Below are 144,179 nucleotides of genomic sequence, written 5' to 3'. Positions count from 1 at the left end.
TGACAAGTTGACAAGCCAGAGTGACCAAGGAGCTACTGTATTTAATTATGTCTATATCATCCTGCCACGTGCTGATACTTTAATGTGGCCCTTCTGAAAAAACTCGCTAGATTATGGTAATATAAAATACATCGGGGTGGATGTGAGGTGAGCTGGACAGCTGCCAGCTCTGATGACAAAGACGCTGCCGCGATTTTGAGGCTGTGGTCTTATTTAAATTTGGCAGAAAGGCTGCCGGGCACCAAACAGGTGACCAAGTGCAGGTCGCTGGATTGAGGCCTCAAGGTCGGGCGATGCAGCCACCAGCAAGGTCCTTCTCTGGGGCCCACAAAAATAATTCAACACTTATTTTTGGCGGGCCACTTTGGATCCATAGCCCATGAAACTGGTCGGAAGGTGCATGGCACAGGCTTTGAGCTGTTATGACCTAAAATAGCAATCGGGGTCCTATTTTCATCGTAGACCCCGATATAAAAAGAAACCCATTGCCTGAAAGAGGCGGCGCTTTGGATATCAGGCATTAGGATCCTTTCAAAATGGAGCCGCTGTTAAGGGGCCACACTCCCCCCTATCTCTGTACCTTCCTCCAGCCTTATAACCCTCTGAGAATGCTGCCTTCCTACAATTCTGGCATTTTATGCATCTCTCACTCCCTTCATCCCACCTGTGGTGGCCGTACTTTCCACCGTCTAGGGTCGAAGCGCTGTAATTCCCTCCCCAAACATCTTCATAAACTCTTTATTTCTCTCTCTTTGTTTAAGACACTCCTTAAAGCCTACCTTGGACCAGGCTTTGAGTCACCTCTCCTAGGGCTGAATTTTTGCCACCATTCTGCGCTGTTTTTTTTGGCGTACGCTGTTTTTGTTGGAGCAGACTAAATTCTGTAAGATTCACCAACATTTCAGCGCCGTTCTAAAGTAGATATGTCCGATTTTTTTACTTCCCGATTATTTGACGTCACTGGGGGCGGAACCTGCCGGGTGTGCCACTTCTGACCATTTAAGGAGTTTGGCCAAGTACAATTTTTTTTTCTAAAATAGTGCACTGCACCCTTCTGAAAAACCTTCCCATACTTAAGGAAATTGTCGCAGAGAAGAGAAAATCGGCAGAGAGAAGACGCCATTCTTTTAGCCAAGCTGAAGACACAGTACTTGGGGTGGGGGTGGGGCGGGGGAGCTTTCGGCCCGGGATGGCAATGGCACTGACTGGAGCGGAGGGCCTTTTGACCCGAGATAGGAGTGGACACTGGGGGCGGGGGAGGGGGTTAATCGGTCCGGGATAGGAGTGGACACTGGGGGCGGGGGATTCTGAGAAGATCTCTGCTTCGTGTTATCGCTCGTGGATATGAAGGCTTGGGCTATCGTGATGGCCTTGCTCAGATCTAAGGATTCGGCAGTTTGCGAAGAATGACCTCGTGGCCAATTCCAAGCATGAAAAAGTCCTATGGCATTTCCCCCAAAGATCCGGCAAATTCACACTGCCCCGCAAGGCGTCTTAGTTCGGCGACAAAACTCGCCACGTTCTGGCCCTCGGAGTGATGGTGTGTGTAAAAGCGATACCTGGCCATCAGGATGCTCCCCTTTGGCTTGAGGTGTTCCCTACCAGCGTACACAGCTCTGTGTAAGACTTGTCCATTGGTTTGATCGGTGGCAGCAAATTTTTGAGGAGACCATATATCGAAGACCCACATACGGTGAGGAGAATCGCCCTGCGCTTGATCGCCGTCTCAGCCTTGTCCAATTTGTTGGCCACAAAGTACTGGTTGAGGCACTCAATGAAGGCTTCCCATCATCATCCTCAACAAATCTCTCAAGGGTACCAATGGCAGCCATTACCACATGAAAGTTCATGATCTGTTACTCGTCGCCAATTTGTTATGTTCAGAATAAATCCACAGGACTGTATTGCAAGCTCAAACTGTTGTGACCTTAGTCTCTTTATTCAGACTCCAGACTGAGGATGCAGCATGGTGAATCTCCTTTTATACCTGCTTGCCCTAGGGTGCACAGGTGACCCTTAGGTCTCTCACAGGTGTACCTCCTAGTGGCAAGTCTTACATTTTGGTAAGGTTTACATACACACACAACAGCGCTCATACCTGCATCTGAGTGAGGCAGACTGCATTTTTAGGCTGTGCCTTCGGAAGGAGGTGATCACAGAGATCTGCCAACTGATCAGGGCAGACGTGCAGCTGAGAAGTGGGAGGAGGACTGCACTACCCATAGAGGTCAAGGTGACTGCAGCACTTGCCTTCTGTACGTCCGGCTCATTCCAGTCTTCAACTGGGGATGTATGCTGCACCTCGCAGCATGCGACACATAGCTGCATTTGACAGGTCACGACTGGACTGTATGCCTGCAGGTACAACTACATCACCATGACCGCCCAGGCAATTTGTGACAGGGCTGTGGGCTTCTCAAGGGTTGCTGTCTTCCCCAAAGTGCAGGGTGCGATAGACTGTATCCACATCGCCTTGCGAGCACCTTTGAATGATTCAGAGGTTTACAGGAACAGGAAAGGGAGCCACTCGCTAAATGTCCAGCTGGTCTGCGACGACATGCTTTGCATCATGGCAGTTGAAGCCAGATACCCAGGGAGCACCCATGATGCATTCATCTTACGCGACAGTGCTATATCTACCTTTTTTACAAGGGTAACGAACTCGGCACCTGGCTCATGACCTCCCACGCAATATCCGGACAGAAGCCGAGCGTCAGTACAACATGTCCCACATAACCACACGCAGCATCATTGAGAGGACAATTGGAATACTAAAGCAACTTTTCCGATGCCTGGACCATTCTGGAGGCTACCTGCAATATGCCCCTGAGATGGTCGGTCAGTTCACTGTCGTGTGCTGCATGCTGCACAACTTAGCGATCATGAGGCAACAGGCACTGGAAGTTGAAGAGAAACCTCAGGCGACAGGGGATGAGGAGGACGATGATCAGGCTGATGAGGAGGAGCAGCAGCAGCAACAGCAGCAGCAGCAGCAGCAGGAGGAAGCCATGCCATCACCTCAACCCACAGGATGATGGCAGAGGAGGGAGGCCCTCGTGCACCTATAGCCATTGCAAGAGCTTGCGTCAGCGGTTAATCCTTGAACGCTTTGCTGCATGAAGGTTGAGCGGCATGTTCGACTGTTTGTTGCGTTAATTTAAAGAATAATGTTCATGATTCCGGTTTAATTGAAAAAAGAATTACGTTTATTTAACAGTTGTACACTTGTACTTAACTGTAATAAAAATATTTTTGTTACAAACTTTAAACATTTCCATTAAGATCAGTTAAATAACAATAACATAAGAACAACAGTAACAACAACACCAATAACAACAACAGCAGCAATCAAACTTTAGCTGCAGCTATCTCTCCTCCCCCATATTCTAAGACCGTATGAATCTGCGCTTGCCCTTGCTGCCTCTACCCTTGACCAGTGAAGCAGGCTATCTCCCGCTGGAACCAAGTTGATTTTTTCGAGCATCTACTGGACAGCGATGTTCTTGTTGGTGGGTGTGGGCCCTAAGAGACGGCATTGTGGAAGGCCTGGCTCGGGCCTCCTCAGCCTCTTCCTCGGGCTGTGGATGCACCGGCACACCACCTGAGGTTGGTCTGGGGATTGGAGTGGGTGTGTCACCAGTTGAATCCTTCATTCGCCGTTGGCCAATGAGAGTCTGGGCGTGTTCCCTTATTGCAGCAGCTACCTCCGACAGTCCCTCCCTAAGCTGCCCCAACAGTGTATCAGCTACCTCCGACATTCCCTCCCTAACGTGTTGCGACAGTATTCCCATTTCTCCCGAGAATGTCGTTACTTCTGACGACAATCCCGCTATCTCATGACCCACCCCACCCATGGTGTCCAGGAGTGATTGGGTAAGCTCAATGCTCTCCCTACTCATTGCCATGAGCTGAACCACATCAGTTGGATCCATTATTTCAGGAGAGCACTCTCGAGTTCTCCTTCCCCTCCTCACCCTGGGTGTGGCTCACTGCAAGCCACTGGAACACGCAACCTCGGACTGTGGGACACCATGAAATGTCCCCTCGCTCATAGCAGTCCGGAAAGGGGTTGGCACATCCACATGCAGCACCACCTCCTCCAGATTCAGTGTCACAGTTTCAACATTGGAGCCTTCCGGCTCCCCCTGATCCTCCTGCTCATCCTCTTCCTGATCATCCTGTGGAAGTTCTGCATGAAAGACTTCATCCTGGTCAGGCTCCTTTGCGAATGATTGTTCTTCTGTGGCAGAGGGTTGTGATTCCTCAGGGAAGGGCGCAACTTCTGCAAAATATAACCGAGCAGACGATCGGTTAGTAGCAGAAAAGGGGGCAGGGTGGCATGTGTAGGCTCACACAGCGCAGGCTCATTTGATGGATCATGATGAACGAGGACGTGCCCTCTCTCTGTAAGCTGGGCTCAGCTTGTGCATCGGTTGTTGACCTTCTACAGCCAGCACCAATCACACCAGCGATCCTCCCTTCCAGGGGTGTCAGTGGGTACACATTTGCCGATCCTCCTCCAGTTTTTGTTTGCTCTCTGTTTATGTGTGCCACCTTCCTCTGCAAAGATGAAAATAGAACTTTTTAAGAGAAGGGGTCTGCTGTGGTGGCACACACAGATGGTCACATTTACAATTGTAATTCCAGTGCATAAATGAAAATATTACTTACAGAAACTATTTGGCCAAGGTCCTGCCACATCCTTTTGCACTGCCTGCCGGTCCTCAGGGTGTTCACCATTGCAGAGAAATCATCTCCAACTTTGTCCCAACGTTTATTAATTTCTCTGGGCTTTACTTTAACTGGACCTTTGTGCTGAAGTTCGTGCTATCTTCTCTCAATGATAGACACCAGGGCCTCAGTTTCATCTGCTTGAAAATTCCTGGTCTTTGCCCCATGATCCATATTGCAGCAGCCCCGATTTTTATACTCACAAGCAGCTCTGAAAGTGTGTGGGCACACCACACCCCTCACTTCAAAACGGGAATTTTTTTTGGTGGGTGCCTTTCGGCCCGGGATAGCAGTGGCACTGGCTGGAGCGGGGGGGGGGGGGGGGCGGGGGTGGGGGGATAGCAGAGGCTTCATTTTCAGTTTCCAGCCCAGCCTCAGCCCTTTAGAGCATCCCTTGTTACCTTGGCAACATCAGTTTTTGGCGCAAGCCTTGAGCTCCACCCACAGAGCTTAACACCAATGTGCGCCATGCCAAATTCAAAATTGATTCAGGTGAAGCTCGGAACTTTTTCTTCTGGCGCAGTCAGGCCACAAAAAAATTGGACAGAACTCTTCAACTGCGCCTAAAATCGCCCATATGGAAAATTGAGCCCCTAATATCTCCTTCATTGGCTCAATGGCAATTTTTGCCTGATTATGCTCCTGTGAAGGGCCTTGGGATGTTTTCTTATGTTAAAAGTGCAATATAAATGCAAGTTGTTGTTGTAATGATACTTTATTGTAACCAGTGCCTCCAGATCTTATGAGCTCCCCCCTCCAATTGTTTTTAGAATGAAATCTCCCATGTTGCCAGACCCAGGATCTTGCCCCCATCTAAATTGCTTACAAATCCATGGACTGCCATTCCAATGATCTTAGGCCATGCCCCCCTCCCACAGTACTACAAGATTCCAGGGTTCCCTTTCCAGTGCTACAAGACTCTGCGACCCCACTGTTCCAAGATGTGTATTCCAGGACCTTCCCTATCCCAGTTCTGACACAGCCCAGTCTCTCTGTGTAATGTTTCAGGCCCCATCAGCCATCACCAGAGCTACCACACCCTGGGCCCTCTGCCCCCAGTGTTGACAATCTTTCGTACATACCCGCCAGTGCTCCCTATGAACACCACTTAGGCAGTATCCCAGGATCCCTCCTATTGCTGCTTGACCACAACACCCCAAATGCTCAAAGAATCTGGACCTCACACACTTAATTCTCCCACACCCAGTGATACCTCTCCCTGTGCTGTTAAACTGCAAGATCTCCCAGTGCTGCAATATTGCTGCCCCCACCTCACTGTTACCAGACCCCCCGCCCCCGTGTTCTGACATGTCCTCTGATTCTCTGCGGACATTGCTTTCAGTCCACGTGAGTCCCACTATTGACAAGACCTAGAAATACCACACCCTAACAATCACCTGTTGAACCAAATCCCACATTGCAGCCTCTCAGTGCTACCAAATCTGTAGATTTCCCCTTACAATACTTCCATACCCAGAACTACTGAAGTGCAACACCTCCCCATGACAATTCCAAAACCCCAGAACCACATCACCACTGCTGCTCAACTCCACTTAACTGCCCACAATCTGGTGCATGTTGTTTATCATCTTCCTGTGCTTTCTGGGTTTTAAAAAAGGCAAGAGATAAAAATTAAAATGGATAAAGGAACATGTAGTAATAATAATGAATTTACTGTTTTCACTGAGAAATGGATGGTTGCAAAATGTGATCCTCAAAAATTCTAATACAACATAATATAAATGTCATTTGACTTATTCAGTTATAAGAACATAGGATTGTTCTAATTCAGTGGCTCTGATCATTTATTGTGTGCAATACACCATAACAAGCCTATATTCTTATATGAGAACAGTGTATCCTCTGCCTCACCATGAGTAACGCTACAGGAGATTCACTAAATCTCTCCGTCACAGCTCAGGCATCAAACAGGATCTGTATCACATTTTATGTATTAAAAAAAGAAAGGTAGGTCAGTTACCTTGTGAATGCATGCCTAGACAGTATATTGGGTGTCATTGCACAGATCGAATGCTTAAAATAAGCTGGTGGCATAAAACTTGAATGTGGTCAGTATTTTCCCAGCCACGGACAGAAATGTCTGGGTAAATCACCTTGGCTGCAGATCTCCATACCCAGCTTTATAGCCACTTTGGTGAAGCACATTCTTCACACGCAGAGATCTTCACTAAGATCTTGATAAGATCTGCATTGTCCATCAGTTCTTCTGGGGAGTGGGGGTCATTGGGTAATACCTTGGAGGGTGCATCCTCTTCAATGATGTGCTGGAAATGATGTGTAAATTTGGGTTCACAACACCTATTACTGTCTATGTAATACATTGCTGGTTCTTTGTTAAGCTTCACATAGTATACTCCTGACCTCTTGTTACTATATATGTTTTTATTCATTCATTGGATGTGGGCATCGCTGGCAAGGCCAGCATTTATTGCCCATCTAATTGCCCTTGAGAAGGTGGTGGTGAGCCGCCTTCTTGAAATGCTGCAGTCCATGCAGTGAAGGTACTCCCACAGTGCTGTCAGGTAGGGAGTTCCAGGATTTTGACTCAGTGATGATGAAGGAATGATGATATATTTCCAAGTCAGGATGGTGTGTGACTTGGAGGGGAACTTGCAGGCTGTGGTGTCCCCATGCGCCTTGTCGGTGCCCTTCTAGGTGGTATAGGTCCCGGGTTTGGGAGATGCTGTCGAAGAATCTCTGGCGAGTGGCTGCAGTGCATCTTGCAGATAGTAGCCACAGTGTGTCAGTTGTGGAGGGAATGAGGGTTTAAGGTGGTGGATGGGGTGCCAAACAAGCCGGCTGCTTTGTCCTTGATGGTGTCAAGTTTCTTGAGTGTTGTTGGAGATGCACTCATCCAGGCAAGTGGAGAACAATGTGCCATCTAAACAGTGCGTGTGCGCAGCCGGGCAGCAAATTTAAAGGTACCGTGCTTTGAAATAAACAGGCCGCACACAACAAAGAAAATTTAGAGGGACCATTGGCAGAAAGTGTTGTGTATGTAAATAAATAGACTAACTGCAACAGGAGTAATGCAGCTAACTGTGTCCTTTATAGCAACTCCCCAAAATAGTGTCCCAAAACCAGCATGAACCAGCATGTTTACAGCAGTGTGTGAATAGCTCCCGCAGGGTCCTAATGCCTGTCTAGTATCCTGAAACAAACAAATAGAGTATGAACACAACATATTTCCCCCCTTCTGAAAACACAGTCTATGAACAGACAAAGTCCTTGAGATAGCCAGGCCGTGTTCTGATACGCTGAGACCAGCATGGAGCTTGCGGTGTTTGATCGAGGTTTTCGGTTGGGAAACAGAACGATGCCTCTGTTCCATCCTGCCGGTCTGTTGACCTGTGAGTTGGGTTCGATCTATGAGCATTCCATCGAGTTCCATCATTGAGCTCGTAGGTGTGAGGGCTGAACTTTTGCTCAATCTGTTTTGGAGGCGAAAGTGAAGATGCGAGCTTATGACTCCGGTTTGGGCGCTTAACTGTGATCCAATCTCCATTCTTCAGTTGGGGCTTTTGAGCGCATCGTCTTGTGTCAGTGTACGACTTTGCTTTTCATTGGCATTCCAAAATCTGGGATGCGAGTGTGGTTATCTTCGTGCTAAGTTTGGCTGGGGGTTTGAGAATGTCCGGTAGCCTGTGAAGATTCCACCCAATCATGAGCTCAGCGGGTGTCTTCCCCATTAGCGAATGCTTTGTCGAACAGTATGTGTGGAGAATGGTTTGAACCGCTTCATCAAATGTTTGGCCTGCTGCGAGTTTGGCTTTCAAACCCTCTTTGATGATGCGGTTAAATCGCTCAACACCTCCGTTGCTTTGAGGATTGTACCGAGCAGTAAGGCGATTCTCGATAGCATGACAAATGAGGAAATCCGCAAACTGGTCGGATATAAACTGTGGTCCATTGTCAGTGATTCTGATCTCTGGGAGGCTCCACTTCGTGAACATACGCTGCAGAATAGTGACTATCATTGATGAGGTCACTGAACTTGTTGTAGCGATTTCTGGCCATTTGAAATGCAGGTCATGTAGTACAACAAAGAAACACTGGTGCTGTGGAACTGGATCGAAGATATCCAACTGAAGTTGTTGCCATGGTCTTTGTGGCCATGAAATGGACTTCATTGGCGCTAGTCGGATGTTTCTGGCCTTTTCGCTCAGACTGCATGATTCGCAGTGTGAGACAAACTCCTCGATGCGAGTGTCAATCCCAGGCCATCATACTGAATCGCAACATCTCTGCTTCATGCGGACAATGCCAGGATGTCCATCGTGTGCCAATGAGAGAACGCGCTGTTGAAGTGACTTGAGAATTACTGCTCTATCACCACAAGCTAGACAGCCATTGTTCCAAATGGTAAATTCATCGCAAAGTCTGTGGAAGGTTTTCAGCTCTTCCGGAATTTGCTTAGGCCACTCCGTCTGTAAGAACTGGCACACATGCTGGAGCGTAGCATCACGCTGTGATTCGGTTTTGAGTTCATTGCAGGAGACTAGGTTTCTGGTGGATTGAGTGATGATCGACGTGACATATGTGTCGTCATCTGTGAAAAAGTCAGTACCAGCATCCGAAGTAGGTGTCGAGTGACTGCCAGCGATGTACTGTACATCAAAGTTATACTGATGAAGGTGATCTGACCATCGCCTGATTCGTAGTGGTCTGTGCCCAGATCCAATTGTAGCGAGTAGTGTAGCTAGTGCTTGGTGATCCGTACAGAGGGTAAATTTCCTGCCATAGAGGTAGATGTGCCAGCATTCACATGCGTAGATGCAAGCGAGTGCTTCGCGTTCCTCTGTCGAGTATTTACGTTCTGCAGATGAGAGCATGCGAGAGGCGAAGGCTACTGGGTGTTCCAGGCCGTCAATCCATTGTGAGAGCACAGCACCCATGGCGGTGCTTGATGCATCCGTGCTGATGTACGTAGTGGCATCCGGATCAAAGTGCGTGAGGACAGATGGGGATGTGATTTTCTCCTTAAGCGTGGTGAATGTCTGAACCTGGGAATCTGTCCATTCCCAAGGGACATCCTTGCGCAGCAACTTGCGAAGTGGTTCGGCAATGTTCGCGTAGTGCGGGACGAACTTCAGATAGAGGTTGCAAGTGCCGAGGAATGATGACAGTTCTTTGACATTGGTAGCCTCCTGCATTCACTGGATCACGTCAATGTTGTCCTTGTGCTGTGACTCTGTAGCCCAGAAAGTTTATTTCTCCAGCAGCGAATGTACACTTAACGGCATTAAGTGTAATATTATGTGTAGCAAGTCTAGCCATAACTGCGTGAAGTTGCTGGTCATGTTCTTCCATTGTCCATCCATGGACGACGATATCATCAAGCAGATTGAGCGCTCCCTCTATGCCTGCTAGCATAGTAGTGACAATCTTCTGAAATGCACTTGGTGCAGAAGATAGTCCATGGGGATTGCATTGATACTGATACAGACTATCATGTGTTCGTGAATGCCGTGAGCGGTTTGCTGTCCTCCGCTAGGGGTATTTGCAGATAACTGCAGCACATGTCGAGTTTCGTAAAAACTACTGAGCTATGGAATTCTGAAGACAATTCGTCGATGGTAGGAAGAGGGTATTTGTCGAGGATGATGGCCTTTTTTCCTCTTTCAGCTCAATGCATTTTTACTAAGTTCGAGAGCCAGGATGAGGAGTTGATGCTCTCAATGATTCCCTGAGATTCGAGTCATGTTAACTGTGCGAATACTTGGTCACGAACCGTGAATGGGAGATGGTGAAGTCGCTGCATAACAGGATTGATGGAAGGGTCAATGTGGGGACGATGGCAGAATTTTGTTGTCACTCCAAATCCTGTGAAGATTGATCGATACTGCTTGTCAAAGTCTACAGTGTATGCAGGTGTGCCAGCTGTGTCATAAACTTTGAACCTAAGCTTGTCAAAAACGTCAACACTCATGAGGCTTCAGCCCTTCGCAGCATGAAAGGAAAAGTTCTCCAATGTTATGTCCTTGTAGTATATTGGAGCAGATATGACCCCAAGTACCTCAATTTTTCATTCTGAGTACACATGTAGAATGGAAGTTGCGGGCTGCAGTTAACATGAAGTGGGTTTTGTTCACAGCCTCGCTCAATATGGAGTTTTTGGTTCCAAGGTCAATGACAAGGCAGATGGGCATGCCATGCCATCAATGTTTACCTCGTAGTCCTTGAATTTGCCCGAACCGATGTGCGAAATGTCACTAACGGTGTAAACCATACTGGGTTCATCACTATCGGGGTTGTCTACATGTCGAATATACTGCGATGAGCGACAGACACGAGCAAAATGGTTCATTTTACCACATGCTGAGCATTTCTTCCCACGTGCAGGGCAGTTAGGTCTCTTTGCTGAGTATGATTTGCCCCCACAGTTAAAGCAGTGGAAGTAAGGACCGCGATCCGTGGTGTGTGGCTTATTACTAGCCCTGGATCTCTGCTGTGATTTCCGCTTTGGACGAATGCCTTGCTCATGGGCTACAGCTGAAGTCTGCTGCATAGGGGGAGTAGGGGATCTGATCACTTTTGAATCAGAATGCGCTGATTTGATTTGGATGGTTAAATTAGTTGCCTTGTATAATGTTAATTTATCAACCTCTATTAGCAAGCGTTCCTGAATGCGGGAGATCGTTGTTTTCTCAATAATTTAATCCCTGTTCATTTCCTTTGTGAGTGCTCCAAAGTTACACGTAGCGGCCAGTTCAGTTAATGAAATGATATACTGTTTGATTGGTTCACCAGTTCCTTGCCCCCTTTGACGAAATTTGTATCTCTCCATCATGATACTTTTTTTTGGCCCAAAATATTTCTCTCGGGCGCTTACCACTTTGTCGTAGGACTCTGCGTCTTCAATTTGGCCAAAGATGTGTTCGCCTTGAGTGCTGAGGCAGTGGATAAATATTGCACGGCGGCGAGCTGGTGTTACGTTGTCGCCATCTAACCCACATGCCGTGATGTACGTAGAACATCATCACGGCCATGGAATTGGAGGGTCCCCGGGTGTGGAGAGGAAAGGCGGGGGTGTAGGGAGGTTAATTTGATTCATCCTCGTCGCCAAATTATGTTGTGAACGTAAATAAACAGACTAACTGCAACAGGAGTAATGTAACTGTGTCCTTTATAACAACTCCCAAAAATGGTGTCCCAAAACCAGCATGAACCAGCATTGTGTGAATAGCTCCAGCAGGGTCTAGGGTCCTGTAACAAACAAATAGAGTGTGCACACAACAGAGAGTACTCCATCACACTCCTGACTTGGGCCTTGTAGATGGTGGAAAGGCTTTGGGGTGTCAGGAGTCACTCACCCCAGAATACCTAGCCTCTGACCTGCTCTTGTAGTGACAATATTTATGTGGCTGGTCCAGTTAGGCTTCTGGTCAATGGTGATCCTCAGGATGTTGATGTTGGGGGATTTGGCAATGGTAATGACGTTGAATGTCATGGGGAGGTGGTTGGAATCTCTCTTGTTGGAGATAGTCATTACCTGGCACTTGTGTGACGTGAATGTTACTTGCAACATATCAGCCCAAGCCTGAATGCAGTCCAGGTCTTGCTGCATGCAGGCATGGACTGCTTCATTATCTGAGACGTTGCGAATGGCACTCAACACTGTGAAATCATCAGCGAACATCCCCACTTCTGACCTTATGATGAAGGGAAGGCCATTGATGAAGCAGCTGAATATAGTTGTGTCTAGGACACTACCCTGAGGAACTCATGCAATGATGTCTTGGGGCTGAGATGATTAGCTTGCATCAATCACCTTTCTTAGTGCTAGGTATGACTCCAGCCAGTGAGTCACATTGACTTCAATTTTACTATGCCACACTCGGTCAAATGCTGCCTTGATGTCAAAGGCTGTCACTCTCACCTTTGGAATTCAGCTCCTTTGTCCATGTTTGGACCAAGGCTGCAATGAGGTCTGGAGCTGAGTTGTCCTGGAAGAATCCAAACTGCGCATCGATGAGCGGGTTATTGGTGAGTAAGTGCCGCTTGATAGCACTGTCGACAACACCTTCCATCACTTTGCTAATGATTGAGAGTAGACTGATGGGGCGGTAAATGGCCGGATTGGATTTGTCCTGCTTTTTGTGGACAGGACATACCTGGGCAGTTTTCTACTTTGTCAAGTAGAAGTAATAAGCTTGTGGCTCTCTGCTACCCTTTGCTAAATGCAATACTGACTACCGAGGCACATTAGCATATTAAATACTCCCCCATATTATGGAGACACGAAATTTGATAGTAATTAACATGTTAACTGAAATTACAGATATGGAACCAAAATAGCACAGCAGATCCATCAGCAGGTTCAGGAAAAAAAGTCAGTTAACATTTTGAGTGAACATTCTTCATGACAGTGTCTCAATGTTAAATTTGCAATGCATAACTACTATTACATTTGTTGATTTGTCACATGGCTATGTAGAACTACTATAATACCATTGCCCTGAAGAAATAAAGCAATTTCATAGCACCTTTCACAGCCTGTTGACGTCCCAAAGTGCTTCACAGTGATGAAGTACTTTTGAAGTGTAGTCACTGTTGTAATGTAGGGAAACCTGCAGCAAGGTCTCGCAAACAGCAAAAGGATAATTGACTAGTGATGGTAAGTGATGTTGGTTGAAGGAATGTTGGACACCGGTAGAATTCCCTCGCTCCTCTCCAAATATTCCCATGAGATGTTTTATCTCCACGTGAGCAGTAGGTGCAGCTTCAACTTAATGTCTCATCAGAAAGACAGACCTCTGACAGTACTATGCTGAAGTGTCAGCCCAGATTATGTACTCAAGTCTCTGGAATGGAACTTGAAGTACAAACATCAAACTCTTGATCTTCTTCTGAATTTATAAATGTGACAAACTCGTCCTCTCATTCTACACAGCCATCAAACTTCGTAAATTCTCCAAAATTTGCAAGAGGAAGAGACAATTTGTGACTTCAATAGGTCGACGGCTACTGAAGGAGATTATTGAGCTCCTGTCCAGCCAAATTCCCTGAGCACACAGATGAGGCAAATCAAAGTACAAAGAAATCAATTCAGGAATTAAAGAAAAATCCTTTCTCTGCACTTGAAAAATAACATCTAATTGTTTTGTTTATAGTCAGTGAAACCATTCTCTGAATAAATATTTCCTGTCATCCTTTGTCATGTATTTTTGCCAATGTGCTATAGATCTGGTTCAAATGTAAATCAGATTGTGCTTGTCAGTGCTGGTCATGAAGGCACATATTAAAAGCTGAAGATTTACTCTGGTTCAATATTTTTAAAGTCGACCTTTCTCCAATTGTTCAGTGGGTAAAAAAAACTTTGAATTTATATAACGGCATCTCATATCTCTGAGGACGTCCTATAGCATTTCATATCCAAATAATCATTTTTGCAAGTCAGTTACTGTTGTTATGTAGGTAAAAGTGGCAGCTAATTTGTTCACAGCAAGCTCCCAAAAACAGCAATAAGATGAGTGACCAGTTAATTATTTTTGGTGGCCTTGCTTGACAGAGAAACTATGACCAAGACAACTCCCTGCTCCTCTTCAAATAATACCATGTGATCTTTAATATTGAACTGAACCAAATGACAGAGTCTTGTTTTAAAATCTTTTCTGCCCATGTGCAACAAGGTAGCACTCCTTCAGTATTCTTCAAGTGCTCTTCAAGTGCTTGAATGGGGTTTGAAGCCCAAGCTTCTAACTCAAAGGCGAGTATGTTACCAACTCAGCCAAGCTGACAGTGGAGCTGTTTATATCCACCTCTCTCAGTGACCCAAAGAAATATCAGTAAGCGCATGTCCTGGTGTGAAAATGAACCATAGAAATCAGAACGGTTCCAAAGCCAATCCCTGGTCTGTCCTGAATTAGCTGATTGCAGACGCGGTAGAAACAGGGTGCCGCAACTGGTTTCAATGTTGAAGAGAAAGGAAGATAAATTGGTCGGATTTCTATTTCCAATTGATATCTAATTACATGTAGGAGTTTTGAAACATTCTTAAAGCAGCAGCAAAAATGTACTGGACATTAAAGGGTCCATCAGAGCTCAGCCCTATCCTATTCTAACCTGAAGCAAATGTTACTGGGGCTAGAGATCAGAAATAGGGAACTGACTAGCTGAGTTGGAATCAACTAACTCAACACATACCAATGCTAATTGTTGTTCCAGACGGCCCAAGGCTACACCAGGCAGTGCCTTTATGGACTGGGACATCACAGGTGGTATTATTTATGATAATGGCTAGCAGACTCTGGATAAATATTATACAGAATAGCAAATTCTATATATAGTATAGAATGCCAGACCCTTTACATTTGTAATGGAACAGCAGACACTGTATAGAAATTAAAGTGCCATGGAACTCACAAACTCATGAAAATCCTTAACTCTGCACCAACCAATTAATCTGATTTCACGTTAATCTGATTTTACATTAATCAAAACTGCTTGCAACATACGTTAGCTCAGGACGGAGTTGTATCCACAGTGTGACATCCTTGCTCTGGCTGCCATCCCACAAGGCATGGATATGAGATGTAACAAATCACGTGATTAGTCTGGCCAGGTCATACCAGGTCTCATTATTGCCAGTGGGACTGTCAGTAGTCACTAATCTTCATCAATTGCTGAAAATGAGCTAAAATCATTTGAGTTTCAGATTGTGTTCATATAGGATTCTCCACACTGACTTTGAGAAGCTATCCTGCACAATTTGCAGGGCAACTATTGATTGTTTCAAGAAAAGGCTGATTGATGGCAGCACTCTGAGAGAGGAACAAGCAGTTCAGCTGACAGAGATGAACCAGAACTCTCACAGGATAAAGGATATTGACTAGTCTGGAGTTCTACAAAAGCAATAGCACTGACGTGTTTGTGCTCAGTCATATATACTAGGAATGTATAGGAATCAGGGTTGACCCCTGATCTGTGTCACCATTAATAGCTGCTCCTGCAGTCACTTACACCTCTGCTTTTTGTAACTCTCTCCCAAAAGTTTTTATAAATGTATTAAGAGTAACAGAGTGGCTAAGGGAAATGTGAGCCAATTAAAGACATTACCTTCATGGAAGTACCTTCACCACACGGAGTGCAGCGGTTCAAGAAGGCGGCTCACCACCATCCTCTCAAGGGCAATTAGGGATGGGCAATAAATGCTGGACTTGCCAGCGACACCCGCATCCCATGAACGAATAAAAAAAGGGTGATACTGCAATAGATAACAAGCTAATAGCATATTTATTAAATGGGTATTTTCTATCTGTTTTCACAGAGAGGAAGAGGATAACATACTAGTGATAGAAGAGGAACTAACTTTATTCAATATTAGAAACAGAAATAGTAATGGAGAAAATAATGTGACTTAGGCTAGGTAAATCTCCAGCATTTGCTGGTTTCCACTCCAGGGTATTAAAAGAAATAGGTAAAGAAATTGTAGAAGCGTTAGTTATAATCTTTCAGGAATTGTGCCACTAGAGTGGAAGATTGCTAATGTCACTCCATTATTTAAGAAGGGAGAAAGAAACCAGGTAACCACAGTTAGCCTTACACTTTAACACCAATTGTGGAGAAGCTACTAGACTCTATCGTTAAGGAGAGTGACTGAGTACTTGAACAATTATGAGTTGATCAGAAAGAGCTTTGTTAAAGGAAAGTCACATCTGACTAATCTAGTTGAATGTTTTAAGGTCACGAATAAGATAAACAATGGAATGTTTATGGATATTATCTATATGGACTCTCCGAGGTATTCGCTAAAGTTTCACACAAATGTATATTAGCAAAAATGGAGATAGCCTTTTTAATATGTCCTTGCTATACAGTACAAATGCACACGAGGCCCATACTAGAGAGAAGGTCACTCTGTGACCAGTAGCGTTTATTTGCCAGCACTGAAGTGGAGAAGATGGGTGGAGCTTCCCCTTTTATACTTGAAAGTCCAGGTTAGGAGTGTCTCCCACAAGTTCACCACCGAGTGGTCAGTGTTCTCATAGTGTACAACTTAGGTCAGTTTATACATGGATTACAATGACAGTAGAATACATGATATCACCTCAACCCCAAAGTCATATTAGGATCACAGGTTAAGTCTCTCTGGTGGTTTACGCTCCCTTGTAGAGCGCCTGAGTTGGGGCTCCGGTTGTTGGGTGCTGGCCTGAGTGCCTGCTGTTTGCGGTGCCTCAGGCCTGTCTGGACGGCCCACAGTGACTGGGCTCGCCTCCACTTGGTCCCTGTGTTCGGTCACCTGTGGTGGAGTGAACTCTACATCGTGTTCTTCCTCTGCTTCTTCTATGGGGTTGCTGAACCTCCTTTTTGTTTGATCCACGTGTTTGTGGCAGATTTGTCCATTGGTAAGTTTAACTACCAGAATCCTATTCCCATCTTTGGCAATCACAGTGTCTGTGAGCCATTTGGGCCCTGCGGCGTAGTTGAGGACAAAGACAGGGTCATTGACATCAATACATCGCGCCCTCGCATTCCCGTCATGGTAGTCACATTGTGACCGGCGCCTGCTCTCAACAATTTCTTTCATGGTGGGGTGTATAAGGGATAACTTGGTTTTGAGCGTCCTTTTCATTAGCAGCTCTGCGGGTGGAACCTCTGTGAGTGAGTGTGGTCGGGATCTATAGGCCAACAGGAGGCATGATAAGCGGGTTTGTAGGGAACCCCCTTGGATTCTGAGCATCCCCTGTTTGATTATCTGCACTGCTCGTTCCGCCTGGCCGTTTGAGGCCGGCTTCAACGGTGCCGTTCTGACATGGTTGATACCATTTCCTGCCATAAAGTCCTGGAATTCAATTCTTGTAAAGCAAGGGCCATTGTCGCTGACCAAGACGTCCGGTAGACCATGGGCGGCGAACATTGCCCGTAGACTTTCTACCGTGGCAGAGGATATGCTTGAATTGAGAATGTCACACTCGATCTATTTGGAGTAGGCGTCTACTGCAACCAAAAACATTTTCCCCATGAAAGGACCTGCATAGTCTACATGGATGCGTGACCATGGCTTGGCGGGCCAGGACCAGGGGCTAAGGGGGGCTTCCCTGGGCGCATTGCCCAGCAGGGCACATGTGTTGCACCTGCGAACACTAAGTTCCAGGTCTACATCTATCCCTGGCCACCAAACGTGTGACCTGGCAATTGCCTGCATCATGACAATGCCCGGGTGCTCATTGTGGAGTTCTCGGATGAACGCCCCTCTGCCCATCTTGGGCATGACTACTCGGTTACCTCATAATAGGCAATTGGCCTGAATCGAGAGTTCATCCTTGCGCCTGTGAAATGGTTTAAATTCCTCAGGGCATGCCCCGTACATGACTGCCCAGTCCCCATTCAGGACACATTTCTTGACTAATGACAGTAGCGGGTCTCTATTTGTCCAGACTTTGATCTGACAGGCTGTTATGGGTGAGCCTTCGCTTTCGAAAGCTTCAACAGCCATTACCATCTCAGCAGCATGCTTGGTTGTCCCCCTCAGTGGTGGCTATTGGGAGCCTGCTGAGTGCATCGACGCAGTTTTCAGTGCCCGGTCTGAGCCGAATTGTATAGTCATAGGCGGCTAACGTGAGTGCCCACCTCTGTATGCGGGCCGACGCATTTGCATTTATGACCTTGTTGTCGGCCAAAAGGGACGTTAGGAGTTTGTGCTCTGTCTCCAGCTCAAATTTCCTGCCAAACAGGTACTGGTGCATTTTTTTTACTGCACATACACATGCAAGCGCTTCCTTTTCTACCATCCCATAGCTCCTTTCTCCTCCTTTGTGGAGGTGTTCTTTAGTATCGTAATCCGTGATGAGGATGTCGTCTTGAAAAACCACCGTCCTTGGAATCGACTTGAGGAGACTTTCCATGTTTCGCTGAAAGATCGCGGCGGCTGAGCGAATCCTGAACGGACATCTGTTGTACTCAAACAACCCCTTGTGTGTCGTGATGGTGGTCAGCTTCTTCGACTCACTCGCCAGCTCCTGGCTCATGTAAGCTGAGGTCAGGTCCAATTTTGAAAAAAGTTTGCCACCGGATAGCGTCGCAAAGAGGTCCTCCGCTCTCGGTAGCGGGTATTGGTCTTGGAGTGACACCCGATTGATGGTGGCCTTGTAATCACCACATATTCTGACCGATCCATCCGCCTTGAGCACCGGCACAATCGAGCTCGCCCAGTCACTGAATTCGACCGGCGAGATGATGCCTTCCCTCAGCAGGCGGTCCAATTCGCCTTCTATCTTTTCCGGCATCACGTACGCCACTGCTCTGGCCTTGTGGTGTACTGGCCTGGCATCCGGGTTTATGTGAATCACTACCTTGGTTCCCATGAAAGTGCTGATACCGGGTTGAAATAGTGAGTCAAATTTGTCCAGGACCTGTGAGCATGATATTCGCTCCACAGAGGAAATTGCATTGGCATCGCCCCATTTCCAGTTCATGACAGCAAGCCAACTCCTCCCCAGCAGTGCAGGACCGTCCCCCGGGACAATCCAGAGTGGCAACCTGTTCTCCGAATCTTTGTGGGTGACGACTACCGTGGCGCTGCCTAGCACCGGAATGATCACCTTTGTATATGTCCATAGCTATGCGTCAATCGGCAATAATTTTGGCCTCCTGGCCTTGGACGCCCACAACTTGTTGAACTGTTTGATACTCATCAGGGACTGGCTGGCCCCTGTGTCTAGCTCCATTGATACTGGAATGCCATTGAGGAGCACTTTCATCATTATTGGTGGCGTTCTGGTGTATGAACTGTATATTAGCTCCACATGAACTCGCTGATCTTCAGCTTCCAGCGATTTCCCCCAGTGTCCATCTGGCCTCGTAGGGCTTACATCAGGCCCGTCCTCCTCGGACATCAACCTGGCTGCAGGCTTCCTGCACATATGTGCAAGTGACCGTTGATGTTGCAATTTCTGCAGGTATATTGCTGATACCTGCAATCTCTGGCTGTGTGTTTACCTCCACACCTCCAACATGAGCCGTTGTTGGAAACAAAAGATCCATTACCAGTCGATCGTTACTGACTGTCTCTGTAACTGTCCTTAAACGCCCCATTACTGGCCGCATTGTCCCTTGCGATGGCATGAATCGCCGTTCAGCTAGCCATTGTCTCTGTTGAATTCCCCCTTTGGATTCGACTACATGCTCGGGCATGTTCGATTGTCCCTGTCTGCCTGGAGAACTGTGTGCCATGTTAACAATGTTGACTCCCTGTCCATCTGCTACATTTAAACCAAGATTTTTGTCAAACATCATTCTGGTCTCTTCCTCCCCTGAGATAAATGTCTGGGACATCAAAGCCGCCATTTCCAGGGTCAAGTCTTTGGTCTCAATCAGTTTCCTGAAAACCCCAGCATGCCCGATGCCCTCAATAAAAAAGTCTCGCAGCATCTCCGCTCTGCATGTATCTGGGAACTTACATAGGCTCGCCAGTCGCCGGAAATCTGCCACGAAGTCTGGAACGCTTTGCCCTTCTCGTCGCTGGTGCACGTAAAACCGGTCTCTCGCCATGTGCATGCTGCTCGTTGGTTTAAAGTGTTCCCTGATCAACTTACTGAGCTCTTCAAAAGTCTTGTCCGCCAACTTTTCTGGCGCTAGAAGGTCCTTCGTCAGGGAGTACGTCCTGGATGCACAAACGGTCAGGAGATGAGCCCTGCGTTTGTCGGCCGAATCCTGTCCCAGCCATTCCTTAGTGACGAAACTTTGCTGTAGTCTCTCAATAAAATCGTCCCAATCATCACCAACACAGTCTGTGCTGCTAGTGGCCATGCACGCGTGGTTTAAATCCCAGTTTCTCGTCGCCAATAATATGTCCTTGCTATACAGTACAAATGCACACGAGGCCCATACTAGAGAGAAGGTCACTCTGTGATCAGTAGCCTTTATTTGTCAGCACTGAAGTGAAGAAGATGGGTGGAGCTTCCCCTTTTATACTTGAAAGTCCAGGTTAGGAGTGTCTCCCACAAGTTCACCACCTAGTGGTCAGTGTTCTCACAGTGTACAACTTAGGTCAGTTTATACATGGATTACAATGACAGTAGAATACATCACTTTTGACTTGGGTTAGAAATTACTTGGGAGGTAGGAGACAGGGAGTGGGAATAAAGGGTAGGTACTCAGATTGGTGGGATTCGATAAGTGGTGTTTCTCGGGGATCTATTCTGTGGTGTCAACTTTTTACCATATTTATTCATGACCTCGATGAAGGAATAGAAAGTTGTATATCCAAATTTGCAAATTACACTAAATTCAGAGGGAAACCAAGTAGTAAAGATGGGAGCAGAATGTTGTAAAAGAACATCGACAGATTAAGTACACGGGCAAAATTGTGAACATAAAAACATAAGAAATAGGTGCAAGAGTAGGCCACTTGACCCCTCAAGCCTGCTCCGCCATTTAGTAAGATCATGGCTCATCTGATCATGGACTCAGCTCCACTTCCCTGCCCGCTCCACATAACTCTTTATTCCCTTATCCAAAGAGGCTGGAATACAAAGGGAAGGAAGTTATGCTTCAGTTGAAAGAGCCTTGATCAGACTAGATCTGGAGTACCAAGCTCAGTTCTGGGCACTGCACCTCAGGAAGGATATATAGGCCTTGGAGCGGGTGCAGCTCAAATTCACCAGGATGATACCGGGGCTTTGAGTAATAAATTATGAGGACAGGTTGTGTAGACTTGGTTTGCATTCACTAGGGAATAGAAGATTGAGGGGTGATCTGATAAAAGGTGCTTACAATGTTAAAAGGATTTAATAGAGTAGATACTGTTGTGTTCCTAACACAGATGAGAATGCACACAGGGAGGTTAAAGTAATAGTGACCTCAGTCTTTATTAAGACACTCCAGAGTGAGTAACAGGCCTTAGGGGCCGGCTTATATACAGTGCTCCCAAGGGATGCTGGGATCCCTTGGGACTTCAGGGGATGCGCTCCCTGGTGGCAGAACATGGGAGTGCATGCTTTACAGATACACAACAGATACAGAGAAATTATTTCCTCTGGTGGGGTAATCAAGAACAAGGGGACATAATCATAAAATTAGAGCTAGGCCATTTAGGAGTGAAATCAGGGAACATTTTTTCACACAAACGGTAGTAGAAATCTAGAATTATCCGCCCCAAAAGGCTGTGGATGTTGGGTCAATTGGAGCTTTCAAGACTGAGATCAATAGACTTTTGTTGGGTAAAGGTATCCAGCAATATGGAGCCAAGAGGGGTAAATTGATTTGAGGTACAGATCAGCCATGATCTAATTGAATGGCAGAACAGGCTCGAGCTGCTAAATGGTCCACTCCTTTTCCTATGTTGCTAAAAGCATCTGCTTCCCACTCTCTCCCCTCTTTTAAGCAACTCTTAAAAATATAATTCTTCAAATGTGCTTTCAATCCACCCCTGCCCTCTTCTTTCCCATCTCATGTTGGCCATGTTCCTCACTCTCTTGTAAAGCTCTCGGATGTTCTTCTACATGGGATCTGCTCTAAAAATATAAGCTGGTTTTGTTAATGTTGTAAAATTAGGTGACCTCAGTTCAGGTGGCAGTAAGAGAACTACAATTGGCTTTAGTGCCTTTGGGTTAGGAAGTAGGAAAAATCTGCCATGGTTGCAAAAACCATGCCAAAAATTGCTGGTCACGGGAATGTGGGAAGGGAGGACGTTGAGATAATCACTATCACTAGGGGGGTAGTGCTGGACAGGCTAATGGGACTCAAGGTAGACAAGTCCACTGGTCCGGATGAAATGCATCCCAGGGTATTAAAAGAGATGGCGGAAGTTATAGCAGATGCATTCGTTATAATCTACCAAAATTCTCTGGACTCTGGGGAGGTACCAGCGGATTGGAAAGCAGCTAATGTAACGCCTCTGTTTAAAAAAGGGGGCAGGTAAAAGGCAGGTAACTATAGGCCGGTTAGTTTAACATCTGTAGTGGGGCAAATGCTTGGAACTATCATTAAGGAAGAAATAGCGGGACATCTAGATAGGAATAGTGCAATCAAGCAGACGCAGCATGGATTCATGAAGGGGAAATCATGTTTAACTAACTTACTGGAATTCTTTGAGGATATAACGAGCATGGTGGATAGAGGTGTACCGATGGATGTGGTGTATTTAGATTTCCAAAAGGCATTCGATAAGGTGCCACACAAAAGGTTACTGCAGAAGATAAGGGTACGCGGAGTCAGAGGAAATGTATTAGCATGGATAGAGAATTGGCTGGCTAACAGAAAGCAGAGAGTCGGGATAAATGGGTCCTTTTCGGGTTGGAAATCGGTGGTTAGTGGTGTGCCACAGGGATCGGTGCTGGGACCACAACTGTTTACAATATACATAGATGACCTGGAAGAGAGGACAGAGTGTAGTGTAACAAAATTTGTAGATGACACAAAGATTAGTAGAGAACACAGAGAGGCTGCAAAGAGATTTAGATAGGTTAAGTGAATGGGCTAAGGTTTGGCAGATGGAATACAATGTCGGAAAATGTGAGGTCATCCACCATGGAAAAAAAAACAGTAAAAGGGAATATTATTTGAATGGGGAGAAATTACAACATGCTGCGGTGCAGAGGGACCTGGGGGTCCTTGTGCATGAATCCCAAAAAGTTAGTTTGCAGGTGCAGCAGGTAATCAGGAAGGCGAATGGAATGTTGGCCTTCATTGCGAGAGGGATGGAGTACAAAAGCAGGGAGGTCCTGCTGCAACTGTATAGGGTATTAGTGAGGCCGCACCTGGAGTGCTGCATGCAGTTTTGGTCACCTTACTTAAGGAAGGATATACTAGCTTTGGAGGGGTTACAGAGACGATTCACTCGGCTGATTCCGGAGATGAGGGGGTTACCTTATGATGATAGATTGAGTAGACTGGGTCTTTACTCATTGGAGTTCAGAAGGATGAGGGGTGATCTTATAGAAACATTTAAAATAATGAAAGGGATAGACAAGATAGAGGCAGAGAGGTTATTTCCACTGGTCGGGGAGACTAGAACTAGGGGGCACAGCCTCAAAATACGGGGGAGCCAATTTAAAACCGAGTTGAGAAGGAATTTCTTCTCCCAGAGGGTTGTGAATCTGTGGAATTCTCTGCCCAAGGAAGCAGTTGAGGCTAGCTCATTGAATGTATTCAAATCACAGATAGATAGATTTTTAACCAATAAGGGAATTAGAAAACATAGAAACATAGAAAATAGGTGCAGGAGCAGGCCATTCAGCCCTTCTAGCCTGCACCGCCATTCAATGAGTTCATGGCTGAACATGAAACTTCAGTACCCCCTTCCTGCTTTCTCGCCATAACCCTTGATCCCCCGAGTAGTAAGGACTTCATCTAACTCCCTTTTGAATATATTTAGTGAATTGGCCTCAACTACTTTCTGTGGTAGAGAATTCCACAGGTTCACCACTCTCTGGGTGAAGAAGTTTCTCCTCATCTCGGTCCTAAATGGCTTACCCCTTATCCTCAGACTGTGACCCCTGGTTCTGGACTTCCCCAACATTGGGAACATTCTTCCTGCATCTAACCTGTCTAAACCCGTCAGAATTTTAAACGTTTCTATGAGGTCCCCTCTCATTCTTCTGAACTCCAGTTAAGGGTTACCGGGAGCGGGCGGATAAGTGGAGCTGAGTCCACGGCCAGATAAGCCATGATATTGTTGAATGGCGGAGCAGGCTCGAGGGGCTAGATGGCCTACTCCTGTTCCTAATTCTTATGTTCTTATGTTCTTTTGAAACGCTTGCTGAAGGTTATGCAAGTGTGAATATTGGGTCAGGACAGGACAGAGCAGCACAGTACTCGGCCATGAATGTTTCTGACATCTTGTTTGAAGAATGGCCTCTTGGGCGAAGTATGAAAGACAGGTGGCACTGCTGAAACTATGCACCAGGATTATTCAGTGCCTTCATCAGAGGAGGGGCGAACATTATTGGAAGGAAACAAAAGCCGTGAAGGGAAACTGTTCATTTCTGTGACTCTGCATTTTCCCTGTCATCTCTAATTGCAACCTGATGGAGGACGTCACTGTAAGTTGAGTGCTTTTAATGATTATTATAATTATCAATGTTTTGAATAATTACTATTGTCAGTGTAGGGTGGAGAAGTGCTGCTGATGATTTCCTAGTTCTGTACTCTGAGCATAAAATCTGTGAAATATGACATGTCTAATCTATGAAATCCAGCAAAATTTTGAGGAAATTCCACAGGGACCAATCAAAGTGGAATAGCAGATGCTAAATATATATGTAAAGGCAAGTCAGCACAATGTATATATTGGCAGATCTTGCTGAAATAGGGCATCTCGCGGTGTGCCGGCTTAGCTAAACTTTTTTGTGCACTCTTCAGCTCTCTAAGAACAATTTACCACCGGATTGAATGAGCCTCCACCGTTTAAATTGCTCAATTTCTGGGCAACAGAGGTTGATTGGCATTGCATTAACAATTATCACTCCGTTAAAATGGTACTTACGCTGTTAATTAGCAGACTTAATTTTCTGTGATGAGTTACATAGAAGTTACAGCACAGAAACAGGCCATTCGGCCCAACTGATCAACACAAATGAATTGAGTTTAATGGGCAATTAATGTGCAAATCCAGCAAGTTCTTAATGGGGAGGCTAAGGACAAGATGCCGCTTGTGAGAAGCAAGCATTGGAGTGGTGTAAACCAACCAGCAGATTCTGGAGATTCACCACTCACGACGTATCTCTTAATCCCCTGAACTTATTGGCTGATTTGCACATTAATGACAGCGTGCAGGTTAACACATCATTATTTTTCCAGCAGGATCCGGCCTTTATATAGAGTAAAAAATGTTGTATAAGGAACAATGCTGCTTCTATACACATAGCAGACCATTATGGCGCAGGGCTAGAAGTCTTGCCTCTTAAGTCAGAAGGTTGTGGGTTCAAGCCCTATTCCAGAGGCTTGAGTACAAAATATAGGCTGACACTCCAGGGCAGTATTGTGGGAGCGCTGCACTGTCATAGGTGCCATCTTTTGAATGAGGTGCTAAACCAAATAGATGTAAAAGATCCCATGGCATTATTTCGAAGAAGAGTAGGGGAAATTTACCGTGTATTCTGGCCAATATTTATCCCTCAACAAACATTAGTAAAACTGATTACCTGGTTATCACATTGCTGTTTGTGGGACCTTGCTGTGCGCAAATTGGCTGCCACGTTTCCAACATTACAAGAGTGACTACACTGCAAAAGTACTTAATTGGCTGTGAAGTGCTTTTGGACATCCTGAGGTTATGAAAGGTGCTATATAAATGCAAGTCTTTCTTTTATTGTATATATTAGTTGAAAAACAGACTCTACATGCATAGTTGAATTGCAGCCCCTGTAGATATTATGATGAAATAGTACAGCTTGGATATTTGTGGTTAATATTTTTCTACAGTTTATGGGAATGCTTCTCTTTCAATTTAAATCTTGCTGCAATAATCAGATTTTTAAAATATTTAAATGTGTAAAGTGTTCTCTACAGGATTTAATTTTCTGCAAGAACTTTTTCAGATTTTTAATTTCTGAAGATTTTCCTTTCTTCTTAATTATCTTTGTCTAATTATAGAAACTCACACACTGGGGATTGCACTTTCCTGACATGCATTCTGCACCAGGAGCAGAAAATCTCCCCTCAGGTGTTTTTTTTCCATTGATAATCCCAATAACCTTTAAAAACCATGCCTTAGAAATACCACTGTTATAAAAGCCTGGAAACATGTAATGCATTTATCTGAAGGTCATTTGAGGCTTAAATTGGTTAACCCCCGAAAACAGGCACGAGGATCTCGATATGTGATTAACCCACGCCGGTTCAATGGAATGCAGGCAGCACCCCAACTTTGTGCTGCCTACTCATTACAATGATTTCTGCCTGCGCTGTTCATTGGCTGAAAGTTTCAGCAGAGGGGCCCCAATATCGTTACTGCCTAGCACTACTTAAGGTAGCCTGCACCTCTTAAAGGGAAGATGCATTGTGGCTGCTCAAGGGGCTGAGATCATTGGGAATAGTGTGTTGTGCAACAATCAACAAAGGCTGACCATGGGAGAGAGTGGGCACCAAGGTTTTTAATGCTGCACTGGCGGTCTTGGTGGAAGAGGTGGAACAGAGGAGAGATGTCCTGTACCCTCAGGGGGGACGGGGGACAGAGGCCCTCCAGACAGGTGCTCATAAGGCAAAGGCCAGTGATAGCAGAGGAGGTCAATGCCAGAAGTATAGCTTCTGAACATGGATGCAATGCAGGAAGAGGTTTAATGATCTCACAAAAGTGTTCAAGGTCAGTGAATGCATGTTCAAATGCCATATCCTATCAACTACACCACCGCATAAGAACATAACAAATAGGAGCAGGGGTAGGCCATTTGACTCCTCGAGCCTCCTCAGCTATTTAATAAGATCATGGCCTCAGATCCACTTCCCTGCCCGCTACTCATAACCGTTTATTCCTTTATCCAGAACTCCTCCTCCTCCTCCTTTACGGCAAACAAGCCAAAGGTGGGCAGAGGAAACGTTACAGGGACACCCTCAAAGCTTCCCTGAAAAAGTACAACATTCCCACTGACACCTGGGAGTCCCTGGCCAAAGATCGCCCTAAGTGGAAGAAGTGCATCGGGGAGGGCACTGAGCACCTCGAGTCTCATCGCCAAGAGCATGCAGAAATCAAGCGCAGGCAGCAGAAAAAGCATGCAGCAAACCAGTTCTACCCTCCCTTTCCTTAACGACTGTGGCAGGGACTGTGGTTCTCGTATTGGACTGTTCAGCCACCTAAGGACTCATTTTAAGAGTGGAAGTACGTCTTCCTCGATTCCGAGGGACTATCTATGATTCCTTTATCGCTCAAAAATCTGTCTATCTCTGCCTTAAATATATTCAATGACCCAACCTCCGCAGCTCTCTGGGGCAGAGAATTCCACAGATTTAAACCATCTGAGAAAAAAAATTCCTCCTCATCTCAGTTTTAAATGGGCGGCCCCTTATTCTGAGACTATATCCTCTCTGCATCCACCTTGTCGAGCCCCCTCATTATCTTATATGTTTCAATAAGATTATCTCTCATTCTTCTGAACTCCAATGAGTATAGACCCAACCTGCTTAACCTATCTTCATAAGTCAAACCCCTCATCTCCGGAATCAACCTAGTAAACCTTCTCTGAACAGCCTCCAATGCAAGTATATCCCTCCTTAAATATGGAGACCAAAACTGTACGCCGTACTCTAGGTGTACCACCACTAGGCCTCACCACTACCCTATACAGTTGTAGCAGAACATCTCTGCTTTTATACTCTATCCCCCTTGCAATAAAGGCCAACATTCCATTTGCCTTCCTGATTACTTGCTGTACCTGCATACTCACTTTTTGTGTTTCATGCACAAGGACACCCAGGTGCCTCTGTACTGCAGCACTTTGCAATTTTTCTCCATTTAAATTATAATTTGCTTTTCTGTATTTTCCCACATTATACTCCATCTGCCAAATTTTTACCCATTCACTTAGCCTGTCTATATCCCTTTGCTTTCCCACCCATCTTAGTATCATCAGCAAACTTGGCTACATTACACTCGGTCCCTTCATCCAAGTCATTAATATAGATTGTAAATAGTTGAGGCCCCAGAACCGATCCTTGCGGTACCCCTCTAGTTACTGTTTGCTAACAGGAAATTGACCGATTTATCTCGACTCTGCTTTCTGTTAGTTAGCCAATCCTCTTTTCATGCTAATAAATTACCCCCAACCCTGTGAACTTTTATCTTGTGCAGTAACCTTTTATGTGGCACCTTATCGAATGCCTTCTGGAAATCCAAATACACCACATCTACTGGGTCTCCCTCATCCACCCTGCTCGTTACATCCTCAAAGAGCTCCAGCAAATCTGTCAAACATGATTTCTCTTTCATAAAACCATGCTGACTTTGCTTGATTGAATTATGCTTTTCCAAATGTCCCGCTACTGTTTCCTTAATAATGGACTCCAGCATTTTTCCAACGACAGATGTTTGGCTAACTGGTCTTTAGTTTCTTGCTTTCTGTCTGCCTCCTTTCTTAAACAGGGCATTACATTTGTGGTTTTCCAATCGGCTGGAACCTCCCCAGAATCCAGAGAATTTTGGTAGATTACAACCAATGCATCCATTATCTCTACAGCCACTTCCTTTAAGACCCTAGGATGCAAACCATCAGGTCTAGGGGACTTGTCCGCCTTTAGTCCCATTATTTTACCGAGTACTACTTCTTTAGTGATAATGACTGTATTAAGTTCCTCCCTCCCTTTAGCCCCTTGGCCTCAACCACTGCTCAATACACCACTCACCTACCAACAATCTCGGTTCAATCAGGACTCATACCTAACATTCACATGCTTCACTTCACCCTTATACATTTAGCACTGTTGCAAGCCTCAAACCCACACCTTACAGCATGCGAACACTGCCAGTTATTCAACCATGAACACTCATGGACTCACTTCCTCTCTCTTGCAGGAGAAGGTGGCGCACAACCAGAGGGAGCAGGTGCATCCGCATGTTCTAACCCTCATGGAGGAGACGGTGCTGACTATTATGGGAAGGGCCATTGCTTAGGGCATGGCCACCAGCGGAACTGAAGTTATCCAACTTCTCTATCATCCCACAATCTCTTCTGACAGAGAAGCTGCTGATGGTGTAAGCATGCACTTCTTACTTTCCCCTCACTACAACTCAACCTTGTCCCTTTTTCACTTAAGATAACCAAGAACTGCAACTTGCCGAGGCAGTAGAAGAGGAAGACAGTGTAGATGAAGACACACACAGCCATCAGGTCAGATACTGACACTGCGCATAACTTAGAGGATAGGATGGAGGAGGGTTATGCACATAGTGAGTCACCAGGCACAAGTATGCAATAGTCAATGTGGGAGGAAAGGATATTGTAGGTGCCAGCTTGGTGGAGGACAAAGTAGTATACCAGTTCTGCTGCAGAGGACTCAGATGATGACTTTGATTGGCCCATCTGCAGAAGGAGGCTGATGGGTGTACAGATGCATGCTTGGTGCACTGGGAACCTTGCTGGAAAGCTCAGTAACAAGATGCACCAACTTGGCACAGGGCTTTGTGCATAGTTTGAAGCTGATCCTTTCCAACATGGAATTGGTGGTACCTCCATCAGAATACCCGTGGATCCAAGCATGATGCAACGTCTGATGGTCAATGTCAGCTTCCATTGCAGCACAAGCAGCATCCACCCAAAGTCTCAAAGCTGAAGTGGAAGCTCAGTCTGTTGTCATGCAGTCGCTGCTTGCTCGTATGAAGCTCAGACTGCTGCTATCATGACTCTGGATGATAGTGTGCAAAAGGTGTCACAGCACTCCAGCAATCTGTTCTCCAACAGATTGCATCCTAAAAACCTTCTGCGGATATGGCCTCCTGCTGAGAGCCATTCCCCCCCTCCTCTTTCTCTCTCCTAGCACCTAGTGAGAAGTGGGAATGTTTGTTGATGATTGCACAGTGCTCAGTTCCATTTGCAACTCCTCAGATAATGGAGCAGTCCATGCCTGCATGCAGCAAGATCTGGACAACATTCAGGCTTGGGCTGATAAATGGCAAGTAACATTCACGCCACACAAATGCCAAGCAATGACCATCTCCAACAAGAGAAAGTCTAACCACCTCCCCTTGACCATTGCCAAATTCCCCACCATCAACATCCTGGGGTCACCATTGATCAGAAACTTAACTGGACCAGTCACCTAAATACAATGGCTACAAGAGCAGGTCAGAGGCTGGGTATTCTGCAGTGAGTGACTCACGTCCTGACTCCTCATAGCCTTTCCACCATCTACACGGTGCAAGTCAGGAGTAGGATGGAACAATCTCCACTTCCCTGGATGAGTGCAGCTCCAACAACACTCAAGAAGCTCGACACCATCCAGGGCAAAGCAGCCCACTTGATTGGCACCTCATCCACCACCTTAAATATTCACTCCCTCCACAACCAGCGCACCGTGGCTGCAGTGTGTACCATCTACAAGATGCACTGCAGAAACTCGCCCAGGCCTCTTTGACAGTACCTCCCAAACCCGCGATCTCTACCACATAGAAGAACAAGGGCAGCAGGCACATGAGAACACCATCACCGCAAAATCACACACCATCCTGACTTGAAAATTTATCGCCGTTCCTTCATTGTCGCTGGATCAAATCCTTGAACTCCCCACCTAGCAGCACTGTGGGAGTACCTTCACCACACAAACTGCAGCAGTTCAAGCAGCTCACCGGCACCTTTTCAAGGACAATTAAGGATGGGCAATAAATGCTGGCCTGGACAGTGACACCCGCATCCCGTGAATAAATAAATAAAAGCTTGCCCTACTCTGCATGGCTTCTGCTCATTTTCCTAGTCATGCTCAATACCAAGAGGAAGGCCTACTGGTCCACCCATGCCTGGGAGCAGCTGGTCTGTACAGATGCTTTTAAGTCAGCAAGAGTACTACACCACCTGCCACACCACTATCTGTACACTATTGAAACTTTAACCAACTACAGAAAGCATCCAAAACTTATAGAATTGCAGTAACAACCAGAAGAAATACATCAGCAATTAACCTGTAAGTAGTTGATGATCCCTTTTAAATAGCACTGGTGGGGGAAGGGGCGGGGGAAAGGGCGGCAGTGGTGGAAATCCTTCATTTTACTTAACATCATGCTCAGTTGTGTGAGGTTAAGAGAGGCTGTTGGCCAAAATGGCAGCGTTGGCATCAAATCAGTGCACCATCGTGTTCTGCCTGCTCTGCATGCTGCCAGTTGATGTTAGGTCGATGCTAACCCCTTTATCAACATGGGGTCCAGTGCACTTCGCATCAGAAGTGTGCGTGCATGCCGTTGACGTCATTTTGGAACCTTAAGGGTCCTCGCAGCACCCAAAAAGCGGACGCCAACGAGCCCAATTTCACTACCTTTGTCTTCTATTTTATCAGATCATTGCATTTCATGATATTTTGGCCATTTTTCCACAGTGTGATTGGGAAAAAGTTAGTGGGAGAAATTGGCCTGGTTTGCACCTCCTGTTAGTGCCCTGTTACCACTCCCCACAGGCTCTAAGGGGTTACCGACCAGGCGCAGCAAAATCACCAATGCCCGCGAACTTCCCTGGTGGTTTTGCATTGGGGCTAACACTTACCACCTCACTTTCTTGCGCCCCAGATATCGTGACATCATCCGGTGCGCTGCAACCCATTAACGGCTCACATGCAATATTCACCCCTGTCCCCTGCAGCATCACTGGGCATCAACAGCAGGGGGCAATGTCACCTCGGCTGATCGCTTGGGGAGTGCTAATTAAAGGCAATGGTGGTCAGGTAGGGCAAAATTTATTTATGTCCCTCTTCTGGTGCGTTCTGGTTTCCTTTGCCACCGTGATTGCTCAGCCCTGCACTCTCTTAGAGTATTTGGGTCTGCTATGCACATAGCATATGTGCCGTGGCCCGACACAGACAGCAGGAAAGCTGAGTCACCCCAGCATTGGCCCTTCCCTTTAAGGGAGGGAAGAAGCCTGTACAGACGGCAGTGCTACACAGAACATTGTGCAGCGCTCTGCCGCTAGCGCCCCTCTCATTCGCTTTAGCCCTTTAAGGGAAGTGATAGTACTTGATTTAGTGCTCCACTTCCCTCTTGGAGTGCTAAAGCGGAAGTTCCCGTCAGCTACAAATCTTATTCGCCCGCCGATACTTTTGCGCTCTCAGAAAAGTTATCGCCCCAAACAGGGCGTTACGCAATTTCTAGCCCTTAGTTTTAATGTCATGTTTTAAAAGTATAGTATTATTGCAAGTCGGGAGGGAGCAGGGAGGGAATTATGAAACTGTTACTATTTAAAATAATTGGCAAAAATACAGCAGGGAATTTAGGAGAATTTTTTAATGCAGAATGTTGTTATCTGGAATGCCACGTCTGGAAGGATGGTGGTAGCAGATTCAACCGTGACTTTGAAAAGGGAATTGGATAAATATTGAAATGGATAAATCTGGGAAAGAGCAGGGGAATTGGACGAATTGCAAAGTGCCAATACAGACAAGAAGGGCTGAATGTCCTCCTCTGTGCTGTAGGTAGTCAAGGTGCTAATGAACAAACCTTGATGTTGTTTCCCAACCTGTCAGACTGGGCTCTGACAGAATCACATTGGGCAGAGCTTAAGAATATACAAATTTCTCACAATCCAGGCTTCCACCTGGCTAAATTAGAGCTGGGGTTAATCTCTTAAATTACTAACTACCTTTGTAAATAAAAGTTGATCATATAGGTTTTACAATTACATAAGAACATAAGAGCAGGAGTAGACCATTCGACCCCTCGAGCCTGCTACGCCATTCAATAAAATCATGGCTGATCTTCCAACTGATCTACCAAAATTCCATGGTTTCTGGGGCGGTTCCAGTGGATTGGAAGACCGCAAAAGTAACGTCCCTATTTAAAAAAGGAGGCAGACAAAAAGCAAGAAACTATTGATTAGTTAGCCTAACATCTGCCGTTGGGAAAATGCTGGAGTCCATTATTAAGGAAGCAGTAGCAGGACATTTGGAAATAATTAATTTAAGCAGAGTCAGCATGGTTTTATGAAAGGGAAATCATGTTTGACAAATTTGCTGGAGTTCTTTGAGGATGTAATGAGCAGGGTGGATAAGGGGGAACCAGTGGATGTGGTGTATTTGGATTTCCAGAAGGCATTCGATAAGGTGCCACAAAAGGTTACTGCACAAGATAAAAGTTTATGGGGTTGGGGGTAATATAGTAGCATGGATAGAGGATTGGCTAACTAACCGAAACAGAGAGTCGGGATAAATGGGTCATTTTCCGGTTGGCAAACAGTAACTAGTGGGATGCCGCAGGGATCGATGTTGGGGCCTCAACTATTTACAATCTATATTAATGAAGGGACTGAGTGTAATGTTGCCAAATTTGCTAATGATACAAAAATGGGTGGGAAAGCAAATTGTGAGGAGGACTCAAAAAATCTGCAAAGGGATATCGACAGGCTGAGTGAGTGGGAAAACATTTTGCAGATGGAGTATAATGTGGGAAAATGTGAGGTTATCCACTGGCAGAAAATATAGATAAATTATACTTTAAATGGAGAAAAATTGCAAAGTGCTGCAATACAGAGGGACCTGGGGTTCTTTGTGCATGAAACACAAAAAATGAGTATGCAGGTACAGCAAGTAATCAGGAAGGCAAATGGAGTGTTGGCCTTTATTGCAAGGGGGATAGAGTATAAAAGCAGAGAAGTCCTGCTACAACTGTATAGGTGAGGCCACACTTAGTGTACTGCGTACAGTTTTGGTCTCCGTATTTAAGGATATATTTGCATTGGAGGCTGTTCAGAGGTTCACTAGGTTGATTCTGGAGATGAGGGGATTGACTTATGAAGATAGGTTGAGTAGGTTGTGCCTATACTCATTGGAGTTCAGAAGAATGAGAGGTGATCATACAAGATAATGAGGGAGCTCGACAAGGTGGATGCAGAGAGGATATTTCCACTCATAGTGGAAACTAAAACTAGGGGACAGTCTCAGAATAAGAGGCCGCCCATTTAAAACTGAGATGAGGAGGAATTTCTTCCCTGAGGGTTGTAAATCTATGGAATTCTCTGCCCCAGAGAGCTGTGGAGGCTGGGTCATTGAATATATTTAAGGCAGAGATAGACAGATTTTTGAGTGATAACAGAATAACAGGTTATGGGGAAGTGGAGCTGAGTCCATGATCAGATCAGTCATGATCTTATTAAAAGGTGGAGCAGGCTTGAGGGGCCAGGTGGCCTACTCCTGCTCCTATTATGTTCTTATGTTACTCCATTTTCCTACACATATCCCTTGTTTCCCTTAATAACCAAAAATCTATCGATCTCGGTCTTAAATATACTCAACAGAGTATTCACAGAGAGCCTCCACAGAATTTCAAAGATTCACCACCTCTGAGTAAAGAAATTTCTCCTCATCTCAGTCCTAAATGGCCAACCCCTTATTCTGAGACTGTGGACCAATTATCCTATAGAATGAGTTGCATCAACCTCAGGTGGTTCCTTGTAAAAAAAAAACAAGGTTTATGCTTCTAAGACTTTTACATTTTTCTACTTTTAAAGGTGCTGTCTAAGTGCAACCATTGAAAGGATACAGAAGGGAGCAACCAAAATGATTGAGGGGATGGAATGATAGAATTAAGACGACAATTATGCAAATTGGGCATGTTCTCACTATAAAAGAGAAGGTTGAGAGCTGACATGATTGCTATTTTTAGGATTTTAATTGGACTAGATAATGTAGACCATGGCAAGAGTTTACCAGAGGTCCAGGCAAATTTAATGGCTGGCCTTGATTAGTATTTTTTGACTATTTACCGGCTGCAGCCAGCCAAATTGAAAGGCTGGCTGGCTATCGGGCAGGTAGGCTTACAGCACCAGGTCACAGCTGGGTGGGAGAGAGAGTTTGTGAGTTTTGCCAGAAATTACAACTTTTGAAAACAGGTGTTAAAATGTTATTTCTTAGGACTTGAACGGGAGCCTGAGTGAGAGGATCCAGAACATTATCATGGGAAGGTTAACAGGTTAGCTCAGAGGGCTGGGGAGAAGCATTCTTGCTCCTCCTGGTTCACAAACAATGCTGCAAAGGCACTTACCTATTGGACCCAGCCGTCTCACCTCCCTTCAGCTGCAAGGAAACCCGGCCCGCAGGCGTTATATCTGAAATCTGAGGCACGCAACCACATTACAATATTTAAATTAGAGACCAGCCTACGGAGAACAGGTTTGTCGTGCCCCCAACCCGTCTCAGTTAAAACCAGAAGTCGGGTTCCCATTTTTGACAATTTAACCCCCTCCCCTGTCAGTACTGGGGGGATTAAAATTACCCCCAATATTTCAGGGAGTGAGTGGTCAACCAATGGAACTGACTCCCCAGGGAGACAGTGGAAGCAGATGGTGTTATTCCATTCAAATGCAAATTAGACAGATTTTCTTCAAAAAATAACATTTTGGGATACAGTAGATATGAGTAATTTGAAACATGTCATATGGTGGGCGTAACATACTTGGGAAGAATAGCTAACTTTGGACCTATGGTTCCCAAAGCTTTCCACCACTGCGGTTTTCCTCACGTCATTTCTGGGTCCGTTGCGGCCACACGGCTCTCAGCCCAGGATTGGCTTTTTCAATGTGCATGAATGGGTCACGCACCCAAAATAAGCAAGCGGGAAGATTGGTCTGTTGTAGACTAATCGAGAGATTGATTGCTATGATTAGTCACCAACTCCATTATCATTGTATCACGTGACTTCCAGGATGGGAGAAGACAAACTAGATACACCTCGGTCTTCCTTCATCGATCAATTCCTAGCTTCCTAAATGCAAGTTGTTGTCATTGTTGAGATGAACCTAGCACAACATTTCAATGCTGCACAGCATCCATGAGGATTGGGCAATCCTGGAATGTAGCATGAATGCAGGAGTTAAGGAAGGGAAGGGTGGAAATGAATGGAAAATGATAAAAGTACAACAAGGAACTAACGTAAATGGGTTAAAGAGGAGTCTTTTACTTGACTAGCATCAAATCTGCCATCTGTGCTATGAATGTCTTGCCATGGCCACCTGGATATGCAGGTGTTCATTGGAATTGTGGGACATTTGCTTCCTACAAATACTCAACATACTGGGAAAATGTTAACCTGAGTTAAAGGTTAATTGTGGTTTAAATTTTGTTTTTAAAGCTCTCTCTCTCTTTCCTCTGCTCCCCCCCCATTCTTCAGGGTGTCAGATTCAGGCAGTCCAGTTGCTATTGTGCAGTCAGAGTGAACATTGGAAGCAGAAGAGTAGGGGAACAGCACCCTCTGGTGGCCACAGACAAAATTACTGACTGTACTGAGCTGTCAGACACCAGGGATTTTTTCTGCATCGTGCGCCAGTGGAGTTACTGGCTAGGTTGGCACACCTGTGTCAATAATCACTTTTCAGCTGTCTTGGAGGTAGGTGAAATGAGAGGAATTACTGTGCCCCCACCATTTACTTTAAATTGCACATAACTGATCGCAAATAACAGTTTCAAGTGGACCTTATTTGCAGCTGTGACCAGAAGCTCCAAGAACAAATCTCTACATAGAATTTCTAAGTCCCAGGTAACAGGGACTTAGAAAATAATAGGATTGGGCAGAGTCAACACAGATTTACGAAAGGGAAATCATGTTGAAAGATCTGTTAAGAGTTTTTTGAGGTTGTAACTCGCACAATAGATAAGGACCAGTGGATGTGTGTATTTGGATTTTCAGAAGGCATTCGATAAGGTGCCACAAGAAGTTATTAAACAAAATTAGGGCTCATGGGATTGGGGGCAATATACTAGCATGGATCGAGAATTGGTTAACGGACAGAAAACAGAGAGTAGAATAAACGGGTCATTTTTGGGTTGGCAGACTGTAACTGGAGGGGTACCGCAAGGATCAGTGCTTGGACCTCAGCTATTCACAATCTATATCAATGATTTGGATGAGGAGACCAAATGTAATATATCCAAATTTGCTGATGATACAAAGTTAGGTGGGAATGTAAGTTGTGAGGAGGGTGCAAAGAGACTTCAAGGAGATATAGACAGGTTAAGTGGGCAAGAACATAGAATATAATGTGAAGAAATATGAAGTTATCCACTTTGGTAGGAAAAATAGAAAGAGATAGTATTTTTTAAATGGTGAGAGAGGGAAATGGGTGTCCATGTACATGAATCACTGAAAGTTAACATGCAGGGACAGCAAGTGATTAAGAAAGCAAATGGTATGTTGGCGTTTATTACACGAGGAATTGTGTATAAGAGTAAAGATGTCTTACTGCAATTATATAGTGAATCCACACCTGGAGTATCGTGTATAGTTTTGGTCTCCTTACCAAGGAAGGATGTACTTACCATAGAGGTAGTGCAATGAAGGTTCATTAGACTGATTCCTGGGACTGGGAGGCGGGGGGGGGGAATGTCCTATATGGAGAGATTGAGTAGACTAGGCCTATGTTCTCTAGAGTTAAGAAGAATGAGATGTGATCTCATTCAAACATACAAAATTCTTACAGGGCTTGATAGGGTAGATGATGCAGGGAGGTTTCCTCTGGCTGGGAGTCTTGAATCGGGGGGTCACAGTCTCAGTATGAAGGATTGGCCATTTAGGACTGAGATGAGGGTACATTTCTTCACTCATAGGGTGGTGAATCTTTGGAATTCTCTACCCCAGAAGGCTGTGGATGCTCAGTCGTTGAGTATATTCAAGACAGATTGATAGATTTTTGAATATTACAGGAATCAAAGGATATGGGGTTAGTGCAGAAAAGTGGAGTCAAGATAGAAGATCAGTCATGATCTTATTGGTGAAGCAGGCTCGAGGGGCCAAAAGGCCCATTCTTGCTCTTAATTCTTATGTTCTAACTAGTTAGATGTTAATGAAGCCCATGGTAATATCAGCAGATGAGCCCCATTACATCTACTTTTTCTACATTACAACAGTGACTACATTTCAAAAGGTATTTAATTGGCTGTAATGCGCTTTGGGATGTTCAGTGATCGTGCAAGTTTTAAAAATTTATTGACGGTTGCATTTCCCTCGCAATATATTGCTGCGTTATCTCAGGACAAAATACCCAATTACAAAATAGCTGTTCCAAATTGTATGCTAATATGTGAGATGATGTAGGAAGGGAGGGGGCTTGTGTGGAGCATAAACACCGGCACTGACCTGTTGGGGCAAACGGCTTGTTTCTATATTGTAAATTCTGTGCAAATTTTTACTGAGTTCTGGTCAGTTTGTGCCCTGTTCCTATCCCTTTACTTTCACTTTACAACCTTGGTAGTCTCCTACCCTATGGGCCCTTTGCCCTTAACCCAACTGATTCAATTTTAAAAATGCTTTTTGGGTATTGGTTTAAAATTGCAGGACAAAATTTATATTTTGAATGAATTTACTAGTGGCTCACTTATCCTTGAGGCCCAAGATGCATCAGATAAAACTGCTGCAGCTACAGTGAATGTACATTTTGTTTTAACTTGGGGCTATAGGAAATACGTTTTCCGAGTCACAAACCTCAGTCGTCCCTTCCCAAGCGTTATGACTTTCCCAGCCTTAAATTCAGGTCCCTCCTAGCCTTCCATTTCAGTTAACCTTAGCAGTTAGCATAGATATCTTTCTATAACATGCAAGGCATAATTTTACAAGTCCAACAGGTAGCCTCATCTTCCAGGATTTATGTGGCGGGTCCAGTGTGAATTGGAAATTTGGATAGCACACGATTTATTATTTTCTAAGCAAATGATTGTTCAGGCCTCTGGGCAATAGGCTGACTATATGACTAACCTTCTATCAGCACTCTGCCAGTGTTGCTCAGAAAGCAGGCAGGAGGAGGTATTTCACAACAAGCTGAGGAAGCAGTGCCCCTCTAATCCGAAAGGACGTCACTCGATGTCTCGAGCACCACTGCTCCCAATCGCAAGGAAAGACTGATATTAGTGCTTAGGGCACAGGTCTGAAATACTGGCCTGTAGTTAAAATGCACCTATTTACATGACACGGCTTTATAATAGGATCTCTTATTAGGCCATAGGGAGTACTTCCCATTGGTGCAATATGCAACACATAGCAAGCAGTAGTAGTAATACAGCGAGCTGGTTTGAAATAAACAATCCACCACTTAGTTTTTTTCCTTGAATTTTCATGGTCTGCAAAAATCAATATGAAATTTGCTATGTCAGAACAATCCAAATCAATATTAGCAGAGCAAAGGTCTCACTCTTGGTGCAATCTCATCCTCTTTATATCACCACAAACATTAGCTTTGCTCAGTTTGCAATCAGGGTTTGATTCAAACCCACTCCAGGGTGTGAGCCCAAAATCTCAGCTTTCACCTGAGAACTGTACTGAGGGAATGACTAGTTTGTCAGACTTGCCACCCTTCAGAGATGTTAAAAATCAGCCTGTTTAGGTACATTTAGGATGGCATGATGAATTTAAAGAACAAGGAGTTTTCCATGTCCTAGACAACTAGCCTCAACCAACACAACAAAGCAGATGAACTGGTAATCACTGTTTGTATAAAATAGATGCAACAATTGCTTACATAAACACTGCTGCTACATTTCAAAGTAATTCATTCTCTTTAGACGCACTTTAGGACACCCTGAGGGACACAATAAGGAGCCATGTCAATGCAAGTTGGTTCTTTCACAATGTTTTAGCCCATTCCAGAAGTGATGTTTAATATCATTGAGCTAGTGAGAGAACCTGGTGGTCATTCTGTCCGATGCAAGTTACACTATAACACGAACACATTCTTCTGTCTGGAGCCGTTTCCCCCCCACATTGAATACCTCGCTTATTGAGCTGCCAAGTTGTATTACTGCACTTTTTCCTCCCTATCTGTTCAGAGCTTGTCCACAAAGAAATAGCACCAAAAAGCAGCTTTTGCCCACTGATAAAATCCCCGATTATATTTATGCATTTATAACTCAGAAAATTACAGCACAGAAACAGGCCATTTGACCCAACAAGATTATGCTCCGCACGAGCCTCCTCCCACCTTATTTTATCTCATCTTATCAACATATCCTTCTATTCCTTTTGCTCTCATGTCCCTTTCTGCCCTCCCTTTAAATGCTTTTTGCCTCAACCACTCCTTGTGACAGCAAGTTCCACATTCTGAGTAAAGACATTTCTCTTAAATTCTTCATTAGTGACCATCTTATATTTATGGCCCATAATGTTGGACTCTTCTTCTTCTTCTTCTTCTTCTTCTCCTCCTCCTCCTCTCCTGCCCCCCCCCCCCCCCCACCCCCAAAGGTGGAAACACCTTCACATTTAACTGATCAAATCCCTTCATAGTTTTAAAGAGTTCTATCAATCATCTCTTTTCTGGAGAAAAGAGACCCAGTGTCTCCTGCTAGTTGTACCTTCTCAGTTCTTGTATTGGTCTTGTAAATCTTTTTTGCACGTTCTCCATTTTGTGTCATGGGAGACCAGAATTGTGAACAGTCCTCTTAAGTGTGATCTAACTAAGGTTCTATGTAAATTTAACATTAACTTCTCTGCTTTCGAATTCTATTTGTCTAGAAATGAATCACAGTGCTTTGTTTGCACTTTTGTTAAGGTGCATTGCTACTTTTAATGATTTGTGAATCTGTACCCCTCGTTCTCTTTATGTCTCTAGCCCTTTGGACTCTTGTTTTCCAAGGAGTGGCCTCCTTATTCCTTCTACCAAAATGCACAACTTCACACTTATCCATTTTAAAATTAATTTGCCATTTACACACCCATTCTGCAAATTTGTTAACGTCTCACTGTATTTTATCATTCTTCCTCAGTGTTAACGATATCCCCCTAATTTGGGGTTATCCACAAATTTTGATATTGTATTTGTCCAAATCCTTTATGTAAATGGTGATCAGTGGCCCCGGTACCGATCTCCTTGGACCACCACTTCCCACCATCCACCTGCCTGCATAACTACCTTTAATCCCTACTCTGCTTTGTAGCCAGTTTGTTATCCATTGTGCTACTTGTCCCGACTCCACATTCTCATTAGTCATGACTCTACTATACACTACCTTATCAAAGGCTTTTTGAAAGTCCATGTATATTATATCCACTGCATTAGCCTTAGCTACTTTGTTACTTCTTCAAAGAATGACCATTCCTTTTGAAATCTGTGCTATTATATTTTCAGTTTCTAGATGTTTTTCTATTACATCTTTGAGTAAAGATTCCAGTATATTTCCTGCCACCGACATTAAGCTAACTATAGTCCCCTGGATTTGTTCCATCTCCCTTCTTAAATATAGGAACAACACTAGCTGTTCGCCAGTCCTCTGGCACTGAGTATGTGCCGATGCAATACATCTGGACATGGGGTTTTATCCTCTCTAACTTCATCTAGTTCATCAATGGCCTTCTTTGACCTCACGAAGGCCTTCGACATTGTCAACCATGAGGGATTAGGAAGTGTCCTCTTCAAATTCAGCTGCCCTCAAAAGTTTGCTACCACCCTCCACATGCTTCACAATGACATGCAAGCCATGATCCTGACCAACGGATCCACCACAGACCCAATTCACATACGGACCAGGATCATCACATCAACACTCTTCTCTATCTTCCTTGCTGCAGCTCCATCTCACCCTCAGTAAGCTCCCCGTTGGAGTGGAGCTAATCTACAGAATAAACGGGAAACTGTTCAACCTCAATCGCCTTTAATCCAGATCCAAGGTCATCCCATCCACTGTCATTGAATTACAACATGCAGACGACACTTGCGTCTGCGCACACTTGGAGGTTGTACTCCAAACCAGTCAACACCTTCACCGAAGCATACGAGAGCATGGGCCTTACCACTAAACATCCATAAAACAAAAGGTCCTCTACCAAACTGCCCGGGGCACACAGTTCTGGCACCAATTACCAAAATCCACGCGAGGCCTTGGACAGCGTGGATCATTTCCCATACCTCATGAGCCTACTGTCACAACAAGGGTAGACGTTGATGACGACGTCCAACACCACCTTCAGTGTGCCAGTGCAGCCTTCGGTCGCCTGAGGAAGAGTGTTTGAAGACCAGGACCTCCTATATGCTTCAGAGACAAGGACCACGTACAGTAGGCACCTCAAAGCACTGGAGAAGTACCACCAACGCTGCCTCCGCAAGATCCTGCAAATCCATTGGCAGGATAGGCACACCGTCAGTGTTCTCGCTCAGTCCAGCATTGAAGCATTGATTATGCTCGATCAGCTCCGATGGACGGGCCACATCATCCGGATGCCCGATACAAGACTCCCAAAACAAGCGCTCTACTCGGAGCTCCAACATGGCAAGTTAGCCCCAGGTGGGCAGAGGAAACGCTTCAAGGACACCCTCAAAGCCTCCTTGAAAAAGTGCGACAGCTGGGAATCCCTAGCCCAAGTCCGCTCAAAGTGGAGAAGCATCCGGGAAGGTGCCGAACACCTCGAATCTCTTCGCCGGGAGCAAGCGGAGGCCAAGTGCAAACAGTGGAAGGAGCGCATGACAACCCAAGCACTGCACCCACCCGTCCCTTCAACCGCCTGGCCCACCTGTGACAGAGACTGTAAGTCCCTCATTGGACTCATTATAGTCACCTGAGAACTCATTTTTAGTGTGGAAGCAAGTCATCCTCAACTCTGAGGGGCTGACTAAGCAGGAGTTTATTATCTTCTTCCTATTTGATCTCTTCTAATGTCATGTCCACTGTGTAAAATCTGAGGCAAAGTAACTATTAAATATTTCTGCCATTTCATATCTCATCGTGTTCAAATACTTTATCAGCAGCAGCTGCCCTAGTCACCAAGCAATTTAAAATGTAGATCATATAATGTGGGTGGGTTGGGAGAGGGAAAGACATGCACAAAAACCCTTGAAAATGAGCAAACTCGCTTAATGATGCCACCAACTTGCATTGTCTGCAACTTACCACACTAACCCACCAAATCACCTCTTCAGTTTGTCTTTGGGTTTCATCCTTCCATTATTGACCTTTTAAATTCACAAAACCACTGCACAGAAATAGAACTGAACTCCAAAATGGGGCAAGTTCTAAGAGAATGTAATCAGAGTGACAATTTTTGGAGAGTACAAACAGTACGAGGACGGTTATTTAAGAGAACTTTATTGCACAAGTAACAAGTTGTAATTGACATTTCAATTCAATTTAAAGGATTCTGTGGGTGAAATTTTATTTGCATCTTATATAGATAAATATAGATTGGAATGATGAAATACTCCACATGACAGTGCCATCCATCTGTACAAGTAGGGGTTGTTGAGCAGAGATTTTGTAACTATTTTTCAACAGTGGGAATAGTTTATTCTGCTCCTTGTGTAGAAAACAGTTTGTACATCTCAAGGGAAATAGTGCAAGCTACATTAAACTGGCTGAAGGTGGAAAGAGAGGACTAGATTCAGCTCACCTGCTGCTGAAACCCTCATCCATACAATTGTTACCTCGACTTGACTATTCCAACACATTCCTGGCCGGCCTCTAATCTTCCACCTTCTGTAAACTTGAGCTCATCTAAACCTCTGATGCCCATATACTAACTCGTACCAAGTCCCGTTCGCCCATCATCCCTGTGATCGCTGACCTACATTGGCTCCCGCGGGGTCCAGCAACACCTCAATTTTAAAATTATCATCCTGGTTTTTAAAACACTCGATGGTCTCACCAGTTTATCTCTGTAAACTCATCCAGTACTACAACCTTCCGAGATCTCTTCATAGCTCCAATTCTGGTCTCTTGTGCATCCCCTATTTTAATCGCTCCACCATTGGTGGCCGTGCCTTCAGCTGCCTAGGCCCTAAACTCTGAAATTCTCTGCCAAAACATCTTTGGCTCTCTCCTCCTTTAAGAAGCTCCTCAAAGCCTACCTTTCACCTGTTCCAATATCTCCTTATGTGCCTCGGTGTTAAATTTTGTTGAGATAACTCATCTGTGAAGCACCGTGGGACATTTTACAACATTATAGGTGCTATATAAATACAAGTTGTTGTTGTAGATTTAAATTTATCTTACAAGCATTGAAAGAAATGGCAGAGGTCACGAGTGAGGCCCTTGTAAATATTTTCAATATACCAATAACCCAAGAAGTGCTGGATGATCAGAGGACGTTGATGCCTTTATTTAAAAATGGATTAAAAGAACCTGGAAACTACAGTTAACCTCTGTGGTGGTGAAGTTAATGGAAAGCATCGTTAGTGATCATGAGGTTGGGCAACCCTTAATCTCCTGGACACTGCTTCCAGCGAGAAAAATCATAAGGGAATTAAAAAAAAAAATTCCCCCATTGACTTTGAATATTTATAACTATCACGAGACTGAATAGGCTGGGACTCTGTTCTCTAGAAGAGAAGGCTGAGGGGTGACCAGTTAGAGATCTTTAAGATAATGAAAGGGCTTGACAAACCTGATCCAATTTTTTTGGAAGTCACTAGAACGGTGGGTCAGGGAACTCTAATAGACACTTTGGGCTGGATTTTCAAGAGGTTTACGCCACAATTTGACCCACAGCTGCGAAAATCCAGTAGCAAAGCCTGGGCGGAATCCTTGTGTACCTGTTTGTGGCGGTGCTTCCAAGTACTGCCGGGGAGAGGTGCGCCGACATGCAACGACTTCGATTGCATTGCGATCGGGTTTCGGCTCTCTCCCGACCCGTATGCGCGCCCAGAAGAGCGACAGGTCAAATCTGTCTGTGTAGCCCTGCCAGCAGCGGTCGGTCAGAAAACCCGCAAAGGTAAGTTAAAGTTTTTATTTTTAAATTTTTTTTGCAACGATTACTTAGTTAATTAAGCGTCTTGTAAATTTTTTGGATTATTTTCCCGCTCCCCCTCCCCGAGGCCTCCCTCGCAGTGCTCCCGGCCCCGCACTAAGGATCGCGTTTTTGCGCAGAGAACACTTGTACAATGCCGCCAAAGGCATTTATTTCATTTATTGCTTGCGTTTTTGCCCTAAAATCCCCAAATCCAGCCATTTAACTTGGATTTCCAAAAGCTTTTGTTAAATGCCACGAGAGACTGAGTGCTAAAATTATGTTCCATCGTGTCATGAGTGATTTGGTGTGTTGGATTGCAATTGGCAAAGGACTGTAGGCAACGGGGGGTTTTAAATGTGATTGGATGCCATTGGGAAGCTGTCACTAGTGGGGGTGCCCCATGTTCATGCTGGTGGTTCTTCTGTTCATAACATGATCTGGAGCAAGGTATAGCTAGTACAGCAATTACATTAGCAGCAAATATTAATTGTCGTAGAATCAAGATGCTAGAAGGAAATAGATTGCAACTCAATTTTTGGATATATTGGGAAAGTTTGGCTCAAGACTGACAGATGTCCTTCAATGTATGTAGTTACACAAATAGGTACACAGAAGTCAGGTACGTGCTGGGAATCTCTTCTGGGATTCTCCCAATCGTCGCTGTAACTTGGGCAGATGATCAGAGGAAACCCTTTTATGCTATGCAATTGATCAGAATTCCTGAAAAAATTCCTGACAATAGAGTATAGTATCAGTGGGTGGAGGCTAAAGCTGACAGGAAAGGATACACAGAATCGATTATTCACCACTCCCTAAAGTTTCAAGTAGTGTCAGGACATTGTCGCCAAATCAAACAAAGTCCTGGGCTGTATTGTCCAGACTATTCAGTACAAAACCTGTCCTAAGACTTGGGTGAATCTTCATTTGGAATAACGTGTACTATTTTGGATCACCTCCTCAAGCATGACCATCCTTTTTGAAATCCACGCTAACTACTCTATTATTGATTCCTAGAAGTTTTCCTATTACATCTGAGTAAAGATTCCATTATCTTTCCTACCACCGATGTTAAGCTAACTGGTCTATGGTTCTTTGGACCAGGGGTTTTATCCTTTCTAAGTTTGATTAGTTTATCATCTTCCCCCTTTCTATCTTAAATGTTGATATATTTTTTGATCTTTTCTTCTGTCATGTCCAGCCTGTTAAGTCTCCCTGATAAATACTGAGGCAAAGTAATTATTCAATATTTCTAAATATTGGTGAGTGTTTAAAACTTTGAAGGAATGGGTCAGAATAAATAGAAACAGACTGTTTCCAGTGAAGAGGGGTCTCAAACTAGGGGACAAATATAAAATTAAAAGTAAGAGATTTGGGACAGAGAACAGGGAAGTTGTGGATCAGAGTTGGTGATTTCAGTATCCTATGAACTTGGTTTAAGATGTGGCATTCACAGGACTGCACCTCAGAAAGAAAACATTTTCCTTGTCTTTACAACTGCAAGTAAGAATCTGCGTTTTTTTTTTAAATGTCCATTTGTGTTCTAAATATATTTTCTAGTAGTTGAAAAATAAAGGCCACATCGTAAACCAAGTTTGTAAGATAGTAAACTTGATTGGTCAGTTTCTCCTACTCATCAATTCAGTCAGGGAGCTTAAACAAAAAAAGATTTGATTGCTGCTTTTTGATTCTTTGTAATCTACTAATTGAATAGATTCCATTTGTTCACATTGAGTCAAATTGCTGTTTGGTTACAAGAAGTGTGTCCATTTCAGTCAAATGACAATTTTTGTGCTGTGGAATAATGCTTTTTGCCAACCATACGTCAAATGTGCACTGTACAATTAATATTGAACAAGACTAGGTCTGGGACATTAAACTAGTAACTAATATAAATCAGAAAACCACCTCCATTTCAACCTAAATCAAGCAAAGCACATCAATGAAGCCTACCCGAGTCCAAATTGGAACAAATACAGAAACGGTCACAAAAGGTTGGTTTGGTCATTTCACCGTTGGCTTTTATTTAGAAAGAAATCACAAGGCTGAGATCAGCAATACGACTGGCTGTGGGAAATTTGGTTTAAGTTTTACACAACTCCATTAACTGGTAGCAGGACAGCCAGAGGAGTGCCCCCCTCCAGACTTTAACATAATTTATATAAATTAGAATAAAAATGAAGTCAAATCTGAGATCATCATACTGCAGAATGTATCAAGAACTTAAAGTATACATATTATTGAGAGGATCATAAACTCAACCATTTGAATGCGCCGGTGTCTTTATAATCATTTCAGTGCAGCAATTAGACATCTAATGCAGCTTGCTGAGGCTTCAACTCAAGAGCCAAATATCCACTGATGAGAGTTTGTGTCTCCCAAAAAACCATTCTGTTTCAGTTAAACTGATTACCATTAATAAACAGAAAAGGATGCTGCCTCATTGTGGCAGAAGCCACTTCCATACACAGTGAGGAGCTGCCTGTGGAACGGGAGGTGGTGTTGGTGATCAACATGTAACACATGGCAAAAGTATTGAACTAGACCGTTGCCAATGTTAGGCCAGTCACCATCTATCCGAGAGATATATATATATATATATATATATATATATATAAAAAATATAAATACATATATATATATATATATATATATAAATATATATCCACATATGTATATATATATATATATATATACATAGAGGTTAGTTTTGGAAGGAAAACTTCAGCTGCGGTGAGAGCTATCAGATATCAATTTTTTCCCTATCAGGTACTGACTATGTATTTGCAGTGTTGTGTTTTAATTTCATATTTCAGGCATTAACAGCCTTTCTTTTCATTTCTTTTGTACAACAGTCCCTGCAACATCTTTGTTACTCTAGCATTATATTCAACAGTAAAACAAATGCTGCCAGACATTTTGCAAATGGGACTAAACAAAACTATCTTACAGTAATCAAAAACTTCAGCTTTACACAGAAACTCACCCACTCCAGAGGACAGCCAGAACTCTGGGTAAGTTTCTAAAGCTTTCTTTTCAGGTGTGCTTGTGTGAATTAAGACAAAATAAATGAACCACTGTATTTCCATGTCCTCATTAGGATCAAATGCTTCTCCCAAAATAAAAAAGGAACTTATCACATACTGGAAATTACAAACAAATTTGGCTAAAAAACCAAAAGTTTATTTCTTCTACTGCAAAGTCTGGCCCTCAGACACATCAGCTATTACAAGACGAATTAAGTTACAGGAATGACAACAAACCTGACAGATTTGTTAAAACGCACACTCAACGCTGATACTTCTACTTTATAAAGTGAAACTATGTATAGGATACTGCAAAAACACAGTACGAGAATATCGTGCAAACCGCTCAGGAAAAAGTTCTCTTCTGGCTCTGCCACTCCCAAGCTTATGTCTCCTTGCCAGTTCGTTAAAGTAAAACAATTACTACAAGGCATTTTATTGCTTCTCTTCTTTCTTGTCTCCACTTTCTCCACTGTCTGTGCTGCCTGAACCCTCCCGCTCAGATGCCATCTGAAAGTCAACAAAAGCAGTTGGTCAGTGTGCACTCTTACCAAGGTTCAGCTCAGGAGGTATGATTTTATATATATAAATAAATAAAAGCAGACACTTTACAAGAATTATTAGACTGCAGCTGGGTTTACCATTCTTTTGCTGAAGATTATCTCAACTCTATACGAACTTCAAAATATGAATATTTTACCTTCTTGTATGCCATCTCAAAGAGCTTCAGTGAGGCTTGCTGTAGGTTAGTTGCTGCCGCTTTGATGGCTTCGCCCGTCTCAGAATCCTTTCGAGCCAACAGATCCTTCACTTTTGTAATCTCCTCTCTCAATTTGTCACACTGGTTAAACAAACCAAATAAAAAGAAACTAATGACTTTCACATCAAAGTAGCACAGTTTTCAACATGGTTGCTGATTTTTGCTTTGAGATTTAATTCACTTGGCAGCAGTTTGTAATCCAGGTTCATACCTCCTCTTTTGGAAGCTGATCCTTGAACTCTTCCATTTTAGATTCTGTGTCATGAATAATTCCTTCAGCATTGTTTACTGCTTCAACGGTTTCCTGTGGGGACATACAACAGAATTTTGAAATCTGTGTCATGTCCAACAACTACTGCAACCTTCAACTAACTAACTGGTTACAATTTTGTAGAATGGTACAGTAGTGCGGTGCTTTAAGCACAGATCACTTTTAGTTATCAAAAATATTCAGGTAATTAAACTATAACTTTGAAAGTACAGTACAGATAAAATCCCTTTATAAATTATATTTAGAACTGTTGCTAAGATTCTGCTCCAGTTCAGTTTAAATAAGTGTGATGTATAAAATAGGAACCAAATTAAATTCAAAGTAGGTTTAAGCAAGAAATAGGCCTCAAATTGAAGCCTCAGAGCCTTTCCATACACCCATTCATCCTATTGCTGTCATACCTTCTTCCTCCTGTCTGCTTCAGCATACTTCTCTGCATTTTTTATCATATTCTCAATGTCATCCTTGCTAAGCCCACCAGAAGACTGGATGACAACTGGAATTGAAAATAATTTCCAAAACTTAGACTTCCAAAAAACAAAATATAAACATTAGTTTTTCTACCCAAGATTCAATCAGACAGATTTAACACAGTTCAAATCAGTTTCAAATCCAAGCACTCCAATGGCCATTCACAATAATCCCAATGTATACAGGACCCCCTTTTCCTTACATTCTATACACAAGACCCCTCACTACAAAACTGAACAATGGGCTTCATATCGATATTGCTTCATTAAAGTGAAAAGCATTTTTTTTTTTTACAATCAATATCAAATGACACTTACCAAATGAGTAAGAGCCCAAGTGTTGCTGAATACCTGTGCGCGCATCTGCTGCAATTTGAGTCAGTACTTACTCTGCTGCTCACGGCCTGTGCCCTTGTCCCTTGCAGAAACGTGGACAATACCGTTGGCATCAATATCAAATGTAACTTCAATTTGTGGAACTCCACGGGGAGCTGGGGGCATTCCAACCTAGTAAAAGAGACAAGAACTTCAGTATGTTCATTTCTAAATCAAGTGAAGGTCACTAACCCTCATAACGGCCCTAAAATGTTTTTTTGCCTAGTTTGTCCAGCACAAGAATATTCAGATGACATGCAAGAACAGCTCAATTGCTTACTTTTTCCAGAGTTCTGCACAAATAAAGTAACACAAAGTAACAGCAGACAGGACTGATTTTCATGATTCTATGAAAAGTATTCAGACCTCAGTGCTGAAATTCCAACCCTAGAATTATACAGCATTTTTGAACAAGCCCACTCAAATTCTTTCATGAAAATATATCTCGATTCAGCTGCAAATCTGTCCCGTGGCTAGCGTGTAGCTCAAGAAATATTTTCAAAATACCGTGAAATGTAGTGCTAAACTATGTCTTACGGTTAAAAAGTATGGGTACTTCAAACTGTTTAGCCTCATTTACTGAGTCCTCAGACCTAAGGTGTTAAGCTACAGATCAGCTTCCTGATTCCAGACACTATTATGCAATATAAGCAAATTGATGGACTCCAAAAGAACTCACCAGCGTGAACTGTCCTAGAAGCTTGTTGTCAGCGGCCATATCACGCTCTCCCTGGAACACTTTAATCTCAACCTGCGTTTGTCCATCAGCAGCCGTAGAAAAGACCTGTGAATCATATAAGCAGCCAACATAAAATGCACTATGCATTTAAACTGGGTGTTCTACATCTTAAAGCCAGAGTTTTAAAAACTATTATTTGGCATCAAATCATGTTAGCATAACTATCAAGAATCCCAACTTCAGCATGTACTCAATATGGATTAGAGAGCACTCTGTAGGATGATCAACTTGAAATATTGCAAAAAGCATGTGAATTATTATACAACACTCGATGTGTCCCCTTTCCATGTACAATTACAATTGAATGGTAAGCAGTTCCATGTTTAGTAGGTTTTGAGGAGTAGCTGTGCTCAGTTATTGCAGCTTTTTTTGCTCCATATACATATTCTGCCACACATGTTGATGAGTATCACTCACAGTCCAGTCAGATTGAAGATCTCAGATCTACAATTTGCCACCTTTTGACAGTGGTTACTAACAGGAGAGGATGAATTTCTCCTGTAAATCCCCTACCGAGGCCAGTATATGAACAATAACCAAAACGTAGCCCGCATTTTCACCCAGTAGAATTACAAACCTGCTTTCTGGGAAAAAATGATTTATGCTGGAGTGAATCTGGCAAGGAATTTATGAAACAGAAAATTGAGCCGGTCTACTCTCCGAGCAGTGTGTCTGTCAATGCCGTGGCTGTTCAATATTAGAGGAAGTACTTTGAACAGCCTTGCAATTCTTAAGATCTGGAGCCCCCAAATTTAATGTGACAAATTTTCAGCATAACATAGCTTTAGCCAAGCACAATTTTCTGAGCAAACTGCATTTACTACCACACTCTATGGCCTCGTCCTGTTAAAATTGCTGATCTCCATACCTGGCCTTTCTTTGTTGGAATTGTAGTATTCCTGTTGATGAGTTTAGTGAAAACGCCACCCAGGGTCTCGATACCTAGCGACAAAGGCGTAACATCAAGCAGCAGCACATCTGTGACATCACCAGCAAGCACACCACCTTGGATAGCAGCACCAATAGCGACAGCTTCATCTGGGTTCACTGACTTACTGGGGGTACGACCAAAGAGCTCCTGAACAGTTGTCTGGACCTAGAGAAGGGAACAAGGCATGGAACAGGATAAAATCACTCAAAACTAAAATTCTTTACTTGGCACAATTTGCACGAGAGAATGTGCCAGGCTAAAATGCTCATACAAATTAAGGCAGCAATTCCCATTCCTGACCCTAATGTAATAACCAGAGAGATCACTTAAGACAAAGCATAGCCTAACATTCTATGCATAGTTTGCTTTCATCCAAATGTTCTCCTATCCTCACCCAAGACATTGACTTTTGTTGGGTTATGGTTCCATGAGCAGCTCTCAGGTAACTCATCCAAATAGCCATTCTTCACTTGAGTCTAAACAGAGACCAGGGAAGCAAACCTTCTCATCTGCATCACTCAATATCACATTATCTATCAACAGAACTACTGGGGAGTTAAAGACTGTGTTCAGTTATCCAAGATTCTCTCCACAATTTGAGTGTCAGAATGATGTGTTTATATAGAACATCACAACACAGTGTAATTTCAGACAGCAACATTTGGTCTTGGGGATCCCCTAAACTGGCCTGGTTATTTTAAAGTCACTTACCTTTGGCATTCTGCTCATTCCGCCCACGAGGATGACCTCACCAATGTCACTTTTGCTGATCTCTGCATCCTGCATGGCTTTCTGGCAGGGATTAATGGTTCGCTTAATGAGTTCGCCAACAATGTTTTCAAACTGAGCACGAGTAATTTTAACATTCAGATGTTTTGGTCCGGAAGCATCCATTGTCAAGTAAGGAAGGTTAATGTCAGTCTGTTAAAATACAGGAGAAACAATCAGTGCCAGGATACAGTACACATACAAATGCACACCCACATACTTTCTGCTAATCCATTACAAGATAGACAAGCCGAAGGGAAAACAGAATGTAGTGGCTGGAAGTCAAGACATTAGACGACGACTTTTTTTTTTTGAAGGTGTATAATTACCCCAGAGTGTAAGGTACTATTGGTACAATCAACTCTAATGAAAACCATATTGGAGGTGACAGTAATACATTAATGGAGACAAATGGGATACAGGAACTGAAGATATTATTGCTGAGATAGCAACCAACACTTTTTCTACTCTGTTTCAACCTAAACCCTACAAGAGTGCCCTTACTCCATTTGGGTGATATTTTACAAGTGAGTTTGACAATTAATGCCAAATTAGCAGTTTTGTGCTGTATGTCCATGCCACTACGAACTAGTTTGAGACTGCCTATAGTTTATTTTAACATAAGAACCTTACACTGAATAGTGGAAAAAAACATTTCAAAATCCAAGGTTGGACTTGCAACTCAGGCCCCGGGTGGGGTGGGGAAAAGAGTGGTGAAGATTAGTATTAAAATGTACCACTTCACCCAGTCTTCCTGAATGTACCATCCCAGTGCATACAAAAATATCCAGAACCACCATTGTAAGAACTCACCCTCGCATAACCCCCAAAACAAGTAACGCAAAAGTATGTAGGTATAGAATGCCATTTCCAAGCTAGCTCATCCTTTAGCACGGGAAGGGCTGGTACACCATTGCTAGCATTCAACTATCCACTAATATCCATCTCAGTTAGTTAACTGCTCTCTTTTACATACGAAACCTATAAAGTTACTCCCTGTAAATGATTCGCTCATAATTATCATTTCACATGAACGGCAAATGGTTCACAACCACAGTAGTACTATTGTCTGAATAATTACCGCCCAAATGTATTGTTAAGTATGTTCCAAACGTGTACAAAATCCACACACATATAAATATATATATATATATTATATAGTTTAATTAACTTGACCATCCATCTAGTTGCAGATTTAAGTCAAACTATCCAGGAGACTTCAAAGCCTTAAAACATTTTGCTGTCATTGTGAACCAGCCTTTCACAGGATGACCCACCCTTTACAGTTCTTTGTAGAACTGTGAGGGAAACCAGATGAAAAGCAGTCAACTGTTCTCCTTGTGAATGTGTGCAGGCAGTTATACCAGTTTGAAAAACTAATTCTGACCTGAAGGGATGAAGACAGCTCACACTTGGCTCTCTCTGCTGCTTCTCTCACTCGCTGTAGCGCCATGTTGTCCTTGGTGAGGTCCACACCTGACTAAAAATTAAATAAGACTCAATACAGTAGTGGGTGACAAGCTTAACTATATTAGATATACCATCTACTACACTAGCTTTCAGATACTTCCACAGAACCATGAGCAGATGAACTATTCAGCCTAAAACAGTAAAGATATGTGTTGCAATTAGACTTTCTTTTGCATGGAGAGACAGAGGAAGAGTTGTGGGGTGGAGAAAGGAAAAGCCTGGGAAACCTGTCAAGAAATTGAAAGAGCATAGGCAAAAAGATGTTCTGCTCTTTTGACTACTTGTAGGCACAATCGTCAGGTCATGTACCTCAGACTCACTAAGGCACTGCTGAAACAATTATTATACTGCAAGTGAAATGATTTTTTGATGAAGAATTGTTCCAAATTATACAATGAAAATCTAACGCCATTTAAAATGCCCACCCCCTCCCCCCCCCCACACACACCAAATTTCAAAATATCCAGTCATTGTTAATACTAACCTCTCTCTTGAATTCCTTGATGATGTGTTTGAGTAAGGCTTGGTCGAAGTCCTCACCCCCCAAAAAGGTATCCCCATTTGTAGATTTTACTTCAAAGACTCCTTTCTGAATCTCCAGCACAGAGATATCAAAGGTGCCACCACCCAGATCATAGACAGCAATGCTGTACAAGGAAAAAAAACAAGCAACTTCAATGAAACATAAGCATCTCAACAGCATAGATAGTTATTTATGATTATACTATATGCAGTTCAACAGGAACTTTAGGGGCACCACTTCAACTTGGATGAAAGACACAAGGATACAGTTAACAAATGTAGCTATTATACTGTTTTACAGGATCTTCTCTTTGAATACAAATTACGATATAATTTCATAGGTTTATCTTTTGGAACAGCGGAACAGGGCTAGGCTATTCTATTAGAGCGTGGCTGATCTGTACCTCAACTGTTTACCCACCTTTGCTCCATATCCCTTGATTCCCTTACCAACAAAATGCTATTAATCTCAGTTTTGAAAATGTTCTTTCCCAAGTTATTCCTCCCAGTTCTGATAAGCCTCCTGATCTGGATTCCCCAATCTATCAAATCTGTTTTTCTTTGAAATAATCACTCCTCAACCATCCAAACTTAAGGGAATACAATCTGTCCCCATAATTTAATCCTTTACACCCGGTATCATTCAAATATGCATTGTAACTGTTCCACGGTCATTATATATTTCCTGAGGTTCGGGGCCTAAAATTGCAACACAGTACTCCAGATGGAGTCTGACCAAGGCTCTGTACTACTGAAATATAACTGCATTTTGAATTCTAATTCTTTTGAGGTAAAGACCAGGATTCAATTACTTTCTGTACCAGTGCTTTTAGTGATTTGTGTAGATCACACAAATGCTCCTCCACAGCTGCTATAATCTTATCATTAAGACAATATTCTGATTTGTCTTTCTCAGATCGGAAGTGAATCACTTCCTCACATTGAACTCCATCTGTCATGGTTTTGCCCACTTAGTCTGTTTATGTTCCTATGCAACTTCTGCCTCTCATCCACATAATTTATTATGCCTCCCAACTTGGTGTCATCTGCAAACTTGGGATTTACAACTCTTCATCCAAATCATAAAGCGGAGGCCCCAGTACAGATCCATGCACGTCACATCCACCCAATCAGAGAACGTATCCATTATCCATACTCTCCGTCTCCTGCATCCTAACCAATAACCAATCCAGGTCACAAAATTACCTTCAATTCCTCGTGTCCTTAATTTTGCTAATAAACTAATAAGAACCTTAAGTATCTTTTGGAAGTCCATATAAACATTCAGACATTTCCTAGCCATCATGCTTGTAACCTCAAGAAATTCAACTGAATTAGTCAGACATGACCTATCCTTCATAAATCCAAACGGACGCTCGTCCCCCACCATTTATATTAAATGGACAGTGTTACTGTAGTTACCTGGTTTCTGCCCCTCTTCCATCTTAAATTATGGAGTGACATTTACAATTTTCCAAAAGGGCTCAATTTCCCCCAGAGATTTGCACCGTTTTTTTTGGAGCAGGCTGCTCTTTTTGGCCCTAGTTGAAAAACAGTTTCTCCAATCAATTTGCACCAGTGTAACTCAGTTAGTTAAGATTTTTTTTAGGTGAGTTTTTTTTTCCAACCAAAGGGGGCATAACCAGCCACCTATGCCAATTCTGGCCACTTAGGGAAGTTTGGCCAACTGAGTTACCCCAGTTCTGCTTAGGCCAGCCTATGTGACTTCTCCAGCAAAACCTTCCAGAGTGTTAAGGAAATCGGCGCAGGTATGGAAATCGGCACAACAGATGCCCGGACACACTAAAAGAATAGAAAAATACATAGCAGCAACTTACCTCCAACCCCGCCCGAAGGGCTTGCCGATCCGGTCTCATTCTCGGTCCCAGGTTCACACAGAGCGCAAGGCATTGTGTCCCGGGGACTGAGAATGGGACCGGACTGGGAGAATGGGGACAGAGAATGGGACCGGACCGGCAAGCCTTTAGGCGGGGTTGGAGGCAAGTTGCTGCTATGTATTTTTCAATTCTTTTAATGTGTTGGGAGCTGGCTGTATGCTTCACTTTGCAGCCTCCGCTCACACTGTGCCCCTGGTTACTATGGCAGCCTGATCTTTCGCCACGTCAAAATGAAGAAATCCAACAGGGAAACGTAGAATTTTGTTTTGCCGTACTTTGGCTCCCAAATAATCGGGCATAACTCTTCAAGTACTCAAAAAAAAATGCTTTGCGGAAAATTGAGCCCAAAGACACAAATCGTTTGAAAGCAAATGTATTTGTGCTGTAAAATCGTGGCAGCAGTTAGTCTATAACCCAAAATTCAAGATACACTAGCCATCAGTATGAAAACATATATTTATCCCATTTGTAAATAGTTAGTATCACAAAGGTTGGAGCACTTCACCTAACCACAAATAGTCTTGACATTTTGCCTGCTTTATGAACTCTCTGCATCACTCTGGTCAACAGAATGATCGTCCAGATGTGCAGTATCAGTTTACAATGCCATTCAGAAATTTCCTCTTTACAGTGTTTGAGAAATCACTCACATGAACCCACTTTCTATCATTCTACGTACAATGGACAAATACCCTGCACTGGAGCTGGCCTATATTTAAACCATCTAGTCTTTTCTCTATTAACCACCTTATCATTGCAATACTATACTGTAGGAAATCAAGGGAGCGGCTAGACCAGTGTAACTTGCAAGCTGAACCCCTACCTTGAAAGCGCTAGCAAAAGAGCACACTATTTCAGACTACCAAGTGTGTCCAACTATTGTCTTCTGTTGATGGTAGATTGCACAGTAGTAACTGCACTAGTTTGGATACAACTGCTTGACACATGCATTGAACAGTGTGATGAGGCAAGAAACTAATGCACTCAGTGTAGAGCTCATGCTGTAAGATTACAGCACAAGTGAGGGTAGCAGAAAAGTGGAATTGAGAATCGAAGTGTCAGCCTTTTTTAATAAAACAAAGAAACTTGTTCATGGATTAGAAGTTTTACTCTATACATACACTTTGTCTTCGGACTTGTCTAATCCATATGCTAGAGCAGCTGCTGTGGGCTCATTAATGACTCGTAGAACATTTAACCCAGAGATCTGGCCAGCATCTTTTGTAGCCTAGATGGATACAACATCACAATTATAGTATTTAAGGTGTACATGAACTCGTCTACTTTTGCTAAAGATGCAGTTTGGAAACAACACTAGTGTAAAACTGCAATATGTTGCACATGTGGCTGCCAGCATTTTCATGCACAATTACATAGTCGAGACACATCAAAGCAGTTCACTGTTGCCACAGTGATATTATAATTTTGATGATCTTTCACATTTACATAAAAACCTGCTTAAGGGCCTTCTCAATTCACAATATTTGTTGCATAAAGTATTGACTGAAGACATGCAACAGTTGAAAAATTTATTAAGGATGTATTCACGATAGTGAAGCTCCCTGGAAGAGAGCCTCACTCCACTTTCTTCTGAAGCCAGCTTGGGCCTCAACATCCAATATGCATTGGGCTAAAAATTCAGTATAGCCCAGTTTGAGACGGTGACACCGCCTGATCATTAACTTTAGCGGTAGGTGATGTTTACCGCCTCCAACCGGGATATTCATTTTTAGCGCCCCAAAAGGGGAGTGGAGCGCAAACTGAAGCATTCCACACTCCTCTTAGGGCGCTAATGCGGCAGTATTGCGGGATCGCTACTGAAGTTGAGGCGCTGGGATATCGTGATCCTAGCACCTAGAGACGAGGTGGACCAGGCAAAAACTGCAAGGAAATTGAAGAAATGCTAGCAACAGTCTTCTAGAGGTCAGAAAGGTAAGTGACTGTAAATAAAAAGTGCAATCTGAACATTTACCTGGTCAGTCCTTCAGATATGCCCCCGGGATCCTCTTTGCAACACCTGCTTTCCCTGTCGGGAATAGCGTCAGACGCTACGGCAGGCGGAAGCAGTCAAGTTTGTGAATGTGGCGCTAAGAGGGTGTTGCATGCGCATGATGTCACCAAGTGGGTGGCGCTAGAGTGTGCAGCGCTAAATTATAGCGCTGCCAATAAAGTTTGCAACAGGTTGTCATAGTGCGGCGCTCGGGTGGTAGCTGCTTAGCGGCCTGTTAGCGCTCCTCTCAGGTGCTAATGGGTGGCGCTAAACCAACAAATTTTTAGCCCATTGAGTTTAGCTAAAGTTGTTTTGGCTTCTTACTGACACTAAACCTGTGGACTGCAAGTGCGTTAAGTCAAAAACAATTAATTTAATTCATAAAAATTGACAAAATTATTTACCTGTCTTTGGGAATCATTGAAATAAGCAGGCACAGTAATAACTGCATTCTTTGCAGATTGTCCCAGGTAGCTTTCTATAAACAGAATCTTAATATCAGAATGCTTCAATGTAAATTAATTACATCCATACCTGATTTGGTACTATTGCAGTGTACAAACCCTACCTCAAAACAGATTTCTACATCTGTACAAACTGTGACCATGAATATGTGATTAAAATGATTCTTACTTAGACCCTACTAACCACAAGGTAATAACATAGACTAGTCATACCCACCGATCACACTAAAACTGAAAATTTAATTAAGTTGAATTAACTATAAAACTTCAAAAACATTAACTTGAAATTGTAAACACCTTGAAGGCAGAGGATTGGTCAGATATTTAACGCCAGAGGTGGCCAGGTTCAAAGCTGCCCTCACCCATTGTTGCTCCTACCTGCTGTTTCCTTCATCTTCGTCAGGACAAATGCTCCAACTTGGCTTGGAGAGTACATCTTCCCATGAGCTTCCACCCAGGCATCACCATTCGAGGCACGAACAATTTTATATGGCACATTTTGCCTGTGAACATTTTTTTTTTTAAATGGAAATAAGTTTTCATTGTCAGATAATCAAAATGTTGATCTTGAAACTTAAAAGATTTTTGACTAAATGTCAAACTTACATATCTTTCTGTACTTCAGAGTCTTCAAAACGCCGGCCAATCAAGCGCTTTGTGGCATATAAAGTGTTCTTAGGGTTGGTTACTGATTGTCTTTTGGCTGGCATCCCAACCAAACGCTCACCATCTGCTGTAAAAGCAACTACAGAGGGAGTTGTTCTGGCGCCTTCTGAATTTTCAAGCACCTGGAACACAAAGCAAGAGTTATCAAGATTGTCCAAGCAACAGACACCCACACAGGAATTTTGAGTTTTGTAAGGCCAGCTGCAGAGGGGCGACACACATTTTCCTTCTCCAACGGGACCCTCAGACACCAAGACTAGTACCAATAAGCAGTAACCATCCAGAATTTATTGGTGCACGTGATACAGCCACCAATACTTCATTTAACTTAGGTCATGATCTTAAAAACAGAAATACTGACAAGCCATCTTAAACAAACAGACTCTAGTCCAACAATGCTGGTAAAAGTTTATTATACTCGCTAGACACTTGGGTTGCAAAAAAGTGAATCTCTTTCCATTTAAGAACCACTTACAATTTACAAACTGACAATCCATGCACAGGCACAGTCTCAAAGCACACTGAGACTTATTTGTCTAGCTCTCCAATACGAAGGATTACTGCTTCTCCGAGCATTACGTTTTTCAAACAATGCTTTAATTTCTGAAGTGAAACAAGCTTAAGCTTGCAAACAATTGTACATAACTTGCATTTTTAAAATACCATCTTCATAGAGAACCAAAAATGTGGCTTCACCAAAACATGCCAACAACTCATACAACAAAAAACATGCATTAGTTAATCTCTTAGGGAATTGCAGTGGGAAAAAATACATGCCCATGTCTTATACAAGTCTCTACCTCTCTAATTTTAGCTTCCATCTTTGCATTCTTTATGTCTTTCAGTGTCCTTCTTGGTCACTTTTTCTTTATACCACACACATTTTCTCACCAGATCTGTCTGTCTCATTCATTCATGTATCTCCCACATCATTACCTTCTATGCAAATTCCTTCACTGGCATCCTTGCAACCCCCAACCATTCCATTCTCTGGCCTTCCACGTGCAAAGATACCAATGTCTTGGTTGATTTCCTTCGTAAGTATCATGCCTCCACATTCCATGGCCATAGATCTCAGATAGTCTCTCATCCCTATCGCTTCCTGCTAAACAACAGCCAACTTTGCTGCCTCAAGTCTGCACGATGTAAGCTTGTACATAAGCGAGGCACCTTGTTGTCAGATCTGGCTTGAACATCTAAAGACCAAGACCAATTTTAAATTCCTTTTCTCCATTAGCTATCAACCTCTACTTCATAATTTAAGACAAAATTAGTGAGTATTTAGAAATGTATGGATCAATCAAAGACAGCTAGTTGAGATGTTAAAAGCTAATCATGTTTGACAAATCTAATACAGCTTTTTTTTTTAAATAAAAGTGAGTGGTTTGATAAATAACAGTACAGTAGATTTTCAGGAGACATTTGATAAGGTTCTCACAGGAGGCCTGTTACAAAAATGGTGGCATGTGGGGTACACAATGCAGTATTGCGAGAGATAAAGCGGGTTGACTGGCAGGAAAACAAGGTTTAGGATTTATAAGTATTGCTCGGACTGAAGAAGGGCTGGAAGTGGTGAATTCCAATGGTCAGTGCTGTGTACACTATTGATATTAGTACATACAGGTTGAGCATCCAAAATCCGGAGTTCCGGAATCCGGATCGATTGGTGGCAGGGTCGTCCGGAATCTGTAAAATGTTTCGGAATCTGGACCCGTCGACTGAGGCCCCGTCACCGCCCGACCTCGGGGCCTCGCCTCGAGCGGCTCCTCTGGCGGCGGGGGCAGGGTCTCGCCCGACCAGCTCCTCCGGCGGCGAGGCCCTACCTGAACACCTCATCACACAGCGATCCGAACAGCTCTTCGGCGAGCGCCCTTGCCGCCCCCCCACCCCCCGATGTTCCGCAATCTGGAAATATCCGAACCTGGGCTCAGGTGTTTCCGGATTCGTGACATCAGAAAAACGTTTCAAAATCCGGAATGGCCTCGGTCCTGAGGGTTCCGGATTTGGGACACCACATCTGTATGTGATTTGGACTTGGACATGGGAAGTACAAAATTGAAATTTGCTAGTGACATAAATGGGGAGGGGGTTAGTAAACAGCAAGGAATGCTATAAAAGACTTCGGAAGACACTGATAGGTTAAAGAAAGGCTCACATTTATATAGCGCCTTTCATGACTGTGGAAGTACTGGCCATAAGGTCACCGGTCTGGGCAGCCAAAGCGGAGCCAATTTCCCCCAACATAAAGACCGAGTATGCACTGTCAATTTCAGCAGGAAAGACCCTGATCACCTGAGACTTACTGGCACCAACTCGACAGCAGGAAAGACCCTGATCACCTCAGACTTACTGGTACCAACTCGACTAGTTAGGCATGAAAAGGAGGGTTATAAAGATAGACAGGTTCGGACAGTCCATAGCGAGGGCCTAGGAGCAACACTCGGCAGAAGTAGGTATTTAACTCAAGAACCGTTGCACGCAACTACTAGTCACACGACTAGCGAAATTGCTGTTCGAGCGACAATGACCACCGGCATCTCAAAGCGCTTTACAGCAAATGAAGGACATTTGGAGTGTAGTCACTGTTGTAATTAGCAGAATGGGCAGATGCAATTTAACATGGGGAAACAAGGAATGGGAACATGCACTCAATGGCAAGATACCGATGGGTAAGGTTGAATAGAGATCTAGGAGTTCAATAAATAATTCCCTGAAAGTGCAAGTAAGCCACAAAACTAAAAGCCAACAGCATTTGGGTTTATAAATAATGCTTAGACTAGAAGAGGTAATGACAAACCTGAACATGGCAATGATTAGGCTACAAGTAGAGTACTCTGTGCAGTTTTGAGCACCCCGTTAGAGAATAGGATTCAAACTGTACATAGTGTACAAAATATATTCACCAGGATGATGCCAGAGTGGGAAACTATATTCATGAGACACAAGATACAGAGACTATTTCCACTGGAGCAGAGAAGGCTAAAAAGCATATGGAACATTCAGAATAGTGTGAATAAGGATAGATTAGTGTCTCTGGTAAGGGAGTCAGTGACAAGGGATTATCAATTTAAAGTTATCAGTGAGGAATGGGGTTAGGATAAATGTATTTGCGCAATGGGTTGATGCAGCATGCAATGCTGCGCCACAGGGAGTGGCAAAGACCTTGCATCTTTTGAGAAAAAAGTGGGTATTTAAAAAGGAAATCACAGGGCTATGAGAGAGAGCAGGATAGTGGGATGAGTTTTGGATTGCTCAATGTGAATTCCATGCCATCCGATGTGAATTCCATTCCATCCTCAAATTCTAAATAAGAGAAACGTCCAAACTAGTTTGCAACCAAAGATGGGAGGATAGGCAATGTGCGAGGACGACACACAAAATCTGCAAAATGACAGACAGGTTAAATGAGTGGGCAAAAATTTGGCAGATGGAGTATAATCTCGGAAAGTGCGAGGTCATGCATTCTGGCAGAAAAAAAATCAAAGAGCAAGTTATTATTTAAGATTGAAAAGTGCCGCAGTACAGCGGGACTGGGGGTACTTGTGCATGAAACACAAAAGGATAGTATGCAGGTACAGCAGGTGATCAGGAAGGCCAATGATATCTTGGTCTTTATTGCAAAGGGGATGGAGTGTATAGGCAGGGAAGTCTTACTACAGCTAAAGAAGGTATTGGTGAGGCCACACCTGGAATACTGCGTGCAGTTTTGGTTTCCATATTTACGAAAGGATATACTTGCTTTGGAGGCAGTTCAGAGAAGGTTCACTAGGTTGATTCCGGGGATGAGGGGCTGAGGGGCTTGACTTATGTGGAAAGGTTGAGTAGGTTGGGCCTCTACTCATTGGAATTCAGAAGAATGAGAGGTGATCTTATCGAAATGTATAAGATTATGAGGGGGCTTGACAAGGTAGATGCAGAGAGGATGTTTCCACTATTGGGAGAGACTAGAACTAGAGGGCACGATCTTAGAAGAAGGGGCCGCCCATTTAAAACAGATGAGGAGAAATTTCTCCTCTCAGAGGGTTGTAAATCTGTGGAATTTGCCAGAGAGTTATGGAACTGGGACATTAAATAAATTTGAGACAGAAAGAGAGTGTTTCTTAAAGGATAAGGGGTTATGGGGAGCAGGCGGGGAAGTGGAGCCAAGTCCATGATCAGATCAGCCATGATCTTATTGAATGGCGGAGCAGGCTCGAGGGGCCATATGGCCTACTCCTGTTCCTATTTCTTATGTTCTTATGGTATTAAAACTGAGGCAATCATAGCAGCACATCTGCCACCGCCTCCACCTCAGATTCCAATTCCTTGCTTCTTTCATCGTTCAATTTATTGTTCCACTCCACATTTAATTCCAAATTTCCCCACATGTCCCCACTTTGGCCTCACCAACTCATCTAGTTAATGAAACCTACCACATGCTCTATTACCCCCACCTGTACCCTCCTTGCCACTAAAATGCTCCTACTGAGCTCTCTGCTTGTTGACATCAAGCTATTCTCTTCCATCACTGTTAGTACCTTTTGAAGCAATATTCATCTCCCTCAAAAACAAACTTAAACCCCTCAACCTTCTCCAATTACCACATTATTTCAAACTTTCCCTTCTAAAGTCCTGGATTGGCCAAAGCAGCCTACCTTTGCTTGTTTGCCTTCCATCACAGCAACACAGGAGTTGGTTGTGCCCAGATCAATTCCAATAACAGCACCCTTAATAGCTTCAGACCTGAGAAATACAAAGTGCAAATATTGACTTACATGCGCATTTTTAATTCTTTAGCAGTTATAAGCCACTATCCAGCTACGAGATTCAATCTGAACCACAACTTGAAAATAGTTAGCACAACTATATCACTGATAATCCAATGATGAATAACAACTGACCACACGCTCAATTAATTCTCTCCATTCGACGAAAACTGTCGCCAAGTTATTTAATGACACAGGGTACTGTCAAATTAAGATACAGCAGCAGGTAATGTAGTGGTTCTGTTACTGGACTAGTAATCCAGAGAATGCAAGTTCAAAACCCACCATGGCAGTTTGAGAATTTTAATTCAGTTAAACTAAAAAAAAAATCTAGAAATAAAAAGCTGTCATCACTGAAAGTGAACATGAAGCTGTCAGACTGCTGAAATAATCACCCTGGTTTGTCATCATCATCATAGGCAGTCCCTCAAAACGAGGATAACTTGCTTCGACGCCAAAAAAGGACGAGTTCACAGGTGTTTCAATGAACGACCTAATATTCCAGGTCCCGAACTACATCCTGAAGGGTGCAAGATGCCGGTGCGTGGATTTATTTTTTTTAAAACGTGTGGTGGCCGTTGCACACCAGCCACCACAGGGCTTGACAGAGCTTGGTCCAGTGGCAAGGTTTGTACTGGTTTGTACTGAAGGGAAGGAAACTTGCCATCCTTACCTGGAAGTTTTTTTTAAAAATTAAGTCTCTGGGATGTGGGCATCGCTGGCAAGGCCAGCATTAATTGCCCTTCCCTAATTGCCTCGAGAAGGTGGTGATGAGCCACCTTCTTGAACCACTGCAGTCCCTGTGAAGGTACTCCCACAGTGCTGTTAGGGAGGGAGTTCCAGGATTTTGACCCAGAGACAATGAAGGCAGCATAGTGTGTAACTTGGAGTGGATCTTGTGTGATTGTGTTCCCAGGCGCCTGCTGCCCTTGTCCATCTAGGTGGTAGAAAGAAAGGAGGCGGGGGGGGGAAGGAGGGGGGGGGGGGAAAGGAGGCGGGGGGGGGGGGGAAGGAAGGCGGGGGGGGGGGGGGAAGGAGGCGGGGGGGGGGGGGGGAAGGAGGCGGGGGGGGGGGAAAGGAGGCGGGGATATGAGAGAGGCGGGGGGGGAGGGGGAGAGAGATGAGGGGGAGATGAGAGAGAGAGAGAAGAGAAGAGAGGCGCGGGGGGGGAGGAGAAGAGAGGCGGGGGGGGGGGGGGGAGAAGAGGAGAGAGGCGGGGGGGAGAGAGGCCGGGCGAGGGGCCCGGGGGGCGGAGAGAGGCCGGGGGGGGTGTTTAGAGGAGAGAGAGAGGCCGGGCCGGGGGGTGATCGGCAGACAGCTCAGGTTCTTCCAACCCCCTGCAAGGGACATCGTTAGAGTGGGTGAAATCCAGAAGTCACGACACTGTCACTATTCACTTCACAACCAATAAACTTGTTAACAATCCGCAAACAACGCCCCATATGAAGTGGGGTTGGGGGTAGATTCCTGCACTTGCGCTGGTGTGAGGAGGTACTTTGGCTGGGGGAGGGATGCACTTGCTCTGGAGCAAGGCACTTTGGCTGGCCTTTGCTGTCATCTGGGGAGCTCTGCCCTCTGTCACTTCAGGAAGTAAAAGTGGATCGAGTTACAATTTGCAAAGTCAGTGACACCATGGGTTGGGCAGTTCCAGTTGCATGTTCCAGTGAAACTTCAGGGTGTGGCTTATCCTCCAAGGGGACCAATCATAGACAAAGGGTGGAGCATGACAGCTATTTTCACAATACAAATAAGCGCGTCCTTATTTAATTGTCCACCATATACGGCTGAATGTGGCAGAGCTGCAGAGGTTTAATCAGATCCGTTGATTGTGGGATCGCTTAACTGTCTCTAGCATGCTGCTTCCGCTGTTTAGCATGCATGTAGTCCTGTGATGTAGCTCATTTTTAGGTACATCTGGTGCTGCTCCTGGCATGCTCTTCTGCACTGCTTATTGAACCAGGGTTGGTCCCCACCTTAATGAAATGCCGGGCCATGTTATGAGAAGGTCATTTCTGACTAACTTGATTTAATTTTTTGAGGAGGTAACAAGGAGGGTCAATGAGGGTAGTGTGTTTGATGTAATATGGATTTTGATAAGGCCCCACATGGCAAACTGGTCACGAAAGTAAAAGCCATGGGATCCAAGGCAAAGTGGATCCAAAATTGGCTCAGGCAGGAAGCAAAGGGCAATGGTTAATGGGTGTGTGTGTGACTGGAAGGCTGTTTCCAGTGGGGTTCCACAGGGCTCAGTACTAAGTCCCTTGCTTTTTGTGGTATATATCAATGATTTAGACTTGAATGTCGGGGGCATGATTAAGATGTTTGCAGATGATACTAAAATTGGCTGTGTGGTTGAAGAAGAAGAAAGCTGTAGACTGCAGGAAGATAACAATGAGCCAGTCAGTTGGGTACAACAGTGGCAAATGGAATTCAATCCGGAGAAGTGTGAGGTAATGCAATTGGGGAGAGCTAGACAAGCGAATACACATTAAATGGTAGGACACTTAAGTGTAGAGGAACAAAGGGACCTTGGAGTGCATGTCCACAGATCCCTGAAGGTAGCAGGCCAGGTCGATAAGGTGGCATACAGAATACTTGTAGTTATGCCTTGCTAATAAAAGAGTAGGGAGGTTATGCTTGAACTGTAAAAAGACTAGTTAGGGCACAACTGGAGTACTGCAAGCAATTCTGGTCACCACATTTGACGTGATTTACGAGGATGTTGCCTGGACTGGAGAATTTTAGGTAAGGGGAAAGATTGGATAGGCTGGGTTTTTTTTCTTTGGAACAGAGGAGACTGAGGGGAGACCGTATTGAGGTGTATAAAATTATTAGCAGTCTGGATAGAGTGGATAGGAAGGACCTATTTCCTTTAGAGGGGTCAACAACCAGGGTGCATAGATTTAAAGTAATTTATAGGAGGTTTGAAGGGGATTTGAGGGCAAATTTTTTCACCCAGAGGGTGGTGGGGGTATGGAACCTGAAAGGGTGGTAAAAGCAGAAACCCTAATCACATTTATAGGGTACTTGGATGTGCATTTGAAATGCCTTAACCTACAAGGCTACAGACCAAGAGCTGGAAAGTGGGATTAGGCGGATAGCTCTTTGACGGCCGCACAGACATGATGGGCCGAAATGGTCTCCTTCCATGCTGTAAATTTCTATGATTCTATGAGGTTACAGTTTGTGGTGGAATAAAATTCTGCTGCTGATGGCCCACAGCACCTCATGGATGCTCAATATTGAGCTGCTAGATCTGTTCTGAATCTATCCGATTTAGCACGGTGGTAATGCCACACAACACGATGGAGTCGTACAGCAATGTGGTTGGCTCTTAATTGTGCTTTGGAGTTGTCTAGCAAGTTACTCAGGGAAAAAAAGTGCCAGGGCAACTAGGTATGGGTAATAATAAGTGCCAGCAACATCCACATCCTGAGAATGTATTTAAAATTGTATAAATGTCCACCCTTTGGAACTGTGTGTTGAATATATGGAGCAAAACCTTATAGAATTACAAAATAATGCAAGGCGTCACAAACAGAATTACACCCCATATACATACAAGGGAGACCACATGGACACAGACGACAGGCAAGACCCACATAACCTAAGGCCACCTATCATCTTCCTTCACTCCCTTCAACCAAAGTCTAAAAATGTGAAAGCTTCAGCTCTATAAAGTTTGAAAGCTTTACAAATCTCCAATGGAGATTTGGAGTCCTCCAGGCCCACAAACATTTAAAAATTACCCAGAACACCAATACTGGAGGACATCACCCCACAGATGAGCACAAGGGTACTATTGCACATAATCACTTATTTACACTGAGGAGCAATAATTTCCCACCGCAGCCAGAATTTTAACCTAACAGTTTTAAATTAGGGATTATTTATAGACATTAAACTAGAATTGCTCATTAAGCTCATAAGAACATCACCAGTCAATAACAGTAACAAGATTTATCTCATATTTGACTACTTCAGTAAAAGCACTCACGCATAATTACGTCTTGCCAAAGTTCGAAGGACATCCTGGCTGAGTCCATTCCAATGGCCCTGGAAAGTAAATATCTTAGCGTTAAAACTTTTCCATTATTTGTAACATTCTGTTATTGCAGATATAACCAAGCCTCCCCAGTAAGGTGGGGAAGTAAATTAAACTACAAAATGCACCATTCCTTTTAACATAAGAAATAGGAACAGGAGTAGGCCATACAGCCCCTCGAGTCTGCTCCCTTCGCCATTCAATAAGATCATGGCTGATCTGATCATGGACTCAGCTCCACTTCCCCACCCGCTCCCCATAACTCCTTATCGTTTAAGAAACTGTCTACTTCTGTATTAAATTTATTCAATGTCCTAGCTTCCACAGCTCTCTGAGGCAGCAAATTCCACAGATTTACAACCCAGAGAAGAAATTTCTCATGTTTTAAATGGGCGGCCCCTTATTCTAAGACATGCCCTTTAGTTCTAGTCTCCCCCATGGGTGGAAACAACCTCTCTGCATCTACCTTGTCAAGCCCCCTCATAATCTTATACGTTTCGATAAGATCACCTCTCATTCTTCTGAATTCCAATGAGTAGAGGCCCAACCTACTCAACCTTTCCTCATAAGTCAACCCCCTCATCCTCGAATCAACCTAGTGAACCTTCTCTGAACTGCCTCCGAAGTATATCCTTTCGTAAATGTGGAAACCAGAACTGCCCGCAGTATTCCAGGTGTGGCCTCACCAATACCTTGTAAAGCTTGTATAGCTGTAGCAAGACTTCCCTGCTGTTATACTCCATTCCCTTTGCAATAAAGACCAAGATACCATTGGCCTTCCTGATCACTTGCTGTACCTGAATACTATCCTTTTGTGTTTCATGCACAAGTATCCCCAGGTCCCACTGTACTGCAGCACTTTGCAATCTTTCTCCATTTAAATAATAACTTGCTCTGTTTTTTTTTCTGCCAAAATGCATGACCTCACACTTTCCAACATTATACTCCATCTGCCAAATTTTTGCCCACTCGCTTAGCCTGTCTTTTTTGCAGTTTGCAGATTGTTTCCTCACACATTGCTTTTCCTCCCATCTTTGTATCGTCAGCAAACTTGGCTACGTTACACGCAGTCCCTTCTTCCAAGCCGTTAATATAGTTGGGGTCCCAGCATTGATCCCTGCGGCACCCCACTGGTTACTAGTTGCCAACCAGAGAATGAACCATCTATCCCGACTCTCTGTTTTCTGTTAGTTAGCCAATTCTCTATCCATGCTAATATATTATCCCCAACCCCGTGAACTTTTATCTTGTGAACATCCCCACTTCTGACCTTATGATGGAGGGAAGGTCATTGATGAAGCAGTAGCAGATGGTTGGACCTACAACACTGCACTGAGGAACTCCTGCAGCAATGCTCTGGGGCTGAGATGATTGACCTCCAACAAACACAACCATCTTCCTTTGTGCTCGGTATGACTCCAGCCAGTGGAGATTGTTTCCCTTGATTTCCACTGACTTCAATTTCACTAGGGCTCCTTGATGCCATAAATGCTGCCTTGATGTCAAGGGTAGTCACACTCACCTCATCTCTGGAATTCTGCTTTTTAGTCCATGTTTGAACCAAAGTTGTAATGAGATCTGGAGCAGAGTGATCCTGGCAGAACCAAAATTAAGCATCAGTAAGCAGGTTATCGGTGAGTAAGTGCCACTTGATAAGCACTGTCGACAACACCTTGCATCACTTTGCTGATGATTGAGAGTGGACTGATAAGGCCCTAATTGGTCGGATTGGATTTGTCCTGTTTTTTGTGAATATGATTATACCTCGGCAGTTTTCCACATTGTCAGGTAGAGGCCACTGTTGTAGCTGTACTGGAGCAACTTAGCTAGAGGCGCAGCTAGTTCTGGAGCACAAGTCTTCAGCATGACAGCTGGGGTATTGTCAGCGCCCGTAGCCTTTGTTGGATCCAGTGCACTTGGCCTCATCTTATCATCACATGGATTGAATTGAACTGGCTGAAGTCAGGCTTCTGTGATGGTCGGGACCTCAGGAGGAAGCAGAGATGTATCATCCATTCACCACTTCTGGCTGAAGATGGCTGAAAATGCTTCACAGCCTTGTCTTTTGCACTCTCGTGCTTGCCATCATTGAGGATGTTCATGGAGCCTCCTCCTCCTGTCAGTTGTTTAATGGTCCACCACCAGTGACAGGACTGCAGAACATTGATCTGACCCGTTGGTTGTGGGATCACTTAGCTTCGTCTATAGCATGCTGCTTCCGCTGTTTAGCATGCATGTTTCCCCAGGTTGGTACTTCATTTTTAGGTATGCCTGGTGCTGCTCCTGGCATGCTCTTCGGCATTCCTCATTGAACCAGGGTTGGTTGCTTAATTGAGGTTAATGGTCGAGTGAGGGATATGCTGGGCCATGAAGTTACAGATTGCAGATTACGCGAAACTTGGAAGTGTAGCAAACAACGTGTATTTATATAGCGCCTTTAACGTACTAACACGTCATGAGGTGCTTCACAGGAAGGAGTGTTATAAAACAAATATTTGGCACTGAACCACATAAGAAATTACAGGAGGTGACAAAAGATTGGTCGAAGAGGTAGGTTTTAAGGAGCGTCTTAATGGAGGAAAGAAAGGTAAAGGGGGTTAGGGAGGGAGTTCCAGAGCTTAGGACCTAGGCAGCTGAAGGCACGGCCACCAATGGTTGAAGGATTATAATCAGGGATGCTCAAGAGGGCAGAATATGAGGAGCACTGATACCACAGGGTGTTGTGAGGCTGAAGGAGATGAGAGAGATAGGAAGGGGGAAGGATATGGAGGGATTTGTAAACAAGGATGGGAATTTTGAAATCGAGGAGTTGCTTAATCAGGAGCCAATGTAGGTCAGCGAGAATAGGGGTGAAGGGTGAATGGGGCTTGGTGCGAGTTAGGACACAGGCAGCCAAGTTTTGGATAACCTCTAGCTTAGAGTAGAATGTGAGAAGCTAGCCAGGAGTGCATTGGAGTAGTCAAGTCTAGAGGCAACAAAGGCATGGATGAAGGTTCCAGCAGATGAGATGAGGCAGGGGCGGAGACGGGCAATATTACGGAGATGGAAATAGTTATGCTGCGGATGTGTGGCCCGAAGCTCATTTCTGGGTCAAATATGGCACCAAAGTTGCAAACAGTCTGGTTCAGCCTCAGACAGATGCTAAGGAGAGGGATGGAGTCTGTGGCAGTGGAACATAGTTTGCAGCGGGGACCAAAAACAATGGCTTCGGTCTTTCCAATATTTAATCGGGAGAAAATTTCTGTTCACGGACAAGCAGTCTGACAAGAGACCGTGGAGGGGTCAAGACAAGTAGTCTTGAGGTAGAGCTGGGTGTCGTCAGCGTACATGTAGAAACTGATGCCGTGTTTTCGTATGATGTCGCCAAGGGGCAGCATACAGATGAGAAATAGGAGAGGGCCAAGGATAGATCCTTGGAAGGACACCAGAGGAAACGATGCAGGAGTGGGAAGAGAAGCCATTGCAGGTGATTTTCTGGCTATGATTAGATAGATAAGATTGTAGCCAGGCAAGTGCAGTTCCACCCAGCTGGACGATGGTGGAGAGGCATTGGAGGAGGATGGAATGGTCAACTGTGCCAAAGGCTACAGATAGGTAGAGAAGGACAAGGAGGGATAGTTTACCTTTATCAGTCACAAAAGATGTAATTTGAGACTTTGATGAAAGCCATTTCATTACTGTGGCATGGGACAGAAACCAGATTAAAGGGATTCAAACATGGAGTTCCGGGAAAGATGGGCACGGATTTAGGAGGCAACAACACGATCAAGGACTTGAGAGGAAAGGGAGGTTGGAGATGAGGCAGTAGCTTGCAAGCAGTGAAGTCAAAGGTTGTTTTGAGGAGAGGGGTGATGATGGCAGATTTGAAGGCGAGGGGGACAGTATCAGAGAGAACCGTTAACAATGTCAGCTAACATCGGAGCCAGAAAAGGAAGTTGGGTGGTAAGCAGTTTAGTGGGAATAGGATCAAGGGAGCAGGAAGTGTGTCACATGGGCAAGATGAGCATGGAGAGGTCAATAGGGGAAATCAGAGAGAAACTGGAGAAAGATGCGAGTTCAGAGCTACGGCAATTGGGAACCTTGGAGGAAGTTTCGCCCGGTGGACTAGGGGAAGGAAAGAAGGGAAGTGGCAGAGGCATCGATGGTCTAAATCTTAGAGACAAAGAAGTCCATGAGCTCCTTGCACTTGGGGGTGTGGTGAAGAGAGGGGAGAGGGGTTTAAGAAGATGGTTAGTGGTAGAGAACAGTAGCTGGGGGTTATCTTTGCATTCCATAATGATCCTGGAATAGTGAGCAGTTTTGGCAGACAAGAGTAGGACCCGATAATGCTTTATGTGGTCCAGCCAGATCTGGCGGTGAATGGCTAAACCAGTTGTCCGCCATTTCCGTTCAAGTCTGTGCCCCTTGGACTTCAGGGAGCGAAGATAAGGGCCGTAAGAGGGGGAACGTCCAGGGTGAGAGAGAGTAATAGTTTTAATAGAGACTTGGGCATCAAAGGTGGTGTTGAGGATGTGGTTGAGCAGATCGGTGGCTGCAGAAATGTCATGGTGAATGGTGGGCCAAAGGTTGGACCGTTTGGATTTCATAAGTGCTGTTGTAAGAGAGTTTGGAGAGTGTTTTTTCCAGGGGCGGACACAGAAGGAAGTGGGGTTGGGGGTAAGAGCGATACAAGGAAGTGGTCAGAGGTGGCCTTATCTGTAATTGGCACGGTGGGAATAGCAAGGTCACAAGAGATGGCAAGGTCAAAGGGGTGGCCGTGAACATGGGTTGGAGAGTTCACATGGAGGGAGAGATTAAGGAAGGATAGGAGGGTAATGAACTCAGAGGAGAGAGCATGATGAATTGAGATGGAGGTTGAAATCGCCAAGGATACAGAGGCAGAGAGAGGAAAGCAGTGAAAATATCTCGTTGCTAAATTTTTTTTTATCATACTTGGGTGGGCGGTAGAGAATGAGAATTTTAAATGTGAAAGGGGTGGAATAAGGTGAAATGCTCAAAAGGAGGAGAAAGGCCAAAGGAGTAGAGGAACAGACCAAGGTGTGATTTGGTGATGAGAGCCACACCGCCACCATGGCGGTCTGAGCGGGGCAAGTGGTGGAAGGTACAGCCAGGCGGGGAGGCTTCATTTAAGGGCAAGGCGTCATCACCCCTCAACCGAGTATCCGTCAGGGCCATCATCCATGATGCAATCATTCACGATAAGCTCATGGATGGCAAGGGCCTTGTTCGCAAGCGAACGGACATTCTCTGCAAGGAGATGCAGAGAGGATCAATGATGACTGATCTACTGCCAGCATCCATCGGGTCAGCGCTTCGAGGAGTGAGTTGGACGGGGAGGAGATTGGCAACGTTAGCCCCCCCCGCAGGCAAGCTGGGCAGCAAAATCGGAGAGAGTAGGATGGGACAGTTGGGGTTGCTACTCGTGAGGAAACAGTGGCGCGTGCCTCGATGGGCCCTTCGGAAGATGCAAAAGAGAGGCACGGAGGGAAGCTGTAGGCTTATCTAAGAGGAAGTCAAGCCTGGGACGGCGGCAGGAGTAGGAAGGTCAGAGTAATGAAGGGTTAGGGTAGGGACCTGAGAGAGGAGCGATGAAAGGCGCTTTGATGACAGGAGACACCGTTCAAGGAGGGAGAGAAAAAAAAGGGGAGAAAGAAGTGAAAATAGAAGTGAATGGCTTGGGTCTGATTTGGCAGCTAAAATGCACATGCAAATGGACATAGGGAAAAACTCAAGTTACATAGGCCTGGTTATGCAGCAACTATCGGGATGCATATTTCCTGGTAGTAACATGGAATATGTTGATAATAATAGCAAGGAGTCAAGAGTTAAAGTCGGAGGTCCCGTGGAAGGCAAAAGTTAACATTGGTAGGATGAAGTCAGATTGGAGCATCAATGAACTGTTGTCCAAGTTCAGAGACAGGTGTAGCAGGCGAGAGAAATCCAGAAGCTATTTGAAAGGTAGCGATGGATGAGAAACAGGTGAGGAAAACACTAAGGAAGATAGTAAGACTTCAAGACAGACAGACAGGCTTGGTGGAATGGGCAGACACATGGCAGATGAAATTCAATGCAAAGAAGTAGTGCGAGGCCATAACTTTTAGTAGGAAGAATGAGGAGAGACCATACACACTAAATGGTACAAGTCTAAAGCAGGTGCTAGAACAGAGAGAATTAGGGGTGTTTGTGCACAAATCTTTGAAGGTGGCAGGCTAGGTTAACAAAGCAATTAATAAAGCATATGGGATCCTGGACTTTATAATAGAGGCATAGAGTACAAAAGCCAGGACGTTATGCTAAACCTATATAAACACGAGTTCGACCCCAGCAGAGGTATTGTGCCCAATTCTGGGCCACACACTTTAGGAAGGATGTGAAGGCTTTGGTGAGGGTACAGAAGAGATTTACTAGAATGGTTCCAGGGATGAAGGATTACAGTTACGTGGATAGATTGGAGCAGAGAAGGCCATGAGGAGATTTGATGGAGGTTTTTAAAATCATGGGGGTTTACATAGAATAAATAAAGAGAAACTGTTTCCCATGGCTGAAGGGTCTATAGTGAGAATGCACAGATTTAAGGTGAATAGTAGCCTTCAAAAGGGAACTGGATAAATACTTGAAAAAGAAAACATTGCAGGGAAATGGGGAAAGAGCCAGTGCAGACTCGATGGGCCAAATGGCCTCCTTCTGTGCTGTACTATTCTATGAACCAGAGGGGAGAGAAAATACATATTTTTTTTACACAGCGTATTATAATCAAGAATGCACTGCCTGAAAGGATAGTGGAAGCAGATCCATTAGTAACTTTCAAAAAGGAACTGGATTATACATTTCAACTGGAAAAATAGAAAAATAGCAGGGGAGTAGGTCTAATTGGACAGCATTGTACACTGAGCAACATATGAACAGGAGGAGGCCATTAAACCTCAAGCCTGTTCGATGAAAATGATGGCTGATGTGCGCCTTCCCAGTTTGTTTGCACATTACTAGATACCCTTGCGTAACAGTCTTACATCTGAATTAAATTCAGTGAAGTGCAGCCTGGGCGCTGGGCGGCGAGCGGTACCGTCAGCTTACATGGAAGCAGAGCGCAGTCCGAGCCCCTGGCCCGGCTACTAAACGGGGCGGGGGGGGGGGCACAAACTGCGCTGATCAATAGGCCCAAACCCCGCCGCCTCGGGGAAGATGGCGAAGGTCACTCGCGCTCCCGGCCGCACGCGAAAGGAGGCCCAGGATTGGCGGCCTACACCGCCCCGTGCCCTCACCCACGGGCCCGGAACAGAGACCCAACCGTACCCGACCCCCGGTGTCTCCGCCCTTCCCCCTTTTACCATCACCACAATCCCGCGGGCTCCCGGTCCCCTGCACTTACCGTGCCGGCGGCGAGGCGCTGAGAGGCGGAGCGCACCAAGTAGAGCATGGCGGGCGGGCGGGCGGCGCGGTGTGTGTAGGAGGGAGGGAGGCCGCGTTGACGCTGTCCGTGCTCGGGCGCTGCTGCTTCTGGAAAGATCCGCCGGCCGCACGTGCTTCAGGGGAGGTGCTGGCGTCGGAGCGTCGGCAGCAAGGACCCCGAGCAGGCCCTGCCCACACCACGCCTGTGCAAAGGTTTAAAAAAACAAATAAGAGATCGCAAACGAAGCGGACATAGGCAGCAGCAACTGAATGGGTTCCGTGCTCATAAAGGGAGGCATCTACATCCGGAGTATAATCTTTCAATTTTTTTTAAATTAGAAAAGTTGCTGCTGGCGCTGGTTGGGCAGCGCAGGTCTCGGTCCTTGAGCCTGAAGGTTACGGGGGAGTGTCAGTGAGTTGCAGAGACTTTCATCAGACAGCAGCTGCGGGTCAAAGGTCGGCTCAAGGCAGCAGCCGGGGTCAAAGGTCAGCATCAGCTCGTTTGTGTTTGTCAATGTACACGAATGGCCTGGTAACCTGGCTTGTCTTGTCATTTTACAGGCAACAACTTTTAGTTTTATTGCTGGTTGCCAGCATTTGCAATTCTCTCTCTTGCCCCCTCCCACCCCTCTTCCTTCCTCTATTCTATTTCCCACATTACAACAGTGACTACACTTCCAAAGTACTTCATCAGCTGTAAAGTGGTTAAAGACGACCAGTGGTTGTGGAATGCACCATATAAAAGCAAGTCTTTAACTTCAAAATACATTATGGTGTCACTCAAGCTGTTTGTTTCTGGGTACGCCCTCCAGTAATTTGGTAATTGAAAATCTCTCGCCGCTCCTCCACCACAAAAACAATCATGGCACCTTCACCTCGATCTCTCACCGCTCATCCGCTGCCCTGTGACGTTAAAAATATCTGCACACGTTAATAAAATTTACACAGACATCTTCCACCCCCTCAATTGGAGTTCAGGACTGGAACATCAGGTCCTTCCTTGAACATAAGAACATAAGAATTAGGAACAGGAGTAGGCCATCTAGCCCCTCGAGTCTGCGCCGCCATTAGTGTCCCCCTCTCCTTTTATAGAGGGCACTGGAAAAAAGGAAAAATTTGATTTTAGTGCCCAAAAAAAAAACAAAAAAAAAAAAATAATTTTTTTAAAAAAAGGGCCTTGAAAATGTCTGCTGTGTCACCCAGGTCGGGTGGCATGGTCTTAATGTTTTATGTTTTGCAGGTAAACTCAAAAGAGTTTCAACAAAATCATGGCTGATCTGGCCGTAGACTCAGCTCCACTTACCCACCCGCTCCCTATAACCCTTAATTGCCTTATTGGTTAAAAATCTGTGATTTGAATACATTCAATGAGCTAGCCTCAATTGCTTCCTTGGGCAGATAATTCCAGATTCACAACCCTCTGGGAGAAGAAATTCCTTCTCAACTCGGTTTTAAATTGGCTCCCCCATATTTTGAGGCTGTGCCCCCTAGTTCTAGTCTCCCCGACCAGTGGAAACAACCTCTCTGCCTCAATCTTGTCTATCCCTTTCATTATTTTAAATGTTTCTATAAGATCACCCCTCATCCTTCTGAACTCCCAACGAGTAAAGACCCAGTCTGCTCAATCTATCATCACAAGGTAACCCTCTCATCTCCGGAATCAGCCTAGTGAATCATCTCTGTACCCCCTCCAAAGCTAGTATATCCTTCCTTAAGGTGACCAAAACTGCACACAATACTCCAGGTGCAGCCTAACTTGAAACACCTGTGAACTCATGGAAGCAAGTCATCCTCGTTCGAGGGACCGCCTACCAATTGAAAATTGGACAACAGCAATCTAGTTTTACTCCTCTGTGCACCAGACAATAGTTGCTTTGTGTACATCTGGATCATTTAAAAAATATGTAGTCCTACCCCTATCCTAAGCCGTTCTTGAACTAGGTCACTTGTAATGGGCCCCATTAGCCATCTGATTTTGAACCAGAAGACAATCTAGTTCATTTTTAAAACCTAAACTGAACGAGGCAGTTGCATTTGAAGAGTTTCTTGCTCCACCGTACTTCTGGAGAATCGAGGATGGATGTTTGCTGTTGGATTATCACCTATCCAGTTTTGGACCAGTTGGATTACCTGGCCAATTTTCATAGTATCTAGCTATTTCTAAAATGTAAACCCAATATAAAAAAGGTTGCCCTTTTTTTTTTATGGCAGGGCAGGGGAGGGGGGAGGAAGGGAGAGAAAAAAAAAAGAGTTTTATCATCAAGACTACTAACATTAGCACAAAATAACTAAATCAAACTTAATTGTCCCCGTGACTGGTTTTTGCCTAGATAGAAAAAAAGGAGAGAACCTTAGTTGTTAGAGACATCAAATTATTTGTATCTTTCAGGAGCTAGAACAAAAGGGTGGTCCCATATATTTCGAGAAAAGATTCAAGATCACTACAGTAATTTTCTTAAGGAACACATCAAGTACTGACTTCTTTCTACCTTTTAATCAGCACTAAGCAGATGCTCTTCTGTTCAAATCTCAGCTTCAGCTGCAAGAATTTATTAACTCACTCCAGGTATAACTCATTCAGCACACATTTACATTTTTATTTAGTTTGGATACAGAAAATTTGAAAGATGATGCATCCAGTGTTATAAACATTACCTCCACCAGTGGAGGTAATCATTGTGGAATTTCAGTAGACAGGCATTTCAAAAAAAAAGAAATGCTGGTGGAAATTGAAAAATGTATATATTTTTTTTAAAATAAGGACAGGTAAAATTCTTCTATATATTCCTGAAACATGCAAAAGTGTTAAACTCTTCAGCAAAACAAACATTCTCAATCACTATTTTCCAGGTATCAGTTAGGTGTTAACCATAGTCAGGGTAATTAATGACTATTTTAAAGTGGACACTGGTCAGCATTTAAATGCCCCTCTGCACTCCTCTGTTCCAACTCAGCAGCAACATTGAATGACCAGTGACAGGTAAATGAGATCAACACAAAATCCCTTGTTGAGATCCACAGACTGCATGTCTGGTATTGATTACATTTTCTGACTAAGATCACATTTATTCTTTGAGTAAAGAACTTTTGAGGATCAAAGGCAAAATGTAGAAAGGGGGAAAAAGCTTCAGAATCAGTCAGTTAACAGCAAGACAGATTGTTGAATATTGAATTTACTCAACAATACAGCATAAATACACACAAAATACACACTTTCTCTTAAACTAGATGAAGGCGGCAACTTAGATAACTTTACTGACCCAACTGTTTCATTTTCACACTTGGCATTGCAATACATTCCAAATGGAAGGAGACATGTTAGCCTGAAGTTCACTTTGGCTTAAATTTACTCTGGAATGTAAAACCTCACACAATATTATATTGTCACAGTATCTTTTTTTTTTAAAGTTCAAGTTGAAATCAGTTCCAGATTTTTGTTTGACACAGTTCATCCCAGTTTCTTAATGATGGCATTGGTAGAGTTCCAGAGTCCCAGGAAGTAACCGTCTTGCTCTCCCTCACTCTGTTCTTCAACAGCCAATTCCTCATACTCTGATCGGAGCATGTTCAGCAAGGAGCTCAGGCCCTGCAGAGTCTGGTACTCTCGCCTGCAGGACGACATCATAAGGTTCATGGTCTTCATGACCTTCTCTCTCGTGTCGTGGTCAGTAGAAGTCAAGAGCTTTGGAACCACCATGCACCAGTCTTGCTCCAGCATGGAAGGCAGCAAGTTAACCTCATCATATTGACGGCACTTCTCACTGTTGTCTTGTGCCTCTTGGATAAGTTCCTGCAAAAGAGTAATCAAACTTTACTGAATACTTAATACACTTATTCTTCACTCAGCTATGGAGTTGACATCCAAACCCCTGGATGTAATGCTTTATATTTCAGTTCCAAGTTTCTGCTACCCATATGAAAATATTTCTAACTCAGGAATCAAATGGAAGACTGCAGTTCACATCAGGGCTAAAAGTCTTTAAACAGCAAACAACTGCCATTGACTTGGTGGTTTTAAATCAGGACCACTGCCTTGGAGCGTGTTCCATATCTACATTCCTCACCTTCTCCAGGATCATATCATAGAGCAGTGTCATGACTCGAATATGCAGGGATTCCATTCCCTTCGCCTGAAAGAGCTGTCCTAGAACTTGTAGGCCTCCGAGTTTCAGGAACTGCTGCTGGGCAAAGGGAAAGTGGCGCAACATTGATGAGACTGCAAAAAGAGCCTGAAAAACAAGTAGTACAAGTGAGGGAGCCATTTGGTCCATTAACACACCCTTTCATAAAAATCTACAATCCTCCCCTCCCCCAAACCCTATTTCCCCCAATTATAACCTCCAACTGCCTTGGATTTTAGCTCCATTAATTTACCAGGAAGACCACTCGAAAAGAAGAAATGTTTCCCCAACATCAGTCACAAACTTGCCTTTTTACTAGATGGTACCCATCATCCTGCAGATATAGCTCAATGTAAAATACTGTTTAGCATTAACATTTTGCATTCCACTAAAGGGACCTTATAGTGGACTATAAGTTACAATTAAGAGAGTGGGTAAAACTGTGGCCACTGATGCAGTTCTATGTGGGGCAGTGTGAGGTCATCCATACTGGATACAAGAAAGACAAATCCAAATATTTGCCTATGGACTGAAGGGTAGCCAATGTAACACCACTTTTTAAGAAAGGAGTGAAAGAGAAAACAGGTAATTATAGACCGGTTAGCCTGACATCAGTCGTGGGGAAAATGTTGGAATCAATTATTAAAGATGAAATAGCAGCACATTTGGAAAGCAGTGACAGGATCGGCCCAAGCCAGCATGGATTTATGATTTATGAAAGGGAAATCCTGCTGGACAAATCTTCGAGAATTTTTTGAGGATGTAACTGGTAGAGTGGACAAGGGTAGAGTGGTGCATTTGGACTTTCAAAAGGCTTTTGACAAGGTCCCACACAAGACATTAGTGTGCAAAATTAAAGCGCATGGTATTGGGGGTAATGTACTGACGTGGATAGAGAACTGGTTGGCAGACAGGAAGCCGAGAGTCGGGATAAACGGGTCCTTTTCAGAATGGCAGGCAGTGACTAGTGGGATGCCGCAGGGCTCAGTGCTGGGACCCCAGTTATTTACAATATACATTAATGATTTGGATGAGGGAATTGAGTAATATCTCCAAGTTTGCAAATGACACTAAGCTGGGTGACAGTGTGAACTGTGAGGAGAACGCTAAAAGGCTGCAGGGTGACTTGGACAGGTTAGGTGAGTGGGCAAATGCATGGCAGATGCAGTATAATGTGGATAAATATGAGGTTATCCACTTTGGTGGCAAAAACATGAAGGCAGATTATCTGAATGGCGGCAGATTAGGAAAAGGGGAGGTGCAGCGAGACCTGGGTGTCATGGTACATCAGTCATTGAAAGTTGGCATGCAGGTTCAGCATGCCAATGGTATGTTGGCCTTCACAGCTAGGGGATTTGAGTATAGGAGCAGGGAGGTCGTACTGCAGTTGTACAGGGCCTTAGTGAGGCCTCACCTGGAATATTGTGTTCAGTTTTGGTCTCCGAATCTGACGAAGGACATTCTTGCTATTGAGGGAGTGCAGCGAAGGTTCACCAAACTAATCCCCGGGATGGCAAGACTGACATATGGAGAGAGACTGGATCGACTGGGCTTGTATTCACTGGAGTTTAGAAGGATGAGAGGGGATCTCATAGAAACATATAAAATTCTGACAGGACTGGACAGGTTAGATGCAGGAAGAATGTTCCCGATATTGGGGAAGTCCAGAACCAGGGGACATAGTCTAAGGATAAGGGGTAAGCCATTTAGGACTGAGATGAAGAGAAACTTCTTCACTCAGAGTTGTTAGCCTGTGGAATTCCCGACCGCAGAGTGTTGTTGATGCCAGTTCAATGGATATATTCAAGGGGGAGTTAGATGTGGCTCTTACGACTAAAGGGATCAAGGGGTATGGAGAGAAAGCAGGAAAGGAGTACTGAGGTGAATGATCAGCCATGATCTTATTGAATGGTGGTGCAGGCTTGAAGAGTCAAGTGGCCTACTCCTGCACCTATTTTCTATGTTTCTATGTTAATGGCAAGAGACTAGCAATTATGGAACAGCATTACACAGATCACTAAAAGCTAGTGGGCACATACATAAAGTAATTAAAGGAGAGTAGACTATTGGTATTTAGCTCAAAGGGGCTGGAATACAAAGGGGAGGAAGTTATTCTTAGTTCTGCAAATACTTGGTCAGACTGCATGAGGACTAATGTATTTAATGTACGACAGAAAAGCTTTACTGGCCTTAAAACAAAAGGGGGTACAGTGCAGATTCAGCAGAATTATACCAGGGCTTAAATTGAGGATAGGTTGCATAAACTTGGCTTGTATTTCCTCAAGTTTAGAAGGTTGAGGTGATCTCATTGAGGAGCTTAAAATGATAAAAGGATTTGACAGGTAAATATAAAAAATGCTTTTTCCTCTTGAGGAAATCCAGAACACGGGGGTACAATCTTAAAATTAAACCCAGACCAAATCAGGAAACGGTATCACACAAAAGAAAATCTAGAATTCTCTCCCTGAAAAAGGCCGAGAGACAGAGATCGAAAAATATTGATCAGGTAAGGGTATCAAACGACGTGGTGTAAAGGCATGATCTAATTGAATGGTGGAACAGGCACAAGGAGCTGAATGGCTTACTTCTGTTCCCACATTCTAAACCATCATTCACCTCCCATCAAGATAGAAGAATGCAAGTTGTTTGAACCAAGCTCATAACTCAGTTTTCTGACACCAGGGATCAACCTCAAGGTCCTTCATTCTGCTTACAAGACCACAATACAATATTCAAGGTGCTACCTGACCAGAGATGTACAACATCAAGACAATGAGAATTAAGTGTTACATTTGCTTGGGGAATATGCCTGGCTTCCAACATTCCTTCTTCCCCTCCCTTCTCCCAACACAATGAAAATTTACACTCCTTAAAAAAAAAAGGCTTGTGTGCATGGTATTTAATATAAAAAGAGCATGGGTTCACAAGTTAGAGTCCAAGTGTGTGACCTTAACCAACATTTTTCTTTGAGCTAGTGGCCAAGATACAGCAACTCTTCTCTACTTTGGCTCTGGCTGCCTCCTGGAGAGCCACCCTCACCTTCCAGCCCATAAAAGGAGTTTTTTTACCCGTACCTTTTTCTTCAAAGCCACTGGCTGGTCAGTAGCCAACAATACCAATAATTTCTGCAAAGCCCCAGCTTCCATCGCCTCAATCTGAACTTTTGGGTTGCTAAAGGTTAAAATAAAACACAATTTAATGAAAGGTGGCGTTTTAAACCCTGCTGCACCCTAGATAGCTGAGAGATTTGCATGGTCGGCTTTTCCCGACAGTAATCACAGAGATCATAAACTAATTTATATAAATTGCAGAGTTTCCTAGCAAACTAAAAACAGACGTAATAGTACAAAAAATCCACTGCTGTCAAATGGCTGTGTTATGTGTAGACACTAGTCTAGTAAGAAATCCAGGATCAAACAATCGATAGAAAAAGGAAAGGACTTGTGTTTATATAGTGCCTTTCACAACCTCAAGACATTCTAAAGTGCTTTACGCCCAATGATGTACATTTGAAGTGTAGTCATTGCTGTAATGTAGGAAAATGTGCCGGCCAATTTGGGCACAGCACAAACAGCAAGAATAGTGACCAAATTATCTGTTTTAGTGATGTTTGGGGGGGGGGGGGGGGGGAGGGGAGGGAAAGGAAAGAGAACGGGACTCTCCTGCTCTTCCTCGAATATTGCCATGGGATCTTTTATATCCATCCAAGGGGGCAGACGGGGCTTCAGTTTAACATCCCATTCGAAAGATGGCATTGCAGCAATCCCCCGGTACCGATTGGTCAGTCTGGATTATGTGCTCAAGTCTCTGGATTGGGCATTGAACCCACGACCTTTTGGCTCAAGAGGCGAGAATACTACCACTGAGCCAAGACTGACACCTTAGTGTGTAAACAATTAATCCTAAATGCAATTTGTGGTGAGGAAGACATACCCAGTGAGTTGTGAATCGGCACAAATTGCTGGACATCTTGTGCCGCTATTTCACAAAAACAGGAACTTACTGCCAACCTCCAAGTGAGTTTCAAGAAATTGCTGCATTTGCGCTGTTAAAACAAATGAAAGTCACCGCAGAAAGTTAGGACTGGTAATTAATGGCGCACGGACCCTTATGATGATGAGATTAATGTTCCCTCAATGCCGCTCAACCTCAGTGGGCCAGAAGGGAACAAATGAAATGTGGAGGTCATGGGTTCAATGCCCAATCCAGAGACTTGAGCACATAATCCAGACTGACCAATCAGTACTGGGGGATTGCTGCAATGCCATCTTTCGAATGGGATGTTAAACCGAAGCCCTGTCTGCCCCCTCGGATGGATATAAAAGATCCCATGGCAATATTCGAGGAAGAGCAGGAGAGTCCCGTTCTCTTTCTGCAGGTAGTAAATTGTTGAGGTTTTTAAAATTGTGTTTTCTTATTTTCCTTTGTCCCTTTTTTCTCTTTCATAATCCAATCTTTCTTTCCCTTTCTATGTTCCTAATTTGACTCTAATTCACCCCATTTCCTTTTTTGTCATTCCTCTGGCTTCTTTCTCAATCCTTAAATCTTACTGGTTCAGGAGATAGATTGTTAGCCCAGTTATTCACTAAGGTCCCAGATGCCCCATTGAGTTCTAGCAATCTGTGGCTCAAAAAATGAGCTGACGGGTGAAAATAAAACAAAAGGGTCACGCCGCAAGATGCCCGGCTGCAACAAATATTTGCCCAATATTGTTAAACTGCTGCAGTTAAATTTTACACATAGTTTGAGTACTGAATGCCTCCCTCCTACCAAACGTGCAACAAGCAAGTAGTTACCCGGAGAGTGCGGATCCCAGCACGAAGGCGGCATGCTCCTGAATCAGAGGCTCTGTTGTGTTTAACGCGTTGATCACAAGTTGCAGTCCCCCAATGGACATTAGGTGTTGGGCATTGTCCACCTAGGAGCAACCATAATACAAGTTAAGCCTCACCGCCAATCCCTAGCACACATGGCACACTGAAAGCTCTGCTAGTACCTGATGGACATAGTACTCCAGGTCGTATAGAGCTACAATCTTCTCATCCAGTGTCGCACTGGAGCTGTTGAATTTTATGACAAGTTTATTAATTATTTCCATGTCGGTCTCCATCATCACATTCATTGCTTCAAAATCTTCCATCAGCTCCTTGATTGGACGAAATGTCTCATGCACCTTCTCCTGATGGCCCTTGGTAAGAAAAGAACAAGAGGCACAGATGTAAAAAGAAAAAAGTGGCATTTATTTTGCACCTTTCACAACCATCGGACATCCCAAAGTACTTTACAGCCAATGAAGTGCTTTTTGAAATGTAGTCACTGTTGTAATGTGGGAAACGCACAGCCAATTTGCACACAGCAAGTACCCACAAACAACAATGTGATAATGACCAGATAATCTGTTTTTGTTATGTTGATTGAGGGATAAATATTGGCCAGGACACCGGGGATAACTCCCCTGCTCTTCTTTGAAATAGTACCATGGAATCATTTACCTCCACCTGAGAGAGCAGATAGGGCCTTGGTTTAACGTCTCATCTGAAAGGCTTTCTACAGTACTAAACTTTGGAATTCCCTCCCTAAACTCCTCCACCTTCTTGAAGATATTCCTTAAAACCCACCTCTTTGACCAAGCTTTTGGCCACCTGTCCCAAGGTTTCCTTCTTTGGCTTGGTGTAATTTTTTGTCTGATCACACCTTTCGTAAAGTACCTTGGGAAGTGTTACTGTGTTAAAACGGCTATATAAATGCAAGTTGTTGTTGTACTAGATTCAATGTTCACCATGCATACAAACTTTTAAAATTAAAACTTGGAGAATACTATTGAATAACATTTCCAATTTATATACCATGATGTACTCTACATGCACCATCATCATTTCCATGCCATTTCCCCCCCCTCCACCTTGCAAGAGACACAGAGGCCAAACTTCACCGTCCCTGAACGGACGGCTACCGCGGAATTTGGACCGGCGACCGATAAAATCGATTGGCTGCCACGGTCGGATGATTTTTCCTCCGAGCCATATTCAGCTCAGGGGGGATTTGAGCAATGTGCACTTCCGCCGGAAACGGCATAGTGAAGCCGCTGTAAAGGAGACATTCCAGCGTAGAGTTCTGCAGCGTGCGGGCTGCTGCAAAGCAGCAAGGAGAGAGATTTTCAGCTGCAAAAACATAAGATTTTTCCCAGTAATGTCCCCACGAGGTATTCGAGTCGGTGCTCGAACGGGACACCGCTGGAGTGTTGCCGCGATCGGGGCCCTTTGGTAGGGAAATGATTTTATTTATTATTTATTACAGTATCCACTGTATTTATCTTTTAATAGTTTTATTAATTGTTTTGGCTCCATTCAACCAGCTGAATGCTGCTCAGAAGTTTGCACATACCTTTGTACAATTTTCAGGTCTGACTCTTTAGTGGAGTCCTGTGGGCTGCAGCGACCTGCTTGGCAGGGTTCACCGAGGATGGGAAGGGTGTTGGGAGGGAGACGCCTGGTACACCTGGTCAGAAGCAGGGCGGCATGCAAGAGAAGGTGTCGCCATCAGCACCGTGCAGACAGGCAGCAGGCAAGGAACGCAGCATCCATGATTCGATCATTCTGCGTCAGACCAGTGTGCCCGTCGTCTTCACCGGCCCAAAACAGGATTGCGGTTGGCTGCTTGGGGATAAGGGATATCCCCTGTACACTTGGCTGCTCACTCCTCTGCAGAACCCCAGGACAGCGCCAGGGCATGCACACAACGATGCTCATTGTGCCACCAGGTACATCATCGAGCAGTGCATAAGAGGTTTCGGTGCCTGGACCACTCTGGTGGCACCTTGCAGTACTCTCCTCAATGGGTCTCAATCATCGTCGTGGTCTGCTGCATGCTGCACAAGCTGGCCATGAGGGGACAGCCGCTGGAGGTCAAGCCAGCAGTACCACCTGAGGAGGAGGAGGAGGCGGCGCTGGCGGCACAGGGAGAAGGAGGATCCCTGTCGCCCCAGAGCTAAAGGAGTCGACCCATCGCCACCCTCTATATATGGAGGTGCCCGACACCTCCCGTGCAATCTCCCTCCATGAATTATGAACTGGTGGTCTGCCAGGTCTCATGTCTTCTTCTGTCCTCCACACCGTCCATCAGTGTCTCCAGCTTCATGTCAGTGAACCCGTAAGCTCTCCTTGCACCTCTTACACCAGCCATCCTTCCAACCTCCTTCCCCCCTCAGGGCCTTGCTGCAAACCCTGCCCTTTAAAAAGGCCCAGGAGCAGCTGGCTCATTAGAAACCCTTACCTGCATGCTGAATTTCTCAGTGGTGATAACGCTCAAATTAAGACAGTCACACCGCTGAAAAATCCACTTTGGAAGGGTTCATTAGCGCTGGAACCTATTTGTTCACTTTTGGAACTGGATATGGGGTGGCCCAGCCACAAAAATATTTCGGCGCTAATGGCCACAAAAAGGTGGGGGGAGCACCAGCTTTCCAGCAGTACTGAATTTCAGGCTCACAGATTTACAGGTGCATAGTGCTTTGCTACATCCACATTCCTAAAGTCAATTCCTCTTTAAATACAAATCTGGAAAGCCGAATACATAACAACAAGAATTAGGAGCAGGATTAGGCCAGACAGTCCCACGAGCCTGCTCTGCCATTCAATATCATGGCTGATCTTTGACCTCAAATTCACTTTCCCACTCGATCCCCATATCCCTTGATTCCCCTCGAGTCCAAAAATCTGTCAGCTTTGATATTGCAGGTATGCACTCCTGGTGAGGAGCCTTGCCTGCCAATGCACAACAGGAAACCACAAGTCCCATTGAGCATGATTTTTCATCTATTGATTTAAACAAAGAAAAAATATATCGCGGGGGCAGCGATTGCACAATTTCAATATGTGTTACTGATGGCAGGGGAGGGAAGAAAGAAGGAACTTGTATTTCTATAGTCCCGTGCATGACCTTTGGACATCCCAAAGCACCTTTGAAGTACAATCACTGTTGTAATGTAGGAAACACAGCAGCCAGTTTACACACAGCAAGCTCCTAAAAAACAGCAGATAATAACCAGATAATCAGGTTTATTTTTTTTAAAAGTGATATTGGTTGAGGGATAAATATTGGCCAGGACACCAGGGTCAACTCCCTTGCTCCTCTTAAAATAACGGTATGGGATCTTTTATATCCACCTGAGGGGGGGAGGAGAATAGGGGGAAAAATGGCCTGCCATCTCTCTTCCTGGGTATTGAGAGCAACTATACCGAAAAGTGTGATCACCAAAGCGATGCTGATTTCCTGTACTATTAATGTGTGTTTCACTATAAAGCGTGTCCAAGGACAACCTCTGAAGGTTTTTCATCCTTTCAGGATACTTTTAAAACCCACATACTTGAAGGTTTCAATTTCCCGCTTTGCTTTGCCTTTACATGTAAGGGACCAAGAAAGGCTTCGAGGTTCTTATCCCTTCCAGAGACTCATTCAGAAAGTACTAGAAGGAACAAAGATTTTGAATTGTCTTTACTTATTTTTAGGATAGCTCATATTTTGTGAAGCTGATTACTGTAACTTAGTATTTTGCTATCTTTCTGCTTCTATGCATTGCACGAGATGAATGTGCACAGGTACCTTTAATGATCAAATGGAGAAGTGTTAGAAATCCCTTGATTCTACAGGAGCAATGTGCTGCAATTCTGAGTTGTTTAACCTGGGCAAGTTAGCCCGTAGACAACATGGAAAAGGCACAAGTTTCACTTCATAAAAAAGGGACATTGCTTATGGAAACTGCCATGGAGAGAGAAGTGTTAGGAAAGATCCCAAATTATAGCATCTTTATCTTTCCAACATGCTGCTGGTAAACAACAGAAGTTATTCCTGAGCTCATGCAGCAGGTGACTGTAGAACACCTCAGCCACACAAAATCCCAGTTGCTATACTCTTCAGTGGGTGGTACATAGGAAGTGCAGTAGGCCATTTAGCCCCTCAAGCCTGTTCCGCCAATCAATTACATCATGGCTAATCTGTATCTCAACTTAATTTACCCATCTTGGTTCCATAACCCTCAATACCCTTACCCAACAAAAATAATGGTAGGTCTTACTTTTTCAAAGCAAAGACAAAACATGGAACTAAATAGAAAGCGTTGCAGATAAGCAAAAGGAAGACTGGAAATACTCAATTCTCAGCAATAGTTTGATATTTAAGAATCAAATCAGCCTTGCGTGGAAGGAAAATTGATTATGTTGTGGTGGTCAGTTTAATTTGGCACTTAACTTCAACTCAGAAGCAAATCATTTTCATTGAAGAGATAAACCACTTTCACCTGAAGAGCCAAGTTCACCAGCTGTTCAAACCAAGCCTCAAGTTAGTGTGATTTACATTTGCAGCCTACAATTTTTAAAATGCTTCCTTTGTCCCCATTAGTTACCAGTTAACAGAACCTAGAGATACAGCTTTGAAATTACCATGCAATCAATATTATAAAATGGAGATTTGATAGACTCACCAGTTTACAATTCCCTTCATTACTGTGTTGTGGGTTTTCAAACTGCTGCTTGGCAGGGGGGGGATAACTCTTTGCACCCTGTCCTCTGCCAGACTAGGACAACAGAACATAAAATGGGGAAATGGGTAGAATTTCAGCTTACATCAGTTGTGAGCTCCTGTTTGCCTTTTGCCAGCAGTTTGAAATGACAATGTGATCAAAAGAAACACACATTTAATGGGCCCAAGCTTCGAGCCGCGACGAGAACGGCACAGTCCAGACCTGGACGCCCGTTTTTCGCGTCACAAAGTGCGCCTAAAAAACCCTCCGTATTCTCCACCTCCCTGCAGGTCCTCTGGCCCTCGGCACGGCACAGCAGGAGCTGTAGGGGGCGGAGCCATGTCCCTGCGCTGAAAACAGTACTGGGACCTCTGCACATGCGCTACAGTGAGCACGCAAGTGCAGTAGCTCCAGGCGCCCGAAACTGTGTGGGAGGGGCCCGAAGCACGCAGCCCCTAGCCCTGGCCAAATAGCCTCACTGGGGCTGCGTGCATAAGGCTCCTCCCACCCCGACTCGACTCCCGCTTCCCGCCCCCCGCCCAGACCAGACACCCGCTACCCCCCACCCCCCCGGACCGGACCCGACACCCGCTCTTTCTTTCTTCCCCCGCCCCGCCCCCGACCCGACACCCGCTCTCCCCCACTCCTGGACCAGACCTGACACCCGCTCTCCCCTCCCCCGGACCCGACACCCGCTCTCCCCATTCCTCCCCCACCCCCGGACCGGACCCGACACCCACTCTCCCCACCCCACCTCGCCTCCGACACCCGCGCCCCCAGACCGGACCCGACACACGCTCTCCCCACCACCCCCGGACCGGACCCGACACCCGCTCGCCCCCCCCCCCCCCGGACTGGATCCGACCTGACCTCCCTCCCACCACACCCCCCGACCCGACCCAACGCCACCTACCTGTAAATCTGGTGCTGGGGATGGGCCCTGCCCGAAGTCTTCCCCTCATCCCTCCCATTTCCCCCCATCCCTCCCTCCCTCCCCCATCGCCGTCAGAAACACAGACAGAGAGAATGAGAGACACACAGACAGATAGAGACACTGACAGAGACACAATGAGGGGGGGCATCCCAGCACGCTGTTGGAGGGCTCCCGGTGCTGCGGTCGGTAAGTAGAAAATGTTTTATGATTTTTTTTTTTTAATTTATTAATTTTTTTGGGTTGATTTATTGATGTATTTATCATTTATTATTGATGATGGCTCTTTATTTGTAAAACTGAAGTATTTAATGTTTGTAAACTTCCCTTTAAACACCCCCCCCCCCCCCCACCATTCCCTACACCTGATTTGTAACCTACGCCTAATTTTCTAAAGTGTAGACAAGGTTTTTTCGAGCATACAAAAATCTTCACTTACTCCATTCTAAGTTAGTTTGGAGTAAGTTTTCACTCACGAAACTTTGAAATCAGGCGCAAGTGGCCGGACAGGCCCCCTTTTGAAAATAAATTCTGTTCCAAAGTGAAACTGTTCTAACTGACTAGAACTGGAGCAAACTAAATGATGAGAATTCCGATTTCTAAGATACTCCGTTCTACACCAGTTGCTCCTAAAAATCAGGAGCAAATCACGTGGAAACTTGGCGCCATTAAAAGGGGAGAGATCACAGGTGTACTAATAACATGCGGAATTACACAACAGTTCAGTGGAACTCAAACTCTATATGGAGTTCTCATTCATTTATATAATTAGTATGAATTCTTGACACTAACTTCCATAAACAGCAAGCTTTTATTTGCTGGAAAATGATAGTCGATTTGTTTCTAAACTCTGCCTTACCTCAATTTCAGTGTTGCCTTCATGTTTCATTAGCTTCAAGGCTCTTTTCAGCTCCTCAGCGGTGAAGGATTTCAAGTCAGTGTTCACCATTCCCTGTCTGAAAGGGTAAAACCAGATCAATGACCAGGAGTCCTAATGTTACGTTACATTTGCTTAAAAAAATTAAACAATTCCTGCAGTCAAGCTAACAGTTTGAAGTTATGGAATTACTGGGAATGGCCAGGAGACCAATTGAGGCCCCGGAGTTCAAGATGACCTGGGCATCGCATTCAACTCACTGTGGGGAAGGGTTCCCTCCCTCACTCCCCGTACCCTGCCTGCCCCAAATGCACCCAGAGTTAAAATCAGACTTCATTTGTTGCAAGACAGATGAGAAAATAAGTTTTTAAATCCCCAAATTTTTCTATTTGTTCTCTGTAGAACAAGAGCTTTCTACTATTGTAACATTCCTGCAGTACCTGCTTCCTTGTTTCCAGTGCTTCAGACCACTCTTCTCATTCTCATCATCCAGAATTTTTGCCTCATTTTTTCCAGTCTCCAAGTTTAACCGAACATGTAGCCCTGCGGGAATTGCCTGACCTGCACAAATAGAACCACAGAATCCTGGTTACATGAGAGTTGAAGGGAGAGAAGGGATGAGTAGGGCAGCACTTAGAGGTTCCTGCATGCCACAAGAACTACAATACTGTTGTACAGTTGAAAATTAGAATCATACAGCACAGAAGGCGGCCAATCAGACCATCGTTCCTGTACCGACCAGCTCTTTGAAAGAGCTTTCCAATTAGTCCCACTTCCCTGCAATTTTTTCCTTTTAAGTATATATCCAATTACCTTTTGAAAATTACTAATTATTCTGCTTTATTCCTTCAGTTCCTTCCACACAGTGCAGGACACTACCGCCGATATGAAAACAAAAAGGAGATGGTAGATCAAGGAGTACTGGTTAAGTGACACCAATATTGAATTTTGAAAATCAGCGAATCATGGGAGGAGTGCAAGACCCTTGGGAATTCAAGACCTGTAATTATGCAGTGCACCATTCTGGAATATAGGAATAATTGGAATATAACAAGCACGTATTGCCATTGCCGGCGCACGTAGGAAAATTACGGGTGGCTTGACAGTGCCTCCGATATACTCGGACTGCAGAGGATTCTGCTGCCACCGCTGCCAGGTCAAATTACCCTCTAAACCTGGAGATTATACTGAAAGATTCACATTTCTAACTCAGTAGCATTATTAGGCAACCCCAACAAGTATAGCTTCTTACCCGGCAAGGCATAGTGTCTTATTATTATTATAATGTTTATTTTCATTTAATTGGTTTTTATGTTTAATTACATTGTGATACCTCCTCATTTTGAGGGTGCATTTGTGCAGTTGCTTTTCGGTTAGTGACGTTCGGGCAACCCAGCGTCACCCTTATTGGTTTATTTAATATAAGCAACTGACATCGGTAGTGGGTAAAATGATGGAATCAATTATTAAGGATGTCATAGCAGCGCATTTGGAAAGAGGTGACATGATAGGTCCAAGTCAGCATGGATTTGTGAAAGAGAAATCATGCTGGACAAATATTCTAGAATTTTTTGAGGATTTTTCCAGTAGAGTGGACAAGGGAGAACCAGTTGATGTGGCGTATTTGGACTTTCAAAAGGCTTTCGACAAGGTCCCAGCACATGGGATTGGGGGTAGTGTGCTGACGTGGATTGAGAACTGGTTGGCAGACAGGAAACAAAGAGTAGGAGTAAATGGGTACTTTCCAGAATGGCAGGCAGTAACTAGTGGGGTACCGCAAGATTCTGTGCTGGGGCCCCAGCTGTTTACATTGTACATTAATGATTTAAACGAGGGGATTAAATGTAGTATCTCCAAATTTGCGGATGACACTAAGTTGGGTGGCAGTGTGAGCTGCGAGGAGGATGCTATGAGGCTGCAGAGTGACTTGGATAGGTTAGGTGAGTGGGCAAATGCATGGCAGATGAAGTATAATGTGGATAAATGTGAGGTTATCCACTTTGGTTGTAAAAACAGAGAGACAGACTATTATCTGAATGGTGACAGATTAGGAAAAGGGGAGTGCAATGAGACCTGGGTGTCATGGTACATCAGTCATTGAAGGTTGGCATGCAGGTACAGCAGGCAGTTAAGGCGGCAAATGGCATGTTGGCTTTCATAGCGAGGGAATTTGAGTACAGGGGCAGGGATGTGTTATTACAGTTGTACAGGGCCTTGGTGAGGCCACAACTGGAGTATTGTGTACAGTTTTGGTCTCCTAACTTGAGGAAGGACATTCTTGCTATTGAGGGAATGCAGCGAAGTTCACCAGACTGATTCCCGGGATGACGGGACTGACATATCAAGAAAGACTGGATCAACTGGGCTTGTATTCACTGGAGTTCAGATGAATGAGAGGGAATCTCATAGAAACGTTTAACATTGACAGGTTTAGACAGGTTAGATGCAGGAAGAATGTTCCCAATGTTGGGGAAGTCCAGAACCAGGACTCACAGTCTAAGGATAAGGGGTAAGCCATTTAGGACCGAGATGAGGAGAAACTTCTTCACCCAGAGAGTGGTGAACCTGTGGAATTCTCTACCACAAAGTTGTTGAGGCCAATTCACTAAATATATTCAAAAAGGAGTTAGATGTAGTCCTTACTACTAGGGGGATCAAGGGGTATGGCGAGAAAGCAGGAATGGGGTACTGAAGTTGCATGTTCAACCATGAACTCATTGAATGGCGGTGCAGGCTCGAAGGGCCGAATGGCCTACTCCTGCACCTATTTTCTATGTTTCTATGAAGCTCCTTCTTCTCTGCTTCCTCATTTAAACAACAAGGTGAATGACATCATCAGACAAGGTTAAACCTCAAAAGGACAATTAGCTGGCCAATGTCAGTAATGAGCTGCCCAAAGATTTTACTGAGGTGTCAAAACGTTGTTTACAACAGCTCCCGAGAAAAAAAAAAATCAAAAGGAAAGTTGGACTCAAGTGTGAGAGTGAGGGAGAGGGGCACAAAAGGAGAGAGAGAGAGAGAGAGAGAGAGAGAGAGAGAGAGAGAGAGAAGTTACCTGGTTTAATTATTTGCCATTTATTAGTTGGGTAAAAGACCTCCATGTCCTCAGAGTCTAGATTATCCTCCACGGTCGCTTCCTCCACCTTTCCAGTATTATCTTCAGTCTGTTCCAGCACAGTAAGAGCAGACACTTTCTAGAGACAGATGGACATAATGACTGTGAGGAACTATATAAAAGCAAGTCTTTCTTCAATTTTCCAAAAAATTTTACAAGTGGATTGATTGGGAAGTGCCAGGTTACCATGACTCAAAACTAAGGCAAAAAAACACTGGGTTTCACTATGAACTGAAACTCTCATCCAAACTAGTTCAAATTTGCATGCTTGCTTTGCATTCTGATGCTGCTGAAGACCTGAGTCGCATCACAATTCAGAGAGGAAAAGGGCAGCTTAAAGTTGTCAGTGCTATGCAAAGGCACTGCACCTCAACAGTGGAAGATCCACCACCTTCAAGAACAACCTGGACCACCACAGACACCAGATATAAAATCAATATATAAACAGGGCGCATGTAGACACAGTTTTAGAATCCTACAGGGACAGACGTGAATGGCTTTCCTTGTTGACTTTTGCATATGTTCTCATAAGCAAACTGGAGTAGAATCTAATCAAGTGGTTCCGGTGGGAAGCTACAACAGCAAAACTTTAAAAAAAAAACATCACTCACACCTTGAAAATGGACGACATCTTTTAATTGAAACTCTACAGCAACTCGCCAACAATGACACCGGTCAACTTTATCACAAACAGTGACTACATCTCAAATGTATTTCATTGAATGTTAAGCAGTTTGGGACAGGCTGAGAAATAGATTCCCCCCCACCCGTCCCTTCTCATTTCCAGTGTCAGTTTGACTTTATGGAGAACTCTCACCCCTTAAATCAGACGGCTGAGGGTTCAACCCACACACCAGGATTTGAGCACATAATCTAGACCGAAAGTCCAGTGCAATACTGAGGGAGTGATGCATTGTAGGTGTTGTCTTTCAGACAAGGTTTTAAACCGTCCGCCCATTTCAACAACAACTTGTATTTATGTAGCGCCTTGAACAGTGAAATATCTCAAGGCGCTTTATAGGAGTATTACAAGATAAAAAATTTGACACTGAGCCACATAAGTAGAAATTAGCACAGATGACCAAAAGCTTGGTCAAAGAGATAGGTTTTAAGGAGCATCTTGAAGGAGGAACGAGAGGGAGAGAGGTTTAGGCAGGGAGTTCCAGAGCTTGTGGAGGTTATGAAATTCCACAGTACTATTTGAAGAGTAGGAAGTTTTCCTGGTGTCCTAGTCAAACTTTCTTTGTTCCACCATCACCCGAAGCAGATTATTCATTCATTAATCTCTTGTGGGACTTGCTGTGTGTTGAAATGACAGCCATATTTGGCCTATATAACAATCACCACAATCCAGAGTAATTTGTTGTATATGTAGCACTGAAATGTTTGAGACACATAGGCACGATATAGAAACAAGTCTTTTAACTTTCCAAAGTTTACATTTTTCTACACAAAAGTGTAGAATTTCATTTAGATAAAGCTCCACGCCATTGCTCCAGTCTCATTTTATTCTCCCCGGCACAGTCCCCAGCAACTCCCCTTGGATCTTTCTTACCTGCTGCTGGCTGGTCTCACTCCAACAGTAATTGAAACAGTGCACAGAAATCAGTAGCAAGATCAGGCTCAGACGACCAGGCCTCATTGTGAGAATTTCCACAACCTACGATGCAAATACAGAATGACACTAACCCAGTTATCAAACCATTGACTCACATCACCCCATCTGCATTCAGCTGCCTCCCCTGTATTCCTACTGCAAGCCATTTTTTTCCCCCATTCTCACTGGCAATTGTTGCTCATCCCTAGTTGCCAGAGAAGGTAGTGATATAACACTGATTCAGTAGGCCACTTCAGTGGGTGGTTAAGGATCAACCATGTTAGTGTGAGGCTGGAGTCATATCTAGGCCAGACCAGATAAGGATGGCAGTGAAGTTAAAGGATATCAGTGAACCAGATGGAGTTTTACAACAATCCGATACTTTCATGGTTACTTTTACTGATACCTGCTTTAAAAAACAGAATTGGAACTCATGTTTCATGGATGTTCCAGGCCTCTGGATTACTGGTCCATTAACCACTACTGGATCCTCTTGTACTTTATATTTTAGGCAACAATGAATGATCTTAATGGGGATGGAGAGATGTGTGAAACCATCATTCGCCAAAATGTCTCCGGTCCACCTTTATATCTTACCAATATCCCCACTACAACACTGTTAAATTCAAGGTTACTCAAGCCTGGGCAGTTTAGAGTACAATGCCATCTCCTGTCAGAGAACTAGCGATGACTTGATCAATTATATCTTATTCACTGTAAACAAAACTTTCAAATTCATTTTAAAGCAAAACAAATTGATAACAGGAATCATAAAATCTATCACGCACCAGTCAGGAGTGCTAGCCTCTTAAATCAGAAGATTGTGGGTTCAAGTCCCATTTCAGCAATTTGAGCACATTATTTAGGCTAACACTTCAATGCAGTGCTGAGGGATTGCTGCCTTTCGGACATTAAACTGAGGCCTGGTCTGTCCTCTCGGGTGAACGTAAAAGATCCCATGACATTATTTCGAAAAAATCAGCGGAGTTCACCCCAGTGTCCTGGCCAATATTTATCCCTCAACCAAAATCACAAACACATTATCTAGTCATTTATCACTTTTGCTGTTTGTGGGAGCATGCTGTGCACAAACTGGATGACACGTATCTTATATTACAACAGCAATTCCATTTCAGAAATACTTAATTGGCTGTGAAAGCACTTTGGGACATCCAGAAATCATGAAAGGTGCTGTATAAATGAAAGTTATTTTTTTCAAGGAATAGGACCCAAATAAGCAGTGGAGGGTTTGAAGGATCTCAACAGCAGTTACCAAGAACAATGGCAGAGGTGTCCATCTCACTACAAAACGAAAATTTACACATAGAAGCTGTACAACTCCTCATGATGCACCTTACTTAAAAAGTGACAGGCCCACATGGCCAAACTAAGCCTAGGCTGGTTTATTAGCCTGTTGCAATCCAGCAGCAAAAGTCTTTCCCAAATCAACACCCGATCACTGGTGAGCCATCCACCTTTGTAACGTTACATTCTTCTTTTGACCCTTTTAATTCTTAATTTAAGGTTCAATCTTGCCAAAGTTGATAAAGATGCAAAGTCTGAGTAGTTCAGAAGCATAAGCGATTGGAGGGTTACATTAGCTCCGAGTTTATTTGCCCATTGCAGGCGAGTAAGTTTCAAATTGTCCATTTAATCAAAGAGCAGGATCCCACGGTCAAGAAGTTTAATACACAATACATTAAGCTTACTGCTCAAACTCTTCAACTAGCAGTGAGCACAGCCCATGTGGGACTGTCACTTTTGAGGAAGGATACACTGGGACAGACAGCCACACACAGAGAGACACGATACACATGCAGGATACGGAGTGAAACTACCACACCTAATATACTCACAGTTTCCAATGTGAATTTGAGAATCAGTCTCTCAGTCCCCTCTTTCTGTATGAGTGGGTTTAAAGGGACAAGCTGGAAAGAGTTAGTTCTCACAGCCCCCCCTGCCTCTCACTCCCCTGCCGTTTCTGATGCTCAGGCTGCTCTCCAGCTGTAACGAGCCTGCCCTGTGCGCTTACCGCCTCGCTCACAATGACTGCACCACTCTCGCTGTGCACTTACACCGGTTCCTATTGCTGGCTTGTTTTCCTCTGAAACAGCCACGTCCTTTCACGTAACCCATGACCAAAGAGCCAATCACAGCACTCTCCGCCCGCTGATGCAACAATTTAAAGGGGCAACGCCCAGCGCGGCTGTATTAAAGGGACATTGCTTAATATGCAAACACCACTTAATGGGGACGATTTCCCGGGCCACAGTACCCAGAGCTTCGCTCCAAAGCCGCTCTCAATTCTATTTCATCGTCTTTTATTTAAACTCACATTCTGGATTACTTTAGCTCCTTTAATCAAGGCCACTGTTCGCAGATTTCAAGAAATAATGGAGTGAACTGTGAAATATGGCCCCAGAAACGCCAATAAAATTCTGGGATCCTGTGTAAGGAAAAGAGAATTCGACTGGTTCAGTCGCCTGATGCACTGACCCTGCTTCAGATGCTTTATCCTGGAAAACTGCTTGAAAAAACAACCTTGCGCATTAATCAAGGCCTCGGAGTCAGAAGGTTGTGGGTAAAATGTTGGAATCAATTATTAAAGATGTAACAGCAGCACATTTGGAAAGCAGTGACAGGATCAGTCCAAGTCAGCATGGATTTATGAAAGGGAAATACTGCTAACAAATCTTCTAGAATTTTTTGAGGCTGTAACTAGCAGAGTGGACAAGGGAGAACCAGTGGACGTGGTGTATTTGGACTTTCAAAAGGCTTTTGACAAGGTCCCACACAAGAGATTGGCGTGCAAAATTAAAGCACATGGTATTGGGGGTAATGTATTGACGTGGATAGAGAACTGGTTGGCAGAAAGGAAGCAAAGAGTAGGAATAAATGGATCCTTTTCAGAATGGCAGGCAGTGACTAGTGGGGTACCGCAATGTTCAGTGCTGGGACCCCAGCTATTTACAATATAGATTAATGATTTAGATGAAGGAACTGAATGTAATATCTCCAAGTTTTCAGATGACACTAAACTGGGTGGCAGTGTGAGCTGCGAGGAGGATGCTAAGAGGCTGCAGGGTGCCTTGGACAGGTTAGGTGAGTGGGAAAATGCATGGCAGATGCAGTATAATGTAGATAAATGTGAGGTTATCCACTTTGGTGGCAAAAACAGGACGGCAGAATATTATCTGAATGGTGACAGATTAGGAAAAGAGGACATACAACGAGACCTGGGTGTCATCGTACATCAGTCATTGAAAGTTGGCATGCAGGTACAGCAGGCGGTGAAGAAGGCAAATGGCATGTTGGCCTTCATAGTGAGAGATTTGCGTATAGGAGCAGGGAGGTCTTACTGCAGTTGTACAGGGCCTTGAATATTGTGAACAGTTTTGATCTTCTAATCTGAGGAAGAACATTCTTGCTATTGAGGGAGTGCAGTGAAGGTTCACCAGACTGATTCCCAGGATGGCAGGACTGACATATGAAGAAAGACTGGATCGACTAGGCTTATATTCACTGGAATTTCGAAGAAAGAGAGGTGATCTCATAGAAACATATAACATTTTGATGGGATTGGACAGGTTAGATGCTGAAAGAATGTTCCCGATGTTGGGGAAGTCCAGAACCAGGGGTCACAGTCTAAGGGTAAAGGGTAAGCCATTTAGGACTGAGATGAGGAGAAACTTCTTCACTCAGAGAATTGTGAACCTGTGGAATTCTCTACCACAGAAAACTGTTGAGGCCAGTTCATTAGATATATTCAAAAAGGAGTTAGATGTGGACCTTACGGCTCAAGGGATCAAGGGTTATGGAGAGAAAGCAGGAATGGGGTACTAAAGTAGCATGATCAGTCATGATCATATTGAATGGTGGTGCAGGCTCGAAGATCCGAATGGCCTACTCCTGCACCTATTTTCTATGTTTCAAGTCCTACTCCAGGGACTTGAGCACAGAAATCCAACTGACACTCCAGTGCAGTGCTGAGGAAGTGCTGCACTGTCGAAGGTGCCGTTTTTCAGATTAAATGTTAAACCGAGGCCCCGTCTGCCCTCGCAGGTGGACGTAGAAGATCCCAAGACACTATTTCGAAGAAGAGCAAGGGAGTTTCTTTCTTTCTTAATTTCCTGTGTACAGGTTAATAGGTCAACGTAACATTTCTCTGTACACCCCTTTACCACAATTAAAGATATTGAAACAAGTTAACCTTAAAAGAACACAAAAAGAGTAAACCCACTCAGAGCAACCCAATTTCTGGAAAAGGGTCCAAATACAGGAAGTAGGCCCTTCATTAGCATATGTAAGGGGCCTAATGCCTATTTTAGGTGGCCGCCCTAGATGCCTGAAACATTTTACGCCGGCAAAATGGATGTAACAAGGATCAATTTCTACCCCTTTGAGTACTGTGTCCAGTTCTCATCAACAATGAGACCTAAGGGAGATATTCAAGTCCTGGAGGCAGTTCAGAAAAGAGCCGCAAGGATGACTGGAGGAACTTGGGATTTTTAGTCGAGGTAATTCCAGAATAAGGGGCAACCTAAATGGTGTCAGTAGGTCAGGAAGCACAGGCTGAAACTGGTAATACGGCAAATACAGGGATGATGGCTTCTTCACACAAAGAGTGATGGAATGGGCTTCTGGGTAGAGTAGTGGAGGCAACATTTCTGGAATCATTTAAGATCCAGACGTGGTGCAAGAACTGAATGCTATATCAAGGAAGCATTCAACAAACAATGGCGCCACGAAGCCCTAGAAACATGGAAGTCAATAGGGGTCACTGGGAAAACCACCCAGTGGCTGGAGTCATGACTGACAAAAAGCAAGATGACTATCTACATGTTGCTCCTCAGCAACATGTATGCTGACAACACCCAGCTCTCCAGCACCTCTCTCGACCCCTCCACTGCCTCTGTGTTGTCAAACTGCTTGTCTGTTATCCAGTCCTGTATGAGCTCAAATTTCCTCCAATTAAAAGTCGGGAAGACCAAAGCCATTCACTTCAATCATCACTACAAACTCCATTCCCTAGCCAGTGATTCCATCCCTCCCCCTGGCCACTTTCTCAAGCTGAACAAAACTATTCATAACCTTGGCATCCTATTTGACCTTGAGCTGAACTTCCAACCTCATATGCACTCCATCACAAATACTGCCTTCATCCACCTCCATAATATCGTCCAACTCGGCCCCTGCCTCAGCCTATCGTTACTGAAAACCTCATCTATGCTTTTGTTACCTCCAGTCTCAACTATTCCAATGCTTCCCTGGCCAGTCTCCCCTCTTCCGCACTCCATAAACTTGGGGTCATCCAAAATTCTGCATCCTGTCTCCTAATTCACACTAAATCCCATTCATTAATCAAAAAGGGCCATATTATAGCAAAATTCTAAAGGGACAAAGTGTGTGAAAAGGCAAACCTGAAGGCTCTGTGCCTCAATGTGAGTATTCGTAATAAGGTGGACAAATTAACTGCGCAGGCAGCTATTAACGAATATGATATAATTGGGATTACGGAGACATAGCTCCAGGGTGACCAAGGCTGGGAACTCAACATCCAGGGGTATTCAACATTCAGAAACGATAGACAGAAAGGAAAAGAAGGTGGGGTAGCGTTGCTGGTTAAAGAGCAAATTAACGCAATAGTAAGGAAGGACATTAGCTTGGATGATGTGGAATCTGTATAGGTAGAGCTGCGAAATACCAAAGAGCAGAAAACGCTAGTGGAAGTTGTGTACAGATCACCAAACAGTAGTAGTGAGATTGGGGACAGCATCAAATAAGAAATTAGGGATGCGTGCAATAAAGGTACAGTAGTTATCATGGACGACTTTAATCTACATATAGATTGGGCTAACCAAGCTGGTAGAAAAATGGTGGAGGAGGATTTCCTGGAGTGTATTCGGGATGGTTTTCTAGACCAATATGTCGAGGAACCAACTAGAGGGCTGGCCGTCCTAGACTGGGTGATGTGTAATGAGAAAGGACTAATTAGCAATCTTGTTGTGCGAGGCCCCTTGGGGAAGAGTGATCATAATCTGGTAGAATTCTTTATTAAGATGGAGAGTGACACAGTTAATTCAGAGGCTAAGGTCCTGAACTTAAGGAAAGGTAACTTCGATGGTATGAGACGTGAATTGGCTAGAATAGACTGGCGAATGATACTTAAAGGGTTGATGGTGGATAGGCAATGGCAAACATTTAAAGATCACATGGATGAACTTCAACAATTGTACATCCCTGTCTGGAGTAAAAATAAAACGGGGAAGGAGGCTCAACCGTGGCTAACAAGGGAAATTAAGGATAGTGTTAAATCCAAGGAAGAGGCATATAAATTGGCCAGAAAAAGCGGCAAACCTGATGACTGGGAGAAATTTAGAATTCAGCAGAGGAGGACAAAGGGTTTAATTAAGAGGGGGAAAATAGAGTATGAGAGGAAGCTTGCTGGGAACATAAAAACTGGCTGCAAAAGCTTCTATAGATATGTGAAGAGAAAAAGATTAGTGAAGAAAAACACAGGCACCTTGCAGTCAGAATCAGGTGAATTTATAATAGGGAACAAAGAAATGGCAGACTAATTGAACAAGTACTTTGGTTCTGTCTTCACGAAGGAAGACACAAATAACCTTCCGGAAATACTTGAGGATCAAGGGTCTAGCGAGAATGAGGAACTGAGGGAAATCCTTATTAGTCAGGAAATTGTGTTAGGGAAATTGATGGGATTGAAGGCCGATAAATCGCCAGGGCCTGATCGTCTGCATCTCAGAGTACTTAAGGAAGTGGCCCTAGAAATAGTGGATACATTGATGATCATTTTCCAACAGTCTGTTGACTCTGAATCAGTTCCTATGGACTGGAAGGTAGCTAATCTAACACCACTTTTTTTAAAAAGGAGGGAGAGAAAACAGGGAATTATAGACCAGTTAGCCTGACATCAGTAGTGGGAAAATGTTGGAATCAATTATTAAAGATGAAATAGCAGCGCATTTGGAAAGCAGTGACAGGATCGGTCCAAGTCAGCATGGATTTATGAAAGGGAAATTATGCTTGACAAATCTTCTAGAATTTTTTGAGGATGTAACTAGTAGAGTGGACAAGGGAGAACCAGTGGATGTGGTATATTTGGACTTTCAAAAGGCTTTTGACAAGGTCCCACACAAGAGATTGGTGTGCAAAATTAAAGCACATGGTATTGGGGGTAATGTATTGACATGGATTGAGAACTGGTTGGCAGACAGGAAACAGAGAGTCTGGATAAACGGGTCCTCTTCAGAATGGCAGGCAGTGACTAGTGGGGTGCCGCAGGGCTCAGTGCTGGGACCCTAGCTATTTACAATATACATCAATGATTTAGATGAAGGAATTCAGTGTAATATCTCCAAGTTTGCAGATGGCGGTGTGAGCTGTGAATAGGATGCTAAGAGGCTGCAGGGTGACTTGGACAGGTTAGGTGAGTGTGCAAATGCATGGCAGATGCAGTATAATGTGGATAAATGTGAGGTTATCCACTTTTGTAGCAAAAACATGAAGGCAAAATATTATCTGAATGGCGGCAGATTAGGAAAAGGGGAGGTACAACGAGACCTGGGTGTCATGGTACATCAGTCATTGAAAGTTGGCATGCAGGTACAGCAGGTGGTGAAAAAGGCAAATGGCATGTTGGCCTTCATAGCTAGGGGATTTGAGTATAGGAGCAGGGAGGTCTTACTGCAGTATTACAGGGCCTTGGTGAGGCCTCACCTGGAATAATGTGTTCAGTTTTGGTCTCCTAATCAGAGGAAGGACATTCTTGTTATTGAGGGAGTGCAGCGAAGGTTCACCAGACTGATTCCCAGGATGGCAGGACTGACATATGAGGAGAGACTGGATCGACTGGGCCTGTATTCACTGGAGTTTAGAAGGATGAGATGGGATCTCATTGAAACATATAAAATTCTGATGGGACTGGACAGGTTAGATGCAGGAAGAATGTTCCCGATGTTGGGGAAGTCCAGAACCAGGGGTCACAGTCTAAGGATAAGAGGTAAGCCATTTAGGACTGAGATGAGGAGCAACTTCTTCACTCAGAGAGTTGTTAACCTATGGAATTCTCTACCACAGAGAGTTGTTGATGCCAGTTCGTTAAGATATATTGAAGAGGTAGTTAGATATGGCCCTTACGGCTAAAGGAATCAAGGGGTATGGCGAGAAAGCAGGAAAGGGGTACTGAGGTGAATGATCAGCCATGATCTTATTGAATGGTGGTGCAGGTCGAAGGGCCGAATGGCTTACTCCTGCACCTATTTTCTATGTTTCACCCCTGTGCTCGCTGACCTACATTGGCTCTCAGCCTCGATTTTAAAATTCTCATGCTTGTTTTAAGTTCCTCCATGGCTTCACCCCTCTCTAACTCTATAACCACCTCCATCCCGCCAACCCTCCAAGAATCACTGAGTTCATCAAACGCTGGTGTCTTGTGCATTCACCATTTCCTTTGCCCCACTATTGGCGGCCGTGCCTTCGGCTAACCAGGCCCCAAGCGCTGGAATGCATCCCTATACCTCTTTGCCTCTCTCGCTTTCTGTGCCATTACTGTTATGTATTGATACTTGGAGTCACCAGACACCAGAGGGCGCCACTGCCGGAGGTCATTGGGCTGTATGCGCGTGTGTGCAGTCACTAGTATATAGACGCGGGTACTATGTCACGCAGGTACTTTGGGCGCGTATAAAGTTGGATCAGGTTTACACCTGAGGCAGTTTACAGTAGCAAGACTCTTGAGTCATTACATTTGACGACGAGGTAACTTAAGAACCTTCGCATGTACAATGGGTACTATTGGAATTCTGGAGAGATTTGTGGAGGGCGATGATTGGCCGGATATTATTGACCACCTCGATCAGTATTTTGTGGCCAACAAAATGGAGGGAGAGGCTGTCGCAGTTCGGCGCAGGGCGGTTTTCCTCACCCTTTGTGGTCCCAAAATTTACGGCCTTATGAAGAAGCTTCTCTCACCTTTACATCCAACAAAGAGTACGAGGATTTGTGTGCTTTGGTGTGTGACCGTCTTAAGCCAAAAGAGGGGATCATCATCTCACGCTATCGCTTCTATTCGCATATTCGTGCAGAGGGCCAGAATCTGTCGGGATTTGTCACCGATCTACGACATCTTGCTGAGCTGTGTAAGTTCGGGAACATGTTGGAAGGCATGTTGCGAGATTTCTTCTTGATAGGCATCAACCATGATGTGATTCTCCGGAAGTTATTGGCCGAAGAGAAGCTGGACTTGAGAAAGGCCATCGCGAGTGCCCAGGCATGTATGACGACCGATGATAATTTGAGGCAGATATCATCGAAGAGTCGGAGCTCCACGGCAGGTACTGTAAACAAGATTGTGTCGTTTTCTGGCAGAGCTGCTTATGGCAGGGCCTACTCGACTGCTTATGTGACTGTAGCTGCTCAGAGTCTGCCAACTGGTATGATCTGATTTCCTCCTGTTGGCGTTGTGGGGGCAATCATCGGCCTCATCAGTGTCGGTTTAAACAATAGTCCTATAATGGCTGTTCGAAAGTGGGGGATCTTCAGAGATTGTGCCTGTTATGTATGTAATAAAGGTACATACTGAGTACTGTTTAACTGAACAAGGTACACCCTTGCCTCTGCTTTATTACGGCCCAAAGTGCCTGACTCACGAAATGGCTGGCCTTTTATACCAGAGCAGCACCATGTGTGTGCTGCTCAGTGGCCTCCAACATTGATACCATCTGGTGGCTACAAACAGCATGTACATACATGATAGTGCCCACAACTAAGCAAGCGTGCTGCTGCTCATCACATTGTTGATGATGACCAGTCTAGTGCTGACCCAGATACACAACCCGAGAAGGAAGTGTATGGTCCGTATTCGTTCTTGAGAAAGAACCAGCCGATAATCGTTAATGTAGAGCTGAATAGCGTGCCTGTATCAATGGAGCTGGACACAGGTGCGAGTCAGTCGATAATGAGCCAAAGGACATTCGACAAGCTGCGGGACACTGAGGCTGTGAAGCCTAAGCTGAGTCCAGTCAATGCCAAGTTGCGTACTTACACTAAGGAACTCATACCGGTGATTGGCAGTGCAGTAGTCAAGGTGTCATATGATGGTGTGGTTCATGCACTACCATTATGGATCGTCCCAAGTAATGGGTCCAACGCTGTTCGGCAGGAATTGGCTCGAGAAAATCAAGTGGAACTGGAATTATATCAAAGCGTTGTCCTTGGTGGATGACACTTCGTGTGCTCAAGTGTTGAAGAAGTTTCCTTCTTTGTTTCAACCGGGCATTGGTAATTTTACTGGAGTCAAGGTGCAGATTCACCTGGATTCTGATGCAAGGCCTGTCTATCATAAAGCTCGGTCTGTTCCTTACATGATGAGGGAGAAGGTTGAAATTGAGCTTGACAGACTCCAACGTGAAGGGGTCATATCAGCGGTCGAGTTTAATGAGTGGGCCAGTCCTATTGTTCCTGTGTTGAAGAGTGATGGCACTGTCAAGATTTGTGGAGACTACAAGGTTACAATTAACCGATTTTCAAAACAGGATCATTATCTATTATCGAAGGCTGATGACCTGTTCGCCATGCTAACTGCTGGAAAGTCATTCACCAAACTAGATCTGACGTCGGCCTATATGACACAGGAGCTTGTTGGCACTTCAAAGAAACTCACCTGCATTAACACCCATAAAGGACTGTTTGTCTACAACAGGTGTCCTTTTGAAATTCGTTCGGCTGCAGCCATATTTCAGAGGAATATGGAGAGTCTACTGAAGTCCATTCCTAGAACTGTCGTGTTTCAAGATGACATTCTGGTCACAGGTCGCGACACTGCTGAACATCTGAACAATCTTGAAGAAGTCCTACATTGTCTGGACAAAGTGGGCTGAAACGTTCGATGTGTGTCTTCATGGCACCTGAATTTGAATTCCTGGGGAGGAAGATTGCTGCTGATGGCATCAGGCCTACTGATTCGAAAACCAAGGGAAAAAATCAGGATGTGACGGAGCTGCATTCATTCCTTGGGCTACTCAACTACTTTGGTAATTTCTTACCCAGACTGAGCACTTTATTAGAGCCACTGCACATGCTACTCAGGAAAGGCGACAACTGGGTCTGGGGTGTGTCTCAAGATAGAGCCTTTGAGAAAGCTAAGAATCTGCTCTGTTCAAACAAGTTGCTTGTTTATTATGATCCGTGTAAGCGTCTTGTATTGGCTGCATACTCCAACAAGCAAATGAGTCGGGTAAGCTACAACCTGTTGCGTATGCTTCGAGAAGTTTGTCAAAAGCGGAAAGAGCTTACAGCATGGTAGAAAAAGAAGCTTGGGCCTGTGTGTATGGGTCAAAAAAATGCATCAGTACTTGTTTGGTCTTCGTTTTGAACTCGAAATGGATCACAAGCCACTCATTTCATTGTTTTCGGAAAACAAAAGTATTAATACCAATGCATCCTCCCGTATTCAGAGGTGGGCTTTGACATTGTCTGCCTATGATTATGTTATTCGTCATAGACATGGTACTGAGAATTGTGCCGATGCACTGAGTCGTCTGCCTTTGCCCACACCTGATATGGAGACGCCTCAACTTGAAGATCTACTGTTAGTAATGGATGCTTTTGAGAATGAAGGAACTCCTGTCACTGCTCAATAAGTTAGGATCTGCACCAGTCATGCCCCTATTTTATCAGTTGTGAAACGTTGTGTCCTCAGTGGTGATTGGTCTGCAATACTTATGGAGATATGTGACGAGACCAAACCATACAACCGTCGCAAAGATGAGCTGTCAGATTGTTTACTGTGGGGTAATCGTGTCATCATGCCTAAGAAAGGTAGAGAAAAATTTGTACGTGAACTACATAGCACTCATCCCGGTATTGTCATGATGGAAGCCATTGCTAGGTCTCATGTATGGTGGCCTGGAATTGAATCTGATCTGGAATCATGTGTGCATCAGTGCAATACTTGCATGTAGCTAAGTACGAGAGGCATCTTCGCTGAGTCTTTGGTCATGGCCGTCTAAACCATGGTCGAGGATCCACATCGATTTTGCGGGCCCTTTCCTGGGAAAGATGTTTTTTGTTGTGGTGGATGCATATTCAAAGTGGATAGAGTGTATTATTATATCATCCAGTACTACAGCTACTATTGAGAGCCTTCATGCCATGTTTGCTACTCATGGTTTGCCTAACATTGTTGTGAGCGACAACGGATCTTGCTTCACTTCTTCAGTTTCAGGAGTTCATGATACTCAATGGTATTAGACATGTGAGGTCAGCTCCATTCAAACCTGCTTCTAATGGTCAAGCAGAGTGTGCTGTTCAAACAATCAAGCAAAGTAGGAAACATGGGAGAGACTGGATCAACTGGGCCTTTATACACTGGAGTTTAGAAGGATGAGAGGGAATCTCATAGAAACATATAAGATTCTGACAGGACTGGACAGGTTAGATGCGGGAAGAATGTTCCCGATGTTGGGGAAGTCCAGAACCAGGGGACACAGTCTTAGGATAAGGAGTAGGTCATTTAGGACTGAGATGAGGAGAAACTTCTTCACTCAGAGAATTGTTAACCTGTGGAATTCCCTACCGCAGAGAGTTGTTGATGCCAGTTCACTGGATATATTCAAGAGGTAGTTAGAGGTGGCTAAAGATATCAAGGGGTATGGAGAGAAAGCAGGAAAGGGGTACTGAGGGAATGATCAGCCATGATCTTATTGAATGGTGGCGCAGGCTCGAAAGGCCTGCACCTATTTTCTATGTTTCTATGTTTCTATGTAACTCAGGGTTCACTGCAGACTCGTTTGTCTTGTATATTGCTCAGTTACAGGGCAATACCTCATATGCTTACTGGGGTTTCCCCTGCTGAACTACTGATGAAGAAAAATCTCAAGACCAAGCTTTCTATTGTTCATCTGATTTGAATGATCGTGTTGAAAACAGACATCAAAGTCAGCAATGGTATCATGATCATGCTGCTGTGTCACGTGATATCTCTGTCAACGATCCGGTTTATGTACTGAACTATGGTCAAGGTCCAAAGTGGATCGCCACTACTGTTACAGCCAAAGAGGGTAACAGAGTGTTTATTGTCATGCTCAAGAATGGGCAAACATGCAGGAAACATGTTGATCAGGTCAAACTGCGACACACGGATGAACTGGAACAGTTTGAGGAAGATGCAGTCAGTGACCAACCAACCAATGGTCATTCATCAGAGGACTCTGCTGTCATTACTGAACCTGAACCTTCAGTCTTTGATGTGGTCATTACAACTCCCATCAGATCGGTTACTCAGCCTTCAGTCACAACTGACTCAGAACGCTCACCCAGAACTCAAGTTCAACTGAGACGATCAACTAATGAGCGGAAAGTCCCAGACCGACTTGATTTGTAAAGAGACTGATATTAAGATCTTGAAAAGGGGATGTTGTTATGTATTGATGCTTGGGGTCACCGGACACCAGAGGGCACCACTGTAAGAGCGAAAAACCTTAATCAGGGGTAAATTAATTCGGTGTTACTAAAATACAAGGTAAGAAAGACTGAGAGTAAGTTTAAAAATGCGTGCATGGTTGAATAGCTGAATTAGGCAGAAACACTAAGGTCAGAGAAATTCTCTTAGGAGATAAGAACACCCATACGATTTATGTAGACAGTTCACAGTAATAATGAGAGAAGACTGCAATGTTCCAGTCACACAAGATAACAGACATAAGGCGTGTTTGAAATGCTTACAGGCAGGTGGTCTGCCAAGGACGCAGCCTGAAAGCTAGTATAGGAACACGTTCACAGAAAAAGTAACACATGACCTAAGGGGGGGGGCGGGAGGGGGGGTTTTTCCCGTAGCAACAGTGATGTACCAACAGAATCATTAGAAATTACTGTAACGGTAGTAACATTGCTGAAAATGTATTAACCAATGTATTAGTAGTAGGTGGGCGGGGACTGGTGGCAAATAACCAATGGAACACTTGCCCGCATAGCTCCACCATTTTGACTGTATTTGTAGGGAGGCGGTCAGTATCTGAGAATACAGTAAAACCGATATACCGTAACAAAAACTGAGTATGGTGTGTAAAGATATGCTGGACACTGCTCCCTTATGGGGATATTTTTCGGACGACCATAAAAAACCTGATAGTGACTATCTTAAGTGACGTATAGATCCAAAAATAGAGCCGGCCAAACAATTAGTGAGCTTTGTTGAATGAAAAGAGACTTTTGTGAATGTCTGTCTTTGAATGAAAGTGCTTGTGTGATCTTTGACTGCGGAATATTTGAGGTGGGAATTAATGAATCTTACATGTGTCTGAAAGCCTGCTTGAAAAAATGGTGGAGCTGTCTGTTTGTTTTAGCTCCACCCAATTTTTCAGACAGTGAAAGTTTTTTTTAACCCTTTGTAGTGTGTGTGGGAAGTTTTAAGAAAGTGTGAACCCAGAATTGAATTACATTTTAAGTTAGAAACGCAGGTGCGAATTTATTCGGATGATAAGTTACGGAGCTAGGAAATGCATAGAGGATAGGTTTGTTGAGCAAAAGATAAAAAACGTGTGGTCCCGTTGGTTTTAAAAAAAAATTTTGACACACTCACTTACTTGTCAAAAGAAAACACGTAATCATTGATTACATTGAGTTGAAAGACAATGAATTTAGTCTAGGAATGAGATAAAGAACTGAGAAGGGAAATTGTAATGCCTTTAAAAAAAAGCCTACGTGGATCTTTCGAGGCTGCGGGCTGGGGAAATACGCCCCCATTTTCCTTTGTGTAAAACCTTGATGCAAAAGCTTCTAGCTCAGTAAAAAGTTTTAAATAAAAGATTGGCAGTACAATATTTGAATTGGGATTTTGAGATATTTCAGGTGATTCTCCTTGATAAACATTTTGGTTGTATTGGAAAATCTTGGGTTTGGAAGCCTTTTTAATAAAATTACACAACTACTGCGTCAGAAGCTGAAGCTTAAAAAGATGTAATTTATGAGATACTGTATCACAAAATTGAAGTTACAGTGCAAAAGATTAGAGTTTTTGATGTTCAGCTTCTAAAACAGAAGTTGGGCACACAATTATAAAACAAGTACTTTGCATTCTGTGATCTTTGAATCACTGTAAGCATAAATGAGAAATCCGATAAAAAAACAGTATTACCATATTTGACATTTTGTAATCCAACAATAAATACAAATACTTCAAACGGGGAGCAGAAATTAGGATGGGAACAGCGAAGAGTTAATTTTGTTGTGAAGGTTTCAAGTACCACGGGTTAAGAGAAGGCACAAATACTGAGATACATTCAAAATAAAATGTTAAATCTGATCTCTTTTAAAAAAAGAAATAAAACTAAAAGGTTTGGAAACAATCTAGAAATACTTATGGGGAACAGAGTAATTTTGACGGGCATGCTAATGTGGGAAGTGCCCAACTACCTGATAAAACCAGAAGCTGTTCAGGCTGTGAGACAGATTAAAACCAGAGCATAAGGTCTTCACTGTATTAGATATAGCCAATGGATTCTGGTCCATACCCCTGGCAAAAGAGTCCCAAGATAAATTTGCCTTCACAGTCGGCGACCATCAGTACACCTGGACACGGATCCCACAAGGGTTCCACAATAGCCCAGCTATATTCCACCGGACTATGAGTCGAGCCATAGAAAAGGTGAATTTAACTCCATATAGGAGTACAATACTACAAGACGTAGATGATCTACTAATAGCATCCGAGGACAGAGGGCATACAGGAGCACTTATAGAGATCCTGAAAGTCCTGCAGGATGCAGGATTCAAAGTAAATCCCAAAAAGGCACAAATCAGACAAAGTGTGGTACAGTACCTGGGACACAAAATATCCCAAGGAACTAGGACCATGTCCAATGAAGGAAGGAGGCCATTAGGATTATGCCCCAACCAAAAACAGTTCGAGGGATGCGTAAGGTACTGGGGCTCTTTAACTATTGCAGAAATTTTGTACCTAACTTTGCGGCAATTGCAGTACCCATACAGCGGCTAGTGAAAGGAGGAAAACCATAGATTGGGGCCCCGAATAAGAAGCAGCATACGGTAATCTGAAGGAAGCCCTCATGTCAGCTCCAGAGCTGGGATCTCCGATTCCATATATATTGTGAGAACCAGGGAGGCTTCTATGAGCCGTGGTGACACAAATGCATGGGGATAGGATGAGACCCGTAGCTTACTACTCGACACAGCAATCACCAGTGGCTGCCGGTCTGTCCAGATGCCTGGATTGTGCCACTTGGGCAGTCAAAATTAGTGAGCCTGTCATAATGACAGGAGAAATAATACTGCACACAAAAGACACACTGGTGTAAATACTAAATGGGAGGCAGTCCTATTACCATATGATTGACTCGGATCAAGGGACTCATTTCACGGGTCAAGTGACGAAAGAAACTTGTTGAATCAGAAGTTTCACATCCCATATCACCCCTAGAGTTCAGGGATGGTAGAGAGAATGAATCGGATCCGACTTAGGCCCCCTACGAGACAGAATCAGAAAGTATGTGAGGGAATTGAGTGAGCAGTTGAAAAGTATGCGTCAGGAGGTCTGGGAAAGGCAGAAGGAGGAGGACGAAGGTGGTGAGATAACCGCCTCGGCTATAATCCCCGAGGTGGGTGCGAAGGTAATGGTTAAGGAAGTGGCAGAGAAACCAGGGTTCGCACCTAGGTGGAACGGACCATATGAGGTATTAATTAGTGGAGATACGTGCGCTTGCGTGAATATGAAAGGTAGGGGTCGATGGAAGCACTGGTCCCAGCTGAAAGAATATAAAGGTACGACAGATGGACTTTTTAGAGGATTAGGATGGATATTTGCCACATTAGGGGTACTAGCTATAATAAAATGGATCTGGAAAAGGCCACATGCCCGGAGAAATGGTGCAAACAATCCAGTTGAAATAGAAATGAGAAGAATCTAACTAAAAACCTGGAATATCCAGGATGTGTTTTATCAACAGAATGTATATAAACGTGATCACCACCGCCCTTACGAGTCTACAAGGACAAGCTACAAGGCTGCCCCTAGAGGCCAAGAAGCATATACCCACACCGGAGGGTACAACAACTACATAGGAGGCGGCATCCGAGTGTCAGGAGCGTTTATCTTGAAGCCACAAGATAAGTGGGTAACAAAATGTTACCTGAATATTATAAACCAGGGGAATTAACCTTGGGAAAGCGCGTGGTAGTTAAACCTGGAACAGAAATAATGTTGTTATTTGACAATGTGCAGCCTAAATGGTACCTGTGAGCCTACATTTAACAGCCCAATACCTGCCAGAAAAGTTTAGCCTCCAAGACTAAAGCATTGTGCACACGATTGCTAGACACAATCCTAAGAAAAGCGAGTGACACATCAGGAGCAAGGGAGTATCACAAGCAGCTGAGACACAAAGGAGGAAGACAGAGGAGATCTATAGGGAATGACGTATTAACTGGAGTAAGTACAGGGACTTCTCTAGTAGATGCACTAGATATATAGGCGATCCAAGCAGGAGTAGATAGTTTGAGGGAAACGATGGAGGTACTAATGAGGAAACATGCCAGGCTAGGGTTAGAATCATCAAAGTTAGGATCTAAAACATCCAAAAAAACTGCTAGAGGATATACGCATTAGAAGGCCATGCACGAACAATTAACGAGGTAAATAAGCAGGAATGAGAGGACGATGCCGAGGGCAGGAAAAGAGACACGTCATGCCTATGGGAGATGGATGATCGGTCAGGTGAGACACAATATAGATCAGATACAAACCGGGCGAGTTCCAGATTGGATAAATAGCACCCAGTTAAAAGAAATGGCACAGTACACTGGGCCATTAGACGCCTGCACCCTGAAAGGAATGACTAAGGTGTATGCGATTACAGGAGGATGTGAGGGGAAACAAACCCCTATGGTAGGGATAATACTAGTGATCCCTGTAACAAACCAAGCCTTATACCCGTAACTTCAATATGAAGTTGCAAACATAGGGATATACGAGGGGAAGAGTACATCCGCGATGGGCCAGAATGAAATCAAAAAGAATGGAAATATAAGGGGAATATCTTTATCCAGGTGCCGGAGAGAAGAAAGCCTAACTTCATGCCGTCACCCAGTGGGAGATGGGAGAAAGGATAGCTGCGGGTTTGACAATACCACGGAAGAATACGTCATTGGAATAAGCCCTGCCCAAACCGAACCCACACATTACGCCTATCAAGGACGAGAAGAATATTATGTGGTAACTAGCTTGGGAACTTACGATTACGGAGGCTTGACTTGTAACATTACAATGCCCAACTTTTGCTTTACTCCCAGAGTGTCGGTGGCAGTGGGAAGAGCACACATGACGTATATACACGCCAGGAAGACAATGACATTAAATATAAGTGATGAGATTAAGCAAGATATTGATAATCACATGGAAGAGCAAGCAGCACCAATTCCCCTGTTACTTGAAGATTTAACTGAGCTCAAAGGACTATTAAGAAATAATATTAAAAGATATTATGAGCTAAAAGATAAAGGCAAAGAACTGGACAGTGAAATAAAGGATAACCTGAAAAACCCGCCTTGACACTTGAGATTATACATCCGTGGATAAGGATCCTTTCGCATACCTGTGAATTTGAGTTTGATTTGGTCGAAGTGTTTCCTGTAGATGAGTCCATTTGAAAGTTTGACCCAAAACACCCTACTCCCCTCTTTGGCCACAACAACGCCGGGAAGCCACTTGGGACCTTATCCATAGTTCAACACAAATACAGGATCATTGATTTCAATTTCGCGTGACACATTTGCGCTCTAATGATATGTACTTTGTTGAAGCTGCCTGCTCTCTACCTGTTCGTGTAGATCAGGGTGGACTGGTCTCCAGTCGTCCTGGTTAACCCTTGCCACTGGACCAAGACCGAGCTCTGTCAAGCCCGTGTGGTGGCTGGTGTGCGACGGCCACCACATGTTAAAAAAATTCACGCACAGGCATCTTCCACCCTTTAGATGCAGTTCGGGATCCGGAATATTAGGTCCTTCATTGAAACACCAGTGAACTCATCCCTTTTCGGCGTGGAAGCAAGTCATCCTTGCTTCGAGGGACTGCCTATGATGGACTAACGAGAGCCTTGTCTTAAGTGCCCTTTTCATGAGCAGTTCAGCGGGTGGAATTCCAGTGAGTGAGTGGAGTCTTGTATGATAATTAAGCAGGACTCAGGATAGGCGAGTCTACAGTGAGTCTTCTGTTACCCTCTTCAAGCTCTGCTTGATTGTTTGCACTGCTCTCTCTGCCTGACCATTAGATGCTGATTTGAATGGGGCAGATGTAATATGTTTGATCCCATTGCGGGTCATGAACTCTTTGAACTCGGCACTGGTGAAACACGGCCCGTTGTCACTCACAAGGACATCAGGCAGGCCGTGTGTGGCAAACATGGCCCGCAGGCTTTCAGTGGTGGCAACGGATGTGCTTGCCGACATTATCTCACATTCAATCCATTTGGAGTACGCATCTACAACCACTAGGAATAATTTTACCCAAGAACGGGCCTGCATAGTCGACATGGACCCTAGACCACGGTTTGGAGGGTCAATACCATAAACTTAGTGGCGCCTCCCTGGGTGCATTGCTTAATTGTGAACATGTGTTACATTTGAGCACGCAGTACTCTTAAGTCCACATCGATACCGGGCCACCACACATGGGATCTGGCTATCGCTTTCATCATTACAATGCCTGGGTGAGTACTGTGGAGGTCACTGCCCTTTTTGGGTACCACTACCCGATTGCCCCACAGAAGGCAGTCTGCCTGTATAGACATTTCAGCTTTGTGCCGCTGGTAAGGCTTTATCTCTTCCTACATTTCTAATGGGACGCTGGACCAGCTCCCGTGAAGCACACAGTTTTTTTACTAAGGATAGTAGGGGTCCTGGCTCGTCCAGGTTCTAATCTGTCGGGCGGTAATGGGTGATTGCTCACACTCGAATGCTTCCATTTCCATGACTAAATCTGCAGGCTGTGCCATTTCCAACCCCGTGGTGGGCAATGGCAGCCTAATGAGAGCATCGGCACAGTTTTCTGTGCCTGGCCTGTGGCGGATGGCATAGTTATATGTGGACAATGTGAGCGCCCATCTCTGGATGCAGGCCGATGCATTCGTATTTATTCCCTTACTTTCAGAAAAGAGGGATATCAGTGGCTTATGTTCAGTTTCCAATTCAAATTTGAGCCCAAACAGATATTGATGCATTTTTTTTTACCCCATAAACACATGCTAACGCTTCTTTTTCAATCCCTCTCAGCCTTAGACAGACTTCTGGATGCATAAGCAACCGGTTGCAATTTCCCAGATTCATTAGCTTGTTGCAATACACACCTGACACCGTATGATGACGCATCACATGCTAGTACCAAACGCTTACATGCATCATACAACACAAGCAATTTGTTTGAGCATAACTGTTTTCTAGCTTTTACAAAGGCATTTTCTTGGCTTTTGCCCCAAACCCATTCGTCCCCTTTACACAGTAAGGCATGCAGTGGTTCTAACAGTGTGCTGAGACCTGGTAAGAAGTTACCAAAGTAGTTCAGGAGTCCGAGAAACGACCGCTGCTCCGTCACGTACTGTGGCCTCGGTGCGTTCTTGATTGCCTCCGTCTTTGAATCGGTGGGCCTGATGCCGTCCGCCGCGATTCTTCTCTCCAGGAACTCCACTTCAGGCGCCAGGAAAACGCACTTTTGAGCATTTTAACCTGAGCACCACGTGATTGAGCCAACTAAGTACCTCCTCCAGGTTCTGCAGATGCTCAACTGTGTCCCAACCTGTAACCAAGATGTCGTCCTGGAAGACCACGGTTCACGGGACTGACTTCAGGAAGCTTTCCATGTTTCTCTGGAATATCGCCGGGGTTGATTGAATCCCAAACGGGCATCGGGCATGTTGTAAATGAAGAGGCCTTTGTGTGTGTTGATGCAGGTGAAGCCCATCGATGATTCCTCGAGCTCCTGCGTCATGTAGGCCGAGGTCAAGTCCAGCTTCGTGAATGTCTTTCCTCCCACCAGCGTCGCAAAAAGGTCGTCTGCCTTTGGTAGTGGGTACTGATCCTGCAGGGAGAAACAATTGATAGTTACTTTGTAATCACCACAGATTCTGATGGTGTCATCTCCCTTGAGGACAGGAACAATCAGACTGGCCCACTCATTGAATTCGATTGGCGAAATGATGCCCTCTTGTTGCAGCCAGTCCAGCTCGATCTCCACCCTCTCTCTCATTATGTTCGGTACTGCTCTTGCCTTGTGATGGATGGGTCGCGCCCCTGGAATTAGTTGGATCTGCACTTTTGCTCCTTGGAACTTCCTGATGCCTGGTTCGAACAGCGAGGGGAACTTGTTTATGACCTGGGCACATAAAGTGTCGTCGATGGACGAGAGCGCTCGGGCGTTGTCCCAGTTCCAGCATATCTTCCCCAGCTAGCTCCTGCCGAGCAGCGTGGGGCCATCGCCCGGTACCACCCAGAGTGGTAGCTTGTGCACCGCTCCATAGGAGACCTTTACGGTAGCACTGCCGATTACGGGAATCAGTTCCTTTGTGTAAGTTCTCAGTTTTGTGCAAATGTGAGTCAGGACTGGCCTTGAGGCCTTGCTGCACCACAATTTATCGAAAGTCTTTTTACTCATAATGGACTGGTTCGCACCCGTGTCCAGCTCCATTGACACCAGGAGACCATTTAATTTAACCTTCAGCATTATCGGGGGACATTTTGTGGTAAATGTGTGCACTTCTTATACCTCTGCCTTCTTGGTTTGAGGCTCTGGTTCGTCGTGATCTTCCGTGGATCTGTCCTCCTCCGCAACATGGTGGTTTGCAGGATTAGCAGAGTTTGCAGTTCGCCTGCACATACATTGGAGATGTCCCATTGTTCCACAGCCCTTGCAAACGTAGCCTTTGAAACGGCATGAATGGAATCGATGATCACCCCCGCAGCACCAACAAGGTGTTCATGGCCTAGCATTGATGGTGGACTCTGAGACATCTGCAGATGTGCAGCTGCAGGCATGTGAGGCCTGCCCTGTACGTTGCAATTCGAAAACAACATTACTTTGTTCACAGCACTAGTAGCAGCACTCGTGTGCTGAGAGATTTGCTTGGTATTGTCACTGGTGGCAATGAACGCCTGGACTATCGCTATGGCTTTACTCAAGGTTGGGGTCGCTACAGTCAAATGTTTGCGAAGTATCACTTCATGGCCAATGCCAATACAAAGAAGTCCCTGAGCATGTGCTCCAAATGTCCTTCACATTCGCAATGTCCTGCAAGGTGTCTTAGCTCAGCAACACAGCTCGCCACTTCCTGGCCTTCAGACCTTTTGTATGTGTAGAACCGGTACCTCGCCTTCAGAACGCTTTCCTTCGGGTTCAGATACTCCCAGACCAGTGTGCACAAATCATCGTACGATTTCTCTGTGGGTTTTGCTGGAGCAAGCAGATTTTTCATGAGGCCATTCATTCGTGCCCCACAAACAGTGAGGAGAATCGTCCTTCATTTGGCAGCATTCGCTTCTCCTTCCAGCTCTTTGGCCACGAAGTATTGGTCGAGTCGTTCCAGGAAGGTTTCCCATCATCTCCCTCCAAAAATTTCTCCAGGATGCCCATTGTTCTCTCATCATTGGGTTCATCATCTGTATCTCGTGGCCAGTTGTTATGTATGAATAAAGAGTCTTACCATATACTGTGAACTCAAAGTAATGTGTGACCTTAGTCTTTTATTACAAGTCTCCAGAGTGCCTCTTCAGCATGTGAGGTCTCCTTAATTACAGATGCTCCCAAGGGATTGTGGGATACCTTGGGACTCCAGGGGATGAGCCCTCTGGTGGTTACGCAAGGTATTTACAGGTTTATATATATAACACTTTTTTCCTGTGTGTCTTTGGTTCTCTCCCTGTGTTTTTTCAGTTCTCTGTCTGTCTGTCTCTGTCTGTGACTTTCTCTCTTTGTCCATGTGTCTCTGTTCACAGAGTTATAGAACAGTACAACTCAAAAGGAGACCTTCGGCCCATTGAGCCTGCGCTGGCTCTGTCGAAGAGTAATCCAGTCAGTCCCACTCCTCCGCTCTTTTCCCATGTCCCTTCTTCTTGTTCAAGTATTTGCCCAATTCCCTTTTGAAGGCTACTATTGAATCTGTATCCAACACCCTAGCAAGAAGTGTATTCCAAATGTAACTGCTCATTGTGTATAACAGTGTTTCCTCATGTTGCCTGTTTCTTTTGCTAATCACCTTAAATTAATGCCATTTCATTATCGACCCTTCAGCCATTGGAAACAGTTTTTTCCTTATTTACTCTATTAAAACACTACATGATTCTAAACAACTCTATCAAATCTCCTCTTCTCTGTTCCAAAGAGAACAATCCCAGCTTCTCCAGGTTTATTCAACGTAACTGTAATACCTCATCCCCAGAACCATTGTAATATCTTCTGTCCTCTCTCCAAAGCGGTCACACCCTTCCTAAACTCAGATGCCCAGAATTGGACACAATACTCCAGCTGGGGCTGAACTAATGTTCTATATAGCTTTAGCAAAACTTCCTATCTTTAAAAAAAAAATATTCCTGGTATGTGGGCATCACTGGCAAGGCCATGGAGGGGAACTTGCAGATGATGGTGTTCCAAGGCACTAGCTGCCCTTGTTCTACTAGGTGATAGAGTTCATGGGTTTGGGAGGTGCTGTCGAAGAAGCCTTGGTGCATTGCTGCAGTACATCTTGTCGATGGTACACACTGCAGCAACAGTGCGACGGAGGTGGAGGGAGTGAATGTTCACTTTGCTGATAATTGAGACTAGACTTTGTACTCTATGATGTCGAAATTCAGTTGCTACTGCCAGCTGATCCCGCCTGAGTGAGGCGGCAATGGAATGTGAACGGCTGGCCGTGGGCCTTATGCTTGGGTGCTGCCTGATGGGAAATTTGGTTGTCCTGTTTCAGGGGCATAAAGATTTGACGCCCTGCCGACTACCGCCATGGAAATCATGACATTAGTACATGTGCAAAGCCTCCTTGGCGCCAGTCTCAGCAAATTCAATTTGGCCGCTTCACTTGCCAGCTGGCGGCGATGACGCCTGGCGTGCACAAGGCGGGGAAACTAATCGGAGAGTTATTTAAAGGGTGTTGCAGCCAGCCCACAGAGTTCTTGGTCCATGCTGCGTTGGCTGCTCGCACAGGTCAAAGGTGCTGGCGCCTTGTGGCTACTGACTCCTAAGCTTCAGTACTAGCATCTCGGAAGATATTGTTGCCTTCACCATCGGAAACATTTGGAATCAGCATATCATTGTTACCTCTGCAAAGTTATGGGGGCAGTGATCGGACACCATGTCGTCCTGCGACGATGACTTCAAAGGCGTCAACTGCAGAGACGGCTTATGGCAAATGTGGATGCTCGCCAGAGGAAAGACCCCAGACAGCAGGGCACAAGGCCGTACAGTCGCAGGGTTTACTGTGTGCATTACTCTTAGCTTGAGATGTCCGAGGAACAGTGCCTAAGAAGGCTGAGGTTCCGCAAAGATGCGGTAACGGAGCTGTGCCTCTTCCTGCAGACATACCTGGCAGCTGACATTGGCACCAGGACCTCGCTGTCAGTGGCAGTGAAAGTGACAGTTGCCCTCATGTGACCGGCTCCTTCCAGTCTTTTGTAGGCGATATATGCAACATCTCGCAGTTTGCAGTACATTTGCCAGGTGACCGATGCTCTCTACAGCATTCGAATTTACTACATTAAATTCACCATGTCCAGGGAAGACCAGGATGAGCGCTCCCATGGCTTCGCCGGGATAGCGGGCTTCCCCATGGTTCAGGGGGCCATCGCTTGTATGCATCTGACATTGCAGGCCCTGCCTCACCTGGCCAGCCTATTCACCTGGCCATCTGCTGAAGACATTGCGCCCCACCTTCCAAGGCTCCATGCACACAAATGGCAACACAAGATTGTGACAAATGAAATGAAATTCTATTTACAGAAAACACCATAGTGGGCTATAAAGAAGCACTAAAGGACGCCAACATCCACAGCAAACAATAATTGAAACCAGTCCCCTTGAAACATTATCATCCACATCCACATGCAGCTAATCACATTACTTCATAATGGAACAAGGAACGCATCTCTGGCCAGCATCACACAATTCTTTATTGGCTGAAACTATTTACATTAGTTCACATTCGAGCAAGGTCACTATTTCTGGCCACAGCACATACATATTTACTGGTTCTATCTCAGTGCTTTCCCACCACTTCCCTTCTCCCCCCTCCCAGTCCTATGCTCCTCCTCAATGGAGTCTCAGTGCTTGTAGCAAGGCTGGTAGAAAGTCACTGGGTTGGCGCCGCTGCCACAGCTGATGGCCTAGCAGGATGTTCCGCACCAGCTCGGGCCCTGGAATGGCCTGCATCACCTCAGCATGGGCGGCAGCACTCTGTGGTGGATGGGTTGCAGAGAGTGGCAGGGGCAAGGGTGGAATGATGTCATCCTGAGAGAGGACACTACATTCCAACAGGCCCGAAACACTGCTACTCCCCTGGGGCAGAGCCTCATCATCTGGAGCTATCTGGCTGAGTACAGATTGCTGCCGTGCTTCGCCAACGTTAGTTCTCCATGCAACTTATGGGGCCCCCAGACACGATGGCAGTGGTCAGTGCCTGCATGGATTCAAGTTGGATCTGCAGGGCAGACTGCGACTGCAGCACACCACAGAGCTGATTGATGCCACCACACACTGATGACATAACAGTCTGCAGACCTACCATAGTGTCGGCCTGGTGCTCAATGGCACTGCCACGTCAGCCATAGCCCGTGCCACCATGTCTGAGACCCAATGGTATCTTGAAGCATCCAACATCCATTGGTATCTACCAAGGATGGGTGCGATGGGCTGCTGAGACACAAATGGAATCATTGAAGTGGCCTCCACCACACTCAAAGCAAGTGCATTGACACTCTCGGGCACCCTTGACAAAACCCAGCAGATCGCTGTGCATTTGCAATGACTGTCTTGCGAGATCCTCTAAGTCAGCCTCATCATCAGAGTGCTGCTGAGCATCACTCAGGCGCGCGCTCACCTCCGGGTAATTGTTGCTGAGCTTTTGTGTGCATCAAGTTATGAAATGTCAGCACTGAGGAACAAATCCCTTTCCCACAGATTAGTGTCAGCATTCCCAGGCAAAGTTATCTACTCCTGAAACTTTAGAAGAGCGCCCTCTCCTGCACCAGTGAAATATTTCCGTTTCCCACACCAGCCAATTGACAATGAAAGAAAGCTTTGTTTTTGTGTTCATTAGGAACAAAGTCCTAAATCTTTTCACAGAGGAATCTTATAGTTGCTAGAGAGACACTTTAATCCCACCAGCCTGGGTTGGATTCAAACTCAGATCTTACAGATGAAAGATAAAAGGGGTAATTCTCTGACTTCACACCGTCAGCAAGCAGCCTTGCCCACCAGTACCATGAATCAGAAAACTACCCCTCTATTCTGTTCCTGAAGTGGTTGAATAAAACTCAATGTAAAATCGGCATGCAAAGCCATTAAAAACGTAACGGCTAGAAATAGCGTAGTGTCCTGTTTGCAGGAGCGCGAAAGTATCGCCGGGCACTACATAAGTGTTTCCGACAGGAACCTCCGGTTTAGCTAAGTCAAGCGCTATCACTTCTCTTAGAGCGCTAAAGGGAGCGAGAGGGGCGGTAGCAGCAGAACGCTGCACAATGTTCCGTGCAGCGCTGTTGGTTTTACAGGTTGCTACCCTCTCTTACAGGGAAGGGCCAATGCTGCAGTAACTGAAGGTGAAGACTAGGACTGGTCATCGACGACACCTGCGTCTAAGAGAGAGCAGGGCTGATCAATCATGGCCTGTAAAAAAATCAAAAAACAGCACACTGAGGACCTTATTAAATTTTGGCCTACCTGACCACCACTGCCTTTAATTAGCACTCCCCAAGCGGCGGCCGAGGTGACAGCGCCTCCTGCAGCTACCATTGTTGATGCCTGGCAGTGCTGCAGGGGGCGGAAGCAAATTTTAAAACCAGGGCAGTGTGCATCACACAGCGTCATGATTTCCAAGGCGCAACAGATCGAGGTGGTAAGTTTTAGTACCAACATTAACCCACCATGGAAGTTCGCAGGCGTTGGTAATTTTGCCACACCCGATCTGTAAGCCCTTAGCACCCCGATATCGCCCCCTGGAGGCACTAATGGGAGGTGCAAAGGAGGCCAATTTCTCCCCCAAAGTATTTACTGTAACTGATACCTTATGCTATAGAAGGAAAAAGCAAATACTATGTTTGCCAGTTAACTTGCTCTGTGAATATTTGGCTGTTTAGGGTACATTCTGAGTACATTCTATATATTTTGCATATAGTTATTGTGGTGGCTACCTAAGACAGAAATCCATATTAAAAGAAAAGACCTGTATTTATTTAGCGCCTTTCACAACCTCAGGATATCCCAAAGCACTTTACAGCCAGTGAAGTACTTTCGAACTGTAGTCACTGTTGTAATGTAGGAAACGCAACAGCCATTTTGCACACAGGAAGCTCCCACAAATAGCACTGTGGTAATGACCAGATAATCTATTTTAGTGATGTTGGTTGAAGGATAAATATTGTCCAGGACACCGGGAAGAATGCCCCCTACTCTTCTTCGAAATAGTACCATGGGATCTTTTACATCCCCCTGAGAGAGCAGACAGGGCCACGATTTAAGTCTCATTTGAAAGATGGCACTTCTGACAGTGCAGTGCTCCCTCAGCCCAGATTATGTGCTCAAATCTCTGGAATAGGACTATGGGCCAGACTTTCGGCTTAATTGTCAGCGATTTTCTCGGCGTCACAGCTGGTTTTTTGCCCGACGAGAGTTTGAACGCAAGTTTTTTCCTTGGTTTATGCCACATCAGAAGTCACCCGCTGGGACCAGACCGCCCACGTGCAGCGGTGAGAATAACCGCCAGGGCGTAAGTTTGGGTTCATCCGCCGGCATCCAGATTGCCGAAAGACCCGCCCTGTAAAAGCTGCTTTTACAAGGTGGTGAGGGGGGGGACCCTGCAAAGAAAGGTACGTGAAAGCTTAATTAATTATTTATTTAAAATTTTACCACGGCGATTAGGCTTAAAACTGTCTTGGGAATGCGATGTGTGTGTTTTTTTTTTAATCGTGGTCATTTTTTCTTTGGGTTTTCCCCCTACTGTAGGCCCAACCGCAGCCTCGACCTAAATTTTTGTACTTACCCTCCATTCCAGTAACTACCGCCCATTTGGCTAACTTTCCACTTACCACCGAGAAAACCGCCGAGAATGAGTGTGCAATGCCAACTTTTTTCACCGGACGATCAATTCCACAGACCTTTACCCTCAAAATGGAAATTCTCGCCCGTTTTTATCGCTGAGCATTAGCGATCCTTCTCAGTGGTCAATTGGGCATTGAGGGCCTTTATGGAAAGTCAAACTAATGACCTTCTGGCTCAGAGGCAAGAGTTTTACCAACTGAACTACGACTGACACCTGGGGACTATAAAGGGTTGTTTAAAAAATGTAATCATCCTTTGTATTGTTCAAAGCCAGTGATATGAAGCATAGCATTCAATCACTGTGAAAAGGGAAAAATTCCTTGAAATAGCAATGTTTAAAGAATGATCGAACACACTGGATCAAATAGTTTTTACTCCTGTTCAGATAGGGCTTTCACAGTAAGGATAATTTGGTAGTGTTAATGGAAGAAATTAATTCTGATGGTAAAATTCAAAAACAGCAAAATTCAAAGCATTTTTATACATAATACAATGAAGACAGTTAATAATGGGTTTGAGGCTGTAAATTATGCCTGGAGTTCAGATAGTTGTGGTTTTGATCTTGTAATTTATGACATTATCCAAATCTATTGTGTTATGTCTTCAGATGCTCTAATAATGACTCCACGAGACAGTGTGTTGTGCTTGAACTGTAGTGACCTTAGTCCATTTAATGTAACTCCAGAGTGAGGATCACACATGGTGGCCTGCCTTTTATACTAGGCGCTGGCACATCTGTACAGGAAACCTACAAGTCTCCCACTGCAGTGCCCTCTAGTGGCACACCTTGTAATAGTACAAGCAGTAAACATGTAGGATACATGACATATTGAATGTTCATAGTTTTGTTATACCCCCCCATGACATTTGCTGTGTGAGAAAATGGGAACGGTAGTTATAGTCTGAAGTTGTTGAACTCAACTGTGAGGCCGGAAGGTTGTAATGTTGCTAATCCAAAGATGAGGTGATGTTCTCGAGAGAACCATTGCTCTCATTTTCTCAGACACCCCCTCTAGACCCATCTTTTGTTTCTTTATCGCCCCATTACCATCTCTTTTTACCTTGCTCCATCATCCCTTTTGTCATTTAATTTTTATAATATGGTGACCAGATCTGTTCACAGTAATCCAAGTGTGGTCTAACTAAGGTTCAATACAAGTTTAACATAACTTCTCTGCTTTTCAATTCTATCCCTCTAGGAATTAATTGTTTGCTTTTTCTATGTCAAAAGAACCAGAGGGGAGTGCTATAATCTGGAATGCACTGCCTCAAAGGCTGGAAGCAGATTCAATAGTAAATTTCAAAAGGGAATTGGATAAATACTTGAAGGGGAATAAAATGCAGGGAAAGAACAGTGGAGGAGGACCAATTGGATAGCTATTTCAAAGAGGCATGATGGGCCAAATAGTATGATTCTATGTTCATTGTGCCCTCCACCCTATTGCAGACATTTCCCTTTGCCTTTCCCCCAATCTTTTCCCGGCTTACAAATTGTTAAATGTCTAACTTCTTCCAGTTCTGATGAAAGGTCATCAACCTGAAACATTAAGGGACCCAAATTGCACATTCTCTGCACTCTGTTAGTGCCGCCGGGAGTTGCTAACAGGGCGAGCAATGGTTGCACCTAAGGGCAAAATTGCCACCGAGATTCTGGGAGTGATTTTAAGTGAAGGGGAGGGGCATTGTGGCGTGTCAGTGCTACGTGGAGCTGATCTCTTTGGCACTGCGCTGACCTCAGCACCGCGTTGACGCCTCGGGAGCACCCCTCCAACAAGGTGGAGCACCTGAGACAGCGCTCCGCCTCATTTGAGGGGCACAAAGGGCAATTCCACGTCTGGGATGGGACTTCCACCGCAGGCAATAAAAATCCCGGGGCCGGTAAGTTACCACCCCCTGACGGGGCATGGGGCAATTTCGACCCCTAACTTTGTTTCTCTCTACAAAGATGCTGCCTGACCAGCTGAGTGTTTCCAGCATTTTCTATTTTTATTTCAGATTTCCAGCATTTGCAGTATTTTGCTTTTGTTTTAGCACATTGGAAGGAATCCTTTGCTTGGATCAGTTATACACTGTTTAACCAAAACTGTTAAAACTATCAGGCTTCATTCATTTCGCTAAGGCTCCACTGCTGTGTCATAGATTACTGCACTCCAGTTACCCTTCCTCATTTCCAACTGTGTCCCAGTCATCAATCTTTCAAACTTCACAAGAGGCCATAAATGGTGGATGTTTCATGATACATGAGCCTGTGCTTATCAGTGAGTCGTTCAGTTTTATATCTGGAAATGCCAATAGGTCGACCAAAAAGTTGAGGTCCAAAACCAACTCTACTTCTCTGCTTCCCAAGTTGCCAAATCATTTGCTATTTAACTATAAATAATAATATCAAACAAGTGTATTAAAAAAAAAATAAGGACAGAAGGTATGACTTTAAAATGGGAACTGAATTATATCTGAGTTCCCTGGTCCAATTATCCCAATGCCCTAACACCGCTTCATCTGAAGACTGCACTTGGTCTTGACAAATGGCAGTTAATGCTGGGTCAATTGTTAATTTTAAATCTGAGATTGATGGATTTTTATTAACCAAGGGTACTAAGGGATATGGGGCAAAGGCGGGTATATGGAGTTAGATCTCAGACCAGCCATGATCTCATTGAATGGCGGAACAGGCTTGAGGGGTTAAATGGCCAACTCCTGTTCCTATGTTCCTATGTCCTATGTTCCGATGTTGATTCTCCCTGTACAATGCTATGGGAAACTAGTAACGTATTAAACATGTTATGTTTGCATATGCTTCCTATCAATTTTTTCATTATAAATTCCTATTAGAAATTTATAATGGAAATTGCCCCATTGGTAATTACAAATTATGAGTTTACATAGGCAGTTTCCATTATGCATGTTGAGATTTTTCTCTTCCCTTAACTTGTCCTTTTGCATCTTTCTCTTTCTTTTCTTCCTCTTTCTTTTTAGATGGAAAGTGGTGAATAAAAGGTGTGGTGGGGTAAGGAACTGTCAGCGGCCGCAGACTGCATTTGGGGTTGGATTTTGGGGAAAATGTGACTTTCAGCAGCTTGTATTCCATCCTTTCCTCAATCACGCAACCTTCCCCTAACCCCTTTGCACCCATTGCATTCCCTACTTATTCATCTTCCCACAATCTCTTCCCCTTCCTACTACCCTATAGCTTCCATCACTACACCTACCTCTTCCCCTTTTAATCTACCCTCTGCATTCATGCCCCCTTGCACCACTGTGATTCACTTCACCCTTCACCCTCCATCCACCCCTTCCCACTCTCACTGATTCCCCCAAGGGCAAATGAGGCCAGAGGTCCCTTCAACCGTAACCTGTTTCCCTCCAGGCCTCTCCACTCTCCCTCCAGGCCTCTCTTCCTATATTTTTCCCTCAAAGAGGGTTATTTGCTTACAAAATTCAATTTGTCCTTTCAAATATCAAATTAGAGTAAGAAACGATCTATATTTTTCTCTCTTCTCTTTTATGGTGTTAGAAATTATAACCTTATCTCACATGAGTAAGTGATTAGTATTGATCTTTTCTTACTGTCAGCAAACACAGATGAGATAATTAGATAGCTTTAAAAAAAATTGAGCTAATATTAAAGGAAAGATTGTTACTCACCTTCCTCTCTCTGTTCCCAGACTTTCTTCCTCTCCTCTCTCATCAACCCTCTCTTCTCCCACGCTTTCTTTGACCCCAGTCTCTCTGAGTTTCTATGGCCCCAATTTTGCCCAGCACTGGGTGCCGTTTTTTCGGCGCCAAGCGATTTTTCTGGCGCTGAAACTTCGTTTAAATATTCCACAATGTTGGAACGCCAGCGTCGACTACCAGCGGCAGAATGTTTGGCACCATACATTCTGGCGCTGTTGTACATTGAAAAGTACCATATGCGCCATTTTGGGACATAAGGCCAAGTTTCCTCATTGGCGATATTTATTAAATCGGCGCACAGACACTAGAAACGCCGTAGTAAAAAGCCTTACCTGCAGTTAAAGAAAGCCACATTGGCCCGCTCCTATCCCCGGCCGAAAGGACTCCCTGGCTATTTTGGATAAACTTTATGGAACTTTACGTAACTTTAAAAATAAAACATCAACTTTATGAACTTTAAAAATAAAACAGATAAAAGAAAACTTACCATTAATGCTACTCCTTTCAATGATAGAACTGTAATCATTCAAATAAAAAATACATTTTCACCACCTTTTCTATCGAGGTCCCAAGTAGCCCAAAATTTTTTTAAGATGTTCCTGAAGTCCTGGGAAGCCTTCTAAATCCACACTGCAGGCAAAATCATCAGATAAATAGGAGACTTCAACCGAAAAACATCAAGGGCAGCCTTATCCCAACTATGCAACCGACTTGGCCCACTGCTATCCCTGGCCAAATGGTGGTGATCCACATAGTCCCACACGTGCTGATTTTTTAATAGTTTTATTGTGCATGTGCTTTTTTTCCCTTTGAAATGAGTTGGTCGGTTGAAAGAATATTATTGAGCGCATGCTCAATAGGCACATATTCTAAACACTGCACCCCGAGATCGACTTGGGTAGCGCCGATGCGGCAAGATGTATATGTTTGCCGAAAACTTGCGATTTTTTTTCCAGCGCAGACGGTCCACAACGAAACGTGCGTACAGGTCAGTGGACGTACTTATTTTTTCTTGGGAAAAATTGGGGCTTATGACCCTCAGTCTCTCTTGCTCTTTCCATCAGTTCAATGCACTTTCCAAAAATGATGACAATTGTGTAATCAGAACACTGTAATTTTACTTAAGTCTTTGTCACTTATACAGACCCTGTTTTTACACTTAATATAAATTTTAGCTCAGTAATGCTTTTGAAATTTGTCTTCTGGTTTTTCAAAATTATTTTATTAAAAGCTACTGACCAAAAATACTAAAAGCTAAAGAAAAATATTCCATTCGTATAATTAATTGCACTATTACAGTCACTAGAACACAGATTTATTGTCTAATTATAGAAAAATAAATGGTTAGCTTGGATAAGAAAAGTATCTTAAACAGATTGAGAAAGCGAAAGGTCTATTTCTGTTGTCTATGTCCGCATAACTGAAAAAAATGATTATCCTGTATTTGGTAATTCCCACAAAACCTTTTAGAAGTGAGCAATTATCAGTTATTATATATAATACTCTATTCGATGATAAGCTGATTTTAAAAAAATCCGCCTTCATTTGCTTGATTCAGTAGGCAGCTGGTGATGGATGAGTGGATGCAGTTGCTTTTTTTCAAGTCTACAAGTCTGAACACAAACTGGTAATTAGTTAGTCTACCAGCTACAACATGAAAAAGATGTTGCTGATATCAATAACATTTTTTTCACTAATTCTGTTGTAAGTGCTTTCACCGACACTCTAACTCAGAATGATTACATGCACTATTTAGCATGATAATTTGGAGAGACAGCAAACTATGGAATGATGAATAAGAGGATTATGAAAAAATTAAATATCTGTTATATTGAACCACAGAAGTCATGAACACCACGGTGCATATGGATTCTACTGGCCAGTCTTGCAGTACGGTTTATTTTTGCTGACTTGAGGGGAACTGTAATGTGCTATATTTATACAATGTATGTTGTGTAATCAATCATCCTGAAAGCTATGGATCTGACAGTGACAAATGCTGTCTGTAAACCACTATTGAATGTTCTGATGGATGTTTCTATGTTTCTATGGAGGCCCGCGGGTCGCCAATGGATGGAGGCCCGGACGTCGTCGATGGGTGAAGGCCAGGACGTCGTTGGAGGAAGGGAGGCCAGAATGTCGCCAAAGGATGAAGGAAGGCCCGGATGTTGCTTGAGGGAAGGCTCGCGCCTGAGATAGGCCCAAACCTGTGTTTGAAGCTGGTCGAAGGCTCACCACCGTTGAGATCGCCGGAGGTCGATTGGACCAGCTGTGGGGAGCGAGAAGTGAGGGTCCAACTGGAGGGACTTGGTACCGAGGACGTCAGCCTGGAAGGTAGACCGAGGGTGGGAAAAGGCAGTAGGCCCTTGAAGCACGGTTTAAGGGGTAGGTAGAGTACTTTGAGGGTCGGAGTTAGGACCAGAGGGGGCTTAGACAGTGAGGGGAGTGGGGGAGGTTTGAGGGAGAGAGAGGTGGAAGATGGCATCAGATGGTTGGATGTTCGGGGAGAGCTCCCTAGGGAACTGCTATCCCATTTGCCATCTTGGAGAAGATCGGGAGCCTACTATCAACAAGGGCAGACATTGACGACAAGGTTCAACACCACCTCCAGTGCGCCAGCACAGCCTTCGGCTGCCTGAGGAAGAGAGTGTTTGAAGATCAGACCCTAAAATCTGGCACCAAGCTCATGGTCTACAGGGCTGTAGTGATACCCGCCCTCCTGTATGGCTCAGAGACATGGACCATATACAGTAGACAACTCAAATCGCTGCAGAAATACTACCAACGATGTCTCCGCAAGATCCTGCAAATCCCCTGGGAGGACAGACGCATCAACGTTAGCGTCCTCGATCAGGCCAACATCCCCAGCATCGAAGCACAGACCACACTCGACCAGTTCCATTGAGCAGATCACATTGTTCTCATGCCTGACACAAGCCTCCCAAAGCAAGCATTCTACTTGGAACTCCTACACGGCAAGCGAGCCCCAGGTGGGCAGAGGAAATGTTTCAAGGACACCCTCAAAGCCTCCTTGATAAAATGCAACATCCCCACCGACACCTGGGAGTCCCTGGCCCAAGACCACCCTAAGTGGAGGAAGAGCATCTGGGAGGGCGCTGAGCATATCGAGGCTTGTCGTCGAAAGCATGCAGAAAGCAAGCGCAGGCAGCGGAAGGAGCGTGCGGCAAACCAGTCTTCCCACCCACCCTTTCCTTCAATGACTGTCTGTCCCATCTGTGACAGAGACTGTAATTCCCATATTGGACTGTTCAGTCACCTGAGAACTCACTTTTAGAGTGGAAGCAAGTCTTTCTCGATTTCGAGGGATTGCCTATGATGATACTGAATGTTCCATACATGTTGTATAAATAAAGAATGTACCCTTTGTTTGTCTTCAAAGATTCAACAAACATCAGAAAAAAAATCACTGCAACACTACTTTCAAAAATGTGCTTGAAACTGAACAGTTTCAATGAACAGCATATTTAAATTCATTTAAACAAACCAAACTGTATTGGATTTAAGAGTGCAAGGCACAAAATTTCAAACAAAAAAATGTGACTGATTACAACTGATTTACATATTCCAACAATGAACCTCGTTTAATATAAAGTGATGTTGAATTCGTGTTCAGTTCAAGTGAAGCACACAGCTTCAGACCTCATCACAGCCTTAAGCCAGACATGAACACAAGAGCTGAATGCTGGAGAAGAGGTGAGAGTGACTGCCCTTATCATCAAGACTGTATCCAACTGAGTGTGGCACTCAGAAGCCCAAGCAAAACTGAAGTCAGTGGGAGTCAAGGGGAACCCCATTCAGTCGTTGGAGTCATAACTGACACATAGGAAGATGGTTTTAGTTGTCAGAGGCACAGCCACGGGACATTGATGCATGAGTTTCTTGGAGAAAACTCTTTGACCCAACCATCTTCAATAGCTTCATGGTGACTCTGCCTTCATTACAAGGTCAGGTGTGGGGCTGTTCACCAACCATTCCAATATTCAACTCTATTCACAACCTCTCCATTTGGACTACAGCAGGATGTGGACATTATCCAGGTTTGGGTTAATAAGCAGCAGGTAATGGTTGTTTAACATAAGTCCCAGGTAATAAGCATCTCCAACAAGAAGTTGCTTGAATCACATCCTGCCACTGCAGTCAATATTCACCCCCTGCTGGACTGTGGCTGCAGGATGCAGTATGAACAATGTGCACTGTAGCACCTCTCCCAGCATGCTTCACTAACACCCCCCCCCCCCACCCCACATCACCCCCATCCCGCTGTAATCCCGACCACCAAGAGTCTAGAGCAGCATTATCATGAAAATACCATCACATCCAATATTCTCTCCAAGTTACAAATTATTCTGACTTGGACATACCCATGTCTCTGGGTCAATGTCCTGGAATTCCATGCTAAGACAACAATTACCACGAAGACTGCAGCAGATGAAGGAACAAGACAACCACCACTTTCTGAAGGCTACCAAGGATGACCAATAAATGCAGCATGGCCAGTGTCACCCACATCCTGAGAATAAATGTTATAAACTGATAGACCTGCCACGTCTTACTCATTTCAAGTTCATTCACGAATACTTGGAAGTTTCTCCAATTTGGGCTATCATTTTTTAAATTTGGACATATATCAACAGTTATGTCTATCTGAGATAAACACAGTGATGTATAAATCAAAAGCCACTCACTCCATTCAGTTTCTCCACTATTCATATACTATGAGTCAAAGTATTCATTGGACCACACTAACATACATGGTCTTGTGTTTGTAAATCGAGGCCACAGATTTGCGGCAAATTCTAGGAATTATCATGTGTGCAGATTAGGTTTGAAATGGACATTCTATTGCTGACTTTCATAGACACATCCATACCCAGTCTGGCACCACTGTAATAATGCTATACAGTTATATATCAGAGAAAATGTTACTGGTACTTATTAGTAACATTATTAACCCATCTCGATCAGTATAATGATGGGCAGATTCATGCCATTGTTATCTTTTGGACTCAATTGCTATTATGGTCAGTTGCCAGGCAGGTCTGCCGATAATGTTAAAAACTAGGAAAAATATGGGACATTGACAATTAACATTTTTTCCCCAAGATCTCGTTCTTATGTATATATTTATAATACGACTTTGGATTAAGCTGTGCAAGTACAGGTTGAACCTCTCAAATCCGGCACTCTTTGGTCTGGCAGCCTCCCTGAACCGGCATCATTCCCGGCGATGGGTCGCAAACCGCGCTGTGTCCTGTGAGTTGGCGGGCGGCCCTCGGGCCCAGTGACATCGTTGCTGCTCCCTCCCAACAACACCCGCCCCGAACTGCCGCCTCTGCGTTTTGATGTTGAACTTGAAGGCCTGGATGGAAATCCTTTTCCCGCGTGAAATCGGCGAAAGATTTACCCATGTCGACGGGAACCGCGTCACAGCCGTCGCGCCTGAAAATGGCGTCGGGATCGGGAGGGGCGGCGGGTTCCCATGGGGACGGAACGAGGCACCAGAGAGCGGGCGGGAGCACTGCCGGGTCAGAGGGGAGGGCACGAGCGGGTTTTGTCAGCAGCGTTGGCAGAGCTCGGTGATGGAACCAGCCACCTCCATCATCGAAACTAATAAACAAACGCTGGCACACGGCGCCCGGAGGAGCCGCCATATTCCCACATAGCCCGGATTGCGATGGCTATCCCGAGCTCTCCCACACTCTCAGCGAGATCTACCAGTTCCTCCAGAGCCGCTGCCCCTCTCTCCGAGGCTCCTCCCGAGGCTGGAAGACATTTGACCAGCAACTTCTGTCGCTCGCCTCTCGGCCAACAATGCCCACTATGTGGGACGATGTACAGGATCTTCGGTCGGAGACTACCCCAACCACGCCGACAGCTGACCGGCGGTGGGGTGATGGAGCCGCACTCCATGTACACCGCCTCGGCTTCGGCATGGGCTCCTTCGGCCTCCGCGCAGAGCAACGGGGCTCCTTACATCAAATAGCGGCCCCTCTCGCCGTGCAATCCGTCGGCGAATCTCATTTCCAACCTGCTAGCGCACTCTCGAGATCAGTCCTACTTACAGCAAAATAGCCACAACGCGGCCGACGTACAAGGTACGGAGCCCATGGTATTACAGTTACAGAGGAGCAAAAATAGCTTTTGTAGGAAGCAAGTCTAACACTTTGCTGACAGTGGGATTTTTAAGTCTGGGGGGGGGGGGGGGGGTCGCCGTGACCTCCCGTGGTCCGGCAAATTCTCTTGTCCAGCACAGGCCAGGTCCCGAGGATGTCGGATTAGCGAGGTTTTAATTCTTACTCTGTTTTACACATGACTCCGGTCCCGTGCTACGTGGCTGGCTCTAAATCACCTCTGATGTGGCCTAGCAATCCATCCCGTTGTAACCAATCACCATCAAGTGCAGCAGTTCAAAGTGAAGACACACCACCTTTTTTAGTAAAGCGAAGGGTGAGAAATAAAAGCAGCCTTGGTAGCATTGCCCATGTCCTGAGAATGAATTACAAATTGATAACAGTTAACACAGAATAGATTGGGGGTCGAATCTGGGAATTTCCCCCTCTCTTTGACTTTGTTATTCATTCCCTTTTATTTAGAACTATTATAAGCAGACACCATAATGTTCTTGTGCCATAATTGGTTACGTGTTTTTCAGTTCACTATGCCTGTTGGATAAATATCCTATCTAGTGATTACTGGTACGTCTCCTATATTTATGATCTACTTCATTTCGATCTTTATTTAAAGAAAACAAGTTCCTGTCATGTACATTGGTCAGTTGTCCTCATTACGAACTTTTTGATCTCCTTTCCCCTGACCCCGTTGCACCTGAGGCCGTGGCTCAGGCTGGAGTATAGTTCCATCAGCATGAGTGTGTGTAGCTCCCTGGTACTTTTAGGATCTCTTGTACCAGTGGTATTTTACCCACTTTCTCCACTGTGAAAATGGATACACAGTACTGATTTAATAATCTGCCATTTCCTTCTTGTCCATTATAGTTTTGCCATCATCTGTCTTTAATGGGCCCACATTTCCCTTTCCTACTCACGTTCTCTTAATAGGGCATAATTTGCGATGGGAATGATGGTGTACTTTCACAGTACGCTGAAATGTGCAGCAAGTTCGGAATTTCCACTTACGCATGCGCTAAATCCCGAACTTGCAAACTGTCAAGTTCCGACTTGACAGATTCACACTCTGACAGTTATCCTCATTGCGCAGAGTTGGGCTAATTGGCCACCAACAAGCCCAGAAATTACTCATGAAAAATTCATGGCTGGTGCAAACAGGTGCAGGAGCCTGTTTGCACAGCGTAAGGGGAGACCCGTCATGGTAAAAAATCTTCATTTGATGCTTTTTTGTTTAAATTATGATAGATATGTTTACACTGAGCCTGTGTAAGGGATTAGCAACCCACAAAAGTTTACTTGAATATTATCCAAATGTACATCTCTGCTTAAATAAAGTAGTTAAGCAACCTACAGTGTAGTGCAATCGCTTCTGGTCTATTGATAATTTCCCCCCAAATTAATTTCTAATTCTAAGAATATCAATCCAGACTGGGAGGTGAATGAGAGAACTTCTGTTTGCTGATTGGATCACCGTCCCACATAATCCCAGGTTCGCTTATGCACACGGTGGCCCCTGGGTTCCGTGGGCCTTTACACTGTAATCAATCCAGCAATGTCTGACAGCAACTTCCCGAAGAGGGGTTCCCAGCTGGTAAGTGCGAATTTCGTTTGGGGGTCAGGTTTTTTTTCATATTCCTTCTTCATACTTTCTTTGTATGTCTTTATAGCTCTCCCACGCCACCAGATTTTCATTTTTAATTGCATTTGTATAAATCTTTCCTTTTAGCTTGATAGTCAGTAACTCATTTGTTGACTCTTTTATTACTGGCAATTAAAAGTCAACCATATGCCTGGGGGCACAACCAATAAAACATGTAAACTAATGAAGAAAAGTTTAAATGAACTGTATCAAATTAAATTCGAATTCTATCTCCGGTGGTGATGAAGCACTCCAGTCCCTCCGGTGCCCACCTCTCACGTAAGGCCTCAAGTGTGCCGGTGGACACCGCATGCTCCATCTCCAGGGACACTCTGACGCGAACATAGCCGCAGAAGAGCGGCAGGCAGTCGTGCTGAATGACCCCCTCGACCGCCTACTGCCTGGACATGTTAATAGCCACCTTGGCCAGGCCCAGGAGCAGTACCTCATTTTTGACCGTGGTTGCTGAAGTACACAAGTGGAGCCTTTGCCCTTTAGGGGTAGGTACTGCTCTTTGAATGCTTCCCACTCATTACTGTTTACTGCGGTGAATTTATTTCTCAACTTGTCAAAGCTTGGAATTCCCCGCCGAAACCGCTCCGATCTTTGGAAATCTCAGTGGGTCAGGCAGCATCTGTGGAGAGAAAAACAAAGTTAACGTTTAGGGTTTTCCTCCACTGTTCCAATGAAGCTCAATGCAAACTCGAGGAACAGCACCTCATCTTTTATTTAGACACTTTACAGCCTTTTGGACTCAACATCGAGTTAAACAATTTCAGAGCATAACCTCTGGCCATCTTTCCCCCACCCCTCATCTTCTTACTTTTTTTTTGCTCTTTGTTTCTAATGGCAGCTGGTTATTACTCTGCCATTCACACCCTATCCAGCTTAACCTTTTTCTAACTTCTGTCATTACCATTTCAATTTGGTCCGTCGCCCCTTTTGTCTCTCTACTCTCTCCTGCCTTCCACCCTATTACAGACCTTCCCTTTGTTCTTTCTTTCCTCCCCTCCCCCCTTTCAATGTTTAAGAATGTGCTCTTTTAGAACATTCGGCTGTTCTGATGAAGGGTCATCGACCCAAAACATTAACTTTGTTTTTCTCTCCACAGATACTGCCTGACCCGCTGAGATTTCCAGCATTCTCTATTTTTATTTCAGATTCCAGCATCCACAGTATTTTGCTTTTATACTTCTCCGATCTTTTACGTCCACCCGAGAGAGCAGACGAGGCCTCGGTTTAACGTCTCATCCAAAAGACGGCACCTCTGACAGTGCAGTGATCCCTCAGTACTGCATTGGAGTGTCAGCTTAGATTTAGTGCTGAAGTCTCTGGAGTGGCACTTGAACCCACGACCTTCTGACTCAGAGGCGAGAGTGCTACTAACTGAGCCACAGCTGACCTAGATAGAGAAAATAAATGTTTTTTGTTGTAACTTGATTTAGGAGAGATGAGAAGATTGAAGTTAATTCACTGTTTCCACCTTTTGATGTGAAAAAGAATTGCATCTGCAGGTGTTTCCATTCAGCTGTAATTTCAAAGTCCTGAAAATGGCTCTACTCACTGTACCAAGGATTCCAGTGGTGAGTACCACCCTAAAAATCATAGCTGTGCCAGCTTTCTGGCACAGCTGAATTTCAACCCTAGTGAACTTACCATTACTCGGGAGATCGTGGCGGAGGTGCAGCGAGTGTTTTGTTGCAGAGGAGCGCTGAGAAATCGTGGCGGAGGTGCGGCAAATGAGGGTACGGGGCCCAGAAGAGCCGAGGGTCCAAGGGAGCACGGGCCAGCCCACACTGATATGAGTGTACACTAGGTCCATTCAACAGAGCAGGTCTCCAGTCATCCTGGTTAATCCTTGCCACTGGATAAAAGCCTAGCTCTGTCAAGCCCGTGTGGTGGCCGATGTGCAACGGTCACTACACGTTAAAAAAATCCACACACAGGCATCTTCCACCCCTTCAATTGTGGTTAAGGACTGGAATATCGGGTCCTTCATTGAAACATCTGTGAACTCATGTGGAAGCAAATCACCCTCGTTCGAGGGACTGCCTATGATAATTAGTTTTTCACCATTTTAGCCACTGTTACTCAGTTGCAAAATAATTGGTACAGAACGTACAGCGAAATGCGAAGTATTAGCTACATTTGCTGTGATCACACGCATTCCACAGTAGCTGGGATAAAGGATTCAAAACCGATTCTCAATTGACTGGAATTAACAGGTTAAACATGTTTAAGTGAATAGAAAAGAGCTCAGAATTAATATTGCAGTCTTCACAGTTCACCAACTGTTTGCATCCATTAAAGGCATTAACACAGACTATCTTTACAGATCTGTCACGTATGCTTTTTTGTTATTCTAATGTGCAGACTGAATGATTATGACTGATATAAGTAGTTAAACTAGTGCAATACAAGTAGGGCTACAAGATTGTGTCTGAAGGTTGCTACCTTATTGTGTTGACTTGGCTACTTTGGCTCAGAATTTGCTGAAGCGGGGCAGAAAGGTTAAAAAAAAACATGCATTTATCTAGTGCCTTTCACGACCACCTTACATCTCAAAGTGCTTCACAGCCAATGAAGTACTTTTTGGAGTGTAGTCACTAGGGAAACGCGACAGCCAATTTGCGCAGAGCAAATTCCCTCAACCAGCAATGTGATAATGACCAGATAACACAAAAACAAAATACTGCGGATGCTGGAATCTGAAATAAAAACAGAAAATGCTGGAATTCTCAGCAGGGCAGACAGCATCTGTGGAGAAATAAAGTTAACAATTCAGGTCTGTGACATGACTTGCTGGAATGACCAGATAATTTTTTTTTGTTATGTTGAAAGAGTCCCTTTTTTAAAGATGGGTACGATTACGGCACCTTTGTGATCTCCAGGCATGTACTCCTCCTTTCAGACGAGAGAGATGAGGTCATGCATTCATGCCAAGAGTGCCTCTCCACCATACTTTAATGCCTCCGTGGGGGATTCCATCTGCTCTTGATGCCTTCTTGTTCTTGAGCTGACGGATGACCTTTTCTACCTTGTGCAGGGCTGGGGTTTTGCTGAGATGGTGGCGGATAGCATGCTGCGGGATGGAGTCGACACTCATGTCAAAGGCAGAGTCTCGATTAAGGTGATCTTCGAAGTGCTCCTTCCAGCGGGTCCTGATTGCCTTGAGTGTCTCCCCGTTCTTGGCCAGCAGTGGGGTGGGGCCTTGGGTGCTTGGGCCGTAGGTAGACTTGACTGTGGTGAAAAATCCTCGTACATTCTTCCTCGCAATGCTCCACCTCATGCTCAACAAGCTCCCTGTTGGAGTGGAACTAAACTATAGAACCAGTGGGAACCTGTTCAACCTTCGTCACCTCCAGGCTAGACCCAAGACCATCCCATTGTCTAGCATCGAACTACATTACGCGGACAACACTTGCATCTGCGCACATTCAGAGGCTGAACTCCAAGCTATCGTCAACATCTTCACCGAGATATACGAAAGCATGGGCCTTACACTAAACATCAGTAAGACAAAGGTCCTCCACCAACCTGACTCTGCCACACAGGCCTGCCTCCCAGTCATCAAAATTCATGGCACGGCCTTGGACAACGTGGACCACGTTCCGTACCTCGTGAGCCTATTATTAGCAAGGGCAGACATCGACGACGAGGTACAACACCGCCTCCAGTGCGCCAGCGCAGCCTTCGGCTGCCTGAGGAAGAGAGTGTTTGAAGATCAGGCCCTCAAATCTGGCACCAAGCTTATGGTCTACAGAGCTGTAGTGATACCCACTCTCCTGTATGGCTCAGAGACATGAACCATATACAGTAGACACCTAAACTCACTGGAGAAATACCACCAATAATGTCTCTGGAAGATCCTGAAAATCCCCTGGGAAGAAAGACGTACTAACGTCAGTGGTCTCAATCAGGCCAGCATCAAAGCACTGACCACACTCGACCAGCTCCGTTGGATGGGCCTCATTGTCCGCATGCCCGACACAAGATTCTCAAAGCACACGCTCTACTCGGAGCTCCTACATGGCAAGCAAGCCCCAGGTGGGCAGAGGAAACATTTCAAGGACACACTCAAAGCCTCCTTGGTAAACCGCAACATCCCCACCAACACCTGGGAATCCCTGGCTCAAGACTGCCCTAAGTGTGCAATGCTGCTGAGGCATCCGCCCCGTTCATGCCCCTAAACTAAATTTGCGATTATTTCATTCTTAATGCTTGGTTTAGTGCTCCACTTCCTTCCGGGGGCGGTAAACCAAATTTCTCGAGGAGGCGGGACTTCCACGCCTTGCGCAAAGTCTCGCGCCTCCCAAGTGTTACCGCCCCCAAACGGGCGATAATGAATTTTATCCTTTTCTCTTTTCACTTAAACTGTAAGCTTTGATTACCCATCTAGATCAATTGTCTCTTTGACTGCATTGATTAGAAATATGAGTTGTGCTTTGTCATTCTAATGCAGGAGTGGAGTTGACAATTTTTCTCATCAATAAATACGTGAAAGAGAAAAGAAATTGCAGGAGTATGGGGAAAGAATGGTGGATTAGGACTAACTGGATTGCTCTTCGAAAGAGCTGGTGCAGACTAGATGGGCCGAATGGTCTCCTTCTGTGCTGTACTATTCTATGATTATATAATCAGGTCTATAATCACTCAGTTCACAGACTCCGTTGATAGCTTATCCTTGGTTAAAATCCATGGTATAATCTCTTTTCCCATTGCATTTGATAGCTTATCCTTGGAGGTCCCAAAGTGCATTAATGTGTATTCCCTTGCCTTGTTAGCCCTCCCCAAATGCATTACCTCATACTTCTCTGGATTGAATTCCATTTGCCATTGTTCTGCCCACCTGACCCGTTCATTGATATCTTCCTGCAGCCTACAGTTTTCTTCTTCATTATCAACCACAGAGCCGATTTTAGTATCATCTGCAAATTTCTTAATCAAAATTCAAGTCTAAATCATTGATTTATACCACAAAAAGCAATATACCTCGTACTGAGCCCTGCGGAACCCCACTGGAAACAGCCTTCCAGTCACAAAAACACCTATCAGCCATCACCCTTTGCTTCCTGCCTCTGAGCCAGTTTTGGATCCAACATGCCACCTTGCCTTGGATCCCATGGGCTTTTACTTTCGTGACCAGTCTGCCATATGGGACCTTATCAAAAGCCTTCCTAAAATCCATATACACTACATCAAATGCACTACCCTCGTCGACCCTCCTTGTTACTGTTATGTCTTGGATAAAGGGTCAGACTAGATGCTGCAAGCTCAAAGTAAGTGTGACCGTAGTCCTTTATTACAGATCTCAGAGTGCCTCTCCAGCCTGTGAGGCCTCTTTATATACAGGTGCTCCCAAGGGATTGTGGGATTCCAGTGGATAAGACCTCTCGTGGTTAGACATGGTAATTACAGGTTTACATACATAACAACACTCCACGCGCCCCCCCACCACCCCCAAAGTCAATAGTGTAACTACAATGTGAGTTGATCTGGGGCCTTCCTTTCCCTGGTTGATCGTATCGGTGCAAATGCTGGTGTTGGTGAGTCGTTTGTTGGGCCTTCCCTGGGCTGCTGCACAGCTGGCCTTGCTGGACTGCTGGAGGTGGTGAATCTTTCTGCGCTGCTGCGGGTCATTGGGTTCTGCTTCATGATCAACCGCTGGGTCGGTTGCCACTTGTGTGTGTATTGGAGGGTCGATAAAGGTAGAGTCTATTGTGGGTTCTGGATAGTCCGTAAATCTGAGTTTGGTTTGGTCCAAGTGTTTTCTGCAGATGAGTCCATTTGCGAGTTTGACCACAAACATCCTACTCCTCTCTTTGGCCAAAACAGTGCCAGCAATCCACTTGGGATCTTGTCCATAGTTCAACACAAATACAGGAACATTTACTTAAATTTTGCATGGCACATTTGCGCGATCATGATAGGTATTCTGTTGAAGCTGCCTGCTCTCTATCTGTTCGTATAGATCAGGATGGAGTCACGAGAACCTTGTCTTAAGTGCCCTTTTCATGAGCAGTTCAGTGGGAGGGACCCACTGGAACGAAATTGGATTAAAAATAAATAAATAAATAAAAACATGAGCGTCCATCTCTGGATGCAGGTCGATGTATTCGTATTTATTCCCCTTATTTTCAGAAAAGAGGGATATAAGCGGCTTATCGTCGGTTTCCAATACAAATTTGAGCCCGAACAGATATTGATGCACTTTCTTTACCCCGTGAACACATGCTAAAGCTTTTTCAATCATATTGTAGGCCTCTCAGCCTTAGACAGACTTCTGGATGCATAAGCAACCGGTTGCAATTTCCCCAAATCATTAGTTTGTTGCAATACACACCCAACCCCGTACGATGACACATCACATGCTGTTATGTTCAAACAAATTGTTTGTGTTGTACGATCCATGTCATTGTCTTGGTTTTTACCCCATACCCATTCATCTCCTTTACACAGTAAAGTGTGCAGAGGTTCTAACACTGTGCTAAGATCCGGTAAGAAGTTACCAAAATAGTTCAGGAGTCCTAGAAACGACTGCAGATCCGTCACGTTCTGTGGTCTTGGTGCATTCTTGATTGCCTCCGTCTTTGAATCGGTGGGCCTGATGCCATCCGCCGTGATTCTTCTCCCCAGGAACTCCACTTCTGGTGCCAGGAAACGCACTTTGAGCATTTTAGCCTGAGCCCCACACGATTAAGCCGACTAAGAACCTCCTCCAGGTTCTGCAGATGCTCGACGGTGTCTCGACCTGTAACCAAGATGTCATCCTGGAAGACAACGGTGCGCGGGACTGACTTCAGCAAGCTTTCCATGTTCCTCTGGAATATTGCCGCAGCCGATCGAATCCCAAACGGGCATCTGTTGTAAATGAAAAGACCTTTGTGCGCATTGATGCAGGTGAAGCCTCTCGAAGATTCCTCCAGCTCCTGCGTCACATAGGCCGAGGTCAAATCCAGCTTCGTGAATGTTTTCTCTCCCGCCATCATTGCAAATAGGTCATCTGCCTCTGGTAGCGGGTATTGACCCTGCAGTGAGAAACGATTGATAGTTATTTTGTAATCACCACAGATTCTGACGGTGCCATCTCCCTTGAGGACTGGAACAATCGGACTGGCCCACTCATTGAATTTGATCGGCGAAATGATGCCCTCTTGTTGCAGCCGGTCCAGCTCGATCTCCACCCTCTCTCTCATCATGTAAGGTACCGCTCTCGCCTTGTGATGAATGGGTCGTGCCCACAGAATCAAATGGATCTGCACTTTTGCTCCTTGGAACTTCCCGATGCCTGGTTCGAACAGCGAGGTGAATTTGCATGGGCACATGAGGTGTCGTCGACGACAAAAGCGCTCGGACGTCGTCCCAGTTCCAGCGTATCTTTCCCAGCCAGCTCCTGCCGAAGAGCGTGGGGTCATCGCCCGGTACCACCCACAGTGGTAAATCGTGCACCACTCCATCGTAGGAGACCTTTACGGTAGCACTGCCAACTACGGGAATCAGTTCCTTTGTGCACATTCTAAGTTTGGTACGAATGGGAGTCAGGACTGTCCTTGAAGCCTTGTTGCACCACAACTTATTGAAAGTCTTTTTACTCATTATGAACTGGCTTGCACCCACGTCCAGCTCCATGGACACCGGGAGTCCATTTAATTCAACCTTCAGCATTATCGGGGGACACTTTGTGGTAAATGTGTGCATCCCATATACCTCTGCCTCCTCGGTCTAAGGCTCTGGTTCGTTATGATCCACCGTGGATCTGTCCTCCTCTGCAAAATGGTGGTTTGCAGGATTAGAAGGGTTTGCAGCTTGCCCGCACATACATTGTTCCACAGCCCTTGCAAACGTATCCTTTGAAGCGGCATGAATGAAATCGGTGATCACCCCTGCAGCGCCAACAAGGTGTTATTTGCTTTGTATTCACCACCATTGATAGCGGACGCTGAGTCATCTGCGGACGTGCAGCCACAGGCGTGTAAATCCTGCCATGTACATTTCGATTCGAAAACAACGTTACTTTGTGCACAGTACTTGCAGCAGCACTAGGGTTAGGGAAATGGTGCTGGGAAATTTGTTTGGTATTGTCACTGGTGGAGATAAATGCCTAGGCTATTGCTATGGCTTTACTCAAGGTTGGGGTCTCTACAGTCAAAAATTTGAGAAGTATTACTTCATGGCCAATGCCAAGTAAAAAGAAGTCCCTGAGCATATGTTCCAAGTGTCCTTCAAATTCGCAATGTCCTGCAAGGTGCCTTAGTTCGGTGACGTAGCTCGCCACTTCTTGGCCTTCAGACATCTTGAACGTGTAGAACCGATACCTTGCCATCAGAACGCTTTCCTTTGGGTTTAGATGCTCCCGGACCAATGTGCACAACTCATCATATGACTTGTCTGTGGGTTTTGCTGGAGCGAGCAGGTTTTTCATGACGCCATACGTTGATGCCCCGCAAACGGTGAGGAGTATCGCTCTTCGTATGGCAGCATTCCTTTCTCCTTCCAGCTCGTTGAATTCTAAATTTCTCCCAGTCCTCAGGTTTGTTGCTTTTTCTAGCCAATTTATATGCCTCTTCCTTGGTCTTAACACTATCCTTAATTTCCCTTGTTAGCCATGGTTGAGCCACCTTCCCAGTTTTATTTTTACTCCAGATGTACAATTGCTGAAGTTCATCCATGTGATCTTTAAATAGTTGCCATTGCT

General features: G+C 44.5%; 2 protein-coding genes and 1 non-coding gene across 7 annotated transcripts; all 3 read right to left on the bottom strand.

The window, feature by feature from the left end:
* Window positions 1-47,005: 47,005 nt before the first annotated feature.
* hspa9 (heat shock protein 9) lies at window positions 47,006-75,699 on the bottom strand. The gene is made up of 17 exons (XM_070878562.1): window positions 75,520-75,699; window positions 68,103-68,161; window positions 63,995-64,082; window positions 59,301-59,482; window positions 59,073-59,197; window positions 58,635-58,708; window positions 57,362-57,468; window positions 54,305-54,467; window positions 53,738-53,830; window positions 52,294-52,503; window positions 51,520-51,747; window positions 50,592-50,696; window positions 49,927-50,044; window positions 49,469-49,563; window positions 49,008-49,100; window positions 48,737-48,877; window positions 47,006-48,546 (listed from the first exon to the last, which is right to left on the bottom strand). The coding sequence occupies exons 1-17, from the start codon at window positions 75,565-75,567 to the stop codon at window positions 48,472-48,474; spliced, it is 2,004 nt and encodes a 667-aa protein (XP_070734663.1). The 5' UTR covers window positions 75,568-75,699; the 3' UTR covers window positions 47,006-48,471.
* Window positions 52,147-52,220, bottom strand: LOC139263662 (small nucleolar RNA SNORD63). The gene has a single exon (XR_011593187.1). It is a non-coding gene; the product is annotated as a small nucleolar RNA SNORD63 (small nucleolar RNA).
* A 2,416-nt stretch (window positions 75,700-78,115) lies between the features above and the next one.
* On the bottom strand, window positions 78,116-133,929 carry sil1 (SIL1 nucleotide exchange factor). Of its 5 annotated transcripts, XM_070878563.1 has the most exons (12): window positions 132,886-133,115; window positions 128,184-128,326; window positions 95,656-95,760; window positions 94,041-94,179; window positions 91,426-91,546; window positions 90,968-91,064; window positions 89,139-89,231; window positions 84,657-84,848; window positions 84,457-84,578; window positions 82,735-82,831; window positions 79,604-79,768; window positions 78,116-79,329 (listed from the first exon to the last, which is right to left on the bottom strand). In XM_070878563.1, the coding sequence occupies exons 2-12, from the start codon at window positions 128,220-128,222 to the stop codon at window positions 78,988-78,990; spliced, it is 1,512 nt and encodes a 503-aa protein (XP_070734664.1). In that variant the 5' UTR covers window positions 128,223-128,326; window positions 132,886-133,115; the 3' UTR covers window positions 78,116-78,987. The 5 variants fall into 5 exon arrangements, with proteins under 5 accessions (XP_070734664.1, XP_070734666.1, XP_070734668.1 ...); XM_070878565.1 differs by lacking the exons at window positions 128,184-128,326; window positions 132,886-133,115 and adding an exon at window positions 133,122-133,929; XM_070878567.1 differs by lacking the exon at window positions 89,139-89,231.
* Between the last annotated feature and the right edge of the window lie 10,250 nt (window positions 133,930-144,179).

Source organism: Pristiophorus japonicus, chromosome 4 (assembly GCF_044704955.1).
Source record: "Pristiophorus japonicus isolate sPriJap1 chromosome 4, sPriJap1.hap1, whole genome shotgun sequence".
Classification (NCBI taxonomy): domain Eukaryota; kingdom Metazoa; phylum Chordata; class Chondrichthyes; family Pristiophoridae; genus Pristiophorus; species Pristiophorus japonicus.
Note: the sequence above shows the minus strand (reverse complement) of the source record. Positions and strands in the feature narration are given on the sequence as shown.

Bases quoted from the DNA above. Each gene is read 5' to 3' on its own strand.
- hspa9 (XM_070878562.1), bottom strand. From the start codon at position 75,567: ATGCTCTACTTGGTGCGCTCCGCCTCTCAGCGCCTCGCCGCCGGCACG. The intron at 59,483-63,994 runs GTAGGCTGCTTT...TTTGTGTTCCAG, and splicing joins TGGAAGGCAAACAAGCAAAG to GTGCTTGAAAATTCAGAAGG. The intron at 54,468-57,361 runs GTATGTATAGAG...TTCCTTGTACAG, and splicing joins GACAAGTCCGAAGACAAAGT to CATTGCTGTCTATGATCTGG.
- sil1 (XM_070878563.1), bottom strand. From the start codon at position 128,222: ATGATTACAGTTCTATCATTGAAAGGAGTAGCATTAATG. The intron at 89,232-90,967 runs GTAAGGCAGAGT...CTGTTGTCCTAG, and splicing joins AAGGCAACACTGAAATTGAG to TCTGGCAGAGGACAGGGTGC. The intron at 79,330-79,603 runs GTGAGGAATGTA...ACTCTTTTGCAG, and splicing joins ATGATATGATCCTGGAGAAG to GAACTTATCCAAGAGGCACA.